Genomic DNA, 144,179 nt, shown 5'->3' on the forward strand with positions numbered 1-144,179 from the left:
TCATCTAACCATTGCTAGATGATGGTTAGTAAAAAACCTAGTGTAAGACTCACTTTCAGTTAGTAGTCGGATAATGGAATAGTGAAGAAGATGATGATGATTTGATAGCTCATGGTCTTGCTCCAGTCTATGTCTCTCCCTCTACATGAAAACTATTCCTGAACTGCAAGAAGATTGTTCTTGAACTACAGGAAGTCTGTTTCTGAACTGCAAGAAAATTATTCTTGAATTACAAAAAGTCTTTTCCTGAACTATAGCAAGTCAAGCACTTACAGATTGCATATAGCATTAAATACCTTAGTTGCAAATATGGCAAATGCTCAAGACACTGACAATATCACTCAAATTGTGGGAGAGAAGATTGATAACAAAAACTTTGTTCTATGGAAGCTCAAGATGCAAAATTTCTTGATTGGCAGAGGTTATTGGGATTTATGTACGAGGACTGAAGCTAAACCCGAATTTCCTAAACAGAATCCTACACAAGAATAGTGGAGAGCTCACCGACAGTGGTCAAAAAGAGCTAGTAAAGTATTGCATTGGTTTTCTTTATGCATTTCTGATGCGATGGCTATACAGATTACCAATTGTTATTCCCCAAAGGATGCTTGGGATGCACTCATGAAGAATTACGGTAGTGTCACGCATGCAAGAAAGATACAACTGAAGCAGCAGTTCAACATGTCTAGAAATGGCAGGAGCATTCAAGCATACACAACTGAAATAAAGACCATAGCTGACCAGTTGGCTACTATTGGATCTCGTGTTTCAAAGGATGATATGATCGCAGTGACATTGAATGGGTTAGGCAAGGAGTCTAAGGCATTTGATACGTCTATTTCTATGAGAACAGAACCCTTGATTGGGATGAGTTACTTGCACTACTGCTACATGAAGAAGTAAAGCTTGGCTTAAATACACGTTCAAGCACATCTTAAGAAAGAAAAATTGTCTTTTACTCTAGTCAGCGAGCTAGAGGTGGTAGAGCTCGTGGATCTTTTTGGGGCCAAGAAGACACTCGAAACACATATGGGCAAGAGCAGCAAAATGCTTGGCATAGCTCAAATACATAAGGACAACGAGGATCTAGAGCCTTTAGAGGCAAGGGGAGATCACCTAGAGGCGGAGGTGGCTCTTGGCAGTCGCATGAGCAGTCTAACAGGGATAAAGACTATCATTATTGCGCAAGATATGGGCATATCGCAAAGGATTGTCATAAAAATCAAGCTGATATGAAGGCAAAAGGCAAGCAACATGGACATTATGCATCTTCCAGTGGTACTCAAGATGACCATGGAGATAGATTATTTGCTATGCATCATGTATCAAAGAATACGTCTAAGGAAGGCAAAGATGAGAAATGGTACATAGACTCAGGAGCATCCAATCATATGACTCCTCATGGTGAATGCTTTAATGAGTTAGTAACATGGTCTCATGGATTTGTATGTACTAGTGATGATACACACAGCATGATATTCAGCATACAGGTGTGGTTCCGTTGCTCACACCTAATTGGCAAAAAGAAGAGTCTACATGATGCACTACATTTATCTTCTATTACTAAGAATTTACTATCGGTTGGAGAGATGGCAGAACAGAATCTGCAAGCCAAATTCAATAGGGATGGTTGTTTTATTGAAGAATATGGCAATGGTTGTAAATTGATTTCTAAAGACAAGAGAGATGGCAGAATGTTTACTTTGGATGCATCTATCTCAGAATTGACAGCAGCCATGTTTGCCCATGAGATAATGGAGTAGTTCGGGATGTAGAAACCTGGCACAAACGCATCAGTCATGTTAATGTACAAAAGCTAAAAAATATGCAATAGAAAGAGGTTGTACTTGGCTTGCTGAAGTCCAAGTACACTAATCTTGGACATGTATGCTATGCTTGTCAATTTGGGAAACAAGCTAGATTTCCATTCATTAAAACATGTCAAAAATAGTTCTCGGCCTTTGCAGTTGATACATTCGGATGTATGGGATCCTGCCCATAATGCATCTTTTGGTGGTGCTAGGTATTATGTATCCTTCATTGATGATTTCAGCCGATACACATGGCTATACATTCTAAAACACAAGGATGAGGTGCTCGATGTCTTTAAGGACTTTAAGAAGCATGTTGAAAATGAACTTGGATGTTATATCTCATGTTTGAGGTTTGATGGAGGTGGAGAATATGTATCCATAGAGTTTGACATGTATCTTGCTAAATATCGCATAAAAAAGCAACTCACATGCAGTTACACACCTCAACAGAACGGTGTGGCAGAGAGAAAAAATTGGGTGCTTATGGAAGCTACTAGGGCAATGCTTAATGAAAAGAATTTGCCAAATGTGAGCTGGAAGCAGTGGTTACTACAGTTTATGTGCTAAACTGAACACCTACAGCCGGGATTCATGATTTGACTCCTTATGAGAAAGTGTATCGGCACAAGCCCAAAATTAGTCACCTAAAAGTATTTGGCTGCATTGCCTACGTACATGTGCCTGATGAAAAGAGGAAGAAGTTAGACCCGAAGGCTGTCAAAAGTGTTTTTCTTGGCTATGCATAGGAGAGAAAGGCTTACAAATGCTATGATCCATCCACTCGGGAAACCCTGATTAGCAAGGATATAGTTTTTTATGAGTTGGCCTCATGGTATGGTAATCCAAATGCAGTGGTCTCTAATGGACCAACTAGCTCTACCTATGCTAAAAATTATCCTTCAGGTAGTACATATACGAGTGGCCCACCTTGGAAAGATGACTCTGTAGTCATGCTATTGCATCCACTAACACGGATATGTCAATGAGAGGGAGATTGGATAAAGGCAAAGGAAAGATGTTTGACAATGTGACTAGCCCGCTTACATCTGGATATGAGTCACCTGGCACACTGATAGTCTTGATAGTGAATTGGGCATACCATTAGTTATGACACCTGGTGCGAGGCAAAGTAGGTATGCGCCACCTCATGAGAGGCACACACCTACTTTGCCTAAAAACCATTTGATAGGCTGACATACAGTGGGTATTCAGCCAGAAATTATGCATATATGACTAAAGTGTCAAGCTACAAAGAGCCTACGAAGTTCAGTGAGGCAGTTACAGATGAGAATTGGTGTGCCGCCATGGATGAGGAATAAGCAGCATTGGCTAAAAATGAGACATGAGAATTGGCTTGTTTGCCTGAAGGCAAAGTACACATTGGCTACAAACAGGTTTACAAAGTGAAATGGAAGTTAGATGGTTCTTTGGAAATGTATAAAGCCCGATTGGTTGCAAAGGGATATGCACAGCAGTACGGCCTAGATTATGAGGAGACTTTTAGCCCAGTTGCCAAGATAGCAACAGTGAGAATAGTTATTGCATTAGCGACTTCTAAGGGCTGGAAATTATGCCAGATGGATGTAAAAAATGCATTCTTGAATTGTGACTTGCTTAAAGAGATGTATATGGAGCAGCCTGAAGGTTATGTACACCCTGACTATCCAACATATGTGTGTAAGTTGAAAAATGCCTTGTATGGGCTGAAATAAGCACCGAGAGCATGGAATGCTTGCATAAGCACTTATTTGCAGCAACTTGGTTTTCAGATAGGTCATGCAGATCACAGCCTGTTTACAAAGAAGATAGAGCATGGTTATATTTTTCTGGTGGTTTATGTTGAAAATTTGATCATCACTAGAGACAATGATCATGGGATTGCTGAAATTAAATCAATGTTACAAGCTGAATTCAAAGTCAAGGATCTTGGTGAGTTGAAGTACTTTCTCAATATTGAGGTTGTGTCTACACCTCAAGGCATATGGCTATTACAAAACCAGTATGCTCATGATATGTTGTTGAAATATGGCATGATGGAGTGTAAAGCCATGGAAACACCATTCGATTAGAATGTCAAACTTGCAGTTGATGTTGGGATTGAGATCGAGAATGTCACTATGTACAGACAAATGGTGGGTAGCTTGATTTACCTTACTATTACCCGTCCTAACTTGAGTTATGCAGTGGGGCTAATTAGCCAATTTATGCAGAAACCTCATAAGCCACACTTAGATGCAGTCAAGAGGATTATGTGGTACGTGAAGGGTACTACTGATTATGGGTTGTTTTATGAGCATGGGAAATCATTCGACTTGAGAGGTTATACAGATGTTGATTGGGCTGGTTGTCTCTATGACAGGAGGTCAACCAGTGGCTATGCTTTCAATTTAGGCAACAATATGATCAGTTGGAGTAGTAAGAAGCATCTGACTTTTGCTTTATCTAGTATAGAGGCAGAATACAGGGGTGCGGCCTTAGCGGCATGCGAAGCAGTTTGGCTTGTGAAACTACTACATGACTAAAGTATACAGTTAGACAGGAAGATCACATTGCATTGTGACAATCTTAGTAGTGTGATGTTGGCTAGCAACCCCATCTATCATGCTAGATCCAAAGACGTAAAAGTTCATTCCATTTTATCAGGGAGATGGTACTTGCTGGAAAGAATGATCTACTCCATGTGAAGACAAAAGACCATGTAGCAGATATCTTTACCAAATCACTTGGTAAAGAGAAGTTTGTGCATTTCAAGGAGCTACTTGGAGTACAACAGTTAGCTTGAGCTTGAGAGGGAGTATTGAGAATCAAGCTTGTGAGATCAGTATCACCGACATGACCAACCTTATCTAGACAACTGTCATCTTAGCTATCACTGTACATGCGTGTTGTAATAATTGAGTTGGTTAGACTCAACTACAGTTAGTGGTACGGTCAGTTAGTGACCTAGTGTGTCTATCAATTATTTGTGATTAGACTTTAGTAAGAATTATGAAAGAATGAGAAGAAGAGAACAAGAGACTTCACTACTCTCTATTACAACTCCATGTCTTTCTCTCTCTCTCTCCCTCTGAATCTTGAACAAGCTCTCTAGAGTAAGAGGCAATGAAGAAGACCTAAAGAACTTAAAGGCCGGGGTATTTGAGAAGAGAAGCAACCTACCATTGTTTCTTGAAAGGTATGCATTGAGACATTGAGTTTGCCTTTTCTCAAGCGTTGTTTGTGGCTTGTGTATGGGAGTGCACCCAGGCTTTATTGAGCATTTAAAAGTTGTCAATCATAACTATGTGTTGCTGGTCTACTGCAAACACAGCCTGTTAAGCTATGTGTACTGCACCTACTACATGCTGAACTTCCTTGAGTGCCAAGACATCACATAAGTGGCTACTAAGTGGTTAAAATGCTTGCCCACACCATTTGAAAGGTGCTTGAAGATTGTTGTATGCAGATGCTTTGGACATGGCTTAGTTATGAGCTAAGACATGAATGTACAGATCTAAAATTCAGTCTTGAACTGCTAGTAACAGAGAATACACAATACGTATATTGCCTTGACATGATCTTGGAGCTCTATGTCATGCTCAGAAAGCATCAATGAAGTATAGATATATACCCTAGAGGACATGCATTGTTATTGTGTCTTGGAGCTGAAGTTTGTTGACAAAAACACTTAGATTTGGGAGCCTTTCTCAAGCTAAAAATTGTCATGAATCTGTGAACAGCAAGCATTGTCTGCACTTAAATCATTACATGGCATTCCTTGGTTTCTATGAACTATATGACTTGGGATATGTCTACTTAATGTCTGGAGGACTAAGACAAGCAATGAATGCTACTGAAAACTAAAGTCTAGAACTGAAAAAAAATGCATTTAAAGTATCTTGGTTGGTTACAAGTAGGGAATGCCCATGACCTTGCTTCTTGAAGGCAGAGTGTCTGTGGTTGTATGTATGGTCATGTATTGACCCTGACACGCTAAAGAAAATGTATGAAGTGATTTGAAGACATTTTGGAGTTAGATAAACCTTTTTTCGCTGAGTATTTGCTGAGTGCGACCTACATGCAAGATATTTGACACTTGTACTTGATGTTTGTGCATTGAGATGTGCCCAAATGATCATGTATGAAACCCTACATGTACTAGTAGATGTCTGTGAGATTTTGGGACATGTATGACATGCATACACCTTGAATTTGGCTATAAATTAGTTGTGCTAGTCATTTACAGTTCAAACTACATGTTTACTTGAGTGCAGTAGTGTAAGTTTGTGTGAGACAGAGTTAAAGCAACTACATGGTCTATGTATTGACTAATATACCTACGGGTTATACCACATGTTTGTGGATGGTTTTGAGATGTTGATGGGCTGAAATACTCAGGTTTTAATAGTGAATTTGTTGTAGAAAAATTGTCATAAACAGTCAAATACTACAGTTGGTTAGTGAGACTTGTTGTCTTGCAGGGAGTCAGCAAGCATTGGTCACACATTGTCTATTGCAACATGGCAAATGCACAAGGCACTGACAACATTTCCTAGATTGTTGGTGAGAAGTTGGATAACAAGAATTTTGCCTTGTGGAAATTCAAAATGAAGAACTTTTTGGTTGGCGGTGGATATTGGGATCTATGCACTAGTGATGAAGCTGAACTTGAATTGCTTGAATAGTCGATGCATGATCAGAGAAGAGCTCATAAACAGTGGACAGAGAGAGCATGCAAAGTGCTACATTTGTTTTTCTTATGTATATCTGATGCTATGGAAATACAAATCACTGGATGTGATTCCCGAAGGATACTTGGGACATACTCATGAAGAACTATGGAAATGTAACACATGCATGAAAGATTCAACTGAAATAGCAATTTAACAATATGTATAGGAATGGCAAAAGCATCCAAGCTTACATGACAGAGATAAGGACCATAGCGAACCAACTTGCCACTATTGGATCACAGGTATCGAAGGATGATATGATTGCTGTCACTCTAAATGGACTTGGCAAGGATTATAAAGCATTTGATACATCTATTTCTATTAGACATAAATTCCCTGACTGGGATGAGCTGGTTGCTTTGCTATTGTATGAGGAAGTAAAGCTTGGATTGAACATAGGTTCTAGTACATCTCAAAGCAAAGACATTGTCATTTATTCTAGCCAAGTGTGGTAGAGGCGGTAGAGGCCGTGGCTCATTTCAAGGCTAAGGAGACACTTAAAACACCTATGGACAACAACAACAAAGTAATTGGCATCGCACAAATACACAGGGCCAACATGGATCTAGCGGCTTTAGAGGTAGGGGGAGATCACCCCGAGGTAGAGGCAGTGGATCCTAGCAGTCGAATGATCAGTCCAACAGGGACAAGGACTATCATTATTGTGGCAAATATGGGCACATTGCAAAGGATTTTCATAAGAAGCAGGTAGATATGAAGGCTAAGGGCAGACAACATGGGAACTATGCGTCTTCTAGCGGTGCTCATGATAAAAAGGGTGATAGATTGTTTGCCATGCATATGTCCAAGAATGCATCTAGGCATAATAGAGATGAGAGATGGTACATTGACTCTAGGGCTTCTAACCATATGACACCCCATGGAGAGTGGTTTGATGAGTTGGTTGTTGGTTCACATGGTTATGTTTGTACTGGGGATGACACCCAGCATGACATTCAACACAAAGGGGTTGTTCCGTTGATGATGCCTGATGGCAAGAAAAGGAGCATGCATGATGTATTGCATGTACCGTTAATAACTAAGAATCTCTTGTTAGTGGGACAGATGGCAAAACAAATCTATAGGTTAGATTCAATAAAGATGGTTGCTTTATTGAAGAATTTGGTAATGGGTGGAAATTAATTTCTCAAGGCAGAAGGGATGGTAGGATGTTTACATTGGATGTGACCATTCCAGAACTTAAGGCAGCCATGTTTGCACATGATGAGGGTGGTATACGGGATGTTGAGATTTGGCATAAGAGGATTGGCCATATTAATGTTCAAAAGCTGAAATTTATGCAGCAGAAGGAAGTGGTACTTAGATTGCCCAAATTCAAGTATATGACTTTGGCCATGTATGTTCTATGTGTCAATTTGGAAAGCAATGAAGGTTTCCCTTTATGAAGTATGTCAAGAATAGTTCGAGACCTTTGCAGTTAGTGCACTCTAATGTTTGGAGTCCATCGCATAATTCTTCATTTGGAGGTACTCGTTACTATGTATCTTTCATTGATGATTTCAGCAAGTACACTTGGTCAAGAAGCATGCTGAAAATGAGTTAGGCTACTATATTTCTTGTCATAGGTCAGATGGAGGTGGAGAATATGTCTCACGGGAGTTTGACAGATATCTTACTAACTATGGGATTAGAAGACAGCTTACTTGTAGCTATACACTGCATCAAAACGGTGTAGCAGAGAGGGAAAATAGGGTACTAATGGAGTGAGCTAGAGCTATCCTAAATGAAAAGTGTTTGCCTAATGCTTATGGGGATGAAATAGTGATGTGACTGATGTATATGTGTTGAATAGAACCCCTACATCAAGGATTCATGATGTAACACCTCATGAGGGTTGTATGACCATAAGCCTGACATTAGGTACTTAAAGGTCTTTGGATGCATTACATACGTGCATATTCCTGATGAAAAGAGGAAGAAATTGGATCCTAAAGCTATCAAGAGCGTGTTTTTGGGTTATGCACAGGACATGAAAGCTTATAAATGCTATGTGATGTCTACTCATGAGACGTTGATAAGCAAAGATGTTGTTTTTGACAAGCTGGCTTCATGATATGGGAATCATGTTGCAGTGGCTACAGGTGGATCAGCCAACAAAAGTAATGCTGAAAATACCCTTGCAATTAGTACATCTATGAGTGGTCTGACAGGTGATGTGTCATCTATAGTGAGTCCTTGGTCAGGATGGTTGTGAAATTTCACTCCTACATCCACTGACACGAACATGTCAGTGAGGGGGAGATTGGATAAGGGAAAAGAAAAGATGTTTGAGGATGCAATAGGTCCACTTACTGCAGGTTATGAGTCGTCCAGTAGTGATAGCTTAGACAGTGAGTTAGGGATTCCTTCTGTTATGATGCTTGGTGCAAGGTAGAATCGGTATGTACCGCCTCATGAGAGGCAAGCTCAGAGTGAGCCACAGTTGAGGAGGCCAGAAAGGGTCAGAAGACCAATTGACAGGCTTACATATACTGGATATTCAGCCCGTCATTACACCTATATGACTAAGGTGATAATTTCAAAGAACCCACTAAGTTTAATGAGGCAGTTGTTGCAGATGAGAACTCATGTACTGCTATGGACGAAGAGTATTTAGCTTTGGCTAAAAATGGAACATGGAAATTAGTTCAGTTGCCTAAAGGCAAAGTCCCCATTGGCTGCAAATGGGTGTACAAGGTTAAATGCAAGTCGGATGGGTCACTGGAATGCTATAAGGCTAGGTTGGGTCGCAAAAGGGTATGCACAGTAGTATGGCCTTGACTATGAGGAGAATTTTAGCCCTATAGCTAAAATGGCAATAGTCAAAATAGTCATTGCATTGGCAGCAGCTAAAGGCTAGAAGTTATGTCAAATGGATGTAAAAAATGCATTTCTGAATGGTGACTTATAGGAAGAAGTTTATATGGAGCAGCTTGAAGGCTATGTGCATCCGGATTTTTCAACACATGTATGCAAGCTAAAAAAGGCATTATATGGGCTGAAATAGGCACCCAAAGCTTGGAATGCTTGAATTAGAAATTATTCATAGTAGCATGGATTTAGATTGGGTGAGGCAAATCACATTTTATTTGTGAAGAAGATAGATCATGGCTATGTGTTTCTGGTTGTCCATGTTGATGATTTAATCATTACTAGAGATGATGAGGGCGGGATTGTTGAATTAAAGTCATTGTTGCAGGCTGAATTCAAAGTCAAAGATCTTGGTGAGCTGAAATATTTTCTGGGAATTGAGGTAGTGTCTACGCCTCAAGGGCATATGGTTACTGCAGAAGTAGTATGCTTATGACATGTTACAGAAGTATGGTATGGCTAAATGTAAGGCTATGGATACACCCCTAGACCAAAATGTCAAGTTGCAAATTGATGTTGGGATTGAGATAGAGAATGTTACCATGTATAGATAGATGGTAGGCATCTTGATCTATCTGACTATTACTCGACCTAACTTGAGCTATGCTGTGGAGCTGATCAGTCAATTCATGCAGAAGCCCCCAAATCGCATTTGGATGTAGTCAGGAGAATCATGAGATATGTAAAGGGTACTACAAATTATGGATTGTTTTATGCATATGGAAACCCCCTTGACTTGATAGGGTACACTGACGTTGATTGCGGGCTGGTTTGCCTATGACAAGATGTCAACCAGTGGATATGCATTTGGATTGGGTAACAGCATGATCCATTGGAAAAGTAAAAAATAGCCTACAGTTGCAGTGTCTAGTATAGAAGCTAAGTACAGGGGTGCAGCCTTAGCAGCATGTGAAGCTGTTTGGTTGGCTGAAGCTACTAAATGACTTGGGTATACACTTGGACAGCAAAGTGAAGATGCATTGTGATAATCTTAACAGTGTGATGCTTGCAAGAAATCGTATCTACCATGGAAGATCTAAACATATTGAAGTATATTACCATTTCATCATAGAAATGGTACTAGCAGAGCAGATTGACTTGATGCATGTGAAGAATGAAACCAGGTAGCAGATATCTTTACCAAATCACTTGGTAAAGAAAATTTCATCTATTTTAGGTAGCTACTTGGAGTACTGTAGATGGTTTGAGCTTGAGGGGGAGTGTTAGAAATTAAGCTCCACCCATAACTCTTTATGTTTGTGTGATTGACCAATACTAGTTGGATACAGCTGTACACGTGCCATGACATTGAATAAGTCAGTGTAGACTTGATCTAACCACAATTAGATTATGATTAGTAAAAAAACCTAGTGTAAGACTCACTTTTAGTTAGTAATCGGATAATGGAATAGTGAACAAGAAGAAGATGATCTGATAGCTCATGGTCCTGCTCCACTCTCTGTCTCTCCCTCTCTTTCAATAAAACTATGACTCACTATAGAAAGATCATATATGGGATTCAGTTCCTTTGCCTAGTGGAAAGCATGCATTGCCATGTAAGTGGATTTACAAGTTGAAAAGTACCCCTGGACAACCCAAGCCAGTCTATTAGGCTAGATTGATTGGTTATGGTTTTAATCAGCAACATGGGATTGCATTCGATGCAGTCTTCTCTCCTACAGTTAAGATGACTACCCTATGCTTGGTTTTGGCCTTGGTTGCCAGCTAGCTATGGACTTCTATCATATGGATGTCAAGATGACTTTTTTACATGGGGACTTGCATGATGAGATTGATATACTATGGTCTAAGGGCTTTGAGGAAAAAGGCGAGGAATACCTAGTGTGTAAGTTGAGAAAGAGCCTTTATGACCTTAAATAGGCACCTAGGGAATGGCATCATATCTGTAATGATATGGATCCATGTTTATACACGAAGAAGACCCATGATGGCAACCTTATGATTTTGATACTCTATGTGGATGATATGTTAATTGCTAGTAGGAGTGCTCATAATGAGATGGATGCCTTGAAAAGTTAGCTCAAGAAGAGCTTTGAGATAAAGGACATAAGATAGGCCTCACATATTCTTAGGATACATATCACACACGATCGCTCGAAGGGGCTCCTTTATTTATCCTAGAAGGAGTATATCCCAAAGATCCTTGAGTGGTTTCATATGTAGGATGTTATGCCTATTAACTACCTTTACCTTCTCTTTTGAAGGTTAGTTAGGCCAATCGTCCACAGTTTGATGAGCAAAAGGCCAAGATGGCCAAGATCCCTCATTCCTTGGTAGTGGATAGTTTGATGTATGCCATGATAGCCACTCATCTTGACATAGCATTCGTAGTGGGAGTTGTGGCACACTATATGGCTACACTTGATAGGTGGTATTGGAGTGCCGTAAAGAGTATCATGAGGTACCTTAAGAGCACTATAGATATGTGTATATGTTATAGTGGCTAGGATACAAGAGTTATTTGGATACACTAACTCTGATTATGTAGGATATGCACACAGTAGAAAGTCCATCTCTTGCTATGTCTTTTATCTTTGTTAGAGGTACTATTTCTTGGATGGTGCAAAAATGCATGGCTCTATCCACTGTAGAGGTAGAAAATGTTGCAGTTGAGGCTTCAAAATGAGGCTCTTTTGTTAGGCTATTTGGTCACGGATGATGAGCTTGGTATTCCTTCAGTCAGGACACCAGGTATACAGAGAGCTCATAGTAATGTAAAGGCTCCATTGAGTAATCCGGTGGTACGCAGATCTATCAAGGTCAAATATCGTGTTAAAAGATTTGGTTTTGAAGGTTATGCAGCTCACCATTATGCTTATATGGTGAAACTAGTTGAGGATGTTGAGCCCACTTGTTTTGAGGATGTTGTTGCTCATGCTCATTGGGATGCAGCAATGGATGAGGAGATGGCTGCATTAGAAGCCAATATGACTTGGGATTTGGTATCCTTACCTAAGGGTAAAAAATCTATTAGTTGTAAGTGGGTTTACAAAGTCAAGCATAATGTAGATGGTTCAATTTAGTAGGTATAAGGCTAGGCTGGTTGCAAAAGGCTATGCTCAAACATATGGCATAGATTATGACGAGACATTCACTCCAGTTGCTAAGATGGCAACTATTAGGTGTGTGATTGCCTTGGCAATAGCCAAAGGTTGGAGTTTGCAGCAAATGGATGTTAAGAATACCTTCTTGCATGGTGAATTGCAAGAAGCAGTGTATATAGAGCAGCCAGCAGGTTATGAGGATTTAGAGCATCCCACATATGTGTGCAGGTTAAAGAAGGCGCTCTATGGGCTGAAGCAAGTACCTAGAGCATGGTTTGACAAGATTGGAGAGTATATTGTCAATATTGGATTTTGTATTTCTGATATTGATCACTCACTTTATGTGAGAAAGGGAGATGCATGGTTGGTCATCATAGTCATCTATGTGGATGACTTGATTATTACAGGTGACAGTGACGATAGGATTGCTGAAGTTAAGGACTTCTTGAAGAAGAAGTTTGAGATGAAAGATTTGGGTGACCTGAGATACTTTCTTGGTATTGAGGTGATCAGATGTGATGACGGTATATGGCTATCCCAAAGGCAGTATGGCTTGGATATGTTATCCAAGTATGATATGACAACATGTAAGCCTCTTTCAGTACCATTGGAGCAAAATGTGAAGCTAAGTGCTGATGTTGGAGATGAGATAGAAGACCCTACTATGTTTAGGAGGATAGTAGGGAGTTTGATTTACATGACTATCACAAGGCCACACTTGAGCTATGTTGTTGGCGGCTCAAGTGGCGGTATACCATTGCACCCCCCCTCTATAAAGGCTGTGCCCCTCCTCCCCGTCTCTGCAAAATCTCCCCCCCCTTTGCTATCGACGTCCCCCCCAGCTCCCAAACCTATGCACTAGCCCTGGCCATGACGATAGCCTTCCTCCCTCTTGGAACGAAACCTACCCCCTTTTTTCCACTAGCAAGCTGCACCCCGTGATCAGTGGGAAGAGGGACAGAAGAGAGGAGAAGGAGAAGAAGGAAGAGGGAAAGAAGAGAAGGAGAAGATAGAGAAGAGGAGGAGAAGAGAGGGAAGAGAAGGGAAGAAGAGGGAGAGAAGGAGACGAAGGAAGAGGGAAAGAAGGGAAGGAGAAGAGGGAGAAGAGAAGGAGAAGAGAAGGAACATAAGGGAAGAAGAGGGACAGAAGGAGAAGCAGAGAAGGGGAAGAAGAAGGGAGAGAAGAGAGAGAAGAGGAGGAGAAGAGAAGGAAGAGAAGGGAAGAAGAGGGAGAGAAGGAGAAGGAGAGAAGGGGAAGAAGAAGGGAGAGAGAGAAGAGAGAGAAGAGGGAGAAGAGTGAGAGAAGAGAGAGAAGAGAGAAGGAGAAGAAAAGGAAGGGGAAGAAGAGGGAAGAGAGAGAAGAGGGAGAGAAGAAGGGAAGGAGAAGAAAATAAGGGGAAGAGAAGAGGAAGGAAAGAGAGAAGAGGGAGAGAAGAGAGAGAAGAGGGAAGGAGAAGAAGAGGAAGGGGAAGAAGAGGGAAGAGAGAGAAGAGGGAGAGAAGAAGAGCAGGAGAAGAAGAAGAAGAAGGAGAAGAGTTAGTAAGAGGAGATGAAGAGAGGGAGAGAGAGAGAGAGAAAGTAGGAGAATAAGTGGAGAAAGAAGAGAAGGAGAGAGAGTGAGAGAGTAGGAGATTAAGTGAAAAGAAGAAGAAGAGAGGGAGGGAGAAAGAAAGAAGCGAGAGTCGGTAACTGCAAGGAGCCACGCCCAAACCACTCTCTCGGAAAAGGACCCCATCCAGCGGTCCTTCTTCCAAACTTGTCAACCCGAAACCCGACAAGGTCCATACTGCCCAATCCCCGTGAGGCGAATGGCTCCCATGAAGAAAGCCACGGGAAATGTAAGCATCCAAGCCACCGGTAATGCTAGAGGGATGAGTGGAACGACCAACGCACCACACATCAATCAAGCCCAAGTTTACACACATGAAATGATAGGCTTTTTTCAATATTTCACATAAAATAATAGGCTTCCACCAATCTAGTACATGAACGGTTATCTAGGATTCATGGTTCGCGCTGATTATTACAATAAACACATGTAATGATAGCTCCCGTTTTTAGCATGCAAATACACAAATGCATGGAAATTTAGGCTTTCATATACTTAAGCCACACAAATACATGCATATTAGGATTAAAAAGTCATCGACTAAATGTGAAGGGAGTTAAGGATCATAGATTGTGTCAATTTATTAAATGATCCTTGTGCACGGAAGATGAGTTTGATGGCAAAATTCTACATAGCATCTTACTAAGAGAGGATGGAAAGAATGTATGACAAGTCTTGCAATATATTTAATGTGTTTTAAAGATTACCAAGTATGTTAAAAGACGTGCAAGAAATCGAGGATTCATAACTTGGAACCCTAGGATAAAACCCAAGGGGAAGAGAGATTCAAAAGAAGTTGAGTGATTAAACACACGTGCTTGTGAGTTGTTTTTAATGATCTTGTCTTAGATTATTGGAAGTGGATACCCTCCCAGTTTAAGCTAGGCTAGTAAGCTGACTCTAAATGGAATGTTGATCAAGGCTTATGCTTGGTTGTTTTGAAAGGATATTTCTAAGTGAATTGGCTGGTTGCCTTGGTAAGAGGAGATCCTACTAAGGACAAGTGGTTTATAAGCAAAGTGATTGCTTAATGTAGAAAATGATATTTTCTTGATTGGAAATGAAAGGGATGTTTTCCCTAGAAATTGTTACTATGTTGGTTGCTTCAGCTGTGATTGATTTCCTAAAGGAATAATTAAGGAAGGATGGCGCTAGCTACCCCCTGCAAACCGCCAAACCCTAACCAAGGGGGTTGTGAATCTGCGCCGGGATTGTGGACCGAACACGCCGCGAGAGGTCTCTCCGTGGAAATCATTTAGCATAGGAGGACGCTTGGGTGCCAGTGGGGGCTCTGGCCATAAATCCCAATGCCTCCAGGCCCTATACAAGTGTTTTACATGACTCGAGATGGGATCTCGAGGCCTTGATACTAGTTACAAGGCAGAATCTTGGAAGGATAAACCTTCAGGTTTTATTACCGGAAGACAGAAGGATTTTTCTGCAGAGGCAGAAAGGAGCACTTAATTCTCCTATATGGGTAGGAGAAAAACATTAATCCGAAGATAAGTTAAGGGAATGTTTGAACTTGTTTTAACCTATCTTCGTATCCGTGGCCTAAATTACGTAAAGGAACCTGTGACTAACGGGTTAATTAAGGAAGCTGCTTTTATGTGTCAAGCATAATGTGGTAAGTAATTAAATAACTAAAACAACCCTCGGGGGAAGCGTGGTGGATGTGAACAATGGGTCTATCCTACGGAAGAGTGGTCTCGGTTAGCCGAGAGCTTTCCTTAAAGGAGATGTTAACAGGAAATGTTAGGAAAAAGTCGGTCTATGACCTTAGACAATGTTGATTAGGAACCCGGACTTCAGGTCAATCCTAGTGGGAATGGCCGGATTAGTTCCGTTGCAGGCTAGACTCGAGAGACCCTAGTTGGCAAACCCTGTGTCATTCCTTGGGAGTGCCGGGTGGTGTCTTTTGGATATATCTCTCGATGGACTGCTAAGACGTGTCCCGCGATTTGAGGAGCGGGCACGTTACAGTTGGTATCAGAGCAAAACTTCTTAATGATGCATGATTGATTAATATTCGGATCATAGACATAACCTAAATAACCTGAGTGGTATGGCTTGATTGTCAGGCACCTTTTTGCACCTATGAATGCTGACGTGCAAGAGAAGAAGTTCCTTCTCAAGTAAATTAAGCCACCTGAGTTTGATGGCAAGGGAAGGACTATTCAAGCTGACGCCGAGATCTAGATTGAGTCCATGGAGGACTATTTTGAGGCAACAGGAACTGCACCTGCTAACCAAGCCATGCTCACCAAACTTAAGCTTACATGCGAAGCGAGACTTTGGTGGAAACAGTGGTGCAGAGACCAAGCGATCTCGAAGGGGACAGTCACTTGGAATAAGCTTAAGGAAGCTATGCGAGGGAGGCATCTGCCACCTGCCTACCGCACACAAAAGATGAATGAATTCTATGACTTGAAGCAGTTAGGATTAACCCTTGAAGCATATTATTCAAAGTTCGTTTCACTCTTAAAGTATGCACCCCCAATGGATATGACACAAAAGGTGTCAAAGTTCTATGCTAGGTTGAATCCACCCATAAACACTCAATTGGAATCAATGTGTCCAATGGACTTGCAAGACACATTACTTCGAGCAAATCCAATCATCCAAGAGCTTAAATCAGGCAACTATGATGTAGATGACTCACGAGATCAAGACAAGAGGTGCCACAAGTACGGTGAGATAGGACACATCTGTAAGAAATGTCCCAACCGCCGATGTTTCCATTGCAATGAACTAGAACACATCCAAACGGATTGTCCTGAGTTGGACCCTGAGAATCAGGAACGTGCGGTCAAACGAAGCCGTCTAAACTCTGCTTTTGGCTTACATTATGAATTACATGATAATGAAGGCTTGGAGCCCGTTGCAATCTTTGAGGATGACTTGATACCCTAAGAAGATATACTTGAGGTAATAAGTCTTGTACTTGGAATAAATCCTATTGCATTCTATAAGTTGTAACAAGTTGTCATTTTAAGAATTTAAGTAATCAGGACTGTGCTCCCCCTCTATAAAGGCTACGCCCCTCCTCCCTGCCTGCAGAACCCCCCCCCCATTGCTACGAAGCTCCTCCCCCCCTCATTACTGCCAACGTCCCCGCCCACCTCCCAGACATACGAACTAGCCTTGGCCGTGACGATAGCTTCCTCCCTCCTAGAATGAAACCTGCCCCCTTTTTTCCGCTAGCAACAAGCGGCGCCCTATGATTAGTGGGAAGAGGTAGTGGGAAGAGGGAGAGAAGAGAGGAGAAGGAGAAGAAGGAAGAGGGAAAGAAGGGAAGGAGAAGAGGGAGAAGAGGAGGAGAAGAGAAGGAAGGGAAGGGAAGAAGAGGAAGAGAAGGAGAAGAAGGAAGAGGGAAAGAAAGGAAGGAGAAGAGGGAGAAGAGGGAGAAGAGAAGGAAGAGAAGGAAGAGAAGGGAAGAAGAAGGAGAGAAGGGAAAGAAGAAGGGAGAGAAGAGAGAGAAGAGGAGGAGAAGAGGAGGAAGAGAAGGGAAGAAGAGGGAGAGAAGGAGAAGGAGAGAATGGGAAGAAGAAGGGAGAGAGAGAAGAGAGAGAAGAGGGAGAGAAGAGAGAGAAGAGGGAAGAAGAAGAAGAGGAAGGGGAGAAGAGGGAAGGAGAAGAAGAGGAAGGAGAAGAAGAGGGAAGAGAGAGAAGAGGGAGAGAAGAAGGGAAGGAGAATAAAAGAAGGGGAAGAGAAGAGGGAGAAAAGAGAGAAGAGGGAGAGAAGAGAGAGAAGAGGGAAGGAGAAGAAGAGGAAGGGGAAGAAGAGGGAAGGAGAAGTAGAGGAAGGGGAAGAAGAGGGAAGAGAGAGAAGAGGGAGAGAAGAAGAGCAGGAGAAGAAGAAGAAGAAGAAGAAGAGTTAGTAAGAGGAGATGAAGAGAGGGAGAGAGAGAGAGAGAGAGAAAGTAGGAGAATAAGTGGAGAAAGAAGAGAAGGAGAGAGAGTGAGAGAGTAGGAGATTAAGTGAAAAGAAGAAGAAGAGAGGGAGGGAGAAAGAAAGAAGCGAGAGTAGGTAAAACTACAAGGAGCCATGCCCAAACCACTCTCTCAGAAAAGGACCCCATTCAGTGGTCCGAACCTGTCAACCCGAAACCCGACAAGGTCCGAACTGCCCAATCCCCACAAGGCAAATGGCTCCCAAGAAGAAAGTCACGGAAAACATAGGCGTCCAAGCCACCGGTAATGATGGCAAAATTCTGCATAGCATCGCACTAAGAGAGGATGGAAAGAATGTATGACAAGTCTTTCAATATATTTAATGTGTTTTAAAGATTACCAAGTATGTTAAAAGACATGCAAGAAATCGAGGATTCACAACTTGGAACCCTAGGATAAAACCCAAGGGGAAGAGAGATTCAAAAGAAGTTGAGTGATTAAACACACGTGCTTGTGAGTTCTTTTTAATGATCTTGTCTTAGATTATTGGAAGTGGATACCCTCCTAGTTTAAGCTAGGCTAGTAAGCTGACTCTAAATGGAATGTTGATCAAGGCTTATGCTTGGTTGTTTTGAAAAGGATATTTCTAAGTGAATTGGCCGGTTGCCTTGGTAAGAGGAGATCCTACTAAGGACAAGTGGTTTATAAGCAAAGTGATTGCTTGATGTAGAAAATTATATTTTCTTGATTGGAAATGAAAGGGATATTTTCCCTAGAAATTTTTACTATGCTGGTTGCTTCAACTGTGGTTGATTTCCTAAAGGAATAATTAATGAAGGATGGCACTAGCTACCCCCCCGCAAACTGCCAAACCCTAACCAAGGGGGTTGTGAATCTGCGCCGAGATTGTGGACCGAACCCGCCGCGAGATGTCTCTTCATGGAAATCACTTGGTGTAGGAGGACGCTTGGGTGCCAGTGGGGGCTCTAGCTGTAAATCCCAATGCCTCCGGGCCCTACACAAGTGTTCTACGTGACTCGAGATGGGATCTCGAGGCCTTGATACTAGTTACAAGGCGGAATCTTGGAAGGATAAACCTTCGGGTTTTATTGCGAGAAGATAGAAGGATTTTTCTGCGGAGGCAGAAAGAAGCACTTAATTCTCCTGTATGTGTAGGAGACACACATTAATCCAAAGATAAGTTAAGGGAATGTTTGAACTTGTTTTAACCTATCTTTGTGTCTATGGCCTAAATTACGTAAATATTTTACTAGCAGTTGATTAGTATTAGCAGTTCGAGATTCCATCCCCTATAGGAATTATTGACTGAAACGGACTTACGTTGTGATGGGTTCAAAGAGAATGGGAGAAGTATGATACTTTAAATCCTTCTACCTAGGGTTCTAAAGTGATGCAAGTTAGGATCTCTGATCTCTAATGATCCATCAAAAATGTGATTTTTATTCCTTCTTAGGAAAGCTCTCAGCTTACCAAGACCACCCAACTATAGGTCTAGATCCGTCGAGGTCCATCCTTCCACTTTCCAAGAGAGTGTGTTTTTAATTTTCTAATTACCTACCACTTTTAGGCTCAACATATAAAAACATTTTCTTTGAATTATCTCCTGCTACAAATTCGTTACACGCCTTTAATTCATGACACAAAAATAGAGTAAAGCAATTCCATCTTAATAGTTCCTTTCAGAAAATTGTCTTTTTACAATGTTTTCTGTTTGAATGTATTATTCTCTCCAAGTTATGTTCCCCAACTAGTATTTGAACATCCAAGACACAATCTAAAAATCCAAGGGTAGTTGGCAATTCGTAAGAGACTAAGAAATTTATGACCAAAGCCCCTTAGTATCCTTACTCCCTCCTATCGACTAGAGTTCCCTCTACGACAAGACCTTTCGCATCATGATTGGTCTATACTCACTAACGCAAAACAAAAGGAAAAACCCCTTGGAGTAGGTTTTATTCACCCTAGCCTTGGGAAGGTCTAGCGCCATTGAGAACATTGCCTTAGTCGCTTAGCGTTCTGTGCTTTACTAAAATACTGCCTCAGTTAGTGATCTATACTCAGTCACCCATCTTTTAGCCTGGTGATTTTAGGAAGATCAGTACCTAACTTACAATCACAAATATCTTATTCTGAATGCATTACTTTTAACAAATTTATTTCCAAGAAAAATCTTTTCTTTCCAAAAATAATAACATCATAGCAAAATTAGTGTCACTGGCAATATTAACGTAAGTGACAATATCTTCCAATAGTCTTCCCAAATTTTTCCTTCCTCGGGATCTAGTTGGACTGAATCTAAACAAGAATTTTATTCTTGAGAATAACCCTTTTGGAGTTTCGTGGGTCCTTGCCTGCAATAAAAGAAAATCCTGGGTAGTTTAATTACGAATAGTATTCTTTGGCAATTTTATCTCAATGTCTCTTATATACCGAGGATTAGCATCCATGATTACCCATCAAAGGTTTCGTTTGATCAACAAAAATAAAAAATATTAAATCTTTTAGGGACACAGTACCTTCCTTGTGCTCGCTTAGCTTCATCTTGTACAAATCCAAGTTACCCCTTGGAATTTGTGGTTAAGAATTCTTTTAAAAAGATTATATACAGGAATTAAATAAAATCTTATTTTGTGAATGCAACTTTTGTTGCCCATTCATGGGATGATAGGCTACTAGCTACCTTAATTATAAAATATAGTACATGGGGATCCATGATGAGTGCTTGGTTGATGGTATTCATAGCTTCATTTTTGTAACCCAGTACTCATCATTCCATTTGTAGTGATTGTATCGGCAGCGTTATTGGCAACTCTTGCCTTTGCGACCTTAATAACTTTCTTCTTCGGGGCTGTGGTCTTTAATCGCAAGATTGAAAATGTCATTTTGGTGAAGGAGCTTGGGGGTAATTCGATTGACAGAAATTTTGATTGATGGGGGAAAGCAATCACTAAGAAGTTTTGAAAAAATCGAGAAGAGTCTTGATTCCATAGAGAAATAGGATAGAAGGGATGGAGAATTTGATTCCAAGAGTTCGCAGAACATCCTCCTTGTCTTTGCAATGAGGGCTCCCATCCTCACACCTCTCTTGTCCCACTTTCTCTTGCTCTATACTCCTGAGAAGGGCCTCTCCTCTCTTGCTTAGACTCCCCTCAACAGCTCCCCATGCCTCGTATTTATAGCTAAATTGAAGAAGAAGGGTTGTGGCCAAGAAGAAGAGCTCTTTATGGAGGGTATCTTGGAAAATTAGTAATCTAGAAGCTTTCAAGATGCAATCCAATGCTAGTGATTTGATCTTTGAGGCCCAGAGAGACTACTAGAGATGTCATGACTGATTCACCTGGCTCTTGAATGTTTTTGCTTCAATCCAAGCCTTTCGTCGAATTGAGAAGAGGGGGAGATTGTTGGAGTTAACTATTGAACTATAGAAGGAGAATTCATGTTTTTTCATCTAAAATCGGGAATTCCAAAATCGGGGGGTTCATGGCACCGTTTTTTTTCAATAAAAAAGGGGGGCCTGTTTGCGACATCTTCTTCTCCTTCTTCTTTATTTCCAAAGCTTTAAAGCTTTAAAGCTTAAAGCTTTGTGATTTATCTTACTTGCCAAGTTTTAAATAGGTTTGGTCAAATTCGACTTATGGTTCATAACTCACGTTCACGTAGTGACTTCCATGTGACAGATGGCTACAATCCTTATCAATTTGGGAAAATGTCTAGGTTACGAACCTTGGACCATTTTGCTTGAGATATTCTCTATTTAATGATTTAGAGTTCTTCAAGTTTATTTTGCGAGAAGTTGGGAAGATTTGAAATTAAAGTTGGGATATCACATGATAATATTCTCCAATTTGGTAAGTTGGAAAAACCTCGATGCTTTAAAACTCAACATGTTGATCTCCAGACCAAACTCCTTGCATCACTCCATAATGAATACTCCTGTGTCCTCATAGTGATAATCATTTTGATAGACCAATGTATACATTTCAAACTATGAGCCTGCCACCTACTTAGTCAAAAAATAAGACCATATCTTGAGAAATGTTCAATTAATCAACACAAAAATATAAGAAGAGTCAAACCATACATTTTCCAATTTATCAAAAAAATGCCAAAATGCCAAATTTGATTGGCATCATTTTCCCTTGCAGGCTTCCTAGCTTGTAGGTGGAACCAACAAAGGAGCGGAAAAGAGCTTAGTGCAACACAAAAAAAAAAACAAAGAAGATGGAGTAAGGACAAAGAAAAGTCAAAGACAACTAGGTGGAGGGTGAAGAGGGAGGAATGGTGGATAGCCACCAAGTGTAAAAGTTGGGGTTATACTCCAATTGCACAAATGCATCAAGGACAAATGGATGCATAGCCAAATCACACAAATAAGTGGTAATATCTATGAGGAGGCAGGGACCAGCAAAGCAACTAGCCACATGTAGGTCCTCTTCTGTAAGAATTTTACTAAACAATGGATGGTGTTGCAGATTGGATGGCACATCTAAGGTACGAGCCGAAATGATGGCATGGACTAAAACATTAAAATAATATGTAGGATCGACCAAAGGTTACCAATGGCATGTTGTTGCTTAGTAATGGCAAAAGACGACAGCCAATTTGAGCAATCTTAGGCTAATGACCATACCAACAGCGTAAGAAAGAACTAAAAGTGGTTTGTTGGGGTATAAGGTTTGCAATCTCAACGGCATCATCAAATTTGCTCACTAGAGCATAAGAAGAGATGAAATAGGAGAACTCGAGATACTGCAGAGGAAGAGTCTTGACGTAGTCGGCTTGCACTAAGGGACTCTTGCAAAAGAGATGTTCATGCTCCTCCCAAGTTTCATTCTCTCAAGTAGCAAGTTCCACTGCCTCATTGTCAGCAAGGGTGTAAACAATTTGGCAAAAGTGGTAAACATAGAGTGGAATTGGAGGAACCAACTAGCTTCTGAGGAGTTGTTCTTCGTGGCCAACTCAACTACCATGCTACTCAAAGAGTAAGAGAGGAGAAAAGGTTTTAGATTAGAAGGTGGATCACAAGTGTTGGAACTAATCTAAAGATGAGTTTGGACTAGTTCCCTGCATTCATGTTGGATTTTAGCTTGGGTGGCCTGATCAAACTAGTGGAATGGGCCAAGAGAGAATGGAAGTGGGAGGATGCCTCGAAGGAGTGTGAGCCCAAGGGAGAGTGTGTGAAGAGGATCTGTAGGTAAATCCAAGCAATGAGAAGGAGCAATAGATGGAGAGGGTGGGTCAGATGGAGGCAGCAAAAGAGACTCCTTGTGAAGTGGGCATGCAAGTGGGGCAAAAAGGGCGGTAGAATTAAACTCTACATGAGACAGCATGGCTAGAAATGAGTAAGAAGTTTGTACATAGGAAGTTTGATATGTGGATCTTCTTGGAGCAATCATGGATGGAGCCCGAAAAGAAGGGACAAAGAAAAATATAAATTATTTGGGAATCCAAATGTAGGCCTTACCCTTGCAATAGCCCTGAGCCTCCAAGAGAGGGTGTGCCACCCAACCAACACAAGGAAGTTTTTATCGAAGAAGAGGTCGTGTGACATTGAATCGGCTTCCTATGCAATGACTTTGATGTCAAAAGTGGAGATGGGACAAGTGATGGAAGGTGAGGGTACCACTGGAAATTAGGAGACCTCAAAGGTTTGGGTTTTGAGGTGCACATAATAGGAGTAGCTTTGTGAGGTTGTGGGCTTGGAGCAATTGCTGAAAGAAGGAGCTACTAGATTGAGAGGGGGTGGGATGAGGAGTGGGCATTTGCCCCATAGAAGGATCCCCTTTACTAAAATTAGAAACAACATGGGCACATAGAAATCACAAAGTAATGCATTAATCAACATAGTTGATGGTGCAAGGAATTTGATACTTAAAGGGTCAACCCAAGAGAAGTTCCTTCCCCACATCCTTGTGATTCAAAAGAACATAAAATAGAAGAGAGCAGTTACAACAATAAGCAAGAGCTTACATTTACCCAATAGTGACTAGGGTTGGTCACCATAGGGGTTAAGCTTAGTGTGAGTGGGTGTGTCAAAGTGGGTTGGCCCAAATCTCGGCAAAGATTTGAAGGGTGTCGAAGGTAAAACCTTCATCAATGAGAGCATCAATAGTGACCTCCATGACAATAGTCAACTAGGTTCAAAGAAAGGCCCGAGGAATGACACAATCATCCTTGAGGTCAATTAAAGAGATGGAGACATCCTGTACATTAAAGAATGAAGAGGAGTGTTGCATGCGGCTAAGCAAGGTCAACTTATGAGTGTTAGCCTATTGCTCAATTTGCTCATACCATGTTTGTTCAACCACCATGACCGCGCTGTCAAGAATATCACAAGGATGCATAGGGCATTCATGTATGTAATGGCATGGGAAAATACTCAACATTGCTAGTTTTGCTAATTTGATGAATGCAATACATTCCTGGGCCTTAAAGTTTCAACTTCTCCTTATGGCCTTTAAGAGAATATAATAGCACTAGGTCATATTTATCAAAGGAAGACTATTGCACATGTCTATCAAACTAGGCCTTATGTCGGGCCTTTTCTTCACAAGGAGGACATGTGTGGCCAAAAGACGAGTTTTAGTAAGATATTCCAACTCCACAAGTCGACTGGTGTAGTCTTCCAAGTATCCATCTCCACTCTTACCACTTCCATCGGATTGCCCAAGAAGATTAGATTGTTCCCCCAATCTTCTATGACCCATGCATTGTGCATCCAAGATTAGTAGCCTAACAATATATCATAGTCCACTCCTTTCATGACTATGAAGTCCACAGAGAACCAAACTCGTGCGATCTTCAATGGCCAATTTTTCAGCACTCTGGATGGTGATCCAAGCACTAGTACCTTCCCAATGCTCATGTATTGCAACGTGAAGATTGGGGATGAGAAACTCAACCGACATAATAGCATCAGTGCCATAGGTGAGTTGGAATGGAGTCTAGCTAGTTGCATACTTGAAAGTGGTATTGTGGGCTCAAAGGGCAACCATAAGCTTGTTATCCCAATCAGAGCACAAAGAAGAAACAGTCTTAGTCAAAACATTAAGCAAAATCTTATTGGTAGACTTAGCCTAGCCATTGGCCTGACGATAGTATGGAGATGACTTGTGGAGGATAATGAGAAAGGTAGAGAGCAAATGCTCAATGACCTCATTCCAAAAGTGAGTTCCCTAATCACTAACCAGCACAGTCGGGTAGCCGAAGCAAGAAATCACTTTATCCCACAAGAACTTAGCTGTTATACAGGCATCATTCTTATAAGTGGCTTGTGCCTCAACCCATTTTGTCATATAGTCAATTGCCACAATAATGTAGCATGCTTATGAGTACTAATGTGCAATTGGAGTGATAGGTCCTACAAAGTCAATCCCCCATTTTTCAAAAGGTTATCTAGCATTGATAGGTGATAGCTTCATCTTGTTCTTGCAAATAGGAAGTTTGGTGTGCTAGCACTCATCACAATGCTTAACAAAATGCACTTCATCCTTGAACAAGGTGGGCTACCACAACTAGGCTTGTAAAACCTTACATGATGTCTAAGCATCAAAATGTCCACCAGCAATGCCTTCATGGGCTTCTTGAAGCACATGCTCAAGGTCATGTTCACACTTGCATTGTCAAAGGAGAGTTGTCCTACCCTAATCGATAAATTTGACTAGCAATCATCTAGTAGGATTGGGTCTTAATTAACAAGTGCATGAAATCAACCTTCTCAATGGAGCATTCAGGAATTCCATTCTCTAAGATAGAAATAATATCATTAACCCAATGAGGGGTGAGGTTAGGTTGGAAGAGGCTTGGAACAATTTGGCCTCCTATTGAAGTCAAAACAAATGGGCATTGGGAAAATTATCATCAACACCTATTGCCTTTTCCTGACTGGTCAAGCAAGACATGTGATCATCCACGTAATGTTGATTTCCTTTTTTCACAATTGCAAAAAATCAAACTCAATTAAAAGCAATAACCATCTGGCAATTCTTCTTGTAGCATATGGCTTGCTCACAAGATAAAGTAGAGCTTGAAGTTCAACAAAATATGTGAAGAGAGTGGCCAGCAAATAATGTCGAAACTTCTTAACTGCATGAACCATTGTTACACCTCCCCGTTCAGTGGTGGAATATTTCATCTCAATCTCAATGAGTTGCCTGCTTACAAATCTCACCAAAAAGTCCATGCTATGTTCACCACATTGGCACAAGACACCTCGAATGGAAATTTTGGATACATCAATATGAACATGGAATGTGTTGGTCCAATCTGGGGTGCGTAAAATGGACGCAAAGACAAGAGCCTTCTTTAGGGCCTCATAGGGGTCCTCACATGCAGCAATCCATTCCTACACAATCAAGATTTTATAAAGTGGTGTAATGTCCCCATTACTTAGTTTATTTTAATGTGTGTATACATTCCAAAGAAAATTAATTTATGAAACTGACTCTCATTATGAAGATAAATATTATTATTAATGAGGTATTATATACCATTTCATGGAAGAAATACTTGGGAGACCCTCCCAAGACTAGCTTATTAAAACTATGTTTGTAGTATAGAACAACAAAAAAGAACTAGCCTAGTGAATTGTCACTTGGCAGTTAAGCGCACTTGGGTGACAACACTGCCAGGATGGGTGACCTCTTAGGCAATATTTCCCACAAGCTAGTGGGAGCTTCTCGTGCACACCCAACGTCACCAAGGAAGCCTTCATAGCCCATTGCCAAGTATGCCAAGGCCAAGATGCCAAGGTCTATGCCTTGGTCGCCGCCTTGGAGTGACGGTCGCCCGACATTGCGCCACGCGGTGCTCGCCCATTCGTAAATTTTTATCTTCGCACTACAAAAATGGAGCTCCCTCTCTAACATCATCAATGATGTCATCAAAAACACTAAAAGAAAGTGTTCTCTCTTTGTCATCAATGATGTCATCGAAAAACACTAAAAAAGCAAGTGTCTTCTCTTTTACCTCCCCCCTGCAAAACTATAAATTGAGGGCTTGGGGATGACCAGGGAGGGGGACAAGAGCAATCTTGACGAGGATGAGATACTGATCAAGAAGGAGGAGACTCTATTCTGGGAGACAAAGAGACATCATTCCATTCAACCCAAGGAAGGGGATATGCAGAAGGTCTCTCAGCCTCCTCTACTCTAATCCGAGAAGATAAGACACTAAAGAACTTTATCATATTCTATCAATCCGGTCAGAAGTCATACCTCTACTCTCGTCCCTATTTCGTCTACTAGAGAGAGAGAAGTGTTTCTCTCCACGAGGCGAGAAGAACCATCCGCAAGGCCTACATCCTTGAATCCGGCAATATCCATCATTATCATCAAGAGTCTTACACCCTTACCAACCGGTATTACTGTCATGTTCTTCTCCTTCTTCGAATCATATTTCTATCATGGCCTCGAAGAAAAAGAAATCAAAAGCAAAAACCATGAATGACCCTACTAATGTGGAAGCAATAGTTGGAGTTGCGAGCACATGAGTCACTAACAGAGTCATGGGCACGAATGACAACCTTTTACCAATCACAATACCACATGTTTTTCTAAAAATTTCTATCCGAATTCAATAGAAATAAGATAAGTCTCTTGAGAAATAGTGCGATCTTAGAGTATTCACTTGATAAATTATTAGAACATCTTATAGGCTAGAAATTGTTAGGGGAACTATGAAAACCTAGAACTCAAGAGAAATCATGAGGAATTTTATTGTTAACCCCATAGAAAAGAAGACTAGAGAATTCAAGATAAATTTTACTAAGAAAGAAATCCTGAAGAAACTAGCCAAGGATATAGTTTTAATCTAGAAGCACTGATAGATGATTTTTTTAAAAATCGGAAATAACTCTAAATTAAAGAAACAGACTTAAGGCCAATAAACTTCGTTACAAGAATAAACCTTAAACTGGAAAGTTAGAGACCCCAAAATCTAGATACCCTTACTTAAATTCCAAGGGGAAGAGTTCATAATGTAAAATTCAAGTAACAATTGCTACTAGATTAATCATCACTTGAAAGTTGCATGATTTATTTATTTCATAATTGCTTAAAGACATCAATCTAGTTTGTGATTTTCTAGATTAGATCCTGATTGAATTAAGTATTGGGATAGATAAAAATTGAGGAGGCCTATACCTCCCCCAAGGATAGGTGCTAAATGCCCATACCAAGAGTGTGGATAAGGTGCCAAGGGGGCTCTGGCTAGTAAATCCTTTACGCATCTAGGAACTACTTGGTCCCTTGTATGGCCCAAGTTCTACTTGGGACACCTAAAAATGCTAGCTATAGGTGGATTTGATCTTGGTGACATGCAGATGCGTCGACTGAGGCAGCACGTGAAATTGTAATTTTTCTAGTGTATGGGTGAGAGAACACACATTATGAAGCATAATCAATGAATTTGTTTTATTCTTGTTGTATATCCGTGAGTAAATGATGCAAACGAATAACTGTGCATAAAAGGATTCTTTTTAATTAACGAAGCTGATTTTATATGTTTCACGTAATGTGGTAGGTAATTAGATAACTAAGAACTTCCATAGAGGGAAGCGAGTGGATGGATTCCTGACAAATCCAGTCCTATGACAGGGTGGTCTCGGTTAGCCGAGAGGTTTCCCCAAAAACAAGTGCCAGAGGAAGAAACTCTAGGAAGGGCTGATTCACTAACTTACCTAAGGTTTGGCTTCAGAACCCAAACTATAAATTATCTTAGGGGAAAGGTACGGCGGCTATGCCAGAGCACTACGAGGGATTTCATAAATCCTTAGTTTGCTACTGGAAAAAAGCATTGTACTCCATGAACCAAGGGTAATGGCAGTCACTCCTTCCGGACACTGGACAAGGAGCCTCTCAAAGTACACCTCCTAATGTGAGCTAGTTGTTGATAGGTGACTATTGGGTCAATTAGGAACCTTCACGTCGATCCTTCGTGGGTAACAATAGGACGCCTCCCCTACGGGCTAGACCTAGGGTTAATAGCCGAAGAACAAAATCTGATCATTCTAGTTAGAGTACGAATGGCAAAAGCTGGAAGGTAAACTATGGGAAACTACTAAAATGTTATCTGTCACATAATCAAGGGTGAGTATGTTACAAGTGGCCTAGCAATAGCAGCACAATTTAGTACAAAGTGGCGATAATAGCCAGTATGCACAAGAAAGCATTGAATACCCTTTTGGATTGGTGGTGGAAGCTCCATAATAACCTTGATCTTAGCAATATCAATGGAATTTCCATTGTTGGACACAATATGTCCTAGAATAATGACATGCTTTACCCATAATTGGCATTTTAGTGGATTTAGGGAAAGCTAATACTATCGACATCTTTCAAAGACAAGGGAAAGCTTGGCTAAGTACTCTTTCCAGCTGGTATGGACATAGAGGTCTTCAACAAAGGCTTCAAGCCACTTATGCAACATGTCTTTAAAGATGGTGCACATCAATCATTGAAGGTGGCAAGTGCATTGGTCAGTCCAAATGGCATAACAATGTAAGCAAATACACCCCACTTAGTGGCAAAAGCAGTCTTATGCCAATCAGCTAGTTGAATGTGAATGTGATCATATCCAGAGAATCCATCAAGAAAACTATAAGCATCCTTCCTAGCCACTCTCTCAATCATGTAATCTATGTGTGGCAATGGATGGATAGTGATCTCATTTGGTCATTGCATTGACCCTCCTATAGTTGAGGCATACTCTAATTTTTCCCTTCTTTTTCAATACCACCATAATGGGTGATACCCAACCAATATGTTCAATCTCATAAACGAATCCTAGTTTTTGTACTTTTTCCAATTTCTCCTTCACATGTTGGACATAGTGGGGATTCATGGGATAGGGCCTCTACTTGACATGTTTAGTGTCTGGTTGCATGGGAATATTGTGTAATATTTCTACAATGAAGTATTAAAGACCCTAGATCCTGCGCAAAAGCAATCCGAAGTAATCTCCTGCAACAAAGAAACACTGGCCTAAGTGCTCCATCCTCACCAACACACGTCATCTCTGTTTCTTCCAGAAGCTTGAAAAGCTTCTATTGAAGCTTCTCTAGGCCAAGTTCACTCGTGCCTCCCGATTTCTTTTAAACCGTGTCTTGCAAGGCCCGATTCCTGCGCACGGAAGGAGATCTCGGGCAGTAATAACCTCGAAACTCGTAAGGGAGCCAAGGGAGAGTTCACTGAGTCGAAATTTACTTCGTCAATGACTCCTAAGCAAAAGTCGAGAGAAGCGCATGCGGGAGCTTCCACCCAAAGTAGGAGAGTGGACAACGCCCCGATATTGAATGCCCAGGTTCCGAAAAATAGTCCCGCATGGAAAGGATGCATAAAGCATGTTTTAATTTATGTAGGGAAACTTAAAAGCATTGGAAAATTTATATACTTTTTCGATTTACAAAGTTCAGTTGCATGACGAGCACTTGCATTTGCTTGCACTTCCATGGTCAAGGATAGATGCATTTTGGAACATATGATGCAAAAGTCATAAGTTGAAATTGTGCGAAGGCGTCCTTGTTGCATCTCACAAAGGATAGGGCATATAACACATAATGCACTTATGTAATAATTTGCTGGTTGTGACTCGTGTATAAGATAATCGTAGATGGTCATTACATGATGTCTGAATAGTTTCAATGTATGGAAAAGATTTATGAACTTTGCAAATCGCATACAATGATAGTTACATTCTAGGTTGGGTTAAGTGATAAAGGAAGGATTAAATCAATGATGTATTCATTGGCATCTAATCATGAAAGAATGATACATCCATGCATGCCGTTCTTTTATCTAAGTTCGAATTTGGGAAAGGATGCATCTTCATTAAAATACTAAAGCTTTGAATTTGATGCATCAATGTAGGGTTTATAAGAGTTAGCTCTAAAAGTCAATCATTATAGTATAGGGCAAGGAAACGAAAGATCAATGTAGATCCTATAGTTGCATAAAGGCAAAAAGGTCTATGGTCTTGAAATTGCATGGAATGATCCATCTCACTCATCTTGCAATTACTTACATCTTTTAGGAAAAGTACTTGCAATTTTAGAAGAAAGTATTTGCATCTTTAAAAAGGGAAGCTCATCTTTAATCATGGGTTGGTTAGATCAACCAAGTAATTCGCGTGTAATTGAGTAGCTTACATGAAAATCATAAAGGTATAATTAGTTAGCATATGACAGTCACCTCAATGTGCTAGGTAGGGTTAAGCTATGATAAAATTCTGCTTAGTATCGCACTTGGGATACTGATTTAATACTTCCGATCTTAAAGGTCCTACCCACATCCACCAAATGTTAGGATTATTTAAATGCCGTGCAAGAATGAGCTAGGGTTCTCACCCTAGGGTTCAGATGACCAAATACTAGACTTTCGTAAGGAATTTAGGGACCCTAGGGCCAAAACTTTTATCGGCCTAGTAGGGTTAGGGTTTTGGATTGGGTCAATAGGACTCCCAAGCCCTATATCTTGATCAAAGGTATTCTTGATCAAGGAATACCGTGAGATGAGATAAATAATCCCACAAGTTAGGTGTTGACACCTAACTCGTGCAACATGCCTGCAAGGTCCTATGCTCTTGCGACCAAATCACAAGCTAGTATCGCTACACCTTGGACCAAGGTTGGCGAGTTCTAGTCACAAATTAGCTTCTCTGTGAATTGAGTAGTTGCCCTACTACAACACTCCCTCTTAGGAATTATCTTGTCAAGTTTAGGGCAGTGGTGAATTGCCAAGAAGCAATTTGACCAACCAAGTTAGGGCGACGGGGTTGTCGAGGATTTGTTGACCATAATTTAAGGAAACCTAAAGTAGTAACAATTTGGGTCAGCAGGGTTTAAATCCCTAACCCAAGGAAAAAGGGTAAACAAGCAACTCAGCTTACGAAGCCCTTGGGATCTTGCCAAGTCGCGATTGATCCAGGATCGAATGATGGAAGTATTCGGAGAAAAGGAATCACACCTTAGTAGTTGGCCGTACGAACGACCACTGGAATGCTCGTGTTTGTACACTTAGGTACACTGTTTGTACTTCTTTGCTCAAGGAACTAATTCAGGAAAAACAACTAATGCTTCAGGTTAAAAGCCTGGAGAGAGAGACAGTATCAATTACCTCCGACTGTCTACCTGACCCTATCCAAGGGGGTTGTTAGCCGCGCTGGGTACGTGGATTGAACCCGTCGCGAGAGGTTTCTCCATGGGTGCTACTTGGAGCAGGAGGATGCTTGGGTGCCGGGGGAGGCTCTGGCCATAAATTCCTTGCCTCTGGTCCTGCACAAGAGGCCGACGTGACTCGAGATGGGATCTCGAGGCCCGTATACTAGTCAACGGGCGAAACTTGGAATAGCGATCCCTGAGAATTGCTGGGATAGCCTTCGGGCAGGTTATTTGATGTATTCCAAAGACTATGATAAATAAAGATCAAATGTTGAAAAAGGAACTTGCGTGACATTGTTTTTCTGTGCCAGTGCCTAAGTTACGTGAAGGAACCAATGATTAATTGGTTAATTAAGGAAGCTGTTTTTGCTTGTCAAACTAAATGTGGTAGGTAATTAGATAACTAAAGCAACCCGAGGAAAGTGCGGTGAACGTGACTCTGGGTCCATCCTACGGAAGGGTGGTCCCGGTTGGCAGGGAACTTTTCTCGAAGGAATTGACAATGAGGTAGCAACGACCTAGAAGCAATAGAGTTAGAGTCCCGATTTATGCTATTTTAGGGGAACGGAATGGGACTATGCCTTACGGTCAGAGAGGTCGAGCTTTGCATCCCTCTCGTTTCCCATTCTTCTTGAATCAAGTGCAGTATAAATCTGCTTTGACCCTAATGTTCTACGGAAAGTGGTTCATCAAGGGCTCAACGCTAGTTACCTCCTAGGAACTTGACTATTAGGAAAACCCTGATTCAGGTCGGTCCTAAGTGGGAATGGCCAAATGCTTCTGCTTCGTGGTAGACTCGGGAAGACCTTGATCGCAAACCCGTGACATTCCTTGTGAGTGCCAGGTAGCGCTTTCTAGACTCTCTTCTCGATGGGCTGCTAAGACGTGTCCTACAAGTGGACAGAGGGACACGTTACATATTGTGAGTGAGAACCTGAGGTGGCACTCCTTTGAGACCTATGTAATTCTGGGCAAACACATCATGAAACTCCTTGAGTAACCAGACGAGCACTTCCTCATCTTATGTGCTTAAATCCTCAACTAAAATGGCAGGTTTAGGTGTTTTGCCCTCCTCAGCAAGGTCAACTTCTTTTACTTTAGCTAGGTCTTTCATAGATTTATTAGTTGCACTCTGTCATTTGGCACCAAGCGTAATGATAATCCGATCCCCTTTCTTAAACCTAGTAAACTGTTTAGAGAAATCATGGGGCTTACGTTGAGAGCTTGTAGCAAAGTCAGTGTTTTTCTGAGCTTTCTAAATCAAACTACTCTCACGTAAGTGGAGGATCAAAGGGTAGATCTTCTAAGGTTCATTTTACTACAAGATGGGACATGTTTAGAGCTCTTCAAAGATAAGTAGGTTAGCCTTGCCCACACTCTTGAAGGTTGATCTCCATAATGAGAGGAGTTTATAAAGCTCAAGTCTATCAAGCATGCCTTTAAAAAAAATTCATCTCCTTTCATGACCACAAATGTGAGAGAGAAGTTGACACTATCAATCTTTACTAGCCAATCCTTTGACACACCCAACGGGCATACTTTAGAACCATTGACAATGGTGAGATTAAAGTGGTTAGGCTCAATCAAAGGGTTTCCCCATGTCTTAAGTATTGCTTGATTCACTATGCTGACACCATCTCCTATATCGATAATGCCTCTTCTCATTGAGTTTCCTAGGGCTTTCACAAGTAGAACGGCATGTTGTTCCGCACCTTTCCAAAGTGTGGCAAATTTGAGAGGACTAAGGATAGGGATAGGAGGGGACTAGGCAATGGATTTTTTAGATGCTCCTCAATAGGATAGTTCTCATTACTTCCATCAATCCAAGTCTTAAAAGTTGTCCAAATAGTAGGATTGTTCTTGAAGAGCATGGCCAATGGTATCGAGATGTTTGTAGAGGCTAAGGCTGCTAAAATCCCAGGGTCCACTTCTTGAGATTATAACTTCCTTGGCTAACCTCAGGCACGTAGTTGTGCTCCAAGTTTAGTAGTGAGTCACCCAAAGGTATCAAGTCCAATGGTTGAGGCTAAGGGAGGGAAGTGTGCTCTCGATGCCATGTGGCAGCAAATTATCCTTGGCTTCTTCAATCCTAGTTTTAACTTGAGCCTCATCCACCCAGTTCTTCACCCTGTTAATCAACTTAAGTCAATGCTTGAGGTTAGGGTATTCACTTGCTTTGGTTGTTGTTTCCATTTCACTATATGTGGAGCAGATATAGCTTGCTTAGAATTGGAAGCAACTGCAAGAACTGAGGTCACCCCATCACTCTTAAGCTTAGTAGCCATGTGTGCATCAGATTTTTTATTTGCATTTTTATTTCTAATGACAGAGCTAGTAGCCAAAGAGAGGCTAGGAATAATGACTCCACTACAAAGAGAGTTAGGGGGACAATGGGTACTATAGATTTGTTGGATCTAGCTTTTCTCTTTGGGCAATCAAGATACATGTGAGTGTTTCCATATTCAAGACATCTTTAGTCACATTCATTCTCCTTCGGTTGTTCTTGTTTCTGCTAAGGGCACCATGTGGAGATGTGATTAGGTTGGCTAGTAGGCAAGGGTCTCACGAGGTTGTAGCATGCTAGGCCATTGATCTCATCCTAGCATCATGAGGAGGACTTGTCTATAGTCCATGAGCACTACATTTTCTTCTTCATCATATGAGACATATGGGTTGATATAATCATCATCCTTAGCACACTCTTCAACAAAGTGGAGTGGGGCATCACTAGTAGGTGGATGGGCCTAAAGGCCATGGGATGCAAGATGGGTTAATGTCAATTAGAGGAGCTGTAGATCTCTAATTTGGAGGAGCAAGAAGAGCCATCTAGTGGAGATCTTGGATATGTGAGCTCACAATTTGTATATGGTGCAACATAGGGAAGTCATCTAGGGGCTCTACATGTAGATACCTCATGAACAAACTGCCCACAATTTGTGTAGGCCTTGCTCTATTGAGAGCATTCAGATGGCAAATGATCACTGCCACAATGTATGCACTACACATTCTACCAATAAGGTCGAGACTACCTAAATGAATCAATCATTTTCAAGAGTTCTTGTTATTGTTTCATCACATCAGTCATGAGATTCTAAAGTTGGGTATGTCCTATCTCAAGTTTTCCTCTACTAGATTGGGATTCAAATTCTAGGCCTTTTCCTTTCTTGTCTCGACTTATCTCCTTGTGTAGGTCCTCTATTTGGATGCTTCATATAATACCCCATTGAGATTTGTTTGATCTAGCGCAAAATTTCTAGCCAACGCCTCATAGATCTCTTCATCGTGGATACCCCTGATGAAAATCTTTGTAACTACTTTATGAATTGGTATTTCTACTAGTGGGATTCTCTTATAGACTCCTCTCAATCTAGACACAGTCTTGCATGCTCTCTTTTGTTTTGTTGCTCTATGTTCATGAGTCGGACAATTAAATTATTCCCATAGCATGTATATACAAATTACTTAATGAAGAGAGTATTAAGAATTACAAAGGAAGCCTTCTCAATTGCATCGAGGCCAATAAACCAAGTACAACCCTTCTCACCCATGCAGAGCCCAAAGGCTTGAGCTTGCTTGGCATTCTCCTATAAGGTTATTAGTCTCACAAACTTGCTCGAATTGCTCGATGAAGTTGTATGGGACATCTTCATCACAATGCTTGTCAAATTGCTTGGCTACTAGGGGTAATTTGGCTTGGTCTTGCTGGGCAGGTGTGTTACCAATCCCAGTTAGCAATATTTGCATCATATGAGCTTTGATTGTGAGTACATATGTGTGATCAAAGAGCCTACATTTAATGAAGTCTATGAGGGTATCACTGACTGATCTAGACTTTCCTATATTCAACAACATATTCTTGATCCCATCCTATTCAAATTTCATGTTTAAAAGTTCTTGCTTTGTGTCCATTGTGTGTTTGAGGATCTTGCTAAAAGTATTGGTTCCTTAGTCTTTAAAGGCCATGATTTTTTTTGCTAGAGCTATAGGGAAGAGTCAAGCATGATCAAAGCATGTAGTTTGTTGGTAGTTGCCCAAGGATTCTTGGAAATCTCATGGAAGAGAGTCTAGAAATTTGGCCTCGTCCATTGTGTGAGGTTGGTGACCTAAGGTTTTGTGGTTAGCTAGGTCAATTACTTGATTGAGGAGGTCCTTGAGGGGTGTAGTTTTGAGGATTGAACCCATGATAAGAGAGGATTCAAGGTTGGACCTTGTTTAAATAGATTTGAGGCTAGGGATTTGCTCTCGAGGAGGAGAGGGAATCAGATTGTCGTTTCGCAAGCACATACAACAAAGTCAATTTGATCATTGACTCGAGGCCTTGGAGTACTATATTCTTCTATGGATTGTGTTGTATGATGTGAGAAGGTGTCTCTAGGTTTACTTGACAGAAGCTTGTTGTTTTAATTCTTAAGGCACCCTAGACGTTCGTTGCAATGATGGTTGTTTAAAAGACAAGTTCTTAAGGCACTTAAGATACTTTGATCTCTGACACAAAAGAGGGTGCAGTTGTAAAATCAAGCTTTCAACCTTTCATAAAGTAAGGTGTGCTTGTGCAAGCACAATGCAAGACTACCATTACACATTACAAGACCAAACTCCAATATGAATGTAGATGTAATGAATGGCATACAAGACCAAGTAGGTGCATAGACATACTTGGGTGCGTGTGGAACTAATATGTGTGTGGCATTGTGAGGGTAGCAAGTGGTGTAAGTCCTAGGTAGGTAGTGCAAGCAGAAGCCTAGATGGTGCAAGTATAAGCCTTGGTGGCAGGTGGTGCACGTGCAAGTCCTAGGTAGGTGGTGCAAGTGCAGGCCTAGGTAGTGAAAGTGCAAGCCTAGTGGTGCAAGTGCATGAGTGCCTAATGGACGAGTGGTAGCTAGTGTATGAGTGAACTTGTGTCTAGTATGTGAGTGCATGTACACTAGGTTTTAATGCACGGTGCATAAGCTAGGAGTGTGAGTGAGGTAGTATGAGGGTGGTGCAAGTGTCCTAAGTAGGTGGTGTGAGTGAAGTGGTGGATTCAGTGTGTGAGTGCAAGTGGGTGAGTGAGTTCTAGTGCATGAGTGATAGAGTATAGTATGAGAGGGAACTATTTTGTGGGAGTGGTATAGGTAGTGTGTGAGTGTGCTTAGTGTGGGAGTGTTTTGGAAGCGTGCATATATGTGTGTATATCAACTTGTGAGTGTGCTATGTGTGAGTGTGTTGTGTAAGAGACATAGGTTTGAATGTGTGGTGTGTAAGTGTGGTTTTATGCATGGGAAGTAAGGGGTGTGTGAATGGATACACATAAGTGCGTGAGTGTGTTTATGTGTGATTTCTTAATAAAAAAGAAAAAAGAAAAAGAAATAAAATGAACCTATCAACTAGCTATCGCCTCAAGTTCTAACTGCCATGAGCTACCACAAGTTGTCGATCACCTACCAACCACTGATAGCCTGTCATGCCACTGCCAACAAAATTCTTCCTCTTGTCCTATTGTCCTCTTCCTCTTCTTCTTCTTCTTTCTTCCCTTCTTCCTCTCCCTTCTTCTATCTCTTTTCCTCTTTTCTAATCTTCTTTGTCTTCTTATAACCCAAAATAAGTTGCTAAAAAGGCCATAGTATATGCCCAATTTCAAGTGGATAGTTACTCAACATCTTCAGTCAATGGCAATTGATAATGACCAACCATGCATCAAAGGGGGGGTTTGTTAGCATATTTGATACGTATATATGGAAACTAGGTCTAACAGAATGGATAGATATGATGATGGATAAGTTGGCACCCAAAAGAGACTACCTACAATGTATGAGATTTATCTCATAAGCAAAGAGAAGGGAGAGTGTGCCATCTGAAAAGCTATAAATTCATGTACTTTCTCAACTATAATTCAATTATCATTCTTGTATATGTACTTACTATGAATGGATCTCTCTCATATCCTTCTTAATTTCCTCATAAGAGTTATAATGGAGGGAGAATATTTTATTCATCACCCAATCGTCTTCTCCACATACATGAAGGTAAGCTACTTTTGCTTTTCTTCTTCTCCATAAGTTACTTTTTCTCCTCTTCTTCTCCTCCTCTACATCTTATACTCTTCTTTTATTCTTATTCTTCTTGTTCTTATTTTTCTCATTAGCACTCAAAGAGAGAAAGTGGTAAACAGCTTAATGTAAGCAAGTTAAGAGCTTGGATACAAATGTGTTTCTCTTTTTCTTTTTCTTTGATTTCACAATATATTTAAAAAAATTGGGCTTGCTCTATGCCCATAGTTTGATTAGTAATTTTATTAGAAAGTAAATGTTAAAAAATAAAAATAAAAGATAGTGGAAATCTCTTTCATATCTCATATGTGATTCATCTCTATGACTCTCTTTTTGCTTGCCTCTTCATGATCTCTAACATTATGAATCATTAGTTGGTGAAGGATTATTTTAATGAGAGAGGTCAAAAGAAGAGAGCTTAAAAAAGCTTATGCTAGGCCAAGCACCATGCAAATATATATATCTCTCCCTCCCTCCCTCCCTCCCTCCCTCCCTCTCTCTCTCTCTCTCTCTCTCTCCCCTAAGAAATTGTTTCTAGAACCTTGCATTTTGAATGGCAACTACTATTAACAAACCCTCAGAATGGCATCATTAAATAAGAACATATTTAATGCAATTTAGATTAGTAGCATCCTTGCACAAGGAGTTCTAGGTACCTATAGTGGCAAACCAAATTCCACAAGATGGATGATAGATTGTATGCATGTATGCATGTCACATAGATGATTAGATGTGCACAAATGCAATCAAGAGTGACACTCCAAAGCTTGAGTGGTTAGATATAGAGGATTAGCAAAGACTCAGGGAAGAGGCCACACACTCTCCAAGATGATGGCGGCAACATCAGGAGGTAGCGAGGGCATGGCTAGAGACATGGGTCATGCATCATCTAGGGAGTGGTGGATATATAACTTATTTGGAGGATTTTGTAAGTTTTATTTTAGTTGTGTTCAGTTTCTTATTTGATATACTATTTGTACTAATAACCTTATTTCTAACAATGCTACTTTTTTTTTCTTGCAATCCTACAAGTTTGGAGATTCAGTATGTAGAGAGACATGGTCTCACTGCACTCATCGATAGATTATATGCACACCGTGGCCAAGTAAGTCATGCATTTTTCTTATTTTCAGTTAGTAGTTTTTTTGTGATGCATTATCTATTGTGGATTAATCTCTAGTTGTTTATATTGTAGAGTCTATTCGATGCCCCATTGCGTTGGGACAAGCTCTCAAACAGTGAGAAGCTATAGCAGTCGCTTGGATTCATGGAGTGCACATCCTTTCTTTTTTTGGCCCTATGATCCATACAAGCTCTTTCTATATAGCTTTCCATAGATATATTTCTTATCCTTTGTATGGACTTGCATTTTATGATATTTATAGATACATTTCTTTGTTTATTTTGGATTCTCCTCTTTATCATTCCATATAGTTCTATGAGATATCATCATCAATATTATACTTATTTGAATATTGAATCAATGGCTCTTTCTTTCCAACATCTCAGAATGTATGTTTTTTATGACAATCTTTAACCCTTGGAATGACAAAGGTGCAACAAAGGCTTAAGAAGGAGCATAAGAAGACAGCCTGATGGAAAAAAAAGACCAAGAAGCATGGGAAAAAGTTTAAAATCAAAAACATGATACACAAGAGATAAATCACATTTTAGTCCTTTGTAAAAGAGTGCTTGGCTCCCTCCTGTACTAGTTGTAAATAAGGCACATGTAAAGGAGCCATGAGAATAGGAAAAGAGTGGAAAAGAGGACCAAGACTAGATGATCAATCATGGAAATGGATTGGGTGCCCAAGGGGAGAAGAGCATGTATAAAAGCCAAAAAGTTAATGGATAAGCTCATTCCTTAGTATGTGTGCAAACTAGCTCTCTTCATGTTCTTGTTCTTGCTTCTTGCTTGTGCATGAGAGAGGGAGTGTGAGAGAGGGAGAGTGTGAGTGTGAGTGTGTGAGAGTGAAGGACTATGGAGAATCGCTTTTTCTCCTCTCCTTCTTTTTTTCTCTTTTCTCTTGTAGACGCAACTATGGAGATTGGAGCTTGAAGCATGGAGATGGAGCTTGCTTAAGCTAGCACCTTGAATCATGGAGCCATTGAAGGATTCTAAAAAGAGGACTACAATCATCGGATTCAACCATAAGCTCACTATATCCTTGTGTGAGAGCATGCATGGCTATGTGAGAGGTAGCCATTGCCACTCACTTGAAATGCTTGATTTGATAAGCGGTCCTTGGGTCTCAGTGGTTGCTAGTGATAATGAGACATTTTGTTTCCATTGTCGAGACAAACGAAATTAAGCTTGAGTGCTTGCACGCTCCAAATTAAGTGAGGGAGTAGGAGTTCACCTTTGAAACAGTGCTTGGTGTAGGTAGGAAGCGAGGGAGTCAAAAGGTATTTGATCTCCTTTGCCGGATATTTTAGGCTTTGGAAGATTTATGAACATTAGTTAGATTAGTGGTATGGTGTTTTTCATTAGTAGGATGCATTAAGGTTGAGGAAATAAGAAAAAAGAAAGAAAAGATAAATTTCGATAACAATCAGGAAGCAAGAAAAGAAAAGAAAATAGATTTTGAATACCTTAGAAGGAAAACAGAGATTAAGGAAAGAAAGAGACAGCATTAAAATAAGAGAAAGAGGGGAAAGAGCTCATTTTAGCATGTGAGAGATTGAGAGAGAGAGCAGCAGGTCAAGAGAGCAACAACACACAATAGAAATCTATTGTACATTACTCTCAATGATTCCAGGTATGCTGAGAACCTTCCTTTTGCTGATTGAAGAATAAAGACACGATCATCACTAAGTGCACTTGTGATTTATTGAATCACTCATCATTGGTTTTTGTTATTCAATGTGTATTTCCGCTCTCGGACATCACCCCACGAGCCTCGGACGGTCAAGCCCTTGAATGTCTGAATCACTTTCATCCTCTCAAACAACTCTTGAATGTCTGAATCACTTTCGTCCTCTCAAACAACTTTTGCCTAGGACTCGAATGGTCCCACTCAGATGACCGAGTTGGTCCAGTTGGACACCTGAAATTCCCTCAAACAGCTCTCACTCAAACAACCTTGGATGATAGATTTTTCCATGCAAATACACCCTCTCAAACTCAGATGAGCACCCCTATCCAAGTCAGACCCTACCACTCGAATAGTCCAAATTAATCACTCAGATGACCGAGTAGTCTAGGACTCGAATGGACAAAAACTTGTAACTTAGATGTCTTAATAAACAGCTTAAACCAGAACACATTTTTAGGAACCATCCAGACCCCCAAACATACCAAAGGTTGTGAGCTAATTATTGAGTGACCCTAGCTGGATCCTAGACCTGCAAGTGTGACCATAGAGCTAATCAATACCAATATTTACCTTGGCAAGTGCAAGAATTGACCAAATCAACCTGTCACTTACAATTTACTTCCCAATAGAGACACTATTTGACTACCTAGGCAAACCATCCATCAAGACCTCATAGAGGATCAAAATTGACTACTAGGTGTGATCGCAACTCACCTAAAAGAGCTGCAGCTATATAGAATTGACTGGCAAGGTTTGTGTGTGAATACTTTCATTGAAGGTTGCACATTGCATTGTAGACACTTAGGTGTATGAGAAAGGTTGAAAGCTTGATTGTGCACGACTCGCCTTGCATTGCACCATCCAGGTGTGTAAGCATAAACTTGCAGAGTGATTTAATTAACAAGGAACGCACTAAATAAATATTAAGCTAAGAAATGAACCCACCAATAGGACTTGAGAAACCCCTCGAACCACAAAAATAAACCAAGAAACCCAACATTGAGAAGTGAACAGCCTCAAACCACTTGATAAACTAAGTGAAGAAATGAATGAACCACAATTAGGGATGTGTCCTTAATCGTGACCTAATCACCCTCATAAACACTTTAGTGGTTCAAGAGACCACTAACATGGCAGGTGCTAGCACGAACATAGGTGACTAAGATCTTGACCTAAGAGATTTTCCAGTTGACATACAACAACTCATATCACGATACGACTGTCAAACAATGCATAGCCAGCTACAACCAAGAGCAACATGCTTAAAGGCTATGCCAGGAGATAGAGCTCAATGAGGTCCAACAAGTCCTAGCCATCGCAAGCAGAAATATCACAAGAGGAAATGTCGATAGGGAGAGAGTGTTAGAAGTAGATCTTACATTGAGTGAGCTTCTCACGAAATGACTATTAGATAACATTGTCGCAGAGCAACCCTAGCAGCTTCGTTGCCAGCTAGATTGGGAATCACCCCAAACACTAAAAGCCAAACCAAGATACCTATAATTACAAAGCAACTTGAGAAGTATCAAGCAGGTAATGATCCTTACAGCTTCATTGCGCATTTAAGTAGGTGTGTGAGTTAAAAAGTCTCATGGACCCCACTTAGTGTGCATAAGCTTTTGGACTCTGCCTAGAAAACAAGGGACGAACTTGGTTTACTAGCCTAGACAACACTGAGTGCGAAAACTTTAATAGCCTAAAGGATATTTTCATTGAGAGATTTTTCAAAGTGGAATACTCAAACAACCTCATTATCAAGTTGATGAATGGTAGCCAAAAAGACAAGGAGAAAATCCATGACTATATCACTCACATGAGAAGCCTCTACAAGAGGATTCTAGTGACAGAGCAACCCAATGAGAGAGAAATCTCCACCATGTTTATCAACGAAATCTGAAACGAAGAACTCTATAAGGCCTTAGCTAGTAACTCGAACCTAAAAAGAGACATGTTAGCCATGATATTTGAAGAGGCAATACATGTGGATGACTTACTAAGCGAGAGAAGCTCAAGAGCCACACTTCAAGAGAATACCATCTCTAGGAACATCAAGAAAACCACAACCCTTAGTGAGCAATCAAGCCATAACACATAAGATAAGGGAAAAACATCGATCATCAAAACCAAGAGATAGATGACTTGAAGTTAAAGTTGGCCAAGCTACAAGAGATGTTGAGAAGGCAAGTGCGACCCCATGTGTAGTCTGTGCATTATGGTGGGAACCATCTTCCAACTAAATGTCCCGACCCTAAATCATGACCTTAGCTAACTACGATAGATTTGGACATGATGGGATGCATTTTCAATTGCCAAGAAGGTTCCCATACCCACAACCCTATACTTAGCCCCACTATTTATGGAATATGAAACCCAACTTTGGAAAAGGAGCTCCATTATCTCTACCAATGCCGCCCAAGGACTCAAAGCCAGCTGCCCCTAGGATTGACATCAACCCCACGGGAATCCCTAGGACACATGGACCCATCGTGACCCATCCACGGAGTGACACTTCGATACACTTTGTAGAGGAGCCACTAGAGGTTGAAATGTATCTGAACCCCTATGTCTCCTATGACAAGGAGGGTAATCCTATATTGATGGCAGTGCTGATTATGGCTTTAGGTAGGGGAATAGGTAGAGGTCTAGGAGGGGGCCCAAACCAAGAACCATTGGCATGTTGGATTTGTGGACATCCATGGCACATTTCATCTCATTGCCTTGGAAAGGAGCAAGCAAACAAGGACAAGGCAACTAATTTGAGATGTCTAGAGTGTGAAGTTACACATTTGTATGTCAATTTCCCTAGACGAAAACCCTCCACTAGTATGACAATTGTGCCATCAGTACCACTTGGACTCTTTAGTATGAAAACACCTGGTGATGAAGCCGCACCAATCCCACTATACATCATGACCTGAGCTCAAATGAAGTGGGTGAGTATCTCATTACCTGGACCTAGCAACTTAGATGCAACATCTAATGGAAAGAAGAGCCAGAGGAGGAGGAGAAAGAGGGTGGACACCAAGATAACACTCAAAGCTGATAGTACCGCCACACTGACTATAGGGAAACAAGTTATAAATGTGGAGGCAAAAACATCTACTCCTAAGATAGTGAGAAAGGAAAGTGCCAATGTTGGAGAATACCCTGACCCAAAACACCAATTATAAGTTGTGGACAAAATCAAAGAGTGGGTGAAAGAAGATCAAGCACACATGCAAGATGTAGAGCCTGTCATGGAGGATGAGATTAATGATCTCTCTAGCATGAGTCCACTAGTCTCCCCTACGCACTTGAGATCAAGTGGCACATCAATACCCCATACATCACCACACAAGCAGAATCTAGATCCCATGGAGGACATATAAAATGCCAAAGAGCATTGGCAAAAAGGCCTTGAGTTAGAGGAAAAGGAAAAGGTTGGCAATTTTCTCACAACACTAATATGAACTCCTGTAACCTTGCCATTAGGAGAATTACTTGGGCAAAACCCCATGCTATGGCAAGTGTTGAAGTAGTGGGTAGAAAGACACCCGATGGGCATGGAGTGACCAACTTGCAAGTCTATGATGCATAAACACATATACCAAGCTTAACCCTAAATCCATGGTCTAAATCTTTATAAGTGAATGCCATTTGGGAGGGCACAAAAATGCATGTAGTCTTACATGTTGTTGCATTAGGTGATGCCATGTGGAAAGGAATTGAGGACACAGAAGTAGGAGTTAGTGTGCTTAGCCACGCAATTCTATAAGCTTGGGGAAAGCCACCAATGGAAATTGCACGGTTTAACGTTACACAAGTGAATGGAATGAAAGTCGGACCATTTGGAGTGCTAAAAGATTGGCCTCTAAAGATAGCAAGAATCCAATTCTTGGTTAACTTCATAGTCATGAAGGGAGTGGACTACAATATTCTGTCAGATAGGCCATGATGAGAAATGCTTGAGTGATAGAGGATTGGGATAATAGATTGATATTCTTGGGCAACATAACAGAAGTTGTTCAAGTAGAGATGGACACTTGGAAAACCTCACCGATTGACCTTGATGCTATCTCTACAATACTAAAGGGTGGCTCACAAGGAAAGCATGAATATGGGTCATTAACTAAGTATATTCCTTGCCTTGAGGATGCATGTAATTGGATGCATGTATTGGCAACCATCGACTTGCCATTCTCAGATGATGAGAATGACTATATGCAAGTTGTAGAAGTAGCTAGTAAACCCAACGGAGTCGCAGCTTCTGAGTTACCCAAGAATAATGCTACATCATCATTACCTCTATGCATGATGGCCATGAGTTCCATCAGCTGACCATTGCCTATCACCTACCATGTACCAACTAATAAACTTGAACTCCCTAGAATTCTTGAGTCCCTAATGAGAGAGCTAGCTGGTAACCTAGTTGCAAACTTTAAACCTCTTAAGGATCTCATAGAGAAAAGTGGCAATGGACTAAAGTGCATGACCTAAATCTGTCGTACAACTAGACCCTCATTATTGCGGATGAGAAAATTCCTATGAACGGGAACCATGAGAATGATGAACAGTTTGAGTATGAGGATTTTGGATTATGAGTATGAAGATTGTTGTTCGAATGGTGAGGAAAGTAAGGAAGAAACTGACACCATAGAGTATGACACTGATGGACGAGTGATTGAGAAGATAAGAGTGAACTTTAAACCCCCGAGAGGCCAGTACTTTTAGAGTGGAAAGAGAATTCATCAAGGTAAATTGTGATTGTACTTGGTTAGAGCACCTAGATGTAGTGGACTATGAGCGAGTTGGATTAGTTCAATCAAGCACCATACCACTACTTAGAATGAAATTAGTCTTGGAGCTACAACCACCATGGGAAACTCCTCCTTTGGGTGAAGGTTGTGAGTTCAACTCTAAGTCAAAATTCACTTCTGAGAATGATCCAGAAATCCCACAACCACTTGAGACCAAACATACCAAAGCGGACCTCCCGGTCCATCTGAGGCAAAGAGGCTCGAGGAAGAGAGAAGGAAATAGTCCAAGTCCTCAGAAGCTGAATGACAAAAGAAACCGCATGACTTATCCAAACGCTTCACTAAGTATAAGAAGGGCTACCGCAAAATGTTGTTAGTAGTAGCCAAACAAGCAAGACATGTTAGTGAACCCATTGAAGGACTCGCTAAAGTTAAGGAAGTCAACTTAACAAGGGAAGGGGACAAGGCTCGACCCATGGACATAGCTTATGACTTAATTGAGCAAGAGGAGGCCAATCTCATTAATCTCTTATGAGAGTGTGTAGATGTATTAGCTTGGTTCTTAGAAGAGTTGAAAGAACGAGTATTGTGACTCACAACATTCTTGTAACCTTCAACACAACACCAATCAAACAAAGACCGCACGCAATGAATCCAAACCATGATCGTGCTGTGAAGGAGGAAATAGATAAGATGTTGAATGTTGGATTCATTTATAAGATTGTGCACATGGACTAGGCATCACCCACAATAATTGTCCTAAAGAGGAATGGGAAGATTCGAGTGTGTACATGAATTACAAAAACATCATTGTAGTAACGAAGAGAGATAATTATCCATTACCATACACTGAGCTCATGCTTGAGAGAGTGGCAGGGAAGGAAGTCTACAGTTTCCTGGATGGCTTTTGCGGCTATAACCAATCGCAAGTGCACCTAGATGATAGGCGTAAAATGGCATTTGCAACAGAATGGGGTGTGTTTGCCTACATAGTTATGCCGCTTGGATTGACTAATGTGCCAACTACATTTTAGCGTCTTATGTGTGCTATTTTCAAGGACATGCTTGAAAGTGGCTAGAAGTATTCATTGATGATCTATGTATTCATTCCAGTTGGGAGGATCACCTAGACAAACACTACATAGTCTTTGAACGGTGTAGACAATACGATCTCTCACTTCACCCCTTAAAATACTAGCTTTGGGTAAAGCATGGATGTATCCTAGGACATATGGTCTCAAAAAATAGCATTGCTACCAACTTTTCCAAAGAGTGATTGTCGATTTACTACCACCAACCAACTATAAGAAAGTTCAGTGCTTTCTCAACCACATGGGGTACTATCGACGATTTGTGTTTAATCATGCACTCATTGCACAACCACTTTACAAGCTATTGATTGTGTTTGAGTGGACTGAGGAGTGCTAACACACTTATGAAGATTTGAAAAAGGCTTTGACAATCACACCTATTCTACGAGCCCCAAATTGGTCTATTACTTTCCATGTACACATTGATGTATCAAAGTTCACCGTGGGAGTAGTTTTATGGCAACCTAGAGAGCATAACTTGGATTACCTGGTGAGCTTTGCAATCAAACAAATGAACTACTCCACAAGAGAGAGGAAAGGGCTAGCTACGGTGTTTGGTGTTAAGAAATTTTTTCATTACCTTCTAGCTACACCTTTTACTTTCTTTGTTGATCATTGAGCGTTGTTTTATCTTGTGAACAAATCTTGCACAATAGGACGTATTGCTCAATGGTTACTTCTACTATTAGAATTTTATTTATTTGTGGTAGTACGCAAGGGCAAGAAGTATTACATGGCAAACCATATGTCTCGCATGACCATAGGAGAAGTAGTTGGACAAGGCATTGTAGATGACCTACCTAACACACATTTATTTAGAATGTCTAGAAAAACGGATTTGTTTAGAGCAAACCTTACACCTTTTTGGGCAGATGACATAGTCCACATCCTTGAACATGGATTACCTGAATGTCTAATTGAGAAGGCTAGGCTAAAGCATCTCATTCTAAAGATTCAACCCTATCAATTGATTACAGGCTAACTCTATCAATTTAGGACATGATGGACTATTGAGGAGATATGTCTATGAGCATAAGTTGCATGTTGTGGTTGTAGAAGCTCATCGCAAAATTTTTGGAGGACACTTTAATGGGGACACTACAGCACGTAAGGTGCTCTAGCCTCAATTGTGGTGTCCTACATTATTCCGCGATATAGCTAAGTTTGTGAAGCACTGATGAGTGCGAATGAACCAAAGTCCCTATTCATAAGGATAAGATGGAGTTGACCCATGTGATAGCTTGCCGACTATTTGAAGAATAGGGGATTGATTTCATTGGTCCAATCAACGCTGTAGCACAATATTCACAAGGAAGGTATATAATCGTAGCCACAAACTATCTCACCAAGTGGGTTAAAGCTCGAGCAACTCAAAAAAACGATGCTAGGACCACTATCAAATTTCTCTGGGAGCAAGTGATTGCATGGTTCAGATGTCCCATAGAATTAGTTAGTGATTAAGGCACACACTTCATCAATGAAGTGATTGCCCACTTGTTATCCACCTTCTTGATAATCCATCGAAAATCCTCACCGTATTATCCTCAAGCCAACACTCAAGCTAAAGCCACAAATAAAATCCTAATGGTTGTCCTAACCAAGGTGGTCTTTGCCTCATGCAGTGATTGTGACAATAAGCTAATGGCAACATTATGGGTTTACAAGACAATCTACAAAAAACGACCATAGGATAGACAACATTCAAGCTAACTTATGGAACTGAAGCAATTTTACCAATTGAGTTCTCCTTTCCAAGCTTGAGAATAGTGATCCAAGAGAGATAGGATTGCAAGGAAGCATGGACAAATCACCTAGGATAACTAGAATGGCTATTTGAAACACGGCTCATCACAACCCATGCCCTAATCTGTGAGAAGGCACAATGCAAGAGTTGGTTTCACAAGCATGTCAAACAATGTGACTTTGAACAAGGAGACTTAGTGTTGTTGAACTCTCTAAAGGGTCACAAAGAAAAGATGAAGTTTAGGGGATTGGGACATTTCAAAGTTTGTAACATTACTAGAACAGGCAACATGATGCTTGAAACCCTAGAAGGAGAGGGTATAGGCTTTTTCAATGGCACTCACATCAAGAAGTACAATCTTCCATCACACTCACTACACAAGCCTCCAATGATAACACCACCTATGAATGTTAGAGTGGTAACTATCACAGGCATTGAGGATGAGGACAAAGAAATAGTAGCACTAGCCTACTTGCACATAACAGTAACCGCCAAAAGGCACACACCTTTGATACATTAATTGATGAGGAAGCTTATAACAACATCCTCATATATGATCATTGGACCCTCATTGGTCAGTTCTTCCAAGTGCAATTGACTAATGGTGAACTCTTCCCATTTGGGGGGCAGTCTTATCCACTACTAGGAAAGTATAAGGTAATGGTTTCTATCGATTGAGAGCCTCCCGATCATCTTTTATATACTACCTAACAAAAAAGATGTTGGCAAGGAATCACTTTTGGGTCGCACTTTCAAGAAACAAACTCATTACAACGTTGACTATGACTCTCAACACATCCACCTTGCCATAAGCAATGTTAGGATAGTCATAGCTTTTAGCAAGGGTATCATGGCTTCGCCAAAGCCCACAACACCATCAGTATTTAAACCTAGTGTCGACCCTAAGGAAGAGTGTAGTGAACCTGCACAGATACCCAATGTGAAATACTCACAATACTTAGAAGCCCTAACCAAAGTTGCAATCCAAATAACAAAGTGGGTTACCAAACATAAATCATAGCCTACCAAGGGTACATCTGCAAGATCTCATAGCTCTCATGTCTTGTACACCATACCTAAAAGAAAAGGTTGGCATTACACAAATAGGCAAAGGACCAAACTGCGATGGGTGCCAAAAGCCCTATTGTGTGCCCAAGGCTTCTATGACAACAATACCTTGGTGCAGTTGCCTAAATCCACTAATGGAACACTTGCCCATCCATTGCAATCTCCCAACCAACATACACGTACCCGTAAGCCAGTAGGAGGTAAAAACTAGAGTGAGCAAAAAGATACTCAACCCATAAATAGTCAATGGGTCTATCGCCCAAAAGTCAGACCTACTACCAATAGGCCTTGCCCTAATACCTCTAGTGCACCACCCACTACACAAATAGAGAATCACATGTATTCTGAACCACAAGCTCAATCACAGGTGACAAATAACAAACACTCCAATGACCACCTCATACTAAAGGCAACCATAGCTACGCAGTCCACTTGAGTCAAACCCTAACCACCCATAGGCCTTAAACCATCTTACCAATGTTGATCCATTCTCAAATTGGGATCCGATATGGCCATGGACACAGGAGATGACTTAATGACCTATTTCAAAAAAAAGGACTCAACTTTGACACTGTTTGTTAGAAGCTATGAATGCTTGGACATAGGCATGCTTGACAAACAAATAGCTGATGACCTATGCTCTTTGCCTTGTTCTTGGAAGGAATTTGATTTCATATTGACAAAAACTCCCGCGATTAGAAGAGTTGATTGCCACTAAAATCTCTCGAGAATAAGCCTTAAATCAATTGTTAATGATGTCCTTCGAGAAAAGCAAAGTTCTAATGTCACTCGATGAACTTGATGAGCTAAAAAAGCTAGTTGAATTCAAATCCATATTCCTGGAAGAATGGTACACTCTCTTCATCCAATGGGAATAAGAGGGTTGTTAAATTATGACCAATGCAAAGCAAAGATATGCCATCAAGACTTCCAAATATGACCCCACTTATGTGGCCCCAACTTCATTTAGAGTATTGGCCATGATACAAAACAAACTATTAAAAGACAATGTCATGTTGAATCCATACTTAGGTAGGATCCTAACAGAATAAGAACTTCATGTTGCTAGCAGAATGAACTCAAGTGATCTCTTGACCGATGTATTGACCTATATGACACATGTGGGCATTTGCCCACAAGACATGGACAGCTATCACACGGAATACGCGTAGGAGGTCGTATAAGTCACTCGTCGCAGGGACGCTTTGCAAGATGGGAGTTTCTAGTACAAGTCCAAAGCTTAATCAAATCAAAGCATGAATATACACTTTACATCCTTGAATCCATACTTCAAAAATTTATAAAAAATCCAAATTATTTAATGATAGGAGAGGTTCTCTTGATGAGAATGTATGAGCTCCAATCCGAAGTAGCTCCAACTCTTCATATACGAATTCAGCAGCATGTATCGAAAGACAACTCATCACCCCTATACATCAATGCAATCTACTGCTTACAATTCACAACCAAAAGATTGTCAAAAAGGCCTTTCCAAAGGTAATGGCACAATCCCATGAAGTTTTTTTATGTCAATTATGGTGGCATCCAGGAGCATAAACTACTCAAGATGGTGTAAGTGATCATTATGTCAATTATGGTGTAAGTGATGGATGTCCCCCCCCCCCCCCCCCAACTAGTTACGGTGCCCATATCAACCTTCCAACAAATTTGCAACACACGGTCCAAAAAGCTCGTAACTTTTCTTATAAAAGCTAAGGCATTTAAAAGTTTTTTCCAAAGTTATTCTCCTCTATCGTCTTCCTGTCCCACTATTCTCCCAAAGAAGCAGTCATGTACATATTGAATTGATATCAACAAGATAAGCAGTATGGTCTTTGTCCAATGAAATGGCCTGGGACAATACACCAAAGGAATACATGTAGAATACATGTACAGTGGTACAGTTTTGATCTTGTCCCTTTTGGAAGGGTCAAAACAAGGAACATATTCATGTACACATTCTTACATCCATAGGGTCATTACGCAGTTTTGCATCAATAAGGTTTGTATCCCTTTAGCATGTCCTCAGGATCACCTCCATGTTTATAGTAAGACTTGTACCATTTTACAAAAAGTTGCAAGCTAGTGTCCAAGTATGTAGTGGGATTGTATCCAAGAGTAACCTGAGCTTTTGTCACATTCACATGTGTGAACATAACATCACCTATTGTTGGCATAGGAATGACATCTCTCTTAGCTTTCTTTTTCAAATGTTTCTCCAATTTCTGAGAGGAATTGTGATCTTCTTTGATGCATTCGATGTGGTTCATATGATATCCAAATAGTATCCTCTCTAAGTATTTAGAAAAGAGAATTTATATAACATGAAGCTCTGATAGAATGTCCAATAAACACTGCTCCACCATAGTGGGAACCCTTAGATTGTTTCAAAGATGTGAGCACCATCTTAATTCCTTGCTTCTTATTTTCCTCTCCCAATTGTCACCTTTACATTGTCATCAATTCCTGCTTTGATTCATGCATTGTGTCCTAATATGTTTTGAAATAGAACTTCGTGCTCAATCATTCGTGATTTAAAGAAGACATGCAATATCAAATCCATGCTATGCAACCAATCACATGATGCTCACACAAAAATTATGGATGCACTGAAGCATTGTGCCTAGAGCCTATCTACATGTGCTCGTGCATCATGCAAAATGCAAACAAAAAGACACACACAACATAAAACAAATTCCTAATGACGCTGACTAATGAGTTCAAATTCTTGGCAAAAAACTTTGCCCTTAGGTTTGCAGTGGTGGACGCGCAACATCACGACATCACCATGCCACATTGGAGTATAACCCAAACTTCTACCATCGGCTCTTGAAACACTAGAGCACACCGAGTGTAACAAATGCCCTTGCACCTTCATTCTCCAATTCTAGGAAGGATTCTCATCGTTCTAAGAGGGGAGGGAGTAAGGTAAAAGGTGAATATGAATCAAAATATGATTTAACTCCAAAGAGAAGGATGAACAAAATTTTTTATTTAGTGAAAATTTCTTCACAAAGTTCTTGGGTGGAATGTATGCATCGATTGATATGCAAATTTTTCATTCCTTAGCTTATACATTTCATTATTTGATAATGTTTCTTTCTAACCACTTTGTTTTTTAAGAAAAGTTGTCCTTCAAAGAGAACTCATTGTTAGCTATTGTGTTATGATAGGAATCCAAATGGCAAGGCTCCCATTTTTTAAGGAAGAACGTAACAAATATCGCTTAATCATGGAGATGCAAGTTTTCAACCAATTACAATATTGAAGCATACACAACCTAGAAGAACTTGTGGCAACTAAGGATGCGGTTAGGCAGATTGTTAAGTAATGCAATCTAGTCATGTACCTTGAGAATGTTAGCAAACAAATAGATCATGACAAGTGCACAAAATTTCTCAGATCCTTTGATGTCAAGAAGAACAGTGGTACAGTGAACGGTCAAACAAGGGGATATAACCAAGAGTGTGAAAGTTGTGCTTAGCTTGGAGTTGGTTGAGAAAGCTCTAGGGTTAGTGGACAAGCTAGAAAAGAAACCAAAGAGAGACATGTAGATCATGCTAGGGATAAATAAGCAACAAGTGTACATGAATGGTGGAATCAACCTAGGAGACGTCCTCGAGCTCACTGTCAGATTGCAAGCTAAGATGGTGCATGCTCTCTTCTTGAGCCAGAGATGCAATGTACTCATGAATAGAGTAGGGGTACCACTACTTGAGACTATTACATTCGAGGCACTGGATGAAATAAATCTAAACTCCTATGTCCGAATGACAATCCAAACATCAGCTAAGGTATTAGTATCAACTCCAAGAGCCATGGGTAGAGAATCCCCAGTAACAAAGGTTGAGTCAAAAATGAAAAAACCTGCATCCAAGGCATTGAATATAGGTTTTGGAGGAGTGCTAATAGCCATAATACAAGAAGCCATGGGAGAGATGGATGGAGAAGAGAAAGTGGAGGAAACACTAGAAAACAATTGCCAATCCATGAGCATCATTCACCCATTACAATGAGCCCTCCTGTCACTTTCTCTACAGGAAACCTTGAAGAAGCTAACACAGTTCAAAGCAGGAGGAAGGAGCAAAGCAAGCAGCTAAGAATAGGAAAGCTAATTGCCAAACTTGACAATAAGGAACCTCAAGTGAGAGAATGGTCAGTGAGACCGAGCAAGGGGAGCAAGGCTCAACACCATCCAGTTAGAGAGAGGGGCGAAGAATTATGCTGAGGATTTCCATCAGGAATATGAGAACCACTAATGAAGAAAGTAGATACTTGCAAAGGGTTGAAGAAGAGTCAAGGAAACTTGAAGAGGAATGTAAAAAGAAAAAAGAGGAGGAGGAAGAAAGGTTAAGATGAGAGGAGGAGGAGCAAGTGGCCATTGCCATTAGAAGATTAGTAGAACAAACCTGTTGATCCCAAGAACTATCCATGATAAGCCTAACACATGAAAATGTGCCTAGAACAAGTGCTACTGTAGAGGAGGCTGAATAGATAGCAATGGTAGAGGATAAGGGAAAGGCCCCCATGCATGCACTACCATCAGTCATGGCTACCACAACCACCTCAACACAAGGAGCCACAGAAGTAGTAGTCAATGAAAGTAACATGATGGCATGGATGCAGTACCTACTAGGCAAAGTGCATGAGATGGCACCACGAGCATCAGAAGGAGCCCCAATGGTAGGAGCCAAGAGATTAGTAGTAGCAGCCAATGTAAAATCTCACCAATATCCTAAGGTGCCATGCCTTGAGGTATCAACCACTTCGGTACTGTCAACAATGCGCAACATGGAGGAGTATGATGAGCTAGTGAAAGAGCTCCAGAGTCAATGTGATATAATGAATGAGGAGAGAAAAGCTGCGTGTCGAGCTAGAAGCAGAGAATGATGCTTTTGCAGCCTTATGACTAGAAAAGACAAGGAAAATGACGATATTCACAAGGGAAGTGATGCCATTGAAAGAGACCTTGAAGGCAAGAAAGGGTGACGAGAATCTAGGGGATCTGTACAAGGAAGAAAGGGAAAGCCACATGGCATTAGAGCAACAATGTGCCTTTAACTCCAAAGAAAAAAAATGCCTGGAGTTAGAAAACAAAAAGTTAAAATAACAGAGGAATGATTTGAGACAAGAGCTGCAAGCCACAAAGATTCAAAGAGATGAAGAGGCTATAAAGAAGATGGCAGAGCTATAGAATTAACTCCAAGTAGCACTCCATTTGCATGGCATCCTAAAAGTGCAAGTGGAATGCCAAGGCCAAGACAAAGGGAAGATGCATGTGATATGGAAAGAGCAAGAGTAGCTAGTAACCATCCTCTCATGAGAACAAAACCAAAGTCTTAAACAAATGAAAGAAAAAGCTGAAGGATGGGTAGAAAGGAACGATGCTAAAATCAAGGATTTAGCGGAGCCATGTGACATTATCAAAAAGTGAGTCCATAATGATTGAAGGAAAAGTGAAAGCAGTAGAGACATGAATGCTAGCATAGCAACATGCTTTCTTTAACAGTGTGCTAAATATCACTCAGATAGAAGGCAAAGAAAGAATCGATGGGCTCAAAAGGAAATTAGAAATAACAAGGAGAGCATTAAGATATGGTCTCCATGAACACCCCATCCCAACACCACCCTAAGTATGGAAGAGTAAAGTAAGCATCTGATCAAGGCAGGGTTATCTAGGCAAGAGCTTGACCTACAAGGATTTAGGTAAGAAGACCAACAAGAACAGTCCCCTACTAAGGAGCCTCTAGAACCAATTCTTGAAAAAGGGTCTGATTTTGAGCAAGAGAATGATGAGGAAGAGCAGCCTGATGTGCCAAGTCCACCCCCACAACCAGAGTCGCAAGTAGAAGCACCTGACGAAGACCCCACTATCCCAAAGAGAATTGTGGAAATGAGGCATAGAAGGAGGGAATCGATAGAGCTGTCCTAGAGAAAGTTTACTGCCAAGCAATTCTTGAAGTCCCTATCCCTCAACATGAAGAGTGCTTGCCAGTCAATTAGGCACAAGAATTGACCCTATGGGAGCAATATCAAAGCCGCTGCAACCCATTCGAATTCATCTTCTCCTACGCCTAATCACTTGATTGAGTATGATCATCAGGGGTGATGGAGACGATAATCAAGCTTTCAATGCGGCTAGGCAAAAGGTGGCTGGAAGAAAGGGCAAGGCAACCAACATTGTGGTGGTAGAGGGAACCGGCCAGATACTAGGAGGATAAAGTGATGGATGAGGTTAGAGGAGTTAAGGGCTATTAATCACAACCAAAGTGGAGAAGGAATATATGGGATGACAATATGGATGCATGGATGGCTTTTTGTAACACATTGCCATATGAAAGGAATAATCTAACCTACATGCCCTACCCAAGGAGATATAGAGTAGATTTTGATTTGGAGGTGCATGGAAGGTATCATTTTCCATGAATTTACAATGTTAATGCCACAATCCTTGAGAAGTGCATGAACTTTATTGAAAAAGATATTCGCTCATCTATTACGCACTTCCTCAAGGAGTTTTCTTCATGTTCAAATTTGGTGTTTATTGCCACTTGTAACTATCTACATCTCCTAAGAGTCCTTCTTAAGCAAAAGCCAATGCAGAGGAAGAGGGATTACCATCCCTCTTTTTTTATATGAATGTGGGCATAGATAGTTGTGCTATGACTAGACTCATGATGAGAGCTACCTTATTACCAACCTTTTGTATGAATCTACTACGTGAGGACATGAGTGATAGTCAATTCACGAGGTGTAGCTACCCATTTTTGTCCACTACACCTTTGAACGTGAGAATTAACTTAAAAGGTTATAAGCTAAGTTGGTCCTTTCTAAGTCGCTTAAATCTCCACCCAGCGTTTTGCCCCTGCAAGAGAACGGGATGCAACTTAGTATCATCCCTTATATTTTTTAAAAAAAATCATCTGTAATGTATGAGTGCCATGAACAGTGCATCTAGGGACCACTAAATCCCTAGCCCCTCTCTATTTCACGCACTCAGGGCACATCAAGGGCATAACATTATGATAGACCTGTCTCCCTAAGTCATGCATAATAGCACCTCCCCCTTCGATGAGCTGGTCCTCAATTGTGGGACAACACCTTTGGCAACCCACCTCCCAATTCCACTAGTACTTGTACAATGCACTACACGGTAAGGCCAAACACACCCCCTAGTAGGTAGTGCATCTATTCTTCCTTTACAAATACATTCTGTAACTGTGCAGCTAGCCAATAACTCCAAAGGCTCTCTTTGATCAGTCCACATATCTTTAGCACCAGCAATCTCTAATCATATGTCACAACTCAACCTCTCCAATCCATCGCCATGGGATTAACACTCAACTATTAGGAGGGGGTAATGTTAACCCTTGGAACAACTCAAGGTGCAAAGAAGGCTTAAGGAGCACAAGAAGGTAAGCCAATGGAAAGAGAATACCAAGAAACACAAGAAAAAATTTAAAATCAAGAACAAGGCACGCAAGAGATAAAGCACATTTTAGTCCTTTGTAAAAGAGCACCAGCCTCCCTCCTATGCAAGTTGTAAATGAAAAGGCACATGTAAAGGAGCAATGAGAATAGGAAAAGAGTGGAAAAGAGGACCAAGGCCAGACGACTAGTCATGGAAATGCGTTGGGTGCCTAAGGGGAGAAGGGCATGTATAAAAGCCAAAAAGTTAATGAATAAGCTCATTCTTGGTGTGTGTGCAAACTAGCTCTCTTCTTGTTCTTGTTCTTGCTTTCTGCTTGTGCATAAGAAAGGGAGCGTGAGAGAGGGAGAGTGTGAGTGTGTGAGAGTGAGGGACAGTGGAGAAGCTCCTCTTCTCCTTCTTCTCCTTATTCTTTTCTCTTTTCTCTTTTCTCGCGCACACGGCCATGGAGGTTGGAGATTGGAGCATGAGGATGGAGCTTGCTTGAGCTAACACCTTGAATCGTGGAGCCATTGAAGGATTCAAGGAATATGACTACAATGATTGGATTGAACATTAAGCTCACTACATCCTTGTGTGATAGCATGCATGGCTATGTGAGAGGTAGCCATTGCCACTCACTTGAAATGCTTGACTTGATAAACAGTCAGTAGGGTCTGGGCAGTTGCTAGTGATAGTGACAACAACAATCATGTACTCAATTTATAAATGTTCTATGGAACATTGTTCAGCACATGGGGCATTCTGCCATGCCACCTAATTTTTTTCCTCTCCAATTGTCGCTATTACCATCACAAATATACCTGTAGACGTCACTATTTTGCACCGATAAATGCATCGAAAAGTGTCACTATTTGCATCACTATTCAATAGCGATGTATTTGTAGAGATGTATATACCGATGATGGGGGAAATTTTTTTAATGAATATTTTCGTTGCTTTAGACATTGGTATATGGCCTATATCTTATAGTGAATATCTTCTAAGATATATTTAGTTTGTATTGGGGCCATGAACTAGAAAAAAGAACATAAATGAACCTATAAAGGCTAGCATTAGTTGAAGGAAACTCCTTTTTGAAGTACAATAGGAGAACACATAAAGATAAGAGCTAGAACAAAATTTATTGATCATCTAACCTCTTTTCTTGATCAAATAACCCCTCGTCTTACATCTAACCCCTTTTCTTGATGATAAAGTTTCATGACACACACAACACACCAACTTATGGGGCATGAAGGAGGTACAATCAAAGTGGTTAGCATGGCATAGTTCTTCACAAATAAATATTAAGGACATGTACACATTTTTAGACATATTGTTGCATAACAATTTCTAAACTTTAGAGTGCATGATAAAATATTTAAATAGGCAGATGGATTGACACATTAATTATATATTGAGTAAGTATCTCAAAACTTGATCGTGGATTAAACTAATCTATATCCATTACTTTTTTCCTCATTATTAACATATTTACTCTATCAAGGAATGTGTATAAACTTCTTTATCCGAGGTGGTAGGGAAAGCATAGACTAAAGTGGGAATTGAACTCTGTTATCATGTGTGGCCTAGACATAAAGCACCCCATTTAGGGTTATGAATTCAAGTTTTGATTCCTTGCAAAGAAGGCACCAGATTTACCATAGAAAAACGGTAGACATTATATCCTTTCTAAAGTCAATAATCTCCTACTCAAATCCCGTTCTCATGGTAAAGGAATGCACAAAGTAGGAAGTATAAGTGGAGACTTCTTAGCAAAGCTCAAAACTATCATAAGATCAAATTCATCTTTGGCCTAGGCTAGCTAATAGTTATAAAGTTATTTCTCCCTTGTTTGCTTTAGTCAGCTTTCTTAACACTATACAAAATTGTGGGCTATGTATAGTGGGCTAGACTCCTTGGTAAAAGTAAAACACAAAAATCTTAACATGATTGATAAAAGTGAGCTTGTGAATAGTAGTTGCAAGGTGGATATGGTAGCAATGCAAAATGCAATATTTCTTCTCCTTCTTCTTACTGATCATTCCCATTTTAAATGCCATATTGTTCTGTGTGTGTGTGTGTGTGTGTGTGTGTTTACATTTTTTTGATACTACATGCCCATTGCGTTTTAATAACCACTTGCAATCATGTAGTGGCAAGATGACAATTAAGAATCTCATTATTATATGCACAATTTCATCCATTAAACTATGGCTTCCTTTAGTCTCATCTATATGACACTATATTTCCCTAAGAAGAAATAGAATCTATATATAGTAAATAACATTTACAACCATATGTAAGAGTGCAAATACATTGCAAAAATCCAAGTATCCATGCTATATAAGTGTGTAATGTGCACTATGTAGAGCTTTAGGCTGCTATCTTCTATGACATCTTAGCTTTTCTCAATGTACAATTTGACTTTTGTGTGTGTGTACAAATAAGAAGGGGTAAAGATGTGGGAGAGAGAGAAACAAAACAAGCAAGAGCAAAGTTATCCTAAATTGATATTGTTTTAATTTTTAAAAAATACAAATATAATTTTATTTTAGTATTGGTAGGACTTTGTAACATCAGTTTAAGTACAATATTTAGATTGATTGTAATAGCACTCTATGCCAAGCATTTTATAGAGAGTTCTATTACAATGAGTCGTGTGTATAAGTGTATGCAACAATGTAGGTAAATTAGATTGATTGTAATAGCACTCTATGCCAAGCATTTTATAGAGAGTTCTATTACAATGAGTTGTGTGTATAAGTGTATGCAACAATGTAGGTAAATTATAGAAACACAGTTATTGATGTAGTTAAGTGCAATATTAAACACGCACTATGCATTATGTAGAGCTCTATTCTTTATGCACTATGCATAGCTTTGTGCTACTATAATCTATATCCTTTGTTCTTTGTTCAAACATCTTGAATTTTTGCAATGTGTAGTTTGCAACATTTTATTTCTTTTTTTAATTTTAATTTCTTTAATTTTATTTGTGTTTGCAAATAAGAAGGGGTAAGGAAGAATATTTTTCTTTTAACAAGTAGATGAACAAATAACAAGGTTTTTTTTGTCTCTCATCCAAATTTCTTTTCAAAAATAAGTTTTTTTTACATATTAATTCTTTTCTTAGTCTTTATTTGGGGTTTAGGTTTATATATTACTATTGTAGCATATTTTTATAATTTTTAATATGTTTAAATTTTGTTAATAACTATTAATTTTTAATCTTATTTCTTTATGCTTTTTTTTTTTCAAATGGAGATGCATATAGTTAGCATAATACTGCTTTGTGGTATGCTTGCTTGCATATGTAGTAATATATTGCAATTGAAGGTGAATGATAGGGATATGAAACAAAACATTGCACTCACCCCATACATGATGTGTACATCATTGTAAGGAGATCCTATGCCTCCTCCATGATGTGCACTTCTTGAGGAGCGAGGCCCAAGTACACAAGCAAGGCATGCATGTTGAGGATATCTCCTATCTAGTTTTACAAATTTTAAAAAAAGGCAAGATAAATATAGCTTACTATGCATCTTACAACTTATCTTGATATATTTTGTATAAAAACTTTTGAAAGCATCTTACTATGGATATATACTTTAGGAAAAACTTTAAATACCATTTGGTTCATTTTGAGTTTTGTGTTACACTTAGCTTGACATGGTTGATAATAATAACTAAAGGAAAAAACTAGGAAGTTGCTGGTTTGCAGAATCCCAATTCCAAATAGGGCTACAATTTTACAACCAATTTAGGGTTTATGGGATTCTTTGGGTGCAAAAATAGAACATGTTCTGTGTGTGTGTGTGTGTGTGTGTGTGTGGGGTGCCGAGATAGAACACATTTATAAGTGTGTTTATGTATGTGCTTAAATTTAACTAAAGCCATGTGTAAGACACATTTAAAATCATGCTTTGTTTCTATAAACATGTAGAACTTTAGACATAGGTTTTTAAATGTACTCATAAACTTGAGTATAGACATGCTTGTAAGGTTTTTTTAAAAGTTCATGAAATGTGTATCTGTGGCCATCTACAAGTCTAATCCTTTTGAGTGTTACAAAGCCCCAAGTATCACATTACATATCTTGCTTTCAATGTCCACCCTAAGAAAGGTGTACCTTTGTCCTCTCACATACATACTTTCTCTGAATGGGCATTTGCAATAGGATAGAAGACTATAATAATATGTAGAAAAAACATTGTAAATTTTGGTTATCCATTGACCATGATCATAACTGTCAAGTTCTGGCAATTGAATATAGTAGGATAAAGGGGCCAATAATGTGATGTCCCCCAAAAGAAAAATGCATCCCACTCCAATTTTAGTGACAATTTTGGGTCTCCTTGATATTTTGATTTTTTTTAAAATTACTCTAAATTTTATTGTCTTTTTGGTATAGAGCTTTAAAAGGGGTTGCTCAATGTTGAGCCTCTTGAATGTCCACTCTTAGGCACCCATATCCAGGGGTTGCCCTCATAGTATCTTTGTGCTCGCAAGAGATCTTTGGGGATCCATCGTGGCGTGGTAGTGCGCCTATGTCAATAGCATCAGAGTTGCCTCTTAGGCTGCGACTGATAGTTTTTGCGTTTAGAAGCACGTTTTTGCGGTTTACGAGGTGGCCCTTGTCGTTTTGGCACCCATATGAGTGTGGATTCTTTGGCCTTGTGAATGGCTTGGGTGGGCTTGGTTCTAGCAGTTTGAGCGTGGGTTGAGATATCACTGCCCTTCTCCTTAGGCTTGGTCATGGGCGTGGCGGTAGGGGTCTCTATTAGTGGCTCTGCAAGATGCATCTTCTTTAGCCACTTAAAGCTATGATACAAATTCTTATGTATTACAGATAAGCTTAATGTCAGATAAACAATAGAACTATGTAAATGTTTTATGTTTTAGATTTGTAAAACCTTAAAGTAGTGCATCCTAAAGAGCACTCGATTTGCCCCCTCATTATCACTCTTTTGTGAACCTTCATACGTAAATATGTCTACTTGATAAAAACATCAAAACACCAGATCTTTTGGAGTAGCATATGATGTATATAATTTGACTATTAAAAGAAATAATGTAACTCCCTTGAAAAAAGAATATGATAGAGGGCTACTAAATGGCACTCTATTGGTCCCTTTACCTTAGCTATAGGAAGTGTTTATGAAAATTTGAGGTTCAATATCAAAAGAGTTGCAAAATTTGAAAAAAGGATAATTTTTTTAAAAGTTTTTAACATGTATAAAGTAAGGTTGCTTTAGGTGTAATACAATCGAAAAGAAATGTGCAAAATTGTCAAGGTTGGCCAATAGGGTCATAGCCTAATGGTTTGTGTGAGTTCAAACCCTGGGTTTCGCTTCTCCAACGAGCGGATATGAATATTTACAATGCCATTTATGGTAAGGAAAACCTGGCAAGTTAACCCTGGGTTACGCTTCTCCAGCGAGGGGATATGTGTATTTACAATGCCAGTTATGGCAGGTTATTTATACACTCACAATGCCCTATACAAGTAGCGCTACAAATCCACCCATCTAGCCTTGGGAAATTGGAATTGAACTTGGCTTCTCACACCATGCACGCAGATGTCTTAACGGCTGCTCCGGGTTTTACATGTAAAATTGTAAAAGTTGTATGTAGGAGGTGCCCAAAGCACCACTCATGGCCACCCTTCTCCTCGGGTCTCCAAGGCGACTTATTGCAGCGTTTGCCGATGGCATCTGTGCCTGTGCCACGCTACCTTGTGGCCTCTCCACTCGGCGGCCCGTAGCTCGCTGCAGCGTTCTCTGCCATCGCCTCCCGCCGCTTTGCTGCAGCTGCGGCAGCATTAGCAGGAGGGAGATGGCAACAAAACATAACGGCTCGCCTCCCCCGACAAAACACACCCCTGACGTGATCGAATTCCTGGACGGCCTGAAGAATTATGAGAAGATCGGCGTGCCCCGAGGAGCCGGAACTGACTCCACAGAAGGATTCAATCTTGACCGGATGCGTCGCCTGCTGCTGAGCTTGGGGGACCCCCTCTCTCACTACCCGGTACGCCTGCTCCCACATTGATCACTCCAGTCCTCCTTGCCTGAAGTAACTGACATCTGCATTCATATCTGAGCGAGTTGTACCGTGGATATATCCTTATACAGCGTGTTTATCCTGATCATCTGAGTGAGTTGTATTGTGGATGTGCCCTTACACATCATGTTTCACCTGATCATGGCCTAAAGAATTACCCGAGTCCTCGTGGAGTTAGTGACATCTGATTCATCTCTGACTGAGTTTTTAGATACGCCCTTATGATGTTGGAGTTACTAACATCTCTGTTTGTATTGTGGGTATACCCTTATGATGTCGGAGTTACTAACACCTCATTCATCTACGAGTGAGTTGTATTGTGGATACACCCTTATACATCGTGTTCCACCTAATCATGGCCTAAAGCCTAAAGGAATACACTCGAGTCATGTCTCAGTCGATGCATTGTACTTGATCCCTGTCCTGAAATTGTGTTGTGAATAATTTTGAACCATCATCATCATTCTGAGGTTGTTGTGTTATATAATTTCCTTGGTTTGATTATGCGAGGTCAAAGAATGTAATCTTGTCTTGCCATTCGGCAGGTTGTGCATATAGCGGGTACTAAAGGCAAGGGCTCAACTTCTGCATTTATCAGCCACATTTTGTGTGCGCAAGGTTATTCTGTGGGTTCTTATACAAGGTATGTGTACAAATGTTTTCTTCAAGCCCTTTAGCATTCATGATTCTGCTGTTCATATCTCAACATCTTACAATCTCTATCTAGCATTTAGCAATGCAGCTTGCAGAAAGGTGAGGCCTTTCTAAGTGGCATGCATAAATCGCTTCACCTTATCCTTGATTAAGCTGTAGACTATCTTCTTGGAAACAAGACATTTTAACAGAGGATGGAAATATTGTTGTTTTCTGTCTTTCATTTTGTTTAGTTTAGAACATTGAATAGAGATTAGTATCTCAAGAGCCAATAAGCTGTTTCTGAAGATTACATCCATCCATTTGGTAGATGACAAAAGAATTGCAAGTCATTGGAAGTAACATTTTTTTCTCTTGCAAAAAAGTGTGGCTAGTTATATTACTTAAAAGAAAGTTACAATGAAGTACAAATGTCAATAGTCTAGTTGGAGCTGTCTACAGATCAAAACCCACTCATATATACAAGCCTCTCAGGGCGGTTGCCGGTTTGTGAAGGATGGGGGATAGAAGCCATGGTGGAGGAGTATAGCACTGAGGCTAGGGATTGTACAAGGTGAAAAATAGACAATGATCACGCAAGTGTGAAGAAATTGCTGCTGAAGCTTCCATTAGTGTTGGGAGTCTCCTTATAGTTGCTCCCAATGGCTATAGAGTGAGTGGATAATGGAAGGGCAGAACTTTGCAAGGGCATACATTGAGAGGCTCTCACAGCTGAAAATCATCCCACTCGTCTTCCAGATGTGCCTCCCATATCTTTGATCATGATGCTATAGGCTTCTATACTTGGTGGTTAAAGACTACCGCGGTGCATGAGCTAGCCTCGGTGATGAAGATCGTATCATGCACATCTAATCGTTTTAATTAGGCTAATGCGTTTTTAGCTCAACACCCCTTCTTAGGCCCAAAACAGAGCCATGAGAAATAAGCCCTTGAGATATATATTCTTTCTTCTATTGCAAGGCATCCCACCCCAAAGCAACTAGGGCATCGGGCAAAGGGTGCGCGTTGGCTATCCAGTGACCTACTGAGACTACAAAGGCGATGGTTATCTTATCAAGAGAGTCCAACCGCACATCTCGGCTCATGTAGACATCCATTTGACGGGATCAAACAAACAATAACCTTGGGACTGGGAGCTATAGCCAACAAAAACCTGTCGTCGGGAAGCCGTCTCGAACTTATCATGCTGCGTCTTCAAAATGGGCACATAAGCGTCACACCCAAAGATCTTGAAATAAGAGACATCAGGCTTAGTCCTGAAGTAAGCCTCAAAAGGTTGTCAACGACTGAAGTGGAAGATCGATTGAGGATGTGAACTGCGGTAGCCATTGCCTCGGCCCACAGAAATTGAGGTGTCTGTCGGTGCTCCATCATGGTGCGCGCCATCTCGATCACACTTCGGTTATTCCGCTCCAAAAAGCCATTCTCTTGGGGAGTGTTGGTGTTAGCAAACTCTTGGTGAATGCCCCTATCTGCACAAAAATGAGCAAACTCATTAGACATAAATTCACCTCCCTTGTCTGAATGCAAGGTCTTCAGTCGTCGGCCAGAACGGTTCTCCTCAAAGAGAAGCCAATCCTTGAAGTGAGAGAAAGCCTCCGACTTCAAAGTCAAGAAATAGTTTCAAGTCATCCTGCTGTAGTCATCTACGATCAACATGAAGTACAAGCTCCCTCTTAGAGACGCGGTCCTCATTGGGCCACAAAGATCTGTAGATACAAGCTCCATGGGTGAAGTAGACCACCTAGAAGCTTTATTGGGAATCGCATCTTGATGTAGTTTTCCACGAATGCAAGAGACACATGGCTGATGGCTCACTACTATGTCTGGCAATCCACGAACAAATGACCCTTGTGATGCCTTCCGAAGGTACTCGTAGTTCAGGTGGCCAAACCGAGCAATGCCATAGCTCGGATTGTGTCTGAGAAGTAAGAGCTGAAGAAGACTTCAATTTGTAGACGCCATTCTCCTCATACCTTGTAGAGAGAACCTTCCTCGATCCATGATCAAGGACTTGAACAGTATCATTGTCAAACTCCACCAAGAGACCAAGAGAACAAATCTTATGGACCAAAAGTAAATGATATCCCAAACCTAGCACATGCAACACCTCAGAAGTGTGGATACCACCACGTCCATCTGGAATAAGCTGCATCTCACCCCGCGCAGCAATAGACATAGAAGAGCTGTCTCCAATGAGAATCTGCCCACGCGAAGGTCGCAAATGGGCAACACCAACGGAAGGAGTCATGTGTCGTGAGGCACCACTGACCACAATCCACTCTCGAGTCTAGGGAGCTGTCATCGTAGCATCAGAAGTCTTCGGTGTAGTCCTCAATGACTGCTAAGTGTAGAAAAGCAACTGATGAGGGTGCAGCCACCGCTCTAGAATCCTTTGTGTCCTTCTTCTTGGTATCCTTCTTGTCTTTGTTGGGGCAATTCTTCTTCTAGCGACTGGTCTTTCCACAAATATGGCAAGTTGATTCCTTCTCCTTATCCGTCTTGGATTTGTTGTTCTCCTTCTTCTTCTTTTGGTCCTTTCCCTTCTTCTGAGAGGCTTGACCAACCAATGCCTCTGATTTGGAAGCATTCTGTCCCTTTAATTGTTCTTCTTGGTCCAAGACCATAGGAACCAACTCTTCCCACCGAAGAGTCGACTCCCGCCCTGATGCAATAAGAGTGGAATAAAAGGTACCGAATTGTGGTGGCAACTGGGATAGTAAAGTGATCGCCATGTCTTTGGAGGAAATAGGCTTCCCCGCATTTTGAACCTGCATTTGAAGCTGCCAAAGCTTGTTGATGTGTTCCCGAAGCGAAGAAGACTTATTCATGGACAAGGTCCGCATCTGCATCTCCAAAGAAACCCTCTTCATTAGGGTCATCTTGCTGTACATCTGGTCGACAGCTCTAGCCATATCTCACGAGCCACCGTCAAGTGCTCGATGTGAGCTATCACGGCTATTGTGTAGGACGGAAACAGAAAAGATCGAATCCTGGCATTCAGTTTGTCCCAATGAGACTGGGCCTTGGTCAACTCCGCACGAGCATTGGAAGAGAGTTTGGACTCATCCCTCACCGAGGGCCTGTTAATCTCCTCCATCACCAGTTCTGCCAAATCATAAGACTCCAAAATGGCCAACATCATCACCCGCTAGATGCGGTAATAGTCACCATCAAGCTTTTGATCCGATGGAAGAGCTGGTAGGACAAGCACCTTCTTGTCCATGATCGCCTGGAACTCCAAATCAGTCTCTGTAGACATGTTAACCTTCAATACTTGCACAAACACAAAATCAGCCCTCTCTAATTGTGAAAATGCAACCTTCTAGGGCTGGTTCCTCTGCTGCCAAAACCTTCTTCACCCACCGGAGGCGATGAAAAGGTAAAATTTGCAATGGAAGGCCTCAAACGCAGCCTTCCTTCCCTTCGAACAGCAATAACCTGTAGCAAATTCACCGATTAGACTCCTTTCCCGCACGCCCACGCTCGCTTTAGCCTTGATCCGATGCGCAGCCCTCCCGCTCGCCCTCGAATACTGGAAACGCAGCCTTGTGTCGCGCTGAAATCTCCTCTTCAGATGGGTTCAACCCCCAGTCAGTCCATCTTCACCGCTATGATACCATGTCAGAGTGCAGCGATGCGGAAGCGTAGGACAAAGACTGAGAGAGAGTGAACACAGAGAGAAGAGAGAGAGAAAAGGAGACAGTGTAAACGCAGAAAATCTGCGGTGTATTATACTGTATAAGAGTGCAGAAATACACAAGGGGGCAGAGGAAATATCTGCGTATGTCTCCGACTTGATGACCTCGATCTCCATTAGCCTGAGCATAGCTTGTCTCAGCCAACAGATCTCAAGATCAAAATATGATCACAATGTGTTGAGGGATACTATATAAAGCAGAAAAGAAAAGGTCAAAAAAGACCAGGTCGGCTGCATTAAATGCAGCCGACTGACATAAATCTGTCCAATTGCTGCAAACTGTGCCATGTGGCACCCTGTCCGACGTGTTGACGTGGCATCTTCTGTGACTGCACTCTGGCCGTACTGCTCTGCCCACGGTTGTACAGGGGATGACTCTTTAACACTAAGTGTGTGTGTGCCAATCATATGGAAAGTATGTGGAGAGAAAGGCAAGACGGGAAAGCAAGCACGATAAGCAAAGGCAACATGCAAGCATAAGGAAAGAGTGCGTGGCCATTGGCTGTGTTTGATTAGTGTAATACTATTTCACTAGCTGTAGGGTATACTTTTGTTGTGACAGAAAGATACTTTCCTCGGATCTAACAATCTCTATTCCTAAGAAATAAGACAATAAGCCTAAGTCTGTCATCTCGAAGGTAGTGCAAAGCTATGCCTTAATTTTTACTTGAGCCGTAGAATGTGAGCCATTGAGTAGTATATCATTAGCATAAAGGAGGATATAGCTGATCTCTGCACTAGTGGTACGTATGTAGAGCATAGCAGCTAAGAAACGCGTTTCTTTGAATTTGAAACTTATGAAATGTTTCTTAAAATACGAAACGTTTCTGAGAGTAAAAAACATGGGCGTTTTTATTTTTTTATATTTTTTTGGTGAGTTGGGACCCAAAACATGGTTTTTTTGACAAAAACTATTGGGCAATGTTAAACATGATGATCATGATGTGTAATGACTCATGAGGGACTGAAGATTTTTGATGAGAGACTGATTTTTTTTTGTGATTTTTTAAAGTTATTGGACTTTGTCAATATATTATCTATTCTTGTATTGAGATTTGAATATTATACGACTTAGTCTCATTTATGTGTTATTTATGTCATATTATGATTCATTCTCGATTTTGACATTTTGTTAGTTTGTTTTAAAATGAGAATCATGATGTTGAAACTTGACTCATCCATATTATAGATAAGCTATTTACATGTTAATTTTAATTTTCTTTGTATGATATGTATGAATCATAATGTTTGAGTTCTAAACCATAGTATAGCTTCCAAAGACTAACTTTGACATAAGTGACAAGTCAATAATGGATCATGGATATATAACCTATAATTTATTATTCTCAATTGACTCTATTATCACTCAAGCTCAATTAGCCATTCTAAGAGAGTTCCATAGAGGTTTAGAACCTCTTTCCCCGGTCAAAACTATTAAAAATCCCTATATAAAAAAACTTGCGTTTCTTATTTTACCCTCTCTTGAAAGAAACTTACGAAACACGTTTTTGACGTTTCGTTTCTAAACGTTTCTAACGTTTTTGGCTGCTATGATGTAGAGATTTGGATCATAGGGGGTAGAATGGCAGTCACGAGTCCGTAAGAACTCATCCATCTTGTGGTACCAAGATCTTGGCGCTTGCTTCAGCCCATAAAGAGCTTTCTGCAAGCGAAATACCTTGTTAGCCTGGTCAGCAGAAGAAAACCCGAGAGGCTACTCCACATAGACTTTCTTCTCCAAATAACCATTCAGAAAGGCGCTTTCAACGTCCATCTAATCTATCGGCCAACCGTAGTGAGCGGTGAGCACAATCAATAGATGAAATGATGTTAGCGGAGCAGTAGGTGCGGATGCTTCGTTATAATCAATGCCGTGCTTTTGTCAGAAACCTTGCGCTACAAGGGCGAGCCTTGTATTTGTCTAAAGTACCATCAGCCTTTAGCTTAGTCCTAAAAATCTACTTTGTCTCGATGATCGGCTTGTGATGAGGACGATCCACCAATGTCGAAGTTCCATTTTGATCAATACTATCTAGTTCCTTCTCCATGGCCTCATGCCATAAAGGGTCTTGGAGAGCCTCTTGCCAACTGTCCGGCTCAAAATGTGCAATTTCATTAGCTATAAACAACGATGCATATGAAGTATGAGGGGTGAGCTGAGCATACCTTCTAGGGTTCTTCCGAGTGAGTTTGGGTAAAAGTATCCCCGAATCCCATATGGTTTGCTAGTACCAGCAAGGTAACAGGTCTCGTGGAGGAGGTCTAGGAGCTCAAGTATTTGTAGGAAGTTCAGGAGCGGGCAGTAGGCCCGGCTTAGTAGGCACAATCTCAAATGATGTGAGCGAAGGGGAGGATGAAGAGTCTAGTGCAGAGGATTATACGATGTCCTTATCATCAAAGATGATATCCCTCCTAATGATCATCTTGTTCGTCTGAGGATTAAGCAAATGATAGGCTTTCGCTTCAGAAGAACAACCAACAAAAATCAAGAGATCTGCTTGAGGGGTGAGCTTTCCTATCTTGTTATCAGGAGTGTGCATATAAATATGACTACCAAAAACTTTGAAGTGAGAAATAATAGACTGAGAGCCAAAGAATGCCTCATACAGAGTCTTTTTAGGGACCGCTTCAATTGGGCATTGATTGAGGATGTACACTGAAGTGTTAACAGCTTTGACCCAAAGGCACTCAGGGAGCTTTGCTGTGAACAACATAGAGCGTGCCATATTTAGGATAATCCGGTTCCTATGCTCTATGACTCCATTCTATACAGGGGAGTTGATAGAGGTGAGCTGTCGTGCAATGCCCTACTCTTGTAGAAACTCAAAAAACTCGTGGGAGGTAAACTCGAATCACTCCTTATAGTACCCACACGACGATTAGTCTGGTTATGGACCAATAGTACCCAAGCACTGAAATAAGTAAAGGCATTGGACTTGTGTTTAAGGAAGTACATCCACATGTATCTGGAAAAATCATCCACTATTAAAAAGAAGTGTAGTGCGCCGTTTAAGGCGGCAATGGATGTGGGACTACAAAGATCTACATGAATGAGCCTAAGGGGTTTCATAGCACGAGTGATAGTCTGCTGAGGAAAGGTTATATGATGCTGCTTACCTAGTTGATAGGCTTTACAAGCCTCTTGAGATAATTTTAGGCGTGGAAGGCCCTCAACCATCCCTTGACGCTATAGCCCATAAAGAAAGTTGTAGCCAAGATGTCCTAAACAAAAATGCCAAAGACGCTTAGAATCCGTGGGCTCTCCTGTGATAGCCAAAGCCTAGAAGTGATGGAACTTTGAATCATTGGTAGTTGGCTCGGTAAGAAACTGGGTCATGTGGTAAAGGCCATTAGGTTGTGCCTTGCTGTGAGTAATCACTAAACCAGTTGATTGTGGTCACTGTGAAGAAAATTGCTTGCCCCAACTGGCAAAGCTGCTAAACGGACAACAAGTTCACCCCAAGTTGGGGGACATGATAGCCATCATCTAGCGAAGCAAGATTGGGACCTTGGTCAGTGGGAAAACTTACATGACCTTGGGTTTGAATCATGATCGAGGAGTTATTTCCTGTGTGGACACTCCCAGCTATAGGGGCTCGAGAAATGAAAATGTCTGCTCTAGGAGTCATGTGATGGGTAGATTCACTGTCCACAAGCCAAATAGGTACTGACGTGCTCGGCTATCACAAGTGGATCTTTACGGGTACCTCATTAGGAGGCAACTCGTAGATGTGAATGAGACTTGCATCCGATGTTTCTAAGGAGACGATGTGGGCCTCTGTAGACCAATCAAACAAACCCTCTAGAGTTGAATAGTTTGTCAACTGTGAGTCCGTGGTAGTGTGGGTCATGCCTCTCCACTGTTCTTGCTAAGGGTTGCCACCACCCTGCTTCCCTTGTTGGGGTTTACTCGACTGGAGTGTAGGGGTGTGATTCTTGGATCTAGGTTGTGTGTCTCTTGCCTTAGATTGACACTCATCATGATTCATCATGATGGCCAGCCTTTTGACAATGTTGACAATACCTATTCTTTTTAGGTACATTTTGCCATTTCGGTTTAGGTGTGGATTGATTGTTTCCTTCGGATTCACTAGCCCTATTTTGATTTTGATTTTGATTTGAGTTTTGTGTGTCCTTGTCCTATTGCTCCTTCTGAGAAGATGTAACAAGAGCCCCCCTCTAACGAGGATGTGTTATGAAATTGATCGAACAACCATGCGTAACGCAACACCTAATACTCAAACTCATAAAATGTGGGCATTTGAGGTTGTGAAGTGATGTGTTACATAAAATGGAAATATTTTCTTAGGAGCTTGTCAAGGAATAGGCTAATCTGATTGTCAGAGGACTTAGGAGCCCCAGTGGTTGATAACTCAATGAGGAGATGCTGATACTCAGCCAACTTGACTTTTAAGTCATTCTTGTTTGTGATTTTGAAATTTTGGAGCTCATGATCCAAATTGATGCGATGGGTCCTATCCCAAGCTATATAGCTAAGTCAAAGTGCTAAAGCTGAGAGTAAAACTCAGGCAACAAGCCTTGCATAAGCTCAACAATAGTGGAAGTGTTACAAGTCTTCCATGAGCAGATGACCTCGCATGGAACAAGAGCAGGATCAGGTTGGGGTTCCACCCCTTGCACTAAATCTGATAGGTTTTGAGAGTCTAAGACATGCCTCATCAAATTTAACCATCTAGTGTAGTTTGACTCGTTGAAACAAGTTTTGTCATTAAATGCATGCTTGGCGGATGAGGAACTAGAACCATGAGGTGTATGTGAAGATGGATAGATGGTAGTGGATAAGGAGGAGGTAAAGATGGATAGGTAGAAATAGGTTGTTGATGTCCAATCAGTGCCGATTGCTGCGGAGGTACCAAAATGGACATAGGTCCATATGATGCCATGGATGTAGATGGAGGCATTGGGACACAATAGCCTTGTCGAAATGTCGGCTAGGTCACTACATAATGATTGGATGGTCCACTAGGTAATGCCATAGAGGCAAATTGTGATACCAAATGATCCACACTCCAGTATATCTGGGATGCACTCCTAGAGGGATAGGCCGAAAGTGTGTGGGAGGTCGAGCCTTCATCATAGTACACCACTTGTAAACGAGCATGCAGAGGTCCTAAAGGTTGTGCCTAAATGTGTAGGACCTAAAGGTTATGCCTAAATGTAGGACCCCTTGGTGTGGTGTGTGGTCGATAAGGTGATGCACTTAATGGAAGTAGAATGGAAGGTACAACAGAAGATGAGGGAGGGATGGGTGGGAGCCCAAATGGATTTGTAATGGATCTTGTTGTGGGAAACATCATCGGTTCCTTTTGCCCATTAAATGCATTAGATAAAGATGCACCTGCTCCATATTGACCATGAGAAATAAAATCATTTGAAGGAAGGAAGGGTAGGAATACTTACAAGTTCTTCTTTTAGGTTTTTACCTAGTTTTAATGAAGAAATACCTATCTTCCTCATTGCTCACAAACCAAATCTTGTTTTGAAGAGTCTCTTCTTAATGAGCATCTCCCGATCCAACAAAAAATATGGAAACAATTGACATAGAATTTGAAATAATAGGGTTCGTACTTGGCATTGGAGAAAAGAAGTACTAGGGAAGTGATGTGTAATCTGAGCCAGGTTCCACTTGTGATGGCCAATCCATAGTGGGGATTGAAACCAATCGTATGACAAAGGATGAAACTAATCGTACGACAAAGCATAGATTGATAAACTCAGAATATAGTTAGGGTTAGGATTAGGGTAACTTAGAGATAGTGAACACAACGAATAATGAATATACAGTGCTCATGCAGCAAATACATTATGCAATGAATACTGAATCTTGAACTCTCATATCTCTAGGATTAAGGCAGAGGCTACGAGTTGTAGAGTGTGTCATACTCTGAACAAATCCTGAATTGCAGCAAAGGCAACCCTTCGAGTGTCGATTACCAGCAAACATAGCCAAGGAAGGCTAGATTTGATGCAGACGGCAGTGCAAGAGAGAGAAAGACTAAAAATGTAAGTACCTGAGGAGAGAGAGTGAAAATTTGCACAATAGCTGTTAGGTGCAAATGCAACAAATAGTGGTGAGAGAATGATAGGGCGGCAGTCAGAAAACTAGAATGCAACATTCGGAGGAGAGAGAAGATGATGGCGATAGCTGCTGGCGACAACACCCAATTGTAGGCGATAGCTCTTGAAATGTGGTGACAACTGCAAATATGCGAAAGTTTGGTATCAGGTGCTAGATGGTAACAGGTGGTTGGTGGAAGCTTTGACCGCGATGTCCTCTGTGAACGGGGTGTGGGCAGCAGATATATGGCTCTTGAAACTTGCAAAAACGAGATTAAGGGAGAGTGGTGGGTTGCATGCCTATTTATAGAAAGTTTGGGGCACCCAACTTAGGGTTTTGTATGTGGGACACACTAACTCTCTAAGATTGCGTTTCTTTTTAAAATAAGAGGTTTTCTTCATTAATTAAGCATGTTTTGGGGCTGTTTAAATCAGGCTAATGCATTTTTAGCTCAACAAGGGAAAGTGCTGAAAACATAAAAACGACTTGATGTAGATAATGGAAGTTGATAGCTGGCATCAATGGGAGGTTGGGCGACAATTGTAGACCATGTATCAACAATCATTGGGGGTTGGACAGCTAGTGGAAGAGGGATGATGGTAGCTGAAACCTACAAGACAAGGATAGGGCTAAATGGTGGGCAGCCTGTCTATTTTTAGACGTGGAAGGATTCTCCCAAATTGAGGTTTTGCATGTGGAACACAAAAAGTCTCTAGAATCACTCCCCATTTAATGAAACTTGTGGTAATTTACTGTTTTGGGGCTGTTGTAAATAGCTAATTAGAGGGTAATGAACTTTTAGCTCAACAGGTCCTTTTTGAATATTGAGGTTTCTTATAAAATTGAGCGAATAGCCGGGCATAATGTGGTAGCTGACACTCAAACTCATGGAAGGTGTGTAACTAGGGTTGTGAGATGACTTGTTGGATGAAATTGAAATATCTTTGTGGTAATTTGTTCATGAGTAAAGTGACTTGGTCATCAGTTGAGTTGGGCTAACCAATGGTGGCAAATTGAGCAAACAATCCGATACTTAGCCCACTTGATAGTCAAATCATCCCTCTTAGTGATTTTGAACTCTTGGAGCTCCTAGTCAAGGTTGATACATCAAGTACGATTGTGAGCCACATAGCGGTCAACAAAGATGTGTCCAACACTCAGATGCAAGGTCAAAGTGTTGGAGTTGAGAGTGAAATTCGGGCATAAGACCTTACATTATCTCAACTATGGCTATGACATTTTTGCTCTTCCAAGAGCAAACTACTTTGTATGAGTGGGGGTTAGGTTGGGGTTGCTTCCCATGAACAAGTTTCCATAAGCCTTGTTGAGAAACCACATTATGCCATACAGTTTCCCTTTTTCATTCCCATTTTTGGTGTTAGTTTCCAGCCCCGAAAAGGCTTTCTAGGGCTTTTTGAGAGTGTTGAAGCACCATTTGAGAGATTTCAGTGGGTGAGAGTCAAGATTGCTCATGCCTATATATATGACACCTCCCATTCATTCTTCACTACTCCATCTGCAGCCATCAGGTGTCAGTCATCTTCTTCTTAGATCTGCATTTATGGTAGTAGTGGCTTCCTCCTCAGCTGACGTTTTTCTTCATTTGTTGGCATTAGTATCATAAGCAGCTGGAGCCTGTGCTTGGCTTCTTGGCTGCTCCTCCTCCACCTGGCATCACATCCTTGGCTGACGTCATTATCTTCGGAGGCTGGTGGACCTTGTGTCTGTCAGTTTATGCCTCTTCCATCATTAGGCAATAGTGCACATCCTATTGGCTTCTTCAATATTTGGTGACCTTCACCTCCAGTTGGTGTTAGCATCAGTGGTCATTGGACCTTGCGTTTGATAGCCTGGGTTCACCATCTCTTCCCTGCATTGTAGATTTAGAGACTCCTATTTCATGGCAGCCTCCTTGCTCTAGGCTACACCTCATCATCCTTGTGTTTGCAGATTATAGGCTTCTTCAGCAGTCCCCTTGCCCCAGGTCGTCTTTTATGCTATGACACTTTTGTATTAGATTCACTTCATTATTTTAGTCCTTCATTAGCTTGTTCATTAGAGTTTATCTTCTCTTCTCAGTGTTTGGCGTACACATTGTGTTTCTCCCTGCAAACCCTATTGTCTCTATGTTTGCTCGATCATTTCTTGATATGGTATCACGGCTAGAGGCACTTAGTGAGCCACGAAGATCCTCTGCATCAATGAAGGTAAATACAGGTTGTAGGTTTGGCATCAACATTTGATTTCTTTACAATTTCTGTTGTGTCACTGGGAGATATCTTTCTTCTCCCTCCTACTCTCCCTTTTTACAATTGGCACACCGATTTCATGGTGTCTCCACCGAGAGATTGCTTGTCTCCTAGGCACTCCAATTGTGGCAAGAATGGTCACACTCTTGAAGATTATTGATATCAACCTTTGCGCTCTACCCCACTAGAGTATATGCATCTTCTGCCAGGCACTCCTTGTGCTACCTTTTAGGCCACAAAGATTGTTTTGCATTGGCTCTTAGCTTACTATGCTCAAGGCAATAAGATGCATCTGATACGCACTAAGTCCTCATGAGTAGATGGTAGCTCTACGACCTCATGAGGCGATCAGCCTCCTGGAGACCACTGGCAAAAGATGACATACCAGCGAGACAGTAGGATTGGCGGGGAGGAACACGGAGTGAACTCGGCAAACATGGAGAAGAGAAGAGAAGAGAAAAGGAACTCTGATGAATGGAATGATGAAGTTCTGAATCATGGAGTGAATGTGATACAAGGGAATAAGGGTGCCGTAGCATAAGGAAGATGATGATGACAGCCACATACCATGAACCGCAATGTCCTCCTAAAGCGGTGTGAGGGTAGTGGAGAGGCTGGAGAGAAGAGGTGACGGACTGAATGAATGAGCCGTGAGGAATGAATGAGAGAGTGGCCTATAAATAGACACAGTTAGTCTAGGATAGCGCCCCTTTTTGGGGCTGCAAATTCTCCCCGCAAACCCTACTGTCTCCCTGGTAGATTTCCACTAGAAAGGGAACCTGTAGTAAAGAACAGTGGACAGAGTGAACTAGAGAAACCGAAACTCAACCTCCGGAGAGAAGCCACTAGCGCCATGCATCCATGTTGGAAGGAATACAAAGGCCTCATCACCAAGTCGTAGCTCAACCTCCAAGGTCTTGATCTAGGTGGTACCTGAAGATCCTGGGTATCAGTAGAAGAGATGACTGGTCGAAGACAGCCACCCCAAGAAAGTAGAGGATGGGTGAAGAACTTCATGTGGAGTAGGTTCCCCCTCTAAGGTGGGAGGTGGAGGGCCCCCCGATGAAGTCGAAGAAGAAGTAGATGCCCCCTTTGAGGGCAAAGAAATAACATTCCCCTCAGAGTCCCCCTCTGAAGTAGATAGGGAATCCCAAAACTCATGGATCACGGACGTTGAAATGTCTGATGATGAAGTGTTGCCGGTCGTGTTGAAGAAGGTATCTGGGGTGCCGAAGAAGAGGAAGGAGTTGAGCAGTCATTGTCTCTCGAAGGAGCAGACAGACGAGGAGACGGTATCAAACAATCACTGTCTCTCAATGGAGTGGACTGCAGATTCATAGGTTGTGGAAGCCATGTACCTAAAAATAAGTGGGAGAAGACTGTCGGTGGAATTGCGACGATCTCCAGGAGGTTGTAGTGCCAATCGATCCTCCATGTGCTCGAAAGGACTTAGTGCGCATCGGATGCATCTTATTGCCTTAAGCATAGTACTCTGATAGTTGATGCAGAACAATCTTTGTGGCCTAGAATTGAGAGGTGGCACAAAGAGTGCTTGGTGGAAGATGCATATACTCCGGAGGGGTGGGGAGCAAGGGTCGACGTCGGCAAGCATTGGTGGTGTGTCCGGTGATGCCACAGTAGAAGCACCCAGTAGTCTAGTCATGTGTTGGTAAAGAAGCCATGGATACCAGAGTTCCTTGCTAAAGAAGGAAGAGGTCAGCCACCATGAATCACGAATTGCAATGTCCGCCTCAAGGGGTGGGAGGGCAATGGAAGGGTTGGAAGTGAGCTGCTTGTGGGAGGAGGATGCGACCAGCAGTAAGAGGTTGCAACCAGTAGAAAAACGCAGGTGAGAAGAGAGAAAGACTAAAAACGCAGGCAGGACAGCCTGCAGGAGAGAGAAAGACTGAAAACGTAGGCAGCAGGACTATGATGACGTGGCAGGCTGTACAGCAGCAGGTCTGCACAAGAATAGCAATCGCCTAGCTGGAATCAGCTCCAAACTGCGTGAAGAGGGCTGGAAATCAGGCGCCAACTGATGGAGACAGCAATGGACAGCTTCGGTGAGATGTCCTCCTTGAACGGGGTGTGGGAAGCAAGCTGAAACACTTGAAATTTGCAAAAACGAGATTGTTTTCTGAATGGAGAGTGATCAATAACAGTTGCTCTGCTGTAAATAGTTGCAAACTGCGGGTGTAAGGCTGGAAACAGGTGCTAGACTGTAGATGACAGCAAGGGACAGCTGAGATTGTGATGTCCTCCGCGAAAGGGGCGTGGGCAGCAAGCTGAAAACACTTGAAACCTGCAAAAACGAGATATTGATGTAGTGGAAGAAGAAGAGAAGTGGATGCCGAACCCGCTATTGGTCCTTGCCTTCACTGGAAGGGAGGATCTTTGCTGCTAGGTGAGCAGGTCCAGCTCTGATACCATGTCAAAAGATGACGTACCAGCGAGACAGTAGGGTTGGCGGGGAGGAACACGGGGTGAACTCAACAAACATGGAGAAGAGAAGAGAAGAGAGAAGAAACTCTGATGAATGGAATGATGTTCTGAATCATGGAGTAAATGTGATACAAGGGAACAAGGGTGCCGTAGCACAAGGAAGATGATGATGACAGCCACGAACCACGAACCGCAATGTCCTCTTGAAGGAGTGTGAGGGTAGTGGAGAGGCTGGAGAGAAGGTGACGGACTGAATGAATGAGCCATGAGGAATGAATGAGAGAGTGGCCTATAAATAGGCATAGTTAGTCTAGGATGGTGCCCCTTTTTGGGGCTGCAAACCCTAAACGCAAAAACGCAAACTGCAGGTGAAGGGTTTCTCAACAACCACCACACTGTGCGGAGATTTCTTCCATCCATTTTTGGGTGCAATGGCTACTACGGCCCACATCTTCTCCATAGTCCACTCCATTGAGAGCCTACGATTGTTTCGTACCCTTGGCTCACCCTTAGCCTCCTTCTATCCCACCCTCCTCTACTCAATTTTGAGAAGACACCTTTGGGTGTTCTCTAGCTTCTACTCCTTCTGAGCCCCAGATACCTTCTTTGACATGATTGGCGGTACTTCCTTTATCATCAAACACCTTAGAGTCCGTGATCCATGAGTTCCAGTCCCTATCTCTCTCTGAGGGGGATCATCTTCCTTCATCCTTAAAGGAGGCATCTCCTTTTTCTTCAGCATCAGAAGGGGCTCCTACTTCTCCCATTTTTGAAGGGGACCCTACTACTCTCGACTTTCTTTACCCACCCCCATTTACCTTCAAGGAGTGGCTCTCTTTCGAGTAGTCCTTTTCTCTACTTCTCCCCAATATCTAAAGGATCTATCTTCGATTGGGACCCTTGGATTCTCAGTAGTGACTTTATGACTCGGCCTTTGTATTTTTTCCAGCATGGTGTAACAAGGCTAGTGGCTTCTCACCCGAGGTTGTGTTTTAGGTTCTACTGCTCATCTGGTCTCTTGACCATCTCCCTAGGTCTTCTTTCAAGTGGTATTACAGGGTGGATCTTCTTCTCTTCATCTTACTTCTCTTTTGTGCTTCTTTTTGGGCCTGAAAGGGAGTGTTGAGAAACTACATAATTCCGTACGGTTTCCCTTTTTCATTCCCATTTTTGGTTTCAGTTTCCAGCCCCAAAAAGGCTTTCTAGGGCTTTTTGAGAGTGTCGAGGTGCCGTTCGAGAGACTTCAATGGGCGAGACTCGAGACTATTCATGCCTATATATATGGCACCTCCCATTCATTGTTCACCACTTCACACCTGTACTCACCACACTTCTTATGTTCATGAGACCACACTCTTATGCTCATCAATCCCAACTGCATTTTGCACATTACTATACCAGCTACTCATTTAATAAAAAATAACATCCTTGCTAACTCTCAGCTCATGTGTAATAGGGTTATAATATCTATATTCCTTCTGCTCAAGAGAATATCTCATAAATACAAATTTTTCTACTTTGGGATCCAATTTAGTGTGCAACTCATCATGAATATGTACATAAGCAATACATGCAAATACTTTCAGATGGGACTAATTTGACTTTTTACCTGTAAACTTCTCTTCGGATGTCATACCATATATAACAGTAGTAGTGAGTGTCTTGTTTATAATGTATACAATAGTAATAATTGCCTCATCCCAAAAGTAATGAGACAAAGTTTCTTTCTGACATCAATGTACGAGCCACGCTCGTAATATGCTTGTTTTTCCGCTCATCAACTCCATTTTGCTGTAGAGTATATCTACATGTATACTGCCTTTGTATTCTATTTTTTCGTAAAAAATCAAAAAACTCATTGGAGAGATATTTTCCCTCTTCATCCGACCTTAGGCATTTAATATGCAACCCTGTTTCCTTCTCAATTAAGTCTTAAGGCTTTTAAAGTGAGTGAATACCTCACTTTTCTCACATATAAAGTAAACCCATACTTTGCGAGTAGATCATCAATGAAGGAAACATAATACTTACAACCACTCAAAGTTGTAGTCTTTGTAGGACCCTACACATTAGAATGCATCAATTTAAGTGGCTTCTTCCATACATGCTTTTCATGTGGAAACGTATACCTTGCTTGCTTGCCAAATTGACATGCTTCACATACTTTATGCATCCCATCAACTTTAAACTTAGGCAAGTCATCCACAATCTGTTTTGATTGTATGTCTTTTAGCTGTTGCACATTTACATGACCAATTCTCTTATACCAAATTTCAATATCAGCCACAACACTTGAACCTTGTGCAAGTATGGCAACATCCATTTCAGGCAGACTTATATCAAGAGTAATCAATTTGTTAGTACGTTTTGCTTTTGCAATCATCTTGCAATAATTTCTGAGATCTTCTACATAACAACGATCATATGTGAATCAAACTTGCAATATTTGTTCTACCATGTCACCCATAGAACCAAATTTTTTGTAATATTTGGTACATGCAACACATCAACTAAGTACCTAGTTTTACCATCCTTCATACTCAAAGGAATATTTCCAATATGTGTAATGGGGTGATTTGTATTACCTCTTATTTCCACAGCCTAGAGACTTTGGATTGCGCATCTCTCTAAACCACTCTCCATGAGAAGTCATGTCGTTAGAGGCACCTGAGTTTATATACCATACATAATTCTTTGATAAATCATCAGCAGTCATAGTATACATGAAGTACTGCATAACAAACAACTATACACTTTTGTAATTTTGTCATCATTGTTTCTACTGTTGGATAGATAATTACCTTGTTGCTTTTTTTCACTTCTAATTTCAATATTTTTTTGAAGCAATTTTTAGAAATGTAGCCTTTTTGACCACAATGCCAACACTCTCTATTATCACCAGAATTTTGTTGCCTATTAGAATTTGCAACTTGCCCTCTTTGACTCCCCCTTTCTTGAGATTGTTCTCTTATTTTGTTGTGCATTATAACCTTGATTACGACCACTACCTTGGCCTTTGCTATGATCTCTACCTTTGCTAGTAGAGTAAAATACCTGTTTAGACTTGTTCTTGCTTTGAGAAGAAGAGGAATCCAAGCCAAGGTTCTTCTTCTTAAGTATCAGCATAGAAATCAAGTTTGCAAAATTAGGGATATCATCCCTCATACTCATAGATGACCTGAAGCTCTTGTATTCGTCCCTAAGCCCATCTAAGCATGTATGTACAACATCATCATCATCAACTATCACAATAATAGATCCAAGAGCTTCCACGATACTCTTAATCTTCAAGGCATAATCATTAATGGAGAGGTTCCCTCTTTTTACTTGGTTTAGCTTTGACTTAAGCTACAACATTTGGACCTTTGTGTTTACTTTGAATAACCTTGCCAAAATTTTCCATGCAATAGCGGGAGAATCATATTCTTGCAAATAGCGCATCATACTATCTGTGACATTGATAAACAACAAATACATGACTTTACTTTGTGTTTGCTCCCAATCTTTCTTAGCCTTTATGTGTTTTGCAGTAACATTTCGCATAGGAACTTCGAGTGCTACTGCGAGGTCTCCTTCAATGTAATTTCAAACATCTTTGCCCTTCAAGAAAATTGTCAGTCTGAAATTCCATGCAGGATAGTTGTTCTTATTAAGCTTCTCGTTAACAATCTGGTTAAAGTTGTTAGGCATTTTGATAAAGCAAAGAACTTGTAAAAAATTGCAATTTGCAAGTAAGGTGATATCTGGCGTATAGCAAAATACACAGTCTTTTTCATTGACTGTATAATGGTAACCACAATCTGCAATTTGTATGTAGATGTCTTTTATGTCTGTAACCTAGCAAACACCTGAAACCTTACAAATTCGAGATCTGTAATCTATACACTTGTAAATGGCCGATATAGCCGAAATTGTAGTATATCAAAAAATTGTTGTTGGACCATTTGTAGGTCTAGAATGGAGACCAAAATGATCTCAAATGCCAAAAATCACAGTGGCAATGCCCATAAGGGCTTATTTGCCCTATATACATTGTTCTTCTTGCTCACCAAGTTTCATTGTAATTGGAGACTGCAGCCTTGCCGGCCTCAAGAGTCTCTTGTGGCTATAATCCAAGGAAAATCAAGGAAGGTAGAAGAGCTTCTTACCCATTGCTTCCTTGCTTTGCTTTCTTGCTCCAACGCCTTTATCTTAGTCTTCAATGGAGCTTTGCATAGCTGTGGGACAGCTCCGAACCATGAAAATGGACAAGAGGGGAGAGAGGTGAAGAATCCAAGAGTATATATACAAAAGCAATGGAAACTTGAGAACATAGAGAGATGGGGCTGAAATATTTTTCTTCTTCCACACAAAAGAACTAAGTTGACAATATGATTAAAAACTAATATAAAAAGTACTATACGTATGTATATGTGGTCATTAAGTGTGAACCCGCTAAAGAAAGAAGAGGTGGCACAATAAGTGTGCAATAACCAAGGGTAGACCATGTGGGTATAGTTCAGTTATAAAATCACTTGTGTATCCTTATTTTGGTCACCTAACATGCTAGCGAGTAATATCTTGCTACGTCACCAAGGCATGTAGTGGATGCCAACTCATGTAGAGCTCGATATCTCAATAGATGGTGCACATGCCAAAAAGGTGTAGGATAGCCCAATTGTATAGCCACTTGGGAGATGGGAAAATAGGCGAGCTTGAGATGCTTACATGGGATACCCATGCGTATGGTTGGGTTGGGGGATAAACCTCAACCACTAGTGCACCTCCACCACTTGGATGTGCAAAAGCAAAGGACCTAAAGGGATAGGGTGTGCCTATGTTTAAAGATCCCCTCATTGTGGTGTATGGTTGGGCAGATGCAATGGTGAATGGTGATGGTGTGAATGTAGATGTGGGTATAACAGAGAAGGGTGGGATTGAAAATTGTGGTGTAGATGGAATAGAAGTGAAAGTGAATTCATTCTTAGGAAATTGAAAAATAGAGGATGATGGTTGAAATGATGATGCACCAACTTTATTCTGACTTTGAGAAACAAAACATAAAGAAAAATTTGAAGAAGAAAAATTTGAGTTTTTCTCATATACACCTCTTCTTGTGTTTACATAAAAGTATTTGCCCTCTTCAGGACTAAGATTGTTATGAAGTGAGTGAAGAGTATCTTCTTATTGAATATTATCAACATCTTGCCTAGAAGTAGAAACATGAAAAGCGGGAACAAATGTAAACACTTGTATACTTGACAGTGGAGTGGAACGAGGGGGAAGAATACGAAGGTTTGTACTCCGTGTTTGCTTCTCCAATAGGATGGCCAATCCCTATGGTGATCCCTTCCTTGTAAAATCATTAGACTTGTGTGTAGAATCTAAGGGTGAATAAACAATGTTACCTTCGAGTTGTTATTGGGCTCCATACATGAGAATCAAATCGTACTTGGCCCATGAGATCTGATAGGGTGTGTAGACTCCATGATAGTTAGATGTCTCTCCACAAATGTTAGAACCTCGTTGGGCAAGTTGTGAAGCCCACTCCTGCTTAGTCCGCAGCATAGGACGTTTTGGAGAGTGAAGTGGTGGAGTAGTGTTAGAAGTTATCTTTCCCTTTGTGAACTTGTTAATAATGATGAGCTTTTTAATCAAGGGCCTAGGTTTCTTCAAAGAGTACCTAGCTCTAATACTATGTAAATAAATACTTGTCCATAGATAACAAACACAATTGTACGACAAAGCACAAACTAATAAAGAACACAATTAGGGTTTGGATAACTCAAAGACAATGTGTGCCGAAGAAGATAATGAATGAATAACGAAGACTGAATATATCTATGATGCTCAATGTAGCAAACAGAATACGGAAATGTGAAATATTGTCTCAAGGACTGAGGTAGATAGTATGAGTAGAAGAGTGTGTCGTACTTTGACGGATCTCAAAGAGCATCAAACAACCTGCAAATATGTTTGGCAGCAGCAAACACAGCTTGGTAATGGCTGCATCAGTGTGAGACGGAGCTGGGCAATGTGAAATCAGCGAAATGCAGCAATGATTATGATGCGGCAGCTGGGACAGTGTATTAGCAAAACACAACCACATAAATTGGTGAGTTGCGATGGGTAGCTAGACTCATGAGGAGTCGAAATGATGAGAGAGATGGTAGAAGAAAGTGTCTTTGTCCCAATGATCTTCTTGTGATGAGGATGCTTGACCATTTTCCAAGTATTGTTCTAGTCAATACTTTCAAGCTCCTTTCCATGGTTGCAGTCTACTCTGGATCTCGATGGCTTCTTGTCATGTATTAACCTCACTATGAGCTACATAATCTATTGTAAAGCTAGACACATAGGACATCAATGGGTTTAACCTAGCAAACCTTCTAGGGCCATCTAGGTAGAAAATAGGTGGAAGGATCCTCAAATTTCGCATGATTTGTGAGAATTAAGTGCGATTTAATAGGCACATGAGAGGGGGCATCTCAGGAATGCAAATGGGACTTTCTAATATATCCCTCTCATCAAAGACAAGATGTCTTTGAACCAAGATATTGTTTGTTTGAGGATCAAAACAAATGGTAAGCCTTTGATTTGGATGAGTACCACAAAAACGAGAAGCTTAGATCAGGACTCGAGCTTGCCTTGTCACCTTATGTGTGCATGTACACACAACAATCAAAGATGTGAAGGTGAGGAATGGAAGGACAGACACCATAGTAATCCTGAAAGGGAGTCTTTTTAGGGAATCCCATAGTCGGTTTGTGTCAAATGTGATTGTACAGATACTATAAATCTTGGTCACGGAGTTATTACCACGTTGGGTGGTGAGAAGGCTAAATAGTAGCACTTGTGGCACATTGAGTCAGAGATTTGCTAGATCGAGGTAAGACTCTAGCGTGCGAGTAATTTGATGAAAAACAAGAAAACATAAGGATCCGACTAGATGAGTAGCTAAGGGTGAACCAATGTCCCTACATGATGAGGAAAGGCTGGGTGTAGTGGATTTTGAGAGTGGGAAGCACTTAGAACATGCTCATGTGAAGCAGAATTAAACCTTGAGACAATCTCTAATTGAGTTCTTCTGCTTTTCTTTGACTTTAGATACCTGTATGTGTTTGGATCTCCATGGTGACTCACAGCCCCTATTCACACATCAGTAGGAGCAACAGAGAACGGACGTGGCTTGCACAAACCAAAAGCTATATGCAAACCTACCACTGCACCTGGCTGAGGTGGAGACATTGGATTGCCAATAATGGCATGTGAGACTGCAAATATAAGATGCAGAAGATGTCTTTAGAACAGGTGCCATCACACATAGTAGTAGCAAAATCATAGCGACCAGGATTGTGACATGGGAATGGGGAAGTTTGAGAATGGTCAATATGTTGTAACATGGAATGGGAAGAAGCTTCCATTCAGTCTGAAAGTGACTGCTTCCTGTCACTATGTATAGACTATGCTTCAAATGCTGTAATGGTCTAATTCTAAAGCGTTGACCTACCATGTGTTCAAAGTACATATGAGAGCCAAGACAACTCTTGTTTTGAATTATGACTGAACTCAGAACTTTTCTTTCAAGAAAAAAAGATTGTTTATGCTACTGCCTTCATGGTTTGGAATTGTATTCATTTGGATGCAGTATATTAGTAGCAGGCCCTCTTGTTATTTGTCTACTTTACTGCATTCGGTAGTGCGCTGTCACAAATTTCTAACTCATTGATTGTTGTAAGTCCTCACATTCAGACATTACATGAGCGAATTAGTGCTGGAAAGACTTTGGAACCAATCTCCAAAACTGCCTTTCAGAAACTGTTTCAAGAGAACTGGGAGATAATTGAAACAGCAATTGCAGCTGAGCAGGGGCTGTTATCTCATTTTGAGGTCTAATATAACCCTCAACATTATTAAAACTTTAGTTTGTGAATACAAGCTGTTGGGCTCATCGACATAATATAAAACATTTTTGCAGGTTTTGACTGCCCTTGCTTTCAAATATTTTGCTCAAATGAATGTGGACATTGCTGTGATTGAGGTACATTCCTTAAATTTCATGTCTCTTTGTTAATGTCACACTGTAGGTTAGTGATAAATGATGATTCTTATGTGTGTCTTGCATTCACAGGCAGGTTTAGGAGGTGCTCGAGATGCAACCAATGTGATTTTGCCTGAGGGACTGGCAGCTGCTGTTATTACAAATGTGGGAAAGGAGCATCTTGCAGCATTGGGTGGGACATTGCAGAGTATTGCCTTGGCCAAGTCAGGCATAATCAAAGCAGGACGCCCAGTGAGTTGATTTTTGTTATTCACTCTTGCCCCCGATTTATTTATTAATTTTTTTGGAAAAACTTGGACTGTACGTACACGACAAGACTTGTCATTATAAAATATTCTCATACCTTTTGAAATTCAAGTACTCCAGGACCATGTTGCCAGCACTTCTAGGTGTTTGCTAACTTGTCTCATATAATGTGACTAAGCAGGTAGTATTGGGTGGACCCTTGGACCTGGATATTGAAAAGATTATTTGTGAAGTTGCTGCTGCTAAGAATGCAAGGGTTGTTCGTGCATTTGGTCAGGCTATGTATTGTGCAGTGAATGAGGTTAAGGTGGAGGGAGAGTGTGCCTTCCAATATTGTGATATTAGTGTCAAGAAAGATCTTTCAAATGACAAAACTTGCAAGGAGGTGATTCTACTATTTCACAGTCTTGTAAAGTGACTTGCTTTTGAAAATTTCTTAATTCTATATGGGGTGTTTTGAAGTAATTGCTCCATCTTTCTATGCATGCATATGTTACTAGAATGACAAATGGGTTTAATTATATAATTAAAATAAACTCTAATTCTAGTATCCCTAGCTCTTGGCATGGTAATTTTTGCATTAGCAATGAAAGATTTGGCACTGGCCCATGTGATGGATGAGTGTGCAAGTTACGTGGTGATACAAGGATAGGAGGATAGGGAAAAAGGAACAAGGTGCAATGTGAAACGTTCATTAAATTGAAGGTTTGCACTTTAGAACGGAGTTACAAAGTTTTACCCAATAAGTAGCTCGCTTAGGGCATTTAAGTTATTAAGCATTCCCTAAGCTTAAGTTTTGCCCAGTGAGAAGCTTGCTTATGATTGATGATCAAGTAATTAATTAGCCTTTAATAAAAATTGTAATTTGATTAAGGAGTAGTAGGTTATTCATTTTGGAAACTTGACCTTGACTATTTGGGGCTCTCTTTCTCTCTTATTTTTGGAGTAGTCCAAGTTTGGAGAGCTGTAGCGGCAAAAGGAGATGCACGCTTGCTAGTTTTTGGCAATGAACAACAAGAGGAGTATTAGCCATCCCGAGATGTTGGACAGTCGGGAATCAATATCATTTTTCACCTTCTCCCTTCTTTTGCTCATGCTATGCGAGGTTTGTTTTAAAGTAGATTAGAACTAGGATTTGCTGTTTACAGCAGATTAGTGGCCAGGGTCTGCAAAAAATCAATCATGTTGGGTGTGAAATTGCTTATGTTGAAGGCATCCTAACAAAACCCCCAATTTGCCCCTTGTTTTAGGTTGCCAAATCATTGAAGATCGATTAGGGCAAATGTATTCAGGCATGCACGTCTGATTTCCAGCCATTGAAAGCATTAAATTTAACATCAAATCTTAGGGCAAATGTATGCCAGAGATAAGGGTTTGTGGACAACAAGTTTACAGGTCTAAACTACTTCAATTCAATAGTGAATTGGAGGTGCATTGGTTAGGATAAAGCTCTAAGATTGTTGGAAGATCAAGGCCAAGGTCTCATTGGATAAATTGAATTGGTCTAGGATTGAAATTTGTGTGAATTTCTCATTGATTGCAGTGTAGTAGTAGTGAGGGACTGTGAATGCATTTCTCAATGTCATGTTGGTCAACATTGGAGTGATTGCAGCTTTGTATGCTTGAAAACACATTGGTTTAAGTGTGTAATTGAGGCAAATTCAAAGCTTATTGGTCAAGGTTGGTGAGATCAATTGAGGACATAGCAATTGGAGTGAATTTGATCCATTGAATAGCTAGGCATGTGAGGAATCATGAGCAAAATGGATGCTGGTCTGTGACAGCCGCATTGATCACATAGGCGGGCCACATGTGGTTCATAAAGGCTCGCTTTCAATATTGAAGAAATACTGTAAGGGGGCTCACATTAAGGGCCAATATGGTGTCGTCTACTGTGCAAGGGCACTCTAGCTCTTAGGTTCTTTGTGCCATTTATTTTCTTTGCTAAATTGAAAGAGTGTGCATGCTGTCAGTTTATGTTCATTACCCAATCGATCAGATCTACAAGCCGGTTTCACAGTTCCGTTGTTGAGACATTACTCTCCAGGTGCAAACGCAAGTTTTGGCTTGCTGTGATTCAGTGTAAAGCAGTGAATTCTGGAAATTCAGCAAAGATAACTCAAAGGGAATGAGTTGCAAGCAATGGCAACTCATTGTCCTTTGCTGAGGAGATGTTGTCGCGTAATGAAGGTTCAATTAAATGCTATCTCAGTGTTGAACAGCAGTACACTAATGCATTATGCAATTGATACTATACACATGAATGTATATAGTGGAACTTTTTAGTCATTGAAGGAAGGTGACACAAATGCAATGCTTTGGGTGCAATTGGTGAATGCAGTGGATGTATCGGCACAAGTTTCTCAACATCCAAAATTTTCTGATGTTGTGCTTGGACCTCAAAAGTCAGAGCACAAGAAGAGGCATTCTCATTCTAGACATGCTAGAATAACACATGGACAGCAGCCTGAATCTATGCCATTTAATGGGCAGCAGCCCAATGTGCATGGGGCCCTAGTTCAACAGTTTGTACATGGGTATGGTGCTAGTAGGCATGCATTGGGGAACAATTTTCAGCATGCATTTGGGAAGCCAACTATGCAACAACCATCTACACATCCAGGTTATTTTGGAGGTGGTTCAATGTTCCATGCAATGGATGGCAATGCATTAGGTGGTCCTAGCATGCAAGGAACTTATCTTGTTGGTTTACAACAATTATATGGTCATGTTTTTGATGGTGCACAACCAAAAATGCAACATAGAATGTATGGAAATATTGGCATGCAACTTGGATTGTGATGAAGCTTGTATGGACATGTGGGAGGCCCTACAGGGTAGTTTGGAATGCAAAGTTTAGGGGCTGGTCCTAGTAACCCAAGCATGGGTGTGGCTGATGCAAATGTAAGAGTGGTACCTCTTGTGGGTCCATATTTGTAGCCACCAATTTATGACAATCTCATGCCTAGGGAAAAAGACTAAAGATTACAAGGAAGGTGAATCTACAGTGAAGTCTAAGTCCTTCAGTGGTATGGAGGATAAATTGAAAGCATTGACTTTCTACAACAATTAGATGCGGCTTATTGAAGGGGCAACTTCAAGAAGTCTTGAGAAGTGTGCAAGGCAGCCATCTTTTTGAAGGTTAATGCACTATAGCGATGGAGCACTTTTCTCATGCAAGAGAAGACACTGAACACTTAGGTACATTATAAGTAGGTTTTTAGTTCTCTATGGTTGACAAACACCTTTGAGGAGGATGTAATGACAGCTGATGTTGAAAAATATAAAGACTTGGATGAGGACAACTCAAGGTTTTGGGTAGCACTATTGCCCGTTGAGAGATGTGTCTATGTCAGAACAGATTGAGAAGTATCGTTGTGGGTTACCCAAGGAGATTCGGGATTATTGTACGAAGACATAAGTGACAGGTATGGCTTAGCTGATCGAGAATGCAACAACTGCAAATGCATTGCTAAAATGTCACATTATAGGTTTCAAGGGGTGGTGAGTCTGTCTTTACAAAGATATTGAGAAAGTTAAAAGGCCCTTCAAAGGTTGGTTTCTAGCTAGCAAAAAAGCTACAAAAAACAAAGCTTATTGGTGGTAAAACCCAAGTTGAGTGTAAAGCTTTGTATGATGCGAAAAGTGCTTTATATGTAAACGAGAAGGGTACATGGCATCTAATTGTTCTCAACGCAAAGTGGATGAAACCATTGATGCAAAACAAGAGCACGACGACAAGAAGTCTAGACCATCTGTATGATTGGTGATATGGTCGGTGAGGAGCCAAATGGAGATGCAATAGTCGTACTTGGGGCGAGGTTAGAGATCAGCATGTATTGATCTTTTTTGATCCTATTGTTTGCACAAATTTTCTATCTCCAAAGTCGGATACAAAGCTTGGCATCTATGAGTAAGCCCTATGGGTGAGGTAGGTTTGGCATGTATGAGTCACTCAAATCCAGTTACACCCATGATTGAAAAGTTCCATTTGCATGTATAGAGTTATGTTGGTTCCATCCAACTTGTTCTCAATAACCAATACAAGGAATATGTGGAATACACCATTGTTGTTAGCCATAGCTATTGATTGATCCTAATGCAAAAGTTGCATATGTAGAGGGAATTTGCACAAAAGTGACTTGTGCTATATAGCGCGGCACAAAGTAGACTATACAAGACCTTGCTTATAGAAATGGACAATGTTGGAAATTTTCCTCAAAAGGATAAAATAGCTTGCACAATACCAACAATCGTGCAAATGAAGGTTGAAATGCACCTTGACAAAAAACTAATGGTGCTAAGTCTTGCGGGCTGCCCCACGGTATAGTTGGCTTGCAAATTCTTGTCTTAGTTGGAGATGAAGTGAAGGGTGTTGACAACTCTTTCCAAATTGAAATGCACCTTGATCAAAAACTAATGACCTGTGGGCTGCCTCACAATATAGTTGACTTGCGAATACTTGTCTCAATTGGAGATGAAGTGAAGGGTGTTGACGACTCTTCCCAAGAAGTTGAAGCCAGCTTTGACACCAAATGTTGGTTTTGGGGTTTCAGCAATGCACACACATAGCTCAGAGAAGAAGAAGCTTGGGAGCACATGACATGAATTGTATTGGGAAGTACCAAATGTCAAAGATTCACAAGGGTAATTTTTCCCTAGAGTGAATGGGCATTTATACAAAGATGGGGGAAAAAATCCTAGTGAGGAAAAGAAGTGCCTTGGTGATCCTGAGTATGTTTATAAAAAGTAGTCTACAGACTATGGTAACCTTTGGTAAGAAGGAACAATAGTCAAAGCTGTTATTGATTCCAAGAGTTTCCTTGAAGCTGCCTCCAAGGGCCTTGAAGGGAGTGCATGATGGAAGGAGAGATCTTTGCCAAAGTAGCATATATAGAGAGGCTCTCTTTGCTGAAGGTCAGCTGCAAGGGGCCTTTCAAATGTGCTATTCTATGAGCTTTCGATTAAGCTCCCACGTGACACCAAGGGCTCTAATACTTGTTGGTTAAGCAAAGCTGTTGAGAAACCACATCGTTCCGTATAGTTTCCTTCTTCATTCCCATTTTTGGTTTCAGTTTCTAGCCCCAAAAAGGCTTTCTAGGGTCTTCCAAGGGAGTTGGAGCACTGTACAAGAGACTTTAGTGGGTGAGACTCGAGACAGTTCATGTCTATATATATGGCACATCTCCCATTCTCAACCTTTACTACACTCACTTCTTCTGAGACTTTTGTCTCTTCTCTCTCCTTCCTTCATCTTCTTCAGCCACCTTGCACTCTTGCATCAAGTTTGCGTTTGGAGTCCATCCTGTTGGCACCATCATCCATACACAAGCGAGAGTTTCCAGAGCCTTTCTTCTTTGCATTTGGTGTAGTGTCAACGTCCACCTGCCAAGCATAAGCTCTTCTCCTTTAGGCGATAGTTCATCTCTGCATTTAGCTATCCTGGAGAGTCTCCACTCACCCAACGTCTGCATTAGCAGCTGGTGTTACCCTTTTTTGGCTCCATACCTTGCGTTTTGGTTCTTGGCCACTCCCTAGTTATTAGGTGTTACTCTTCTAGTTGGCAGTTCATCATCAAAGGCTGCTACATTTGTGTTTTCAGTTTTTGGCTCTTTCATCTTCTCTGATGTCACTTTCTAGTAGCTAGTGTCAGTCTTCAGGCCTGTGTTTGCAGATTGAGAAGCTCTCATTCTCTGAGGATTGATAGCAGTCTCCATGCTCCAAGCATCACTGGTCTTCACCCTACATTGCAAATTTAGAGGCTTCTCTTCTATGGCAGTCTCCTTGCTCTAGGGCGCATCCTTCGTGCTACGGCACCCTTGTATCAAATTCACTTTATTATTTCATTTCATTCTTGCTACGGCACCGGTGGCTCATCTTGAGTCTCCTTCTATCCCACCCTCTTCTCCTCAAGTTCAAGAAGACACCTTTGGACGCTCAACTTTTGCTTCTTTCGAGCTCTAGGTAACTTCTTTGCATGACCGGTGGTACTTCCTTTGTCCTCAAAGACCTCACTAGATAAGATTTGAATGCTTAAATAGCATTTTTCGAAAGGAGTTTAAGCGAGTTCGTCGCAAACCATTTATTCCCAATTAGGCACCTTTCCTCCATTTGATGAGAAACCAATAGTCAAAATCCAAACAAATAGCATCATAGACCAAAATCCATACTAACCTATCTTTTCTAAAAAAACTGCCCAAGGAAATAAAAAAGTTCAGAGTTCATGATCCACGAGTGGGAATCCCTATCTCTCTCAGAGGGGGATCCAAAGGGGGATCTTTTTCCTTTGCCCTTAGGTGGTGCATCTCCTTTTTCTTTAGCTTCAGAGGGGGCTCCTACTCCTCCCATTTCAGAGGGGGACCCTATTACTCTCGAAGTTCCTAACCCACCATCATTTACTTTCGAGGAGTGGCTTTCTTTCGAGCAGTCCTTTACTCTACTCCTATCCAATCTCTAGAGGATCTATCTTCAATTGGGGACCTTGGATTTTCAGTAGCGACTTTGTGACTAGGCCTTTGTATTTATTCCAACACGGTGTCACGGAGCTAGTGGCTTCTCACCCGAGGTTGTGTTTCAAGTTCTACTGCTCATCGAGTCTCCTGACTATCTTCATTAGTCTCCTTTTAGGTGGTATTCTCCAATTCCAAGGTGGATCTTCTTCTCTTCACCTCACTCCTCTTTTGTTCTCCTTTTTGGGCTTGAGAGTGGGTGTTGAGAAACCACACAATTCCGTATAGTTTCCCTTCTTCGTTCCCAATTTTGGTTTTAGTTTCCAGCCCCAAAAAGGTTTTTTAGGGTCTTTCGAGAGAGTTGGAGCGCCACAAGAGACTTCAGTGGGTGAGACTCGAGACAGTTCGTGCCTGTATATACGGCACATGTCCAATTCTCAGCACTTCACCACACTCACTTCTTTTGAGACTTTCGTCTCTTCTCTCTCCTCTCTCCTTCATCTTCTTCAAGCACCTTGCTCTCTTGCATCAGGTTTGCGTTTGGAGTCCATCCTACAAGCATCATCATCCACATAGAGGTGATAGCTTCCAGAGCCCTTCCTCCTTCGCATTTGGTGCTCACCCTTGTTAGCATTAGCATCCACCTGTTAGGTGTTAGTTCTTCTCCTTCATGCGATAGTTCATTCCTGCATTTGGCTGCCCCCGAGATCCTCCACTCACTTGGCGTGTGCATCAGCGGTTGGCGTCATCCTTTTCTAGCTCCATACCTTGCGTTTTGGTTCCTGGCCACTTCCCATCAAGTGTCACTCTTCCAGTTGGCGCTTCATCATCAAATGCTGCTACATTTGCATTTTCAGTTTCTGGCTCTTCCATCTTCTCCAACGTCACTCCCCAAGAGCTAGCGTTAGTCTTCATACCTGTGTTTGCAGAGAGTCCTCATTCTCTGACCGCAGTCTTCTTGCTCCAGGCATCACTGGTCTTCATCCTGCATTGTTGATTTAGGGGCTCCTCTTCTACGGCAGTCTCCTTGCTCGAGGCATCACCTCATCATCCCGGTGTTTGCAGATTTAGAGGTTTCTTCTGCAATCTCCTTGCTCTTGGGCATCCTTCATGCCATGACACCCTTGTATCAAATTCACTTCATTATTTCATTTCACTCATTTGAGTTTCACTTCTCTTGTCTTCTCAGTGTTTGCCGTACACACTCTGTGTTTCTCCCTGCAAACCCTATTGTCTCTTTGGTTGCTCAGTCATTTCTTGACAAAAGCATCCAATCTCACCACAACATACTAACCGGCCTCAATGATGAATATCATGTTATGCATCTCTACCTCATACATAGACCAGAAGTATGGATATGATATTTTTATGTTGGCCGTTACTTTGTTTAGTCAGGTTATAATCCTTCCTGATCATTTGCAGCAAGTTGCTTTTGATGGAGATTTAAACTTACACAGCTATTTCAAGAGCATTCTATATTCAGTAAGGGTTGATACTGGAACCTAAAAACAGTTACATGTGTTATTTATTTTGTAGAAACTTGAGGGATCCATCAGACTGCGAATGATTGGTCAGCATCAACTAAACAATGCTGTGACTGCTATTTCCACAATATTGTGCCTTCAAGATCAAGGTGAGTGTTGGTAGTAGAGAGAATTACTTTTTGTAATAGATCCATAACCCATTAACTCCCTTTGCAGTTTCCTTTCAGCACGTCTCATTTGTTCTGCTTTGCTTATTGAAACGGGAAAATCGTTATTCTGCAAGGCTGGGCTGTGCAGGAGGATGCAATATGGTCTGGGTTAAAGGAGGCCTTTATTCCAGGGAGGTTTCAAATCATTCCTAACTCAGAAGCTCTTAAATTAGGATGTGTACATTCAACTTTAGTTCTTGATGGAGGTAAATGCTCTTTCAGCTTTCTGCTTACCATTTAATAATGTGAAGCTCTATCCCTTTGCTGGTCAAAAATCTGTGTGTCTGCAATCTAATATTTTGATGCAGAAGGGGGGTTACAAGAACCTAAATCCAGCGTGAATTTGTTTCATGCAGCTCATACCACAGGTTCAGCAAAGGCCTTGGCAGATACCTTGAGTATGGCTTTTCCAAAAGAGCCATTGGCATTTGTTATTGCTATGGCTTCAGACAAAGATCATTTTGGCTATGCTTTGCAGCTTCTTTCATGTATGTGAAACTTATGCCTCCTATGCTTTAAGTTTTTGTCTGGAGCTAGGCTGAAAGTTATTCATCTAATGTTTAGGTGTAGACTGTAGTTGATGCATGTAAAGTGCCATTTGGAAAGCTGTTGATAGTATTCAAAGGATGTACAAATTCTTAGTCATGTTGCCGAATACATAAGTAAAATTTGAAAGGCCAGTCCCTCCAAAATTTAATTTTAATTCTTAGTTATGTTGCTCTGATGCAATTGGCAAGGCTAGACATGCTGATTGCATATGCCCAAATTTGCCACAATAGAAAAGAAGCTCCTACATAATTTGTCAATTTTATTATGAATGTCTTGATAGCAAGTGAATCGTTTTTAATCTCCAAACACTTTCTTTGGAATATTGGGCCTTGGTTGACACACTCTCCCAATGTGAAAGTGATACTTGGCAACTAGTTTTTCCATGCCATCAAAACAACAGTTTCCTCACTCCATGTCAGGCACTTGTGCTTAATGAGTTTTTGATAATCTTTAGTAGAAGACCAGGGCAAAACATTGCAAAAATGAATGATATCACTAAATGGCCTTGGTTGGCACACACTTCTCCTAAAGCCAATGCAATTCCCAGCAACTAGTTTCTTTGTGCTGTCAAAAGATCTATTAGCTCAATCCATACTAGACAGTTCTCCTTAATGAGTTCTTGATCATTTTTAGTAGGCAACCATGCAGAACAAATGCCATTCGGCTTCCATAAAGTAAAGGAGGATTTTTCAAACATGCGTTAGCAATGCACCTTGTTTGTCAAAATCTAATAAACTCTTTGGCTGCAAAGAAAACCCATTTCTTTACTAAGCCACTTTGCGCTAGGGAAAATAAGTTTTATCATAATCTTTACATAATCACTTGCAGTTATTTCCAAACCAGCCACATTGAGTTTGTCCGCAAGGGTGGGCAAAGGCTCCCATCTTTGTGGTCTTTTGCATATCTTCATGGAGGATGGAAAACATCATCCAAGTCCAAATGATATTGATAGGGTGTTTTATGTTTCTTTGGAGACTTGATGTCTTTACATTATCCATACCCCCCACCCTCCCCCTCACCCGTGACATAGTCCCTTGCTGTGCCCTTGGCTTACCTTGTACATGCTTCCATAATATGAATATGAGCTTCTGCCCTTAAGATGGGCCATTTTGCAAACTTGTGAGCATTCTGTGCATGCCGTGTCGCGTTCTGTGTTGTGTCGAGTTGGTCCCGTGACGTGTGGAGCTGGTGATAGTGCGAAGTCGTGTAGTGGGTCTAGTGCTCATCTGGAGCCTGGACAGGGTCAAGAGAGGGCCCCGCGTGGGACTTTGGCGGCCCCTCTCTCCGCAGATTGTGAAGATCGATGAATTCAAAATATTGAAATGTACAAAGGGTCTTCTGACTTGTCCATGGAAGATAGCCAGGAAATTGTTAGTAGACATGTGTGTCTTATATGGTCATCTCTTGCCTATGAGCCTCAATTTGAGCTAGACGAATATATTAGGAGCTGTGATATGTCCTTGTCTGTTAGTTTATTTGTCCTAGACACTTTAGATGGAGATTCTTCCTGCATTTCTCACGGGGTGGTTTGTTTTCCTCCAGTCCAATCAAGCAATTATGCCACATGGTAGGTTGGATATTATTTGGTAGTCAGGCTTTATTTATTGCAGTGTCTATGGCATGGGTGGCACTTTTCACAGGTCTGACCTGCATTAGTGCAGGTCAACCTTCATCAGATTGGCCAGTTTTATTAGCATGGCCTATTTATTTGCTGTCCTCCACACTATCTATAGTCAGTTGATCATTGTGCCAATCCTCCTCATCGTTCTGTTCCTCATCTTCTTGCCTCCGTGTGGTTCCTCATTGACGCTCCATGTTGCATGTAGGGGCTGACTAATGCAGCCTTGTACTTTCAGCTTTTGTTAGTTTTGTTTCTCCGGTTTCACTGCATTCTTCTTGGCTGCTTCTACTCTATTCATTCCTTGTTTGTGCTTTCTTCCATTGCGTACTTTAATAGAACAACCCAAGAAGCTTGAAGGCTATTATAAAAAAGAAGACACTTCATGTAGACAATAGAATTGGAGCTGAACAGACTATCTCCATCCATGGAGCAGCCTCTCTCACTCTTTTTATCTCTCTCTCTTTGTAATTGAGTGGATACCTTAGTGGTTAACTATTTGCTTTGTTCAAATCTTGCTTTTTTAATTCCTATTACTAGAGGCCACTCCATAGATGGAGTAGTCTGTGTGTGTGTGTGTGTGTGTGTGTGTGTGTGTATGTGTGTGAGGAATGTACTTGGTGTGAGGTAGACTGTGGTGAGGAGGAATGTACTTGGCATGAGGCAGACGTGTTGTGAACAATGTACTGACGCAGGGATATACTTGTCGCGAGGAGTACCTGTTGTGAGATAGTCTTGTTGTGAGGCAGATCTGTCGTGAGGAATGTATATGTCATGTATTTGCTTCTGTTCGTACAGCTCGAGTTGGCAAGTCTGTACAGTGTGCCAACAATACATCATACCCTGTTAGAGGTATTGGGGAGATTGTGCTCACAACCATTGATAGCTCTATTCTCCGCCTACAGGATGCTTTGTTTGTGCTAGACATAAAGAAGAATTTGCTCTCTATTTTTCTTTGGCACGTTGTGGATTGCAGGTTACATTTGATGATGACAGATATACGGTGAGAGACAAAGAACACATGACTTTGGTCTTGACTGACACTTTATGTCATGAGTTATATGAGTTGGATGCTCTTTCAGTTGATTAGTCAGCGTACTTGGTATCCACTCTTACTCCTACTATGATTCAGGTAGAGTTATGGCATGCTCGCATGGTGCATGTGAACTTTGGTAGCTTGATGCTCTTACAACATACATAGATGCTAGATGGATTACCTCTTATGGAGAGACCTCCTGAGCACTTGTACAAAGGATGTATTTTTGGGAAAATGCATTCGTTTTCGTTTCCCCGTGATTTAGAGCAATAGCCAGGTTGCAATTAGTGCATTCAGATGTCTGTGGGCCTATGCAGACAAAGTCATTGGGAGGGGGAGGATGCTACCATTTTCTGACTTTTATTGACGACTTACACGATTCTGTTGGGTCTATTCTTTGGTAAAAAAGTCAGAAGTGTATGATACATTCTTGGCTTTTGTTGCACTCGTTGAGAACCAATCTGGTTGTAAAATTAAGACTCTCCGTTCGGACTGAGGGGGGGGAATACATGTCCTCTATGCTGAATACTCCAACACTCTCCCTCTCTTTCAATTTTCAAGTTTCAAGAGTCAAGACCCAAGCATCTCTCTCTCTCTCTCTCTCACTCTCCCTTGGGCCTCTCCATCCGTCATTGGCATCATGACTCATGAGAAGCATGAGGTCTTCAATTTGTATATGATCCATGTCGAGAGGGACACAAAGAAGAAGTCCAACTCCCTCCATTGGATGTGCAAGTATTGCGGGAAGCTCTATACAAGTGGTGCAACCCTGCTTCTCCAACATCTTTCCAAGACGGGGGGGCAAGTTGCTCTATGCAAGGAGATTCCTCAAAACATTGTGGATGAGATTCTTGCCAAGATGAGAAGGGGATCCACAAGAGGAGGAAGTGGCTTATTGGCACTAACTCCTATGCCTACTAACGAGGAAGTATCGAATGTGGGCGTATCTTTAACCGATGTAGGAGAGGCCTCGGCCATTGGTGGTAGGGGCTCCACATCCTCATCCGGCTCTTATAAAAGGCAGAGTGGAGGCTCATGCTGTATCGGAGAGACAATCCTCTCTCTCAAGCTCTCGGTCATATGCATGGATTGGTTGCCTTTCTTAGAGAAAGGCAACGACTTGTGGACATTGAAATTACATGCACAGTGATTGAGTGTAATCTTGCATTCAATGTCCTAAAGCAAGAGCAATGGAAGAAAATGGTAAAAGCCATTGCCAATGTGGGTCCATGTGAAGGATGGACCGGTGTCACATACAATGACATGAGGACGAAAAAGATTGATGAAGAGAAGGAGAGGATTGATAGAGTCCTTGATCCTATTCGGTCGCATGGATAAAATATGGTTGCTCCAAGATGCATTCTTAAACAAGCTCCAAGATTTGACCTCCATAGCCATGCATGTGAGAAAGGAGAGGAGAAGTTGATGATGATGGAGAGAGGAGAATAAGAACTTCTCTATGGTCCCTCACTCTCACACAAATACTCTTCCTCTCTTCCTCTCTCATGTATAAGAAGGAAGCAAGAGCAAGAGGTAAGAAGAAACAAGATGGGGTGATCGTAAGAAAAGGGGCATCATTAACATACTCATCTCATATCCACTCGGCACTTATTTTTGTGGCCCATAAATATTGACAAGAGGGGGAGGAAAATGACGGGCGCATTCATCTACCGCTACATTTGGCAAGCTATCATTGAGATATACATTGCCTTTTAAATTTGTTTCACTTTCTTTTATCATGATAATTGATTTATGCATAACTATCTATCTCCCTATTCTAATTTCTCTCTAATATTTGTCTCGATTCTCTCTTTCCCCTCGAGCTTCAACCCCCATTTCTCTTCATTTTTGAATCTTGAAAGTTGAAACTTGAAAGGCTCAACTCTCTCTTTCTCTCTCTAATCTCTAAGTATTGTTACTTGTAATTTGTAAATTGTGGTTGTAGGTGGGCTCCTCGAATGTGGTGCAAGTTGCAATCTCTAGCTTCTTGAGAGGGCCTCTCTGTCCCCTAAGCCTTCACAGGTAACTTAGTTAACGATGAGTATTATATGTAATTAACTTTTTAACCTTGACACTTGACATTGTTTGAAAGTTAGATTGTAAATTTTGATATTTATAAATATTAAACGTGTTAAATCTTCTCTCATATGATATATCTTTGTCTTGTTCACCTTTAGAGGTGAATGTTGATAAGATTGATATAGGAAGGTGCGTGACATTCCGCAGATACGATAAGAGGAGCGTGATATCTACTCCATGCTCTATGAGTAGCTATTGGCACCGGTGCATGAGATCGTGCACAAAGGAGGTTTAGAGCGAGAGCCACACGTGGTCTGGCATCACAAGCAGAGTCAGAGCCAGAGTTTGAGGCTGAGGTTGCTTCATCAACTTCTTGATTAGGGTCTTCAGAGTCGAACGAGGAGATGGTGCACAGATCTGCAGAGTCCGAATGAGTCATGACTCGTGATATATAGGAGTTAGTTTAGCTTTGTAGAGTCAGATTATAGTTGCCAATTTTTCATTGATATTGATACTTATAGCCTCACTGGACTTTGGAGTTTTGACAGATTATTTACATGACATAATTTCATGTATCATTGTATCTTGATTTCACTTTTCTTGTTCCATTGTTTTTGATGTTAGTTTCCACTGTTCTTGATGTTAGTCTTCAGTGCTCTTTAGATCATAGATGATCCATGAGTCATAAATTATATTTCATTTTGTTGCCTTAAGTTTTGAAAATTGAGTCTTAATTGTGTTAAGCTATTTTAAGTTTCAACCATTGAGTCTTGACTCCTGAATCTTCACTCATGAGTCATGACATGTGTAACGAATCATGATTTCAATCATATGATATGAAGACTCAAAGTTTTATATGAAATTTGGGTACATGTTGTTGTAGGCATTGGCATATTTACATACCCACATAATATTGTATTTATTTTAGTGTACAATTCGAAATGCCATTTTCCTGCTTTCTCGAAACTCCAAAAGTCCAGTTTTTCCCATTTCCGTTTCATCTATTTCCGAAACTCCCTTGTACTATGGTGACATCTTCCATGGCTGTTTGAACAAGGTAGCAATAGTTTTTTTTAGTATTTCTCGTAACGAAACTTTGAAATTTCTTTCTCTACAACATTCTCTCTCATCCCCTAGCCATCTCTCAAGATATCTCAGCAAAATCCAGCCATTTGAGTCATCAGAGATGGAGATATTGGAAAATCTTTGCTGTAAACCCTAATTTACAGCAGAAATTAGGGTTTGACAAGTACCTCAGGATGCGTGTTCAGAATTGAGGGACTAGGACTTGAATTCCAGCAACTGAAATGAGGAATTTTAGGGAGATTCAAGAGGCCAACTAGCCAATATCAGATTTGGGGTTGCATTTGTTTTTCAAGGAGCAGGGTGAAGGCCAATCCCAGAGCAAACCAAAGGGGCAAATTGATTTGGAGGCTTGCTTGTCATTTATGACAGCAAGGGGCATTTGGATTAGTGGAGGAAGTCGGAGGATCTCAGTTGTACTTAAAGAGATATCGCAAGGGGTGCTAGTTTTGGGGCCAACAAGATGTCCATTGTCCAAGATTAAAGTGGTAAAGTTTGTATTTTCAGTTTATGTGAATTTGTGCTTGCTGTAATTACTGTTAAATTAGGTTAGTACCACCTTCTCCAAGAAGGAAGACTGGTTTCAACGTAGGCTGAAGGTTGTGAAGAGCTAATTTGTGAGCATCATAATTAGCTTTTCAAGGGCTGATTCATTAGCTCTCAACACTTGTCTTGTATTTGGGAAGCATCCCATGCTTGTGGCCAGAATTGCCTTATAGGTAGTTTGTGAGTACCTTATAGGTAGTCCCACAATACCTTTTTGTGCAGTCAGGGTACTTTATGTACATGGTAAACAACTTCATAAATTCAAGTTCCTTGTGCCTCATTTGAGCAATCTCTCCTATCATTGTATGCTGGTCTATTTTGAGCTATTTGATCTTGCTGCCACATAATCTATTTGCCTAAAGTCAATTCTCATAAGTTGATTGATTAGGCATATAAGATCTCACAATCGCAACCTGAAATCCTTGAAATCTTCACATAGTAGACCACACTGAAGCTCCAACAATTAGTATTTTAATAAAGCTCATCATCTAGAGCATGAAACACACCACTATGAGCAGAAATTCTGAGACAAATTGACTATAACTGTATGTATTACTGCATGCACCGAGATGATCAGTTTAAAATCTAAAAGATGCTACTGTATATCAGCCCTTCCAAAATCAACATGGGATTTACAACTCTGTCCAGCAGGAATAAAATGAAACTAGCTCTGAGAGCATGCAGATTGTCTGTAACTGCATATGACAAAGCAAGTTCAAAGATAATACCTGTAATCTTACTCTACTATATATTCATCAGCCCAATCATGTAGAACATGGAACACACAACATAGATCAGAAAGGAGCAGCAATCTCCCTCAGACTGGGAGACCTGTCAGCCTAAAACTGTGTATTTTATGAAACACTGATATACATGAAAGCTCTCAGCATCATGAGTTTAAGGTATACAAGTTCTGCTGAGACCAGACAGCCTCTAGAAGAGAGTAGGCAGATCTGATTGTAACAGGAAGTATCCACCTTAGGTAATGCATTGATCACCTCTAGCCAAAAAGCAGGCCATGTTCTGACTTTTGTCGGCAGTGCATAGATGTTGAGGATTGTGTTGCAGGAACCCCTGATATTTAACCAGGCCCTCTGGGAATACTGACGGTCAAGTGACCTCTCACAAAAGACAATGGCCTTAAGCCATGGAAGTGCATACTCCACTTTGCCCATGGACACTGATTGGGTTCTTTCAGTAGGTTTAAAAAAAGCTCTTTGGAGCACCACTCTAGTATACCAGCTTGTGGGAATATAGGGCTGTCCTTAATTGCATTGTGCCTCCATCAATCAAGCCGCCAATTGTCCCTCTGTTAGAGGTAATAGGCAGCCTTGGGGACTTGATCATGTCCATGGGGAGCTGCTGCTATTGTGTGGTGCAAGTTAATGTCCATCATATATCTGGGCCAATGCTCCCACAACATCTCACCGCATGCCAACCACTATGATAGGTACTTTGGCACCTAGCTCTTGATGACCTCCACAACATTTTGAAACCATGCACTAGTGTCTGCAATCTAAAGGAGACAGTTTTTTGGCTCATCCGGAGAAGCCAATAGGTGAGCCTTGCCGTTTCGATATTTGTGGATCAAAAATTCCCACCTCCAAAGAAAGTGGAACTCCCCGTGACTCATAGCTTTCATGTACAAGCATGACCCACAATGGTGAAACTCCTAAGATAGAAGTTGGGCATGACAAGAGAAAAAGTTTGGCTTGCCGAGGATGGTGTGGAGCCTCTATTAGTAGTCATGTTTGTAATGCACTGTCATCTCCTACCTATGAGTCTTAGTTTGAGTTAGACGGGGACATTAGGAGCTCTGACATGTTTGCCTTGTGCCTTAACGGAGGAGGCAGGTCTATTTGAGCATGCATTTCTTTCTTTAGTCAAGTTTTTAGTGTGCTCAAATAGAGATTCAGTCGGGTTTTTAGCATTCATCTCTATTAAATCTCACCTGCAAATTCTATTCTGCCATCTGTCCAACTGACAAAAGATTCTTGGTTAGTGTAGGTACATGTAGTACATCATGCCGGCTCTTTTTCTTGCCATCAAGCATTAGCAATGGAACAATTCCTGTGTGCTGAATGTCATGATGGGTGTCATCCCTAGTACACACATAACCATGTGAACTTGCAACCATATCATCAAACCATTCTCCATGGGGTGTCATATGATTTGAAGCCCCTGAATCAATGTACCATCTCTCATCTCTGTTTTTCCTAGATGCCTTATTAGACACATGCTACATGACCACCAGTCGGAGTGTAGGAGTGCTGAATAGTGAATGGCAGCAAGATGGTCACCAAAACGCAGCAGTTTGGAGGCTGGAAACTTGTATACGCAGCAGTGTACCACCGATCGGAGGCTGGAAATTGTGCACAGTCTGCTGTAAACAGCAGGCTGAAACAGTGTCTGAGAGTGTCAGGGCCTGCAATGCTGAAAACGCAGGCTGGCTGATCCTGGAGATGATGAATAGCAGGTTGAATAACCGTTTGGGACAGTCTGGAGCAGTCGCGAACAGCTGAGAGCTGTCGCCTACAGCAATGGACATGCTGAAGATAATGTGGTTGTAGTCGATGATGGCTGGACAACAGGTGGAGGTGGGCTGCAGGCTGAAAATTGGGTGCCAACAGCAGCAGAGGGTGTGTGGGCTGGTGTAACTTGCAAACAAGGATAATGGTTGAATGGGGGCAGCCTGTCTATTTATAGATGTGGAAGGATGCCCCAAAAATTAGGGTTTCTAGTAAACTCTCTCGAACCGCTTGCCGTTTTGGGGTTTCCACTGAACTCTCTCGAACTACTTCTCGTTTTAGGGTTTTACTCTAAAAGAGCATTCTTAGTATGTTTTGGGGCTGTTTAAGAGGCTAATTAGCAAGTAATGCATATTTTAGCTCAACACCCCTTCTCAAGCTCAAAACTGAGCTGAAAGGTTAGGCCAGCCATTGTGATGTTTATGTACCCCAAGGCGTTCCACCCCAAAGCAACCAAGGCTTCGGATAAAGGGTGCACGTCGGCTGCCCAGTGGCCTACGAAGACTATAGAGGTGATGGTTATCTTACCAAGGGAATCCAAGTAGTCACCCCAAAGAGGACAGGGCATCAGACAAAGGGTGCACGTCGGTTGCCCAGTGGCCTACCAAGCCCTACAAAGGCGGATGGAACTACATGGTTTTTTTTTTTTTTTTTTTTTTTTTTTTGGAATAAGTGAAGTAAATTTGATGGGATGCAGCCGATTGAGTAAAAGTGACCTAGAATACGGGAGTAGGGAGGTTACACCCAACACATTACAAAACAGTACAAGCTAACCCATTTACTCAGGGTATCGATGACGAGGAAAAATAGGTGATGAGGTATCCATGTGATGAAGAAGGATGGTGGTGTGGTAACAACAGCCACCGGTGGAAACAAATTAGGATCTGCGCAAGTGGTGCTTTGCACAATGAGATGCAAAGTATGCTACATGCTGAAGAATGCTCATGCAGCAGGTGCCACTTGGACAGTGTCCCTCGTGGGAAAATTGTTCACTTGCCCAAGCGCCCTAGTACAAGGATGATGTAATCATGCAATGCAAAGGGTAAGGTACAACAGGGAGATGAAGCCGATGTCAAAGACAAAGTGCTGAAGCTTGTAGAATACCATGAAGGGTAGAAACCCCCTTTCAACCTGGATGTAGATGTCGAAGAAGGAAGAGGAGCCTGATGTCGGTCTTCATATGGTGCTAAGAACCATAAGGAATGAAAGAAGAAGTGGATGAAGCACCCCGCTAGAAGAGCAAGGTAGAAGTCACTGCCATGATAGCATCGAGAGAGATGCTGTACGATCCGCCTCGGGAGGGAAAACCGCCATGCTGGAAGAAGAGCAAGCACTCTTAAAGTGATGAAACCATGAAAGAAACGGTGCGCGTGCGCATCCCCACGTCTCTAGCCCAGGGAGGACCAAAGCAATCTGCAAGTTAGCCCTACACTAAGAGACAAAACCCTACAAGAATCTGCAAACACAGAGGTTAGTGGTGAGATGCCCCAAAGCAAAACAGAATAGAAAGAAAATCTAACTCAAAATAAATGCAATGAATGTGTATATGTTTGAGTAAATGCAGTGGAAGACAAAAAAATGGAAAAACTAAGGATAATGAATCTTATGGGCCCGATTCTAAGAGTGCGAAAAATGAATGCTAGATTGACCTAGGATATCTAAAACGACGTAGAGGTATGCGAGTCCAAGAAGGTGGCTACCATCGTGTATGTCCAATAGCAGGGCTCTACCAAGGGAATGCCTGACAAGGTGGAGAGGAAAGTGAGATGGATGCATGAAGTGCAATGGGATCGGAACCTGCAGATCAATCGGTCAATCCCTGAGGAGTAGTGAAAGAGATGGGCTGTTGAGGTTGTACTGGAGCCACATGTCCAACAGCAGCAACAACAGGTGTTGAAGGAGCAAATGAAGCAAGAGTGGAGGGCGTAGCCCCACTAGACTGTGCAATTGCAGCAGTCTGCTGAGGCTTTTTAGGTGGAAGACCTTGGGCCTTAGAGCGACACTCCTCATCCACATGGCTTGCTCTCTGGCAATGTGTGCAAAATTGGTTTTTCTTAGGGAGTTGTTGCCAGATAGGTCTAGATTCTTTGGTTCCATTTGAGGAAGAGGAGTCACCCTTTGATTGGCTTGCCTTCGCATCTAGCGAGTTTTTGCCACTAGTGGTTGTCTCTTGAAGAAGAGGCAACCAACCCTCTCTGCTCTGAATAAGGCTATGATGAGGATTTTTTGTGGACTTGATCATACAGCCTCGTGTAACGCAAGAACTGGCACTCAAACTCGTAGAAGGTTGGCAATCTAGGTTTGGGAGATGATGTGTTGAATGAAATTGAAGTACTTGTCGGGCAACTTATTTAAGAAGAATGTAATTTGATCGTCATCTGACTTTGGAGAGCCAGTAGTGGCGAACTCGGCAAGTAACTGCCTATATTCAGCCAGCTTGACTTTCAGATCATCCCCTTCCTTAATAGAGAACTCTTGAAGCTCAAAGTCGAGATTGATATGCCGAGTATAATCATGAGCCGCATAGCGGTCGAGAAGGTGACTGCAACGCTTTGATGCGAGCGGGAAGTGTTGCAACTGAGAGTGAAACTCAGGAAGCAATTCTTGCATCAGCTCAACATTGGTTGTGGAATTGCGGGCTCTCTATTGATGAATGTAATCAGGGTGAGCTAGTCGAGGGTTTGGCATAGGCTCTAGACCAAGAACGAGGTCCCAAAGACCCTGAGAATCAAGCACTTGTTGTATGAAATTAGACCAAGTGGTGAAATTTAACTTGTTAAAACGTGTCTTATCCGTAAAGGCATTCTTGGCCGTTGCAACAGGAGTGGTAGTGCTCTGAGATGAATAGTGTGAAAAAATGTAGTGTAGGTAGGACGGGGGAGTGGAGTACACTTGGGAATGGGTCCCAAAGTGCCCACCCCACGCATGCGTATAGTGTGCAAGGTGGATCCGTATGTAGGGATGGGTTGACTAGGCATGGGCATGGTAGCCACATGAGGAACCCAAGGAGGTGGGATGAGAACACGGTGAGTAGAAGATGGGAATCTCTGCGTAGGTGTAACCCAAGGAGAGTGTAAAGACCCACCATAAGCTGAGGATGGAAACGCTTGCGTATGAGTGGTCATGGGAGATGTGAAGGTGGGGATAGTGAGGGGGATGCCCATTGCAGTCGTCCCAGGAGTTATGGGTGTGCTCATGTGCTGAAAGGTGAGAGGCACTGTGTTAAAGGGTGGCATTTCCCCTAACGAAGTACCATGGTGCAAAGAGGTAGAGAATGGGGTGGAGAAGGAAAATGTGCTAGGAGCGGAGATGGAAGATCCAACCCCTAGGGTGTGTGATGCAGATGTGGAGTGTAATCCAATGTTTTGGAAAGATGACGAGAGGTGTGATATAAAAGAGGGTGGGATGGGAAGGAAGTGAGAAGTGTGTGTGATATGCTCAAATGAAACAGAAGCTGTAGATGTACTTGAATTTCGTCTGCTTCGTGAGCCCCCTCTATTGAAGTTCACATACGCAAAGCCATTTAAATCCTGTACCTCAAAAGAAGAATCAAGCGAGGGTTTTGATTCATGCAAAACACAAGAATTGTACAAACCTGACATTGGACCTGGCTGAGATGATGAAGATGGATCGCTAGACGTTTCGAATGCCGTATATCCTCCAAGATCGGAGAGGTGGCTAGCCTCACCAACCGGTTCGGATGTGGTAGCAAAACTGGTAGGAGGGGTGTAAACATCACCATACTTGTAGCGATAGTACTCCTCAAAGTGCTTTGTCATGTTAGTGAAATTTGGTGAAGGTGGAGTGTCGTCCTCCTCACCGAGTCCATAATGCTGTCTTAGGGCCTCCAATGATGGAGAAGCCTGATAAGACATCATAGGAATTGGAGAAGAAGGTGTCTGGGACATTGTGATTCGGTTACGAGTCGTATTGTGTGCCTCGCACAAAGACTAGCTCTCCACAATATTTGCTGGATACTCTTTACAAGAGCACCGGCTTTGATACCATGTGAAGGAAATTGCCAGGGTTTGCATTGAGGACACCCAGAGTGTACGACCACAACAGAAACACAAAGAGACAGACACAGACACAGAGGGCAAAACTTAAACCCTAAACGCACAACTCAAAACTCAAACACGAACAGAAGAAGGGAGAGAGAGAACACAACTCTGAAGTGAATGATTGCTGTAAATGAATGTAAGAGTGTACAGTGTGCTCAAGGGCAGAGCAATGCCGGAGTGTGATGTCCACCGAAGACGGATCCCAAGTCTGTGACCACCAGTCGGAGTGTAGGAGTGCTGAATAGTGAATGGCAGCAGGCTGGTCACCAAAACGCAGCAGCCTGGAGGTTGGAAACTGGTAAATGCTGCAGTGTACCACCGATCGGAGGTTGGAAACTGTGCACAGTTTGCTGTAAACAACAAGCTGAAATAGTGTCTGAGAGTGTCAAGGCCTGCAATGCTGAAAACGTAGGCTGGCTGACCCTAGAGATGATGGACAGTAGGCTGAATAGCAGTCTGGGACAGTCTGGAGCAGTCGCCAGCAGCTGAGAGCTATCACCTACAGCAATGGACAGGCTGAAGATAATGGTTGAAGATAATGTGGCTGCAGTCGATGATGGCTGAATAGCAGATGGAGGCGGGTTGCAGGCTGAAAACTGGGCGTTAACAGCAGTAGAGGGTGTGTGGGCCGGTGTAGCCTGCAAACAAGGATGATGGTTGAATGGGGCAGCCTGTCTATTTATAGATGTGGAAGGGCGCCCCAAAAAATTAGGGTTTCCACTAAAATCTCTTGAACCGCTCCCCGTTTTAGGGTTTCCACTGAACTCTCTCGAACCGCTCCCCATTTTAGGGTTTTACTCTAAAAGAGCATTTTTAGTGTGTTTTGGGGTTGTTTAAGAGGCTAATCAGCAAGTAATGCACATTTTAGCTCAACACATGGAGTTACCCTATTGAGAGGAGACCCCTTGGGCTGAAAACAGATTTTCAGCGATTTGCTTCTTGTTGGTAACATATATTTTTGCACTCTACTGATCTATATGACTCAAGTAGAGCATACACAATCCTTCCTCTGCGGAGGTGTACCTGATTTTCATCATTTGGGATCATCTACAACAAAACACAAATTTTTGTTGGTGTTTGCAAGTGTTGAAGATGTCTTATCACTGGTTGCAAGGCATTGATGACCCAAATGAGGAGTCTATTTATACTCCCTTTGAGAGAAGTGTGATCATTGCGAAGATTGGAGGACCCAGCCTCATTTTCTACAAGAACCCTCTCTTGAGAGGTCACACAGATTGAAGTAGCCATCTCTTTCCCCCTCTCTCCATGTCTCCCACAAGGCCTGTTCTTCTGGACAACCTAGGATGCCTATCATGGCACTATCAATACAAGTGCTTGCTCTTCCTTCTCTCCCCAAAGAAGAATTTTTGGATGGATCAAATGATTCGCTTTAGTTTTGTAAGATGGAATGTATTCTTGATACCTTCGATCTTTGAGAGTTTATTACCCACCCTATTCCCCATCCCATGGAGTATTTTAGAGTGGGATCAACGATGGATCGTGTAGCCCTATGGAATCGGCTCGATTCTAGAGCTTGATCTTTTCTCTTTATGAGCTCACATGATTCTGTCCTAGTGCATGTGTCTAGGTTGTAGCAGGCCATGGAAGTGTGGACAAAGCTTGCTTCTTTGTATCATCAGAAGATATTGTTGCCACCTGTGGTGTGAGGATCGAGACACGCAGTGCTTGCTAGCAGCAAAGAGACAAAGAGAGTGCAGAGTAGAGAGTGAGAGTGAGCACGACTTGTGGGTACACTGACGAGTGTACATCTTTAGGTTTTTAGATAGATATATATATGAAAGTACAAATGTACTAAGTGTATTCACACCCGTTTACATATAAAAGGCACGATGGCCCTTTATTCCCAACAACCTTCCACCTAAAGGCAATGTGCCTTAAGAGGAGAAAAGAATCAGCTAAGTCTAGGTATGCACAAAGCTGAAATGCATATATCTATCCAACTCCCATTATTTCTCGGCAATGAGCAAAGCGCTTTGTTGAAAGACCCTTTGTAAGAAGGTCTGCAGGATTATCATCTGTATGCACTTTGACAAGCTCAATGCTCTTGCTGTCAAGTACATCTCTAATGAAGTGATACTTCACCTGTATGCACTTCGTCTTTGCATGAAAGACGATGGGATTCCGTGCTAGCATTATAGCACTCTGACTATCACAATGGAGAACAAGTAACTCTGTAATGCCAAGCTCTCCCACTAGATGTGAAAGCCATAAAGCCTCCTTGCATGCCTTAGTGGCAGCCACAGACTCTGCCTTTGTAGTAGACAATGCAACACACTTTTGTAGCCTGGAGATCCAAGAGGCTGCTCCTCATGTGAAGGTAAACACATATCTAGAAGTGGACTTTCTGCAATTTGCATGACCAATATAGTTTGCATCCGTAAAGCCAATGACAGATGCCTTCTGCTTTCCAAAGCAGATGCACAACTCCTTTGTGCCTTTGAGGTATCTCATAATATCTTTCACTGTTTCCCAATGCTTTTTACCAGGGTTTGCCATGTATCTGCTAACCACTCCCACTGCAAAGGCAATGTCAGGACGTGTAGCAATCATAGCATACATCAAATTGCCAACAACTGAAGCATATGGTATCTTGGTCATTTTAGCCTTCTCATCATCAGATGTAGGGCTGTCCTCTGCACTGAGTTTCACATATGGAGGCAATGAAACCCCAATTGTTTTCCCTCCCTCCATATTGAAACGCTGCAAAACCTTGGAGATATACTCCTGCTGAGATAGATAGAGTAATCCTTTCGATCTATTTCTGAGTATTTGCATGTTAAGAATGTGATTTGCATCACCAAGATCCTTCATGTCAAAGTTGCCATGAAGACTTTGCTTTAGTGAGTCCAAGGCATGAGTATCCCTGCCAACAATCAGTATGTCATCAACGTACAAAACCAAGATAATCAGACTGTCATCTGCTACCTTCTTGGTGTACAAGTGGTGATCCACTTGATTTCTATGAAAACCTTGAGACTGCATAAATGTATCAAACTTATGATATCATTCTCTTGGTGCTTGTTTCAGCCCATACAAACTCCTTTTGAGTTTACATACCATCTGCTCTTTCCCTTTTGCCACAAACCCTTTAGGCTGTTGCATATATATGTCTTCATGCAGATCACCGTGTAAGAATGCAGTCTTTACATCCATCTGTATGAGCTCCATATCTTCAGCTGCAACCAAGCCCAAAATGGTTCTCAATGTAGTCATCTTGACTACAGGAGAGAAGATCTCATCGAAGTCAACTCCATGTTCCTGCTTGTACCCCTTCGCAACCAATCTTGCTTTGTACTTTTGCGAGGAACCAGAAGTGACCTTCATCTTGTAAACCCATTTACATGGAAGGGCTTTCTGCCCTTTAGGCAACTGCACCAAGTCCCAAGAGTCATTCTTCTCAAGAGATTCCATCTCTGACCACATGGCTTTATACCATTTCTTGCTGTTCTGTTTGTCCATTGCTTCCTTGAAGCAAGTCAGTTCACCACAGTCTATCAACATGACATAATCAGCCACATTGTTTGCACCAGGAACAAATTTATCAGGTTATCTAGTAGCCCTAGATGATCTCCTAACCCAATGATCATTGTTTGCTGGCTATTGAGCATTTTCAGCTTGCTGTCCTAGCATTTCAGCCTGCAAATCAGCATTAACAGCTTGCTGTCCTGGCTGTTCCTGCACATGTTGTGGCTCATTATCATGGGCAATAGCTGGCTGATCATTTCCAGCATTATTTTCTGCATTTGTAAGTTTATTTACAGCAGGTATTTGCTGCTGTGTAGCTGGCACATTTTGCTGTCCAAAAGGTATTTCTTCTTAGGATACAACTCTACGAACCTCCTCAGTCTTTTCAGGCTGTTTATGCATGCGATCTTCCTAGAAGATAACATCATTGCTGCATACTACTTTCCTTTTCTCGGGATCCCGTAATCTATATCCCATTTCACCCTCGTCACCATATCCTATAAAAATGCATTTACAGGACTTTGGCTCAAGTTTGCTGTGTTTTTCTTTACGAATGTGCACAAATGCTTCGCAGCCAAACACTTTAAAGTGTGCATACAAAGGTGGATTGCCCGACCACACTTCTTGGGAAACTCCCCCTCCTCCCCAAAGACTTGTTTGGTGACTGATTAATCAAGTGTACGGCTGTCATAACAGCCTCTGCCTAAAAACCATGGGGTAATGCAGCATGAGATAGCATTGTACGAACCTTATCCTGTATGGTCCGATTCATATGCTTTGCAACTCCATTTTGGGGTGGATTATGAGGGACAGTGAGCTCCCTCTTTATCCCTTTGCTGTTACAAAATGCTTGAAAGGCCTTGGACACATATTCCCCATCATTGTCAGAGCGAAGACACTTAAAGTATCTTATCAGTCTGATTTTCAACCAATGCCAGGAATTTTTTAAACTTGTCAAGCACTTCATTCTTGCTACGAATAGGGTAAACCTATACCTTCCGTGTAGCATCATCGACAAAGGTGACAAAATATTTCTTTCCCCCTAAAGATAACCCTAGCGTTTGACATACATCGGAATGTACTAACTCCAGAGAAGATTTCAGCGAAAGAGATTTCTTATGAGACGTCTGTGCATGTTTACCATAAACACAATGATCACAATGCTCAAAATCAGCATAATGAAGACAAGTCAAGCAACCCAAACGAGAAAGCACTTTCATTTCAGTTTGACTCATGTGTCCCAACCAGCCATGCCACAAAGAAAACACTTGGTTGCTCGATCACGGCAACAACATGATCACTCACACTAGATACATGGAGAGGATACAAGGTATCACTTTTACAACCTCTGGCAATCACTCTAGATCCCTTACAGATCTTTCATTTCCCATCACCAGAGGTGGTATGAAACCTATCGTCATCTAGCTGGCCTGTGCTAATTAAGCTCTTCTTGAGCTGAGGTATATGCCGTACATATTGAAGTGTGAAGACACAACCATGCTGAAATTGTAATTGCACACTGCCAATACTTGCAATGTCACATGCATAGTTGTCCCCAAGATGGACAATACCATGTCGACCCCATGTATAGTTAGAGAACCACTCATGATGAGGGGTGACATGAAAGGAAGCACCTAAATCGAGAATCCAGGTATGCATGTCATCATCTGTATTTGCAAGTAAAGCATGTGCACCAAAGTGTGAAGAGACCAAGAGTACGTCATTCCCATTGTCACTGTCATGAGTGACTACATTCACCTCTTCAATTTTGACATTGCTCTTCTTAGGGTGACTCTCTTTCTTCTCTTCCTTGCTATCATTTGTCTTCTTGCCCTTTCCTTTCTCTTTCTTCCATTTGTAGCAATCACGTTTAAAGTGACCCTTCTTGCCACAATGATGGCATTCAACATCCTTGCCATGTGATTTATTGCATCCCTTGCTATCAGATTTGCCTTTTTGCTGTGATCTTTCCCTAGTATGCAAAGCATTGGAAGACTTACTGGATGCATTGTTCTGCCGATTCATTTCTTCCATGAGTAGAGCACTCTCTACATCAGCATACAAAAGAATCGCATTAGAATTGCTCATAGCAGCCCTGAATGTAACCCAACTCTCTAGCAGAGTGCAAAGCAAGAACATAGCCTTAAATTCTTCATCAATCAAGAACTTCAAGGCAACCAACTAGTTGAAAATGGAGCTAAACTCAGTGAAGTGAGTAGACATTGTTGTATCCTCTTTCATATGCAAATCCATGAGATTTTTCAGCCAATACACTTTGCTTGCGGCACTCTTCTATGTATACAGTTCTTTTAGTCGAGTCCAAATAGCATATGTAGAATCCAAACCTTCAATGTTAAACATCAAGGCATTGGAAATCGATAGCTCCATGGTTGAGCGTGCAAGCTCATTTAACTCATCCCAATCTTCCTGCTCCATATCTACAGGCTTTGCCCCTTTGGTCTTAATCGGCTTTGCTTGCTTCTTCTGCAACAGGATATTATAGCACTGTTTTTGCCAGACTGCAAAGTTATGTGCTCCTTCAAGCTTCTTAGTGCATGAGGTTACTGCTGTCACTGCTGCCAGCCATGATTTTCAGCCCAAATATGACCAAAAAATTCAGCAAATGCTAGCCCAAACTATCACACAAGTGACCAAAGTACAAAACAAGTACCAACCAGCAATAAATAACCACAGAGGCAGAAATTTCAGATCTGCAGATAAATTTTCAGAAGCACTAAACCTTGTGCTACAGCACTCCACAAGTGATTACAGCTGTTTTAGGGGCAAATACATCACATTACATGAGAAGTCCCAAATTTTAGCTGCAATTTCTATTGTATATGCACCCACAGGAACAAAATTTGACATGCACAGTCAAAAGCCCCAAAATTTTGTGCTCAAAGCATCAACCATACATCTACACTGTCTTTGACATGCATAGAATAGGCCAATTTTGCCAAATTAGAGCAATTTCAGCGAAACCCCCAAATTTCACTGACCAATTTGTCTCGATTGCATTAATACATGTTCCCAAAAGCATAGAATAGACAAAAATTAGCAAAATTTCACAAAATTTCGCAAAAGCCCTAAATTTCTGGAGTCCAAATGTGCACCAATGTCAGCCAATCTGACTCAGCTGAACAAAATTTCACCAATACAGCAAAAGCCCCAAATTTTATGGGTCCAATGTTGAGAAATTTCACTCAAATGAGCAAAATTTCAACAAATTTGGTGAAACCCCCAATTCAAACGCACACAATGTCTGCAATTTCTGACGTAGATGCCTCAATTTTGCATGAGTAGCACTCAATCTAGAAAAGCCCTAAGTTTTTGGGCCTAAATTTGCACACTATGCTTGTGGTGCGAATCCCCGACAGGAAAGAGGGGTAAAAAACTGATTTTCCTTTTTTTTTTTGAAAAAAAAGAAATGTGATCAGTGGGGGGGGGGGGGGGGGGGGGCTTGTCCCCTTGATCCATTGTGCAGGTCGCCGCCTGGTTGCCTCCCCGTCACCAGCCCATTGCGTGCTGACAGTCGCGTGGTCTCCACCGGCTTGCTCCGTTGCTCTCGCTGGACATGCTTGCCCATTGATTGGTTCCGTCAGGCTGGCTATGTTTGCCTGCAACCCGTCGACCCTGTCGCCTGACGCCACACGTTTTGCAGCGTGTCGTCTATAGCTCCGACTATTTTGATTTGCGTGCAACCCTAGAACTGTCCACGCCTAACTGAAGCGTGACCTGTTGACCTGTGATAACGACTGCAAACTGTTGTCTGCTGCTCGTCCACCTGCTCGCCTGCAACACTTCCTCCTCGCCAGTGACCCCTATCCTGCGCCCGCCAAATGCTGACGACTGGTGCCAACTTCGGAAAGCGTGCACGACCTGCGAGCTTTGATACCTGTTTGTTGCCACCTGTGGCATCAGGATCGAGACACACAGTGCTGAGAGAGAGTGCAGAGTAGAGAGTGAGAGTGAGCATGACTTGTGGGTACAATGATGAGTGTACCTCTTTAGGTTTATATATATATAAACCTAGTATATATATATATATATGAAAGTACAAATGTGCTAAGGGTGTGTTCACACCTGTGCACATGTAAAAGGCATGATGCCCCTTTATTCCCAACAGATATTTGCCCACTTGATTACTCTTGAGAAGAAATTACGGATGCTCGCTATCGATGACTCTCCTTCCATGAAGGACCACATTAGTAGGTTGGAGGATATCAGGGATGAGCTTTCTTCCCTCGGCAGGATCATCTCTTTGAAGGATATGGCCATGATTCTTTTGATTTACTTGCCCTCTTCGAAATATGATGTCTTCTATACCAGCCCTCTTATATCAAGGACCCATGAGACTCTTCTATGGGAAGATCTTGCCTTGCTTGTCTTGGAGCATGATGAGCATCTGACAGAGGTAGCTGGTGGATCTAGCTCCATGAAAGCTTTTATTGTGGGTATGGGAAGGGGGAAGAAGAAGGAGAAAACAAAGGCCAAACCCAAGGAGACAGAGGAGTGCACATTTATATGGTTCAATACTCTGGTGTCATCCAAAGAAAAGAGAGTGCATGCATGTGCATCATGCGCGCTTGTGTATCGGGGTCGGGGGTGCATGTGTACATGCACACGTGAATGCACGTTTGTGCATGTGTGGCACCACAAGAAACAATGCATCATGTTCTTTGGTGTTGCCTCGTCTCTTACTCCTTCCTTGATTGTATCTCTGCATGTTTGAGAGTTTGCTTGCCCAATGGCAAGAACGCTCTCAAACATGCTTGGGAAGGATGTTGGGCTCTTTGGAATTTTTCCTGTTGCCTTGAGATCTTACTTATACATCTTGATTGTGTGAGACATCGGCAATATGGACAATTGTGGCAGTCTTACAATCATGCCCTTTTGGAGACCCATCTTTTGACTCTTGCACCTTTTCTTGGAGATCACTTTAGCAGTCTCTGTTTGATTGTCTTTCATCATGAGATTGACCACCAAATGTATTTGCTTTTTTCTTTCGGTACTTTTGATGTGGGATATGTCCTTATTGGTCATAATACTTACTGTATATATGTATATAAATTGAACTAATTTCACCCAAAAAAAGTGTCAAAGACTAAAGCTAATCATTTGAATGGCAGTCAAACTTTTATGTTGCTAGTTAAAGTGAGGGACATTTGCTTGCTTCTTCAGGTTAAGTCTTATACCAGGAGACTTATCACTGTGTACTCTTAAGAGCCCTGTTATGCAAGGTTTTTAGTATTGTGCATTTATTTAGCGCAGGTTTATCCTTAGCCCCACTAATACCTGGTTGTGTTGCGAGGGGCAGTGAGGATAGACCTGTGAATAGCAACAACAAATGCTCCTTGCTACTGGCTGTTTATCAATTTTACTTTTGACCAAAATCAATGGGCATTGGTGATCTGAGACCTTCACTCTCATGAGTCTTTGAAAACTGAGGAGAAATCTGGGGTGACCTGCTGTAGGGAGTTTGCACTCTAAAGTTCGGCGATGTTTTTTCAATACCTGAATGGCGAGCTGGATTAAGCCTGCAAAGTGTGTGCATGTTCTAGCTGAGTTTGATTTACAGGGATGGCGAAGTGTTGATTTGCCTCACCTGTATGGGGGGGTCTTGGCACCTTAATAAATCAATCACCACAAAAAGAAGAAGCTTATTTCATGGGTATTTAGTGGAGGCCAGAGTCTTTGGTAAACCCTAGAGGTGCCTGGCCCTAAAGCCTAGGTCTGGATGATTTAAGGTCCAAGTAGGGCAAAGGAGCCAGTGGAGTAACAATTACCAGTCTCCCATTGGATTACAATCGTGTGAGTTATAGAATGTTTTTCGGTCAGTTAAATTATACACGTCATATTGCAACCAAATGAGGAAATTTGGAGCATTTTGATATTTTTGTAAAGTAGATCCAGTTATAAATGAAGGGTTCACTGAAGAGAGACAATGAGGAGCCAGTAGAGTCACACTCAAAGTATGCATTGTTTTGAGGTTTTTCAAAATCTAAAATGTAAGAAATCTTTACAACTGGATTATTTTATTCACATTGAACATATATTTAATATAAATGAATGTGTCAGAGCTTCAAGTGGCTGAAAATGATGCATCTTTTGTGCATAACTGTCACTAAATTGGGCGATGTTGTCACATTATTGGCCTCTTTACAAAAGTCATTTCTACATCAATTTTGGGTCATTATTTCTGAATATGCATTTTATACAGAAGTGCTGTATATACAATCTGCCATTTTAAGAAATTTTGGTATCCATTGCCATTTATTCGTCTTTAACAGGGCTGACATATTTTTTGTGCAGGTGCAAAACCAAAGCTTGTAGTTGTCACTCAAACATCAGTGGCTGGAGGCCATATGCGCTCTACTTCTTCCCAAATCTTAGCAGAGGTTTGGCATCAAGCAGCCAGGGAGCAGGGCTTGGAGGTTCAAGTGCTGGAAGAAGCACCAGAAACACAGCTGAGCATGGATTCTTGTGACATAAATATTGGATTTTGGGAGAACCGCAGTCTCTCAAAGAATAAGTACACTTGGCCAGAGTCTCCTTTTGTTATTGCTGAGTCAAATACAATATTGGAGGGCATTCAGTATGCTAATAAGCTGCTGCAAGATGATCATCGAAAGGGAGTTATATGCGTCAGTGGGTCATTGCATGCTGTATCAGCAGTTCTTTCTTCTGTAACATGATAAGCCATTAGGATAGGTTTTCTATTTTAAATAAAGGAGGATTACAGAAAACAAGTTTGATCTCAGTATAAGCACTAGGAAAGCTCCTTTACAGATTGAACATAGAAAGACTAGCAAGCCTGAGAATGGTCAAACTATAGGATGCTCTCCTCAGTGCAATCACTATTTGTCCCTTTTGGGCAATTTCAACACTGATATTTTACAGCCAAAAGGTTGTGAAGAGCACAATGGCACAACAAAATTTGCTTCAAGGTAGGTCTATGGAGTATTCTTGTATATTATTAAGTTGACACAAAATAGTCACCTTGATAAAATCCTACAAGCATTATTTCATTTCTTGCTCCCAATACTGGTAGAGCCAGTTAGTTTTAAAGGACATCTTGCTCATCTCAAAAGTAAGCTCTTGATGCTATACTATCAACTAAACATTCTTCTTGTGCCGACAATGTTGAGGGAGCCATTCACTTAAACAAACTTTCGTAATGTTTATACACCTGATTATGTATTTAGTAGCATACACATACATGATATACATATATAACTACATACTAGTATTCCCTGACCCCACGTTGTTGGGCCATCATCCCTACCTACCCACAGGAAATAACCATCATAAACTAGAAAACATATAGAGCTCTAGGTTGGTTCCTAAATGCATGCTGGGGATGGTATGCATAGCATTCTCTTCCTCTTATGTAAATGTTTAGGAAGGACAACCTTATATGTAGTGTGTCTTTCTTTTGTAGATGTTAAGGTTTAGGATGTCCCTCTATGTATAACAAGCTTCAACCTCCACCCTCCATATGGCTATATACATGTGATTAGCTACTGCCAAATATTAGGTGGTTTGTCCTACAGTCAGTACCTTATATTGACCTAAATACACTACATGGAACACATACCAAGAGGTCTGTCCCATATCCTTACCATACCTTGACCATCAACTAGATGTATGGAACAACACATGATGTACTCACTCGTGATATAAAGCTTTTAATGAGATTTCCAACATCCATTGCAAACGGATCTTAAATATCTATATATTTTTCTAATTCTAACTATCAATCTCAATTGAAAAATTACTACTTGTCCTTGTGAGCTCAATAACATTCAAATGCATAATAGTCTGTACACAAAAAGCACACGACTTTTGGCAGCAAGACAAAAGATGTTGATACTCTTATTTGTGATGCTTGATCTAAGAGTGACCTAATAGTGTTGTCCTCAAGAAAGTATATTAATACTCTTATTTGGGTGAGGGACCTAATAGTGCTTTCCTCACTTTTATGTGCTATAAAAGGAATATGATTACATGGAGTGAATAAAAAGGTCCTTTGGTACATATACACATCTAGTGAAGGGAGTGAGATGGACCCATGAAATCTAATATACTTCTACAAGACAAGGTGTAATTTGTTGCCAAATCCCCTTAGAAGCATGCACATCGAAGGATGGAAGAAAGGAAACTGAGCTAGCTTTAGGCTTGAGGAATCTTAGAACACAATCATACTAGGTTGAAAGTTCATATCCTTAAAACAAAAAGTTTAGACTTTGGATTGATTCTAGGTTTTGACATAAAACTATGCTTCATGCATTATTATTGGGCGTTTTTTAAAGTGAAAAAAAGGAAGGGGAGGGGGCACAACAACGATGAATGACGAAGAGGGGGGTTAGAATGGTCATGAGAGGTAAAGAACAGTCATACCAACAAATCACACAATCTTTCTCAATTTCTACGCAATGAATCATCGCCTTTGCCTCCGCAACTCGTGGCTTGATAAGAAAGGGCAAGATCTAGTCTCTCTCTCTCTCTCTCTCTCTCTCTCCCTCTCTCTCTCTCTCTCTCTCTCTCGGGTTATTCAGATGGGAAGAATAAAAGAGAGGATCGAGATGGGAGATGGTTGTTCAGGCTTGAACCGGATGTAAAAGAGATGGTGTTGATGGTGATGAATGATTAGAGTCGAAATTTGGACCAATTTACTCGTGTGTGCAATCATTTAAACACAAAAATGAGAAATCTTGGTAAGTTGTGGTTTTCGTGAAAATTTGGTTCTAGTAATTGTTTGATCATGGAAATAAAGTATATATAGGGTGAAATTTAATACGAAAGTAGTATGTGATGTATTTAAGTGTTGTCATGAAAGAATTCAAAATTTGACATTATACTAGTGGAGAAATTAATCTTCTAAGTCTTGGAAAAATACGTAAAATTGAAAAATATGATAATTGCTATAATCAATGGAAAGAAATGGTACATATGTATGAAATCATGCATGTTGGTTGCCATGTTTGAACTTTATTTTTGTGTGATGAGAAATTACAAAATAATAAGTATTATCTATATAAAAAAATTGAGAAACATTATTTAAAAAAATTATTTTAAATCTAAAAGAATGAAAAAAAGTATAAAAACATATTCGGATGTATAGTGAGTAGTAGGGCATGGGGTTTAGCTTAGCCTATCCTCACTTTTATGTTAAAATGCTTGGTTAATAGTGTTTTTTTTGAGAAAATGACACATGATATATATAGATCATTACATATAAGGTATCAATACAAAATGAAGAGTGAAATTCTAAGTCATTGCTATGAAAAATAAATGGTTATGCATTGTAGGGAAGTATTTAGGATATTGTCGAATATTTAAGGGAGTGGAAGCATGGGTTAGGTCGGTTCCATCTCTCCAATGTTGCACTATGTTAGAACAAAGCATGAAAAGAATGATTTACGCATCACATGGTTGGTTCTTAGTTGGAACTATTTGAGCACAATATACCATGATACGTTGCATATGTATAATGCATGATGTTGAAGCAAATCTCTTGGAAGCAAGAAACAATCTAGTGTTGCCACATCGTCTTGTGAAGCTGAATACAAGGCAACTTTCACTACCACAATTGAATGTGTATGGATCAGATATTTGTTGGCTAATCTTGATGTATCTATCACAGAGCCTACTCCTTTGTTTACTGATAGTCAGAGTGCCACTGCAGTGGCACGAAACCCAACGTTTCATGTACGCATGAAACACATAGAGATCCACTATCACTTCGTCAGAGATAGGTTAAATGTAGGAGATATCAGCCTTGTCTACTATCCTATCACCAATAATGTGGCAGACACATTCACCAAAGCTCTTCCTCTTGTCAAAATTGAAGCATTTCGCAATGCTTTAAATTTGACCTCCTTTGGTGGATGATCCTTGTATATTGATCATTCTTCACTCTAGGAGGGTTTGTTGGATTTTTGACTCATGCCTATGGTCATAGAGGAGTGTTGGTGATCCTCAGTAGGACAATGGGACACTTTTTACTCTCCTTACGAGAGATTTTTTCCCCGAGCTTTATTTCTTTTATTTAATGTGCCTATGTTACACAGTTTGGACACTTATCGTGTTTTACACTACACCTTTCAGGTGTGAACACACATTAGAAACCCTAAGGTTTAAGTGTTGTACTTTGTACTTGCACATTACACTCTTTGACTATTGCATTGGGAGTCATGTCTTCACACTCTCATACTCTCGTTACTATCATTGAACTCTCAGTTGAGCTTCGATCTTTATGCATCCTCTCATCTCTCACACTAGCAATCTCCTTTGCATCATCCTTCCTCAATCACTCTTGCTTCCAACCATTCCGTAAAATAGTCACTCACTACTATGATATTCCTCTTTTGTGTAGAGAACAATAGGATATTGGAACTAGAAAGTCAATGCCCCACTTCTCGTAGTAAATCCATAATAGGAGTCAGTGAGCACTTCCGATTCTCTCTACTGTTATGTCTCTAGCATATATCACACCTCTTTACATATGCAAATACATCTTGGAAGATGGATGGCCACCAATATCCGACTCTTAAGGCCTTTTGTGCAATCAACCCGTCCAACAAAGTGCCCTTCACAAGTGGAGTCATAACACTCTTCTAAGATAAATGCAACCTCATCAAGCATAACACATCAATGATAAATATCATCTACCCCTTGCCGATATAGGGTTCCTGTAATTAAAGCAAACTTTAAGGCTTCCTGTTTAATTTTTCTTTTCTCCACCTTAGACAAAGAGGCTCTAGTCTCTCTTGTGGATAGATAATGTGTTGTTGTATACCAGGATGGACTGGAGGCCTATTTTCAATAGACCTTCAAGGTTGGTAGCTTCGGCAAATACTTCTTTTGACTCCCCGAAGTATACAAAACATTCTATGATGTTAGTGGCTTTCCTTTAATCTCGTAATCAAATTCTTGCAAAGTGATTAACCACTTTGCTAGGTGATCAGACGACTGAAACTTGTTAATCAATAACCTTAGCCCCTTTGCATTTTGTATAAAATACTACATTCTCATACAAAATATAGTGCCTAAATCTCTTCATAGCAAAGACCATCCCAAGTCACAATTTTTCCATATATATGTAATTAATGTCAGACACGCCCAATTTGAGAATAGCAAATGCAATTGGGTGCTACCATTTTACATCCCATATTTGAGCTAAACAACATCTAATACTATACACCGTGGCTACCAAAAACACATAAAACATCTCACCTCTCTTAGGTGCTTTCAGGGCTAGCGCTTTAGCCAATTCTTGCTTCCCATCCTCGAAGGATATTTTGCATGTATCACTCCAAACAAATGAACAATTGAAGGATAATAAATTTGTCAATGGTAATATCCTTTCAACTAGCATATTAATGAATCGTTAGTAATATTTGACTGATAATAGGAAACTATGCACTTCCTTGGGGTTTCTCATTGGACTCATAGTGATAATGACTTTGATCTTTTTTGAATTAGTTGCAATTCTGATCAAACTTACTACATGGCCCGATAGTAATCCGTAGGGCACTCCAAAGTTACACTTTCTCGAATTTAGAGCAATGCAAAATTGTCTGCAGTGCTCAAAGCATTTCCTCAAAATTATTAATCGTCTTTCCTAATGGTAGCTCCCCCATATCATTAATGAAAAATTTTAGCTCTTCTAGAAAAATGTCATCGAAGCTTTTTTTGGCTATATGTTGCCAAGAATACAATGCATTACATAATCCAAAGGCCATGACATGATACACAAAGGTTCCAAACATGGTTATGAATGTTGTTTTTAGCTTCTCTTCCTTTGTAATGACCATTTGATTGTAGCCAATAAAACAATCCATAAAGGAATATATATCACTACCTACTAGTTGATCTAAGATTTGATCAATGAATGGCAATGGATAATAATCCTTAACTATTTGTTTATTGAGCTCTCTAAAATCAATGCAAAGTTGGATTTAATTATTATTATTCTTCCTAATAACCATCGGCGAACAGCACTATGTGTGTTGCACAGAAAATATCAGGCCTTCCTTACGTAATTTATATAACTCTTCGAATCGCCTATCCCTTAACTCAAAAGGCACATGTCTCACTTTCTGTGGGATAGGTCAACTTCCCTCTTTCACAGAAATACTATGCATGGCTAAATTGGGGGGAATACCCCTCAATTCATCTAAGAAAATATATCATGAAATTCCTAGATTAAGGACACATAGTCCTTCATTTCTTTCATGCTGAGCATAGACCCTAATTTAATCAGTCACGCATCATTCAATGAACCAAGGTCTATCTCTATCACATCCACATCTCTGATTCTATCCTGAGCTTCCATAAGCTTGTTTAGAGTTACTTGGTAAACATCTTCCATAGTAGACTTCTCTCTTGATTGATCACTCATGACAAAGTCTCACTACTAGAAGGCCCCTCTAATGCATCCAATTCTATTTGAGGATATGGGTGCTCTCTCGCTTTGAGGTGATTCTGGGTAACCATTAATTATAACTTGTATGGCACCTCTACTAAAGATCAAACAACCAACTAGTATGTCGACTTGACAATGAGATTGCAAGATCCATGGCTTTCCTAATAGCACTTGGTAGCTTGGCCACCCTGCAAACCTAATGACCCTAAAGTTCGAGATACATTCGATGTTAGCAATGGTTACATGGAATTTAGTAATGCAACCTTTCCATTGTCTCAAACTGTCATCAATCACCCTTAGAATTGTGGAGACATCTTTTTGGATCTCTAATCCTAGCCTCTCCATCAATTCTAAGCTCATAATGTTGACAAAGGATCCTATATCCACAATGGCATGATCCACAATATACCATCAACACAAGCTGATACCCTTGGGAAATGTTTTTCAGCATGCTCAACCAATCATCACCAACACAGGATCTACCCAAGGGTTCAACAATATACCTACTGCGAAGGGTTTTCTTAAACTCCTTATACACTCCCGAGGATAATTTAAGTAGCTGCAAGAGGTTAATGTTAGGCTTGACCTCACAAAGAGAACTTGCTAGATTAAATTCTTGAAAGTTAGCAATAGTCCTCTTTTCCCACCAAACCATCCGCTCTCTTAGTCGCTTCATAGGCTTAGGTGCCTCTTTCTTGGACTTCACTTTCTTCTTCGTTAGCTTCTTATTTAGGCATGCTTTGCCATCACTAGCCTTTAAAGGATCACCTTGTACATCAGGGCTAAGAATTTTCTTGCCTTATTATCTTATTTAGAGGTTTCCTCAACAAGTTTTACATTATCTTTGCCTTTGTCTTTGGCCTTCTGACCTTTTATAGTCACTCATAAATTAAAAGCATCAGTTCCATTAACACACACTACTTCTCTATCAAACTTATGCCACTACCACTAGTTAGTTTGTCCACCACAACCTTTCCTCTTTGCAAAATTTGATTCGATCCCTCATCTGGTTGAAGATTGTTTCCTTGTCCTCGTGATTAATAGGACCTAGATGTTTACTTCCTTGCTGAAGGGAACTAATCTTGCTCCAGCTAGTAGTGGCTAAGTGGCCAAACTTCCTACATATGTCACATTTAACATTGGGATAATTTTGAGGGAAGTGTTGACCACCACACCATTTACAGCTAAACCTCGATGGACCACCCTCTTCAAAGCATTGACTTCTTATCAAATTTTGTTGCGTCTTTAGAAAGTTTACGTCTACGGCTATTTGTCTATATTATTTAGTTATCATGTCAGTATAATGCTTCATCATATCCTTGACTTTGCCAAGAACATTTGACACACTAGATTCATAATCGTAATAATCCACTTGGTGTTCCAATGGCTTAACCACCTAGGTAGGTATCAGTGGCTGATTAGTTGGCATTACATTGGGATTCATCATTTAGCTTCCACTACTTAATAGAGGTATTTGGCTAGCCATTGACATAGCAACATTAGGAGGAGCCCGCAACATAGGTACATTTTGTATCATGCTTCCTCTTATATTAGGATTGGTCGTGGGTGTAGACCTCAACTAGCTATAGTTAATGCCAAATTATTGCCAGGACCTAGACTTGAATAGAAGTCTGTCCTAAATGCATAGGACGCTTGTAATTGCGACTCTATTTTCTCTACTCATATAATAGCAATATCTATATTAGCGAGAGTAATACTACTCAGCTACACTTGGATGTTAAAATCTAATCCATATAGGAGGTACTGCAGTTGAACAGTAGGTGGAATGGGAATAAAGGCTTGCAATTTACAAAACATCTCCTTCAATTTCTTGACATAAGCTTGAGAATTCTCATGAGACTCTTGATATGCTACATTCAGAACACGTAGTCAATACTAATCACCTCTCTCGGGGGAAAACTCTCTGCGGAAGGCCGCATAAAATAGATCTATCATAGTTATGGTTTCGAATTCTAAGCCATGATACCACATCGGAGCTCTTCCTTTCAAAGTCATATTAAAGAACATCATAAGATGTCATTCGTCCTAAATTTGAAAATTAAGCGTTAACTTTTGGAACTCACTAATATGGAGCTTAATGCATTAAAAATGGCTAGAGGAAAACCAAGGTTTAGCAAATTGGACGTTCCTATAGGTATCACAATTGGTTATGCCATAGGAAACAAGGGTACTAGAGCTTCCTCCTCTTCCTAGTGGACTGATGGGATAGTAGGGTCAACAAGATCTCTCCCCTTAGGGTATTGGACTACTATGCTTAGGAGAATATCTCCTAAGGTTCTCTACTCTCCATTTAGCTATTTTGACCTTTTTTTGACATTGAATCTTGGCTTGATGGTTTCTATCAAGATGTATTAGATCTATCTCAACACTCTTTGGCATACACTAACCGACTAGGTCCCTATTAGCTAAGGTTCAAAAACTACCAGTTATTAGCAACTCCCAACAAACACACCACATGTCACGATAAAAAATGGGCCCTATACTAGCTCTATCATCTCTAGCCAGCAGGCTCCATTAGGGCCAAAAACGTTTCAAAAATGGCACTTGTAAGAAAATGATTAAGTTACTAATTAGTTGAGGTTTTAAAATAATGAACCCTCCAAATTTGGCCATTCAGACGTGATTAATGAGAGAATTTATTATTCATTCAAGAGGTTAGCCATTAAATGCCTAAGGACGTCAACTCATGTCAGAGGTCACTTTTCGGCCATTATTCTTTCATTTTGAATATTTACCTATCACGTTTCCCACCAAAATCACGCTTCTTTTTTCTCCTGCATTCATTTGAATCATCGTTCTCTCCTCTTCACTTTGTTTCTTAGTTCTTAAAGTAGATTTTACTATGTTGTAAAATTTCTCACCAAAATCACGTCCGGTTCTTACCAGCAGCGTGCATTGGTCTCCCTTCGTCTCCCTTCGTCTACTTTCACAAAATCTTGAGAAGGTGATCAACAATCAAAAGAGTCTCTACACAGAGGATCAATACCACTTACTTGCCGATTGAGCTATAGAGATATGGTCCTCCATGGACCTGAGACGAGATCATCTTGTTAGTTTTCAGCAGACCCAACTAGGTTGGGACATCCAAGCCGCATCTTTACTTCAACCCCTAAGATATCCATTCTGTAAGATTTTGTTTCAACTAAATCCAAGCTTTTTCTTCAATCTCTTCAATTTGATTAATAAGAAAATGGGTAAAAGAGTCCCATGGTGTTGATGCAAATTGGTAGGGATAGATATACTAAGGATAATCCTTAAGCTAATAGAATAGAAAGTGAAAATTTTCACTTTGATCTTGACACTTGAAAATAGAATATCTTCATTATACAGTGTTGTAATATCAACTTTTTAGCAAGGACTAATTGATAAGACAAGGATAATATATTATAATTAGAAGAAAGGAAGTACTTTGATTTCTGGGAGATAAAAATATTTACCTAGTAATAGATTAAAAATATTTATTATTCAATTTTGTCTCTTAAAATATAAAAAAATTAAACAAGTAATAGATAGAAGTATTAGTGATATTGTGTATCATATCAACTTTAGGACTAAGATGATTTTATGTGTGCAGGATGCTTCGAAGAATATGAAGGATACAACTTCTTACTTAATATGAGCTCTTGGGAGTATTTTTCTTATCATACCCTCAACTATGATTAGCACTATGGGGTTTCAAGTTTCAATATCTTCAATTGTGATTCTTATTAGCACTATCAGATTTCAATACCTAAATGGTGGCTTGATGTCATGGGATGATACTACTCATGATATCATATCCTAGCAAATCTCTTAAGATCTATTCCCTTGATTTGTAAGAAGAAATAGAAAGGACTTGAATCTATTTCTTTCTCTCAGAACTCTGATTCTAAAGCAGACTGATTTTATAATTGAAAGCATCACTACATTATTGATGCTTTATCCTTGTATATCTTTTTTCAAATGTAATATATCTCAATTTCACAAAAAAAAGACCATCAAAATAATCAGTCTCCATTTCACAAATTTTTTTTACATAACTTTATTAGGCTCTGAAAAATTTTTAAAATTTTTTAAAGCTTTTTTTGAGCTCATTTGCTATTTTAAAAATATTTTAAAGCAAAAAGGCCTAAAAGAGACCCAGAAAATCACAAAAAAACCACCCAAAAATAGGATTGCCGATACAACGCGAATATGGGTATTCGGGTGTCTCAGATACCCATATTCGCGTTGATGGGTATCCCAGTGTATTCGCGTTGTATCGGCATAGCATTCCGAACGCGATCGGCATAGCATTGCCGATACAACACGAATATGGGTATCCGAGTGTCTCGGATACCCATATTTGCGTTGTATCGGCAATGGCGAACTAGTTGTAACGAGAGGATTAGCTTGAAATGGAAACTATTCGGAGGGATTCCATTCTTTCGTGCGACAACCCGAAGAGAGTCTGAAATAGGGTATTCTGGGGAATTCCAATAATGGGGTCGATTGATACACCTGACGGGATTGATGTTAGTGCACGAACAATCATAGCTACTTCGATGGAACTTGCATTGCCGATACAACGCGAATATGTGTATCCGAGTGTCTTGGATACCCATATTCGCGTTGTATCGGCAGTGCTATTTTTGGGTGGTTTTTTTGTGATTTTTTGGGTCTCTTTTAGGCCTTTTTTGCTTAAAAATATTTTTTAAATAGCAAAAGAGCTCAAAAAAATTCAAAAAATTTCCATGAGTTTATTAGGCTTTGAAAAATTTTTAGAAAATTTTAAAGATTTTTTTGAGCTCATTTGCTATTTTTAAAAATATTTTTAAGCAAAAAGGCCTAAAAAAGACCAAAAAAATCACAAAAAAACCATTCAAAAATAGCATTGCCGATACAACGCGAATATGGGTATCCGAGACGCTCGGATAACCATATTGGCGTTGTATCGGCAATGCTATTTTTGGGTGGTTTTTTTGTGATTTTTTGGGTCTTTTAAAGGTATTTTTTGCTTAAAAATAGCAAATGAGATAAAAAAATCTTTAAAAATTTCTAAAATTTTTTCAAAGCCTAATAAACTCATGGAATTTTTAAAATTTTTTTTTTGATAGGTTTAAGATCTCACAAAAAATAAGTCATTACAAGGGGGTGTACTTTGCACGCGCATGTTTACTCCTTCACGATACTGAGGGAGTATGACCCCTACCGAGATTTTGTTGTGCCACTCTTGCACCATATCAAGTCATTCATGATATGCAGCGAAAAGTATAGTACCAAACATTATGCTTTTTGCCACGCTCGCGCCGTATGAACTGCTTCACGATACGGTGCGAATATGACCCTGCGAAAATTTGGCTTTGCTGCTCTCACGTCATATCAACTTATCCTCACATGGTTGACTTTATGAATTTATGAATTATCCTTACATTGTTGCTGCTCATGCTCATAAGATCACCCTAATGAATAAAGATTTTAATATGATTAGCAGAATAAGGTACCGAGGATGATGTTTGCAAGAGAAAAATCGATGTACTTGGACTTGTTAATTATAAGAGAATGGGTGAGGTGTATGGGCAAATGGTTATTAATGTTTCTTGCACTTTTGAGGAAGAGGACTATCTTAGCATATCTCATGAGGACAAGTCCATGCTAGTTGTAAAAAGGATATTTAATTGTTAGATTCTGTAGTTTATTATTGCATAAGGTAAGGCATTTTGACTCTAAAAAATTTTAGTATATAGAATAATTGTGCTATTGATTGCAAATAACACTCCTTTATTTTTGCTATTAGCTTTAGGACATTGATTGCATCTCTTAGCCAATAAATCTCTAAAATTATGTGTATTGTTGATCCACTGTTATCAATGGAATTTTTTTTGAGATTCGGTTCAAATATAACAATATCTTTTTTTTGAGATTTGGTTCCAATATAACAATGTCTTTCAAAGCTTTTGATTCCATTACAACTACCATAAATTTTTTTATTACATCGGATACACTCACCAGAGAAATTATCCTCATGAACTCTCTAAGTGGTATCCATGGCCAAGGAAGAATGTGGGTTGAATGGAATACTGCTTGCTTTTTGGTTAATTATTTATTTTATTTGATTATCTATTTTAGTTACATGTTTCCATTTGTAGTGCTGGCAGGCTCCTGACTACCTTCTTGGACACCACATATGAGGATATTGTTGATCCTAGAAAACCATATAACTCTCTCTAACAAGAAGTACCATTGCAAAGTCACAAAGTCATACATATACTTATGGAAAAAGAGTGCTTTTCAAATGTCTGTAGGACAATAGATTCAAAGATACTCAAGATAGATGGAGTGAATGTAAGTCTCTTTCATATTGTTGGTTTTTTTAGGGACCCCTTTTTAGCAACTTGTTACATTTTTTCTCGCAGTGCTGGCAGGCTCCTCTTCCGAAAAGTTTCTACTTAGCTAGGATACCTTCGTTCTTTGTAAATTTGCTGTTTTGAAGCAAGCCACGAAGATATGGAGGGGTACAAACCATGATAAACGTATTCTTCTTGAGATCCTTCCAGCTGTCATGGACTTTTTAATATCCTGAGATATTTTGAATTTGAAACTCTGCACCGTTACCTTGTCAGGAATCTCCCAGTTTAGAGATGAAAGACTTGGCAATGGCAAATCTTCGATATTCCCATACCTATCCGCTTTAGAGGGAACCACATACTGTGCATAATATATAAAAACCTTGCATTCACTAAAAAAAGACACAGTTTGATCGGCATAAATAATGTCTGCCAATACCTTATGAATGGCATGGAAAGTTCCACTTAGGCTTTCCACAGGTTGCCATTCAATACTTGTTGATGGAAAGATATCTACAATGACGAACCGTTTGTTAGAACTTGCATAAATGGAAAAGAATTATATACGTTATTCAACTAATAACTTACAATGTGTTTGTTGGGGAACACATTCGTTTGGAGGCAAGTGCATATCCTTGGCCATGTAAACATGTTGCACCTTGACAAACCAGCCTTCGGGCATAATTTTGAAGGCAATGATACGCCCCTTCCAGTGATGTTTTATATCATCTCGTTTTCTTCTTTTCACCTTATGAGAGCCCTTGCAAGATGGCAGCATGGTAACCCAATCGTTTACAGCAAAGGTTTTGGGCTCAAAATTTCCATCTGCTCCCTGGCTATAGACTGTGCAAGAGTGTATTAAACGAGAAGGGCGCCTGGAGGAAGCCATGAAAAGAATGAAAGCACAGAGAAAGAAGCTCAAAGAGGGGTGAATGAACTAAAAAGTAGCGCCAAGAATACAAATGAGTATGTATTGGGCGCCAAAAACAATTTTGAAAGATCTCCCGACTTTCAAAAAACTCATTATTAATTTCATCACATCTCTGTCATGTATTTTGTCAGATTTGTAAGTAAATAACGTCTTTGGGACTCCAAAACATGTCAGACTTTAGGGGTTTTGGCTAAAAAAGAAGAGAGAATCACGAAATGGACTCCACTATCTCTAAAAAATAGGAGACAAGAATACCATATTCTTGCACACGTGGCGAACTCTCTTTGGCCCTTTCTTTAATCCCGTGATTAACAAAAGTGCATTTTTTGAAGCGTTTTTGGCCCTAATGCTAAACACACCAAATAGCCTCACATGGCCTCGTAGCCATAAGCGTCTAGATACTATACACGACTCTCTTAATTATTAGGTTTATAGATATGATTTCCAAATTGTAGTCCAACGAATCATTCTTCCTGACTCCAAGCAAAGGGAGCTTTCCATACATAGGTGACTACTTCACCTCAATTCACACACATAAAGGGCACTCCCCTAGCTGATTGTTGCCACTCCTATGGCTCTCCTACACTTTAGGGATTGGCCCAGGATTATGTGTTGTCTTAGACATATAATACATTGAAACAAAGCTTTCCTCTTGATGTTGTACGATCTAGGAGATTTTTATATCCTTGCACAATCTTTCCCTAAGAAAACCGTTCTATCCTATAGCTATGCATCCTCTTTCTGTTAGCATAGATCAATGGTTTGGTAAAGCCAAGAAAGAAACAATTACCACTAGTCAAGCTTTAGATTTGATGCCCAAGGTTGGGCTTCAAGAAAAAACAATGACACCTTTATTGTTTTTTGTGAGCATCATTTTGCTACCCAAACTAAAAGTTTGAGTGTCAACTTTTAAGAAGGCCACTAATAGAGTGACGTGAATCAAAGTACCATGCAAGTAATGGAAAACACGCTTCACAGCTTGCTAATGTGACATGCGTGGTTGGTGCATATATTTGCTCAAGGATAAAACTGCAAACTGAATGTTTGGTCTTCTATTACATAAGTAAATGAGACATCCAACTGTTGGAGCATATGTATGGATAGCAAGCAAATCACTGTCATCATGCAAGGGCAACTTTAGTCAAGTCTCCATTGGTGTACAAACTAGCTTGCAATCCTGTAAGCCAAACCTCTCAAGAAGTCTACCAATGTATCTAGACTACTGTGACAATCCAATGCCTTTAGCATCAAGAAGGAATTGGATGCCCAAATAATAGTGCAAAGGCCCTAAGTTTGACCTCTCAAAAGTTTGCTGCAAACTTTGTTTGAATGCTGAAATTTGATCAACATGTGTCCCTGTGAGCAGAAGATCATCAACATAAAGACACCATACGACCAACAAGGATCCCCCCTCCTTACGTACGTAAAGTGTAGACTTTGATGAGCTATTAATGAACCCTTGACTGAGTAAAAATGCATCAATTTTTGCATAGTACCAAGCTCGGGGAACTTGCTTCAAACCATACAAAGCCTTTTTCATCTTGCATACCAAGTGTTTAAATCCCAATGGGCTGCTGTACATACACTTCTTCTTGAAATTCCCCATGTAAAAATATAGTCTTAATATCCAACCATGATGGGTAGCCAAAGTAATCATAGACCTAATGGTAGTCATGCAAGATGTAGGAGCAAATATCTCCTCACAGTCAATGCCTTTCTTTTGTGCATAGCCTTTGGCCACAAGCCTGGCTTTATACTTGTCAATGGATCCATCTGCATTCCTTTTTAGCTTATAGACCCACTTTATACCAATGGCTTTCTTCCCAACAGGCAAGGTCACTAAATCCCATGTTTGATTCTTTAGGATAGAAGCTTGCATTGTTGCCATCCAATGCACACTTTGTTGTGCATCCTCAAAACATTCAAGCTCCTCCTCATCAAGCGTATATGCTGCTATAACAAACTCCATTGTACTAGCACCGTCATGCAAACTAGCTTGTCTTCTAGTACGACTAGAAATAGGAGCATCCAAATGACTATCTTTCATAGTTTGCAAGTCCCATCTAGGCATCTGCCTAGATGCTTTTTGATTGTGTACAAGCTCTTGCTGAACCTCAAATTCAGCATCTTGCTAAATATTTAGATCAACCATAGGTTGGATTTTTGCATTACTCAATGGAGCAGCTGGCTGAACATTATTTTTATTTGTTGAAGCTCTAGTTGTATCACCAAAAGAAATGGGCAGTAGCCCTTAAAATACATCATTGGCAGCCTGATATGTATCAAAACTAGCAAGTGATAATTTTGATTTTTCATAAAAAACCACATTCCTACTGACAAATACCTTCTTGGAGACAGGATCATACAATCTATATCCTTTTCTCTCATTGCTATACCTTACAAAAATGCATTTAACAGCCTTGTTGTCCAACTTATTTCTTAGTACCTTGGGAATGTGAGCATACGTAAGACACCTAAAAGTATGAAAATGTCTAATAGAAGGTTTCCGGTTGTTCCAAGCCTCAAAAGGGGTAACATTCTTTAATGCCTTGGTAGAGCACCTGTTCAAAACATGGCAAGCACACATAAGTGCTTCCATCCAAAAACTATATGGCAAACTCTTTGCTTTCAGCATACATCTGGCCATCTCCATGAGTGACTAATTCTTCCTTTTTGCAACCCCATTTTGCTATGGAGTATATGCAGTAGTTTACTGATGGACAATGCCTTACTGCTTCAAAAAATTATTTAGCATGGAAGTCATATATTTCTCCCCCTAAGTCCGAACGGAGAGTCTTAATCTTGTAGCCAAATTGATTTTAAGCAAAAGTGCTACAAAAGCAAAAAATGCATCATACACCTCTGACTTTTTCACCAATGAATAGATTGAACAAAAATGAGTAAAGTCATCAACAAAAGTGACAAAACAATAATAGCCACCCAATGACTTTGTCTGCATAGGGCCACATACATCCGAGTGCACAATTTGTAATCTCGCAATTGCCTTAAAAGCAACATCATGAGGGAATGAAAAACGATGCATTTTTTCCAAAATTCATCCCTCATATATATGCTCAAGAGGTCTCTCCAAGAGAGATATGCCATCAAGCATGTGTGCAATGCTGCATAAGCATCAAGTTACCATAGTTAACAGGCCCCATGCGAGCATGTCATAACTTTGTTTGTGACATAGCAAAAGTAAGAGTAGATGCTATAGTCCATGACATAAAGTACCAGAAAAAACCAAAGTCATGAGTTGTTTATCTCTGACCATACATCTGTCATCATCAAATGTGACTTGCAAACCACACTTTTCCAAAGAAGAAATAGACAAAAAATTCATCTTTATGCATGGCACAAATAATGCATCTTGCAAATGGAGAATAGAGCCATCAATGACTATCAACACAATCTCCCCAATATCTCTAACATGGTACGATACATTGTTGTGGCACACTCCATAGACTTGCCACCAAGAGCTACAATAACAAAGGAAAACAAATCCCTATGGGATGTAATGTGCATAGAAGCACCATTGTCAAAGAACAAATTACTTGCATCCTCAATAGAGCTAAATGCTCTATCAGCCCAAGAAGAGTCATAACTACAAGTGTAGAAAAAATAGTCATGGTCTACAACAAAAGATGTGGACTTAGCAACAGTAGAAGGTGCATTAGAAACATACATCCCTGACTCCTTCTCCTTGGCTATGCACTTCCTACATTCTATATGTAATGACTTGGCTTTTTGCAATAGTGGCACTTGCCCTTTTTGGCTTGCATGTCCCCCTATTTCTTGCTGCTCTATGAAGTACACGAAGTCCTAGAGCTCTACAGAGCATTTTTAGCTTGGTTGCCCTTGCTCTTCTGCCTTGCCACCATAAAAGCCTGCCCAAAGGCTATTACATCCATCCCACTGTTTTTCCTTGTTTGCTCTTCTTCTAAGAGAAAACTAACCAACTGAAGGAAAGTAAGTGGCTATGGGGAAATCCTCAAGGTGAGATTTAAGCCCATATGAAAGGCCAAATATGAGGGTGGCAATGAATTCAAAGTAGTAGAGATCTGCTGCGCATTCGAATAATACTCATCTACATTCATAAGTTTCCCATGCAAGTCTTGAATTTTATTGATATGGTCTTGCATAGAATCACCTTCATCCATCTTCACATTCTCAAGCTTTGTCTTCAAGAAAGAGATGCATGCCTCATTTTTTCTAGCAAACATCTACTCAAGTGTCAGCCATGCTTCTTGTGAAGAAATTGTAGACTCTATGTGCAGGATGGTAGAGCACTGAACTCCAATGCAATCATCAACAATGCATCATCTTATGTGTCCCAATCCTTTTGTATTGATGATCTCTGGGGAAGTGGCTGAGTTGGAGTAGGCTGAGTAGGTTGAGCGGGCCTTTGACCATGCCTTCCTGGCAGGAGGTGTAGTAGGAGCCAAAATTCCAAGATGAACTTCTTCACCACTGACATAATCCCATAGATTGTTCACAATCATCACGTTTTTCATCATAAAAGACCATAGAGAATAGTTGTTGCCATCCAACATATCCTCCTTGGACACATATGTGAATACATCACCTTGTCCTTGATTGGCTGTGGTAAATGTCATTGATCAAAGGGCATAAGAACAATACTTCAAGCTAGACCAACATGGAAATCTAAGAATTTTAAAAAATATATCCCTATTTATGAAGCTTGTAAGACTAATATATCCCCCTATTTAAGCTTATAAGATATATACATGTATGACTTTTTATGTATCCCTTTTCTTAAATGTAATTCTTCATAGAACATATAGTAACTTTCTTTTTAAAATTTGGAATTATCCTAAGCAATTTAAAGTATCAAAATGGTCATATCGCAAAGTGATTTATGTAGTGGCACTTGGATACCGTCGAAGTATGTCTCGCAATGTTTTTGAGTGCCCGTGCCTCCTTACCACATGAAGAGAGAGAGTAGGGGAATCGGACCCCTTTATACTCAAAGTGACTACACCAAGCAGACACCAAGCTCTCTTTGGAAGAAGGGGTGTTGAATCTCTCTACCAAAACCATGGGAGAGTGCCAACTCCCCCCTCCCACACTATGATTAATTCAATAACCCTACTATGTGAGGGTTTAGGGTTTTAACCTTACTTGTCAAGGTCTCTTGTATGCCATGGAGAAACCAATCTATGGAGAGAGATGATCAAATGCATCCCCCCTTCTTTTTTCCCTCTATCCCCTCCTTAACTTTAAGTTCAATATAGGAAATTAAGAGGGTCTACCTCTAATGTCTACGCTTAAGTGTCCCCTTCCAAAAACCCCTCTCCCTTACACTCACGTGATACCATACAACATCTATAGTGAACCCCTCGGGGGTAGGTTCTTGGAGGTGAATCAAGGCCAATGCCTTGTTTTCTTGGGGGAGGGGGAGGGGCATTTCGTTGAAAAGAAAACAAGGATGGTTGAAGCAAAAATAAAAGTGAGAGAAAAAAAGGATTTAGTGTTGCCTCCTGAGAGCTTGGTAGGTTCTTGGATACTAAGATTGTACCTAAGGCCGATGCCCTGTTCTCCTTGGGTCACAATGGGGTCACAATGTGCTTAACTCCCTTCTTTTTACACATATGAGTACCAAATAATAAAAAATAAAGAATAAAAATAATAAAAAATATATGAAATTAAGTGGCCTAGGCTATAGGAGTCCTTGCCTAGTAGGAGTTTTTGGTCCATTTGTTCTAGGTCAGGTAGGTGGCTTACACCACCCATGATGACCTCTTTGATAGTCCTTTTTAGCTAGTCTATGTTGGAACACTGAATTAGTAACTAGCTCCTGATCTCTTTGTCTAATTATGCTCAGCCTATCCCTTGTGGAATTCATGCCTTGATGTTTGTCAAGGGATAGGGTGAGAGCTATGTTTTGTGTTATGTTGTGCATCTTCTTTGAAGCAGCTTGATGCTCTGTGTTTCCTTTGTGTGTGCAGATCAATTCGTGGGTTTGACACTTTGAGTTGCCTTATCCCATAGTTGCCAATGAGAGCACATTTTAAAGCCAAATATAATGACAAAAGTGTGCACAAATTCACTATTTTAAAGTCAAAATGGGGACCTAATGGAAGTGGTAGAGGCAGATCTGATGATTTAAAGCATCCTTGGAAGACAGGTTTTAAAGTCACATCTCATGGCGAACCCCATTGTGGTTCTTGAATTTTGTAAACTTTTTTGAGCAATAGGATTGACAAAGACAAAATCTAGCATTGCGAGAGTCTTAGATGAACATGATAAATTTTCAAACTACAATTTGGATGCCGCATGCGAGAGATATGGATGCTTAAGTGAGGAAGGAAATAAGGAAGTATAAAGAAATTGAGACCCTTGGGGCCTCACCCTTCCCCAAAAATTCATGCAATAGGGGGGACTTAAAAAAAAACAAAAGAAGAAGAAGAAGGGGAGGGGGCACAATAAGGACGAATGATGGAGAGGGGAGCTAGAATGGCCATGAGAGGCAAAGAACACTTATACCAACAAATCACACCCACCATCTTTCTCCTCAATTTCTAAGCAATGAATCACTACCTCCACCTTTGCAAATGGTGGGATGAACCAAAAGGGCCAAATTTGGTATTTTTCTCTCCTCCCTCCCTCTTCTCTTGTGGGCTATTCATGTGGGAAGAATAGAAGAGAAGATTAGGAGGGGAGATAGCTGTTCGGCTTGAACCAAATGTGAAAGAGATGGTGTTGATGTTGAGGAATGATGATCACCTATGATTAGAGTTAGAATTTGGACCAATTTACTCGTTGTGTGCACAATTATTTAAATACAAAACACGAGAAATCTTGATAAGTCTCAGTTTTCATAGAAATTTGGTTCTATTATTTGTTTAATCACGAAAATAAGGTGCATATGGAGTGAAATTTAATATGGAAGTAGTATGTGATGTGTTTAAGTGCTCTCATGTAGGAGATCGAGAATTTGACATTATAATAGTGGAAAATTGATTTTTTAAGTCATGGAAAAACACATAAAATTGAAAATATGATGATGATTGCTAAAATCAATGGAAAAAATGGTACATATGTATGAAATGATGCATGTTGGTTTCCATGTCTGAAATTTTCTTTTTTTTGATGAGAAATTATAGAATAATTACTATTTATGAAAAAAATAGTTGAATAAAATTATAAAAAAAAGAGAAAAATAGATTTTAAATCTAGAAAAATGTAAAAAAAAAGGAAACATGTACTTATATATAGTGAGTAGTAGGGCATGGGTTTTATCCTCAATCTACACTCAATTTTATATTAAAGTGCTCGGTTAAGGGTGTTTCTATTGAAAAATGACACATATAAAGATCATTACATGTTAAGTATCAATATGGAATGAAGGCTAGAATTCTAAGTCATTGCCATGAAAAATAAATGGTTGTGAATTGTAGTGAATCATTTAGAACTTCATCTAATATTTAAGGGAGTGGAAGTACGAGTTAGCTCAGTTTCATCTTTCCAATGCTGCACTACGTTAGAACAAAGCATGAAAAGAATGTTTTTGCACATCACATGGCTTGTTTTTAGTTGGAACTATTTGAGCACAATATGGCATGACACATTACATATGCATGAAGCATGGCATTGAAGCAAATCTCCTAGATGCATAGCACTTGTTTGCCAAAACATTGACCTATGTTGAGAGAAAGAGGGTACATGCGAGGGGTTCACTAGGGTTTATCGTATGGTACCACATGAGTGTAAGGGAGGGGGGTTATTTAAGGGAAGAAAGGTAAATTTTATAAGGTAAGGTCCCATAAATAGGGGGTAGATAAAGGGTTTTTTCATATATTTCTTGCACGAAGATGATGTCTCCTTATTACTACTAGTGAATCCCCCATGAGGGTACCTAGCTATAGGATCAAATGGTTTTCTTGAGAAAAGATTGTGTGAGGATATAAAAATCTCATGGATCGTATAAGAGAGGACTTTGTTTTGATGTGTTATAAGTCTAAGATGGTGCATCCTGAGGCCAATCCCTAGGGTGTAGGAGAGCCATAGGGGCCATAACAATCAATTGTTGTAGGGGAGTGCCCTTTGTGTGTGTGAATCAAGGTGAAGCAGTCATCTATATATGTGAAGATCCCTTTGGGTGATTAATTGGACTACAATTTGGAAATCATATCTACAAACACAATAGTTAGGAGAGTCATGTATAGTATCTAGACGCTCATGGCCGCAAGACCATGTGGGGTGGTCTAGTTTTATCTAGGAGCTGGTGGGCTAGAGTTGATGGCCCATTTTTTTTCCTGACACAATGCAAAAGAAAAACAACAATGATGAGAAAGTGACAATGTTAAGTGTGGTAAGAGAAGCTTGTGAAGAGGGTGAACCTTTGGAGGTGATGCAAGTGACTTTGTGGAATAGAAGATTGTGAAGCAGGCAATCTTTTCGAGTTTATGAAAGCAACTTCATGGAATAGGAGATTGTACAAAGGGAGACTTTGTGTGTCCATGTCCTTTACTTTTGTAGTGTCCAAAATCTTGTATCTATTGTTTTTTGTAAGCACATGGTTAGAAAACAAATATCTTTCTCATTATCTCTCTTGGTTTGGTAGCTACCACTTAATATTCTCCTAAAGATGATCAACAAAATTTGTTTTACTCTTACAACCAATAAAGTTAAATGTGAGGCTACCTATTCCTTAGCTTTGTTGCAAGAATTGCTCAAAATAAGGTGCATTATATGAGCATCATCGTGTTTTTCTGATGACCCATGGGATTGATTTGATGTATGAGTACCTCAATCGATAATATGACTCAATGATTGAAGCTTTAGGACCAAAAAAGCATTCTTCTTTGTGCATTAAGGATGGAATATGCATTGAACAATGGTATATTTATAAAAGCAACAAACTATTTGTTCTTGTAGGCTAAAATTTCTTTTACAAATACTTGAATGCATACATGGAGGATTCATGCACAATAGCATGATCAAGGGGGGGATATACATCCAAAATGGAATTTCAAGGTAATACAATAGCTTTTCTTTGCAAATAGGTTTTCATCTATCATGTGACTTTTAAGGGCCTTTTTGGTCTAGATTTTAGGACCTTTTTTGGGGGAGGTAGGGAGCCTAGAACTAGATATAGGCTAGGCATGAGAGAGGGTTGCTTATCATGCATGTAGTTTTGGGGGGATTGCAAGTAAGAGTGTATGCATTTTGGACATCTATGCTCCTACAGTTACATGGGAAAGTGCCCAAGACCCATGGTACCTTGGGCATTCCACATCCTCAAATCTAAGGGTCAATGTGGTTGATGGCTTTAACCACCTTGAATTACCATTTAATAATGGAAGGTTGAGTTGATAATGAGCTTCGTATATGGTTGGTTGAAAATATAGCTAATGATGACATTGTTTTCTATTTTTGAGTTTCTTTGAGAACAAAGATATTTGTCATAATAGTCTAAAAGGCTCATATTTGTGGGATTTTTTTTTGCGTTTCTTCTAGTGGGTGTATTTTGAAACTGTTATACCATTGCAAAAAGTGTTTAAACTACTTCTTGAACTTACGAAATGACATAGTTTTTAGAAGTTTAGGAAGGCTCAAGTGCCTAATTTTTAAGACTAGTTAGCCACCACCTAGATGCCATGCACATTTTCAAGAACAAGGGCACTCTACTATGGGAGCATATAATTAGGTTGAGGGATTGTCATGCAACATGTGAGGATATCATTGAGAAAAATTCCATGCAATAGTATTGGCCACAAGAGCATAACAATGGAAAGACATGACTAGTACTATGGGTCTTATAGAGGCAAGAAAAATGTAGGGTCAAGAAGATTACTATATATATATATATGTGTGTGTGTGTGTGTGTGTGTGTGTGTGTGTGATTGAGATATCAATGATTATGCACAATGGAAGATAGTGGAGTGTTGACCTCATCTATTGAAAATCGAAGCATCAGAGCATGCCGAAGTAGATTGAATGGAACAACCTGATGGTGTCCAAGAGATAGCTCCTGGTCCGCCATATCTCTGAATCAAGCCATTTGATTTGGAGACATACATGTGAAGATCTCCTATAGCTCCTCATCGCTCATCCCTCGACTCATGGTGCTATCCAAATATCCACAAAGGTCACCTGCATAGACAAAAATTGATGTTAGCATAATCAATATAAAGATTCAAGCAAAGCACGGTAATATAACTCTTAAAAAAATGATATTTTTTAAAATGCATATTTTGGAGTACCCTTATAAGTGATTCATCAATGAATTGAGTAGATGGATGCTCCAAGTATGACGTAGCCTATGGTCCCATGTCAATCTCCTGACACAACTTTGCATACAATGGAAGGTCGATAGAAAGGTCACCACAAAAGGATGAGTCCATCTCATTCTCAAATAATTCTTGGCCTCTTGTCTTTTCATCATTATTACCCAATTCTACCTGACACTTTAGCAAGGTCACCTAATGTTAGCAAGCACACACATTGCTCCACCACGCGTTTGGTCAAACAAGTAAAGAAGCTGTGACCACTTGATTAGCAGCACCTTCTCCAAGCTAGATGTCACAGGTGTCGCTCGAAAAGGTCCAAACTTGGTCAAAGCTCAAATTTTCATGATTATTTCTTGCCCTCCTGGTGAGCACTTCTTATGGAAGACCACCAAATCTGCAACAAGGTTACCAATATACTCCTTCAGAGCTGAATCCTTTCGTCGATCCGCATGTCGAGCTCCTCCTTGCCTTGATGCAAACTTATCTATATACAATATGTCCTAAATGACAAAGTCAAATCAAACAATATATTTAGCGACTAACCTAGAGTTATCAGAAAGTGATGAAACTTGACGGTAGGGTGCGCTGGGTCCCCTGGAGCCTATCGGTGAAATCTTGGCAAAAAATGATGCTTGCAACTGCCCAAAAAGTGGCCCCAGAAACTAGACTTCGGACAGGGCAGCTGCAGGCATCATTTTTTGCCAAGATTGCATCGGTGGGCTCCGGGGGACCCAGCGCACCCTACCGTCAAATTTCATTGTATAAAAATATATGTTAGTTAGAAATCTCACCTTCTCCAGATCATCTTATATCTTCATTTCCTTGTGTGTTAGGGAGGCACCTCTTTGGGCAGAGGGATCTACAAACTCCTTGGTAGGAAGGTGGGGCCTTGGTTCGAACAAATCATGTTGTAGTGCTTCAAATTCAACATCTAGCACAAGGTAACCTTCTTCAACCGAGGTAATATGTTCATGTGCTGCTATGATGGCACTCACAGTATCTAAGCTTGTGCCATCATATATTCCAATCTCTACCATCATTGGATGCACATCCATGTAATCATAATCAATCAAGTCTTCCATTGAATCCCTGACTAGGATGGAAAACAACTCTTCTTCCTTCATTTCCAAGTATTGCAGCACATCTGATAGTAGTAAGTATTGTATACCATCTACTTCAATGGGCGTCAAGGAGGCAAGGTTGGGTTTGTTGACTTGTGGTTGTTCTGAAGAAGATGGCACCATGAGAGCCAACCCTTGCTCTGCCACCACCCGATGTTCCTCTTCAACATTTATGAGCTCTTCGATCGATTCTCCTTCCGTGTATGTGATAGCAACAACATGTGGAGTTGTATCGTCATCGCCCTCCTCCTCTAGGGGTGTATCCAATGCAAGGAGGTAAATAGCCAATGCGCAATCACACTCCACGAGATCCAAAGGTGATGTACTTGGTGCACTTCCCATGGGAATAGTGCATACTCTGTGCGAAGGATCCACATGGGCTAGACACCTATTCACCACTTTTTGGTGATTCTTCCCTGCCTGAAATACCATGAGCTGTTTAGAGACACTCAAGTCATGTCGGATCCCTCGATGGAGTATGTGCTGGTAGCAATGGTGCTCACAAAGTCTTCCAAAACATGAAGGGGGGATCCAGCGATGAGAGCATGCTTTCAAGGTTGAAGTTCTTAGAGAAAGCTTGGAATATCTTGTCACCCGATTTGGCAAAGATAGTCTCATGGATCCACTCATCAAAGTGTGTACGAGCATCCATCGTAGCAGGTAGGAGGGATGTGGTGGATATAAAGAGATGAAGAGAGAAAGTGTGAAATGAAACAATGAAACAAGAACTAAACTAGTTCTACCTTAAAAACCTTAAGTTTTAAGCCATTAAGGGTTTTTTGCATACGATATTTAGTTATGGCTTTACTTACGTCTTGTTAAAGTTTACATGGATATGTAGATATGTTGATATGAAAAGTGTATAACAAGTGTATGATTTTGTATGAATACCATAATTTTTAAATATTGCAAGTTTGTAAGCAACAATATTCTATTGGGCAAAAAAATCCAAAAATTTATAAGTGTTGGATATTACAACTTGTGGTGTTGGGACTTTTAGGAAAAATCTACAATTTCTAAAATATGTGGAGCCATACACTTTCCGTTGATAACAGTATCCTCAGCTCGGCTTCGAATTTTCCTGCCATCTAGTTCAAAATAGAAGCTAACAGGTGGATTTTGCATTAACATTGTAATTTCTTGGCGCATTATACTCAAGGGCCAATCATCCTCCATTTGCAACACTTGGGGCTCACGGCCCTCACAAATGACAGTAACATGCACAACTGCACTTTCGCGCATGTCTTGATCAAGGCACAACCATTTACCCTTAAGCATCCTCCATCTACGATACTTGAACACTGGGCATAAAGTCTGTCGTGTGACAAAGTACTTGTAATTGGAAAGGAAAGTTAGCCGATTCATCCCAAAGTAAGATAATAGTCAACTAAGAGAGAAAATTTTTACCTGAAAGCCATGTCCCTTGTTGTAACTTGACACTCCACTATGTCAGGACTGTAAGTTATTTTTTATGTCCAAGTTTTGCATAGAATCATTATTACATAATCCTCTGATGCATTTTTAATGACGTA

The 144,179-nt window shown here is 40.7% G+C and overlaps 1 protein-coding gene across 4 annotated transcripts; it reads left to right on the plus strand.

The window, feature by feature from the left end:
* The first annotated feature begins 62,645 nt into the window (after positions 1-62,645).
* On the plus strand, positions 62,646-118,625 carry GLA1 (Folylpolyglutamate synthetase family protein). 4 transcript variants are annotated; one of them, XM_087666877.1, is made up of 11 exons: positions 62,646-63,071; positions 63,650-63,747; positions 81,759-81,807; positions 85,960-86,097; positions 86,186-86,248; positions 86,339-86,500; positions 86,697-86,900; positions 94,501-94,597; positions 94,732-94,863; positions 95,014-95,145; positions 117,896-118,625. In XM_087666877.1, exons 1-11 carry the CDS (start codon positions 62,697-62,699, stop codon positions 118,276-118,278), a joined length of 1,833 nt encoding a protein of 610 aa, XP_087523003.1. In that variant the 5' UTR covers positions 62,646-62,696; the 3' UTR covers positions 118,279-118,625. The 4 variants fall into 4 exon arrangements, with proteins under 4 accessions (XP_087523003.1, XP_087523005.1, XP_087523006.1 ...); XM_087666879.1 differs by having other exon boundaries at positions 86,023-86,097; XM_087666880.1 differs by lacking the exon at positions 117,896-118,625 and adding an exon at positions 99,806-99,880.
* Positions 118,626-144,179: the final 25,554 nt, after the last annotated feature.

Source organism: Lygodium microphyllum, chromosome 25, assembly GCF_053477565.2.
Source record: "Lygodium microphyllum isolate KBCC chromosome 25, Lygodium_microphyllum_v1.1.10, whole genome shotgun sequence".
Taxonomy (NCBI): domain Eukaryota; kingdom Viridiplantae; phylum Streptophyta; class Polypodiopsida; order Schizaeales; family Lygodiaceae; genus Lygodium; species Lygodium microphyllum.

Excerpts from the sequence above, each read along its gene's own strand:
- GLA1 (XM_087666877.1), top strand. The coding sequence starts at position 62,697 with ATGGCCACCCTTCTCCTCGGGTCTCCAAGGCGACTTATTGCAGCGTTT. Across the intron at positions 86,098-86,185 it reads GGCTGTTATCTCATTTTGAG|GTTTTGACTGCCCTTGCTTT; the intron begins GTCTAATATAAC and ends ACATTTTTGCAG. Across the intron at positions 86,249-86,338 it reads TGGACATTGCTGTGATTGAG|GCAGGTTTAGGAGGTGCTCG; the intron begins GTACATTCCTTA and ends TTGCATTCACAG.